At 44.2% G+C, this 143717-nt stretch overlaps 5 protein-coding genes and 4 pseudogenes across 5 annotated transcripts in view; 3 read left to right on the top strand and 6 right to left on the bottom strand.

Moving 5' to 3' along the window:
- LOC110215324 (uncharacterized) overlaps nucleotides 1-3588 on the bottom strand; it is a 10505-nt gene extending 6917 nt beyond the window's left edge. Inside the window, 2 exon segments of the mRNA XM_078154476.1 lie at nucleotides 540-631; nucleotides 3423-3588. Of these exon segments, the coding sequence (XP_078010602.1) occupies nucleotides 540-631; nucleotides 3423-3573 (243 nt within the window). The 5' untranslated portion in view covers nucleotides 3574-3588.
- Nucleotides 3589-9840: 6252 nt separating this feature from the next.
- On the bottom strand, nucleotides 9841-9982 carry LOC144457366 (U2 spliceosomal RNA; annotated as a pseudogene).
- Nucleotides 9983-23047: 13065 nt separating this feature from the next.
- On the top strand, nucleotides 23048-46232 carry LOC110215329 (uncharacterized). Its single transcript, XM_078151851.1, has 6 exons — nucleotides 23048-23192; nucleotides 26240-26330; nucleotides 37340-37470; nucleotides 38185-38280; nucleotides 44843-45468; nucleotides 45852-46232. Exons 3-6 carry the CDS (start codon nucleotides 37437-37439, stop codon nucleotides 46230-46232), a joined length of 1137 nt encoding a protein of 378 aa, XP_078007977.1. The 5' UTR covers nucleotides 23048-23192; nucleotides 26240-26330; nucleotides 37340-37436.
- A 4210-nt stretch (nucleotides 46233-50442) lies between these two features.
- Nucleotides 50443-54105, top strand: LOC144457154 (small ribosomal subunit protein uS8 pseudogene; annotated as a pseudogene).
- Nucleotides 54106-69606: 15501 nt separating this feature from the next.
- On the bottom strand, nucleotides 69607-75469 carry LOC110215321 (uncharacterized). The gene is made up of 2 exons (XM_020996682.2): nucleotides 75375-75469; nucleotides 69607-70417 (listed from the first exon to the last, which is right to left on the bottom strand). The coding sequence occupies exons 1-2, from the start codon at nucleotides 75427-75429 to the stop codon at nucleotides 69960-69962; spliced, it is 513 nt and encodes a 170-aa protein (XP_020852341.1). The 5' UTR covers nucleotides 75430-75469; the 3' UTR covers nucleotides 69607-69959.
- On the top strand, nucleotides 75468-76303 carry LOC110215145 (14-3-3 protein epsilon pseudogene; annotated as a pseudogene).
- Nucleotides 76304-81794: 5491 nt separating this feature from the next.
- On the bottom strand, nucleotides 81795-131558 carry LOC110215148 (uncharacterized). The gene is given in 6 exon segments (XM_020996372.2): nucleotides 81795-83114; nucleotides 117531-118980; nucleotides 124378-124473; nucleotides 124965-125091; nucleotides 128393-128487; nucleotides 131387-131558. Coding segments are annotated over 5 exon segments (2589 nt in total). The 5' UTR covers nucleotides 128429-128487; nucleotides 131387-131558; the 3' UTR covers nucleotides 81795-82234.
- On the bottom strand, nucleotides 83173-104586 carry LOC110215147 (KRAB domain-containing protein 4-like). Its single transcript, XM_078154475.1, has 4 exons — nucleotides 104498-104586; nucleotides 93834-93924; nucleotides 89588-89714; nucleotides 83173-88706 (listed from the first exon to the last, which is right to left on the bottom strand). Exons 2-4 carry the CDS (start codon nucleotides 93867-93869, stop codon nucleotides 88603-88605), a joined length of 267 nt encoding a protein of 88 aa, XP_078010601.1. The 5' UTR covers nucleotides 93870-93924; nucleotides 104498-104586; the 3' UTR covers nucleotides 83173-88602.
- Nucleotides 115082-117546, bottom strand: LOC110215146 (receptor expression-enhancing protein 6 pseudogene; annotated as a pseudogene).
- Nucleotides 131559-143717: the final 12159 nt, after the last annotated feature.

Here is a 143717-nt window from a genome sequence, read left to right as displayed (position 1 = left end):
GAAGGAAAGGGAAATTAGAAGCCTGTCGTCTGTCCTGGCTCCAACCTTTACTCTCTCTGTGGTCCAAGGCACTTCTTCTCTCTGAAGCCTAGTTTCTGAATCTCCAAGCTGGCATCACGTGACTTGTACTCGCCCATTTTTGTGATTTGGACTGCGAATCTTAGGTGCAATAGAAATGCTTGCTGTTAATATCACGCTTCTTGTGCAACCATCACGATGTCTACTGAGTTAGTGCTGAACAAACCCCAGACCTGGACCCCTGACAAATGAAGGAGCAAACACTGGCCAAGAACACGGGAACACTGTGTAAGTGGGAAAACCCCCCATGGGGCCCCCAGTCACAGGAAGGCAGAGCTGCAGAGTCAGGCTCAGAGACCCTGACTTCAGACACTGGCTCTGCGGCTCCCACCCGAGGACAGGACACTGTCCCTTCTTGGAGCCAGTGTCCCATGCTGCAAAACAAGGGGCTTAGATGAGGGGGTCCCTGGGGCCCCCATTTCTTAGGTTATAAACTTCAGAATGAGGAGCCTCCCACTCACCTGGGGGGCCCTGGCTGTCAGGAATACAGGGGCCATTGTCTTTTCCTCAGTGTTCCCACGTCTCAGGGAAGGCCGGGCATCCACGAGGAGAGCTGGGGAAGAAACAGAAACCATGAGAGGGACAGGCCTTGCCTCCCAGCTCCCAGACTCACCCCCATGGCTCAGATGGACCTTCCACGGAGCCCCGGACTCTTCCCCAGCACTTAATTCACCCACTATCAAACATCTACACTGGACTTGGTTTAACGCCAGACACTGGGGACATACAGACACCAATAAGTGAGTCCTGGACCTCAGAAGATTTCTACTAAAGGTAACCAGCCCAGGTGTCCCTAGGAGATCATAAAAATGGGAAAAGGACCCACATGGACAAAAATATTTATAGCAGCTCTTTTTGAGGTAGCAAAGAATTGGAAATTGAGAGGATGCCCATCAATGGGGGAATGGCTGAGCAAGTTGTGTTATGAATGTAATGGAATACTATTGTGCTATAAGAAATGATGGGCGGGCAGACTTCAGAAAAACCTGGAAAGACTTGTACGGTCTCATGCTGAATGAAGTGAGCAGAACCAGGAGAACGTTGTAAACAGTAACAGCCACACTGTACAATGACTAATATTGATAGACTTAATTCTTCTCAGCAATACAAGGATCTAAGATATCGCCAAAGGCCTCATGATGGAAAATGCTATTTACATCCAAAGAAAGAACTATGGAGTCTGAATGCAGGTTGAGGCATATTATTTTCTCTTTCTTTTGTTTTTTTCTTCTTTCTCATGGTTCATTCTATTGGTTTTAATTCTTCTTTACAACATGACTAATCTGAAAATGTGCTTAATATGAATGTATATGTAGAGCCTATATCAGATTGTAAGCTGTCTTGGGGAGGGGGGGGAAGGGAAGGAGGGGGAGAAAATTTTTTAAACTCAAAAGCTTCTGGAAGTGAATGTTGAAAACTAAAAACAAATAAGTAAGTAAAAAAAAAAAAGGTAAAAGGCCCAGATGCACATTCCTCAATACAAAGCCACTCACAGGGTAAAAGCAGGACAGCCTAGGGCCAGGTAGGGGGCAGCTAGGTGGCACCACAGTATACAGAGTGCTGGGTCTGGAGTCAGGAAGACCTGAGCTCAAATCTGGCCTCAGACACTTACTAGCTGGGTGGCCCCAAGTCACTTAACCCTAAATGCCTCAGTTTCCTCATCTGTACAGTGAGCTGAAGAAGGAAATGGCAAGCCACTTCAGGATCTATCCCAAGAAAACCTCAAATCTGGTCATGAAAAGTCAGACACAACTGAAAACAACTGAACAGGTTGGGAAAGGCATCTGTCTCAATGGAGGTGAATTCTGGGACAAGGATTCTGAAAGGCAGAGGTGGGCAGATGCAACCGCGAGAGCTAGGAGATGGAGGGTCGACTGATGGCCACAGCCTGGCCAAGGAGTCCCAAGAAGTCAGTCCTGGAAGGAGGATGGCAGCAGACTGCGGGGTCTCAAAGGCCATGCCAAGGAATGCGTCCCCTGGCGCCAATGCAGGTGCTGCAGGAAAGGGACGGCCGCAGAGCAGTGCCCGGCCTCAATCATCCTGGCTGCTCTGCTGATGCTGCAGAGCGCCGTGATGGAGGCTCTTCTGGAGTCCAGCAAGAGGGAAGGAGGGGGAGGAAGAAGGGGCAGAGAAGCTGTGGTGGCCTCAATAAGGACAGGCATTCACAGGGCGGCAGGGCAAGGATGCCCAGGGACGCCTCAGCACCATATTTCTAAATGCAAGCAATAAGATACCGAGGATCACGAAGAAAATAAAGTATGGCAAAACGGAGAAAACCCAGTTCAGAGGCCCTGCCCAAGTCAGGGAAAGAACTATAGGGGAGTGGTCGTGAGTACTTCCAGCAGAATGCCTCATTTCATCCTTGTGCAACCCTGGGAGGTAGGTGCACTTGTTCCCATTTTACAGATGAAGAAACTGAGGCAGGAAGCGATGAAGTGATCACGAAGCCACTATCAAACCAGCAGCCAGGTGGCGCAGTGGGGAGAGCACCAGGCGCAGAGCTGGGAAGACCTGATCAAACACAGGCACTTACTAGTGGCGTGACGCTGGGCCAGTCACTTCACCTCTGCCTCAGTCTGCTTAACCATAAAATGGGGATGACGATAGCACCTACTTCCCAACGTTGTTGTGAGGATCAAATAAGTTAATATTCATAAAACGCTTAGCACAGTGCCTGGCACACAGCAGGTGCTTAATACGTGTTATCTATAACGTCATTATAACTACATAGGATATAGTTATTACATACAATTATTACACATCATATAATTGTGACGATGGTGAAGATGACTGTAAAGCTCCTGACACTGCCTGGCACACAGTGGGCGCTTCATGCATGTTATCTATAATAATAACTGTCATTACAATAGCTACCTGCAATATATAGTTATTATATACAATAATTATCACGTATCATACAGTTGTGATGACGACCATCGCCAAGCTCTTAGCACAGTGCCTGGCACACAGTAGGTGTTTAATACATGTTTGCTGTTACAAAACTAAAAAGAGTAACAACTGTAATCATTATCATAAAGCTCTTAGCACGGTGCCTGGCACACAGTAGGTGCTGAACACACTTATATTAATAATAATATAACATATGTTATACAATAGTAATATAATAAGGATAACTATTGTTACTAGGGCTTCCTGAGCCCAGATCCAACCCACAGAGTCCACATCACGTGACTGAGGCCTCCCCACGTGACCCTCGGCAGCAGCTACGCCCTCATTCCACAGAGGAGTAAACTGAGGCATCCCCTCTTGAGGCAGAACTCGAACTCGGAGCGCGGAGGGGAGGCCCGGGCCGAGCACGAGGGGCCCCTGGCCCCCGGACCTACCTCGCTCGCTCCCGCCCCAGGGTCCCCCGCAGTCCGCCCCGAGAGCGCGCCAGGTCACAGCGGCCACAGAACCGGGAAAAGGGCCAACTTCCGGGTGGCGAGAGCTTCCGGTACAGGAAGTTACGGGACAACAAAAGGTCTTTGTCTTCATCTGCCGCGAGGACTTCTGGGCGTGGTAGTTCAGAGGCCAGGGTTACCTTGTGCGCATGCTCCGCAGAGCTGTCCTCCAAGGACGTAGACACTGCAGTGGCGTGTCCCTTTTCCCTGTGAGATCCGGAAGACCCCCAGGACGCCTGCGCCTCCTGCCTGTCCCCTCGGGCGTTGGTTCTCCCAGACCTGGTCTCCCTGCCTGAAATGCATTCCCTACTGCCTTCCTCCTCGAGATCGAGATCGTGCTTTCCTTGCCAGGATAGGCTCAAAGGGCCACCTCCTCCAGGAAGTCTCTGGGTGCTCTTCCCTAAGCTGTGTCTTCCTTATCAGTGAAGGAGCTCGATACTGTAAAAAGTGATGGCTGTGGAGCCCCAGACACTTCGAGTGGAATCCCACCTTTGGAGATATACTCTTCTGTCAGTGAAGATTTTCTGATCAGCTCCCAAAATTCAGTAACCATCTCAGTGGAGATGACCCCACCATGGTTCTATCTCTTCTCTTTCGAGTTCCAGCTCCCTGCTGGACGGACATCTCCACTGAGTGACCCACAGGCCTCTTAGCCTCGAGAGAAATCATCCTATTACATTTCCTAACCTTCCTGCTTCTGTGAGGGAGAGGAGAGGATGATTTACTCAATCAAGTCACCCCACCCCACTTAAAGATAATATGATCTCTTAAAAACATGCCTCCATCAATCGCAAGCGTTAGCCTAAGTGTGGAAAGTTCTTGGAATTAGAGTGGAATTATGTAAGGAGAGTATTAGGTAGACGGAGGAAACCTGGTCAGCCCCTGGGAGTCTTCTACAAATTTTCAAGTTATTTTATAACCGGGGTCATTCCAGAGATTGAAACATTTGCTCCAGTGAAAGGCCATCAGGAAGTTCCTGGTGGGTGTGGGGAGGGGAGAGTATTTTGGCTTCAGCCTTCATTTCTTGTAGACATTGCTTCCTTCATCCTTCTTACTGCTCAGAAAATTTCCTTTTTTATGTTTATCTTCATTCTTGTGTTTCAGCTTCTGCTCAGCTCCGGTCTTTCCCTCAGGATTCCTTAAAAGTCTTCTATTTCACAAAAGTCTGTTCTTACCCCTGTAGAAGTCTACTCTTTTTTTAATATGTAAACAATTTTTGGTTGTAAACCTATATCTTTTTCCTCTTAGATTATTGCTTTCCAAACTCTGCTTCTTTATAGTAGTAGCTGCCAAATCTTGTGTGATCCCAACTGTGACTCCTCATTACCTGAGGTCTTTTATACTAGCTGCTTGCAGGTGTTTTTTTTTTTTCTTAATTTAACCAGGAAACTTGATTTTGGCTATGATGTTCCTGGGAATTTTAACTTAGGGGTTCCTTTCAAGAGGTGACTGGTAGATTGTTTCTATTTTCACTTTGCCTGCTATTTTTGATAGATCCGGGCAAGTTTCCTTCATAATTTCTTTAAATATGACATCTGGACTTAGGAATGCTGATGATTTATATGAATTTATTTTATATCCTGAAACTTTTATAAATTTACTATTTGTTTTTAAAAACATTTTTATTGATATTTTCTGTTTTTTACAGCACCATGGTTATCCCAAGTATCCTTCCCTCTTCCCTTCCCGGAGAGACCTCTCATATGACAAATAGTACTTTTTAGGTGGGGGGGGGAATGACAACATAACTGAAAGATACAATGAAAGAGTCTGAAAACGTGCCATGTGGGACAGCCGTGGACTTGGCACCTCCACAAAGGGTAGGTTGGGGGAGTCTTCTCATCTCTTTTCATGCAAGCCTTGCTTGGTCTTTATAATTCTGTTACATTTTCTTTTGACTTTGTAGTGTCATCGTCCTTTCTATTTATATTGTAGTCATGGATTTTGTTTTCTTGGCTCTTCATATTTCACTCCATCGATTTATAGAAATCTTGCTTCTCTGTATTCTTCATACATGGAATTTTGTACAGCGTAATAACAGTCTGTTATGTTCATGTACCACAATTTGTTTAGCTATTCCCCGATTGATGAGCATTTGCTTTATTTCCAATTCTTAGCTATCACAAAAAGTGCTGCTATAAGTATTTTGGAGTACATGGGGACTTTTCCTTTATCGATGGCTTCCTTGGGGTATAAGCCCAGTAATGGAGTCTCAAATTTAAAGGGTAGGGCCATTTTAGTCACTCTGTTTGCATAATTTCAAATTGCTTTCCAAAATAGTTCTGCCATTTCACAGCTCTGCCCACAATGGATTAGTGTACCTATTCTTCTCCAACCTCTCCAACATGGACTGTTGCCTTTTTTAAAAAAATCATTTTGCCAATTTGCAGGGTGTGAGGTGAAACCTGAGGGTTGTTCCATATTGCCAACTGCATATTGGACATGTTTAATCATGACTATTGATAGCTTTGATTTCTTCCTGTGAAAACTGTCTATTCACATCCTTCCACTACTTATCAATCAGGGAATGACTCTTATTCTTGTAAATTTGATGTTCTCTACACATTTTAGAAATGAGACCTTTATTGGAGAAACTTGCTACAAAGATTTTTTCCCCCAGTTTCTCTTCTTTGCTTTTCTCTTAATTTTACCTATGTTGGTTTTGTTTGCACAAAAGCTTTAAAAAATTTTATATAATCAGGGGGCAGCTAGGTGGCGCAGTGGATAGAGCACTGGCCCTGAAGTCGGTAGGACCTGAGTTCAAATATGACCTCGCACCAAACACTTGATGCTTACTAGATGTGTGACCCTGGGCAAGTCACTTAACCCTAATTGCCTAAAAAAAAATTGTATAATCAAAATTATCTTTACTTTCTGTGAACCTCTCTATCTTGTTTGATTATGAATTCCTATATCCATAGATGCAACAGGTAATTTATTTCATGTTCCATGAATTTGCTTATGATATCACTCTTTATGTCTGAACATGTACCCATTTAAAATGTATCGTGGTTTGTGGCATGAGATGTTGATCTATGCCTAGTTTCTGCCTGATTACTTTCCAGATTTCCCAACAGTTTTTGTCAAATAATGAGTTCTTGCTGGGATCTTTGAGTTTATAAATTTGGGGTTCATCTACAGTATTCATTTGCTTCTGTATATTCCACTGATCAATCTGTCTCTTACCAAGTTGTTTTAATTACTGTAGCTTTGTGGTATAGTTTAAGATCAGGTACTGCTAGGTCCCTTCCATCCCCCCTCACCTTTTAAACTATTGGTTCTGTTGATAATCTTGATCTATTACTCTTCCTGATTAATTTTATTATTTTTTCAAGCTCTATAAAGTATATTTTGGCAGTCTGATTGCTATGGCACTGAATAAGCAAATTAATTTAGGGATTATTGTCATTTTATCATACTGGATAAACCTACCCATGAGGAACTAATATTTCTCCAATTATTTATCACTGTCTTTATTTGTGTGGAAAATGTTTTGTAATTGTGTTCATTTAGTTCCCTTATCTGAGCAGGTAGACTCCCAAGTGTTCTGTAGTGTTTGTAGTTATTTTAAATGGAATTTTACCCTCTGTCTCTTCCTGTAGGTTTTTGTGGGTGATATACAGAAATGCTGATGATTTGTGTGGGATTATTTTATATCCTGAAACTTCGCTGAAGTTCCTGATTGTTTCATTTAATACTTTAGTTGACTCTAGTGTTCTTTAACTAAACCATAATATCATTTGCAAAAAGTGATAACTTTGTGTCCTCATTGCCTATGCTTATTCCTTGAATTTCTTTTTCTTGTCTTATTGCTATAGCTAGCATTTCTAGCATGACATTGAATATTAGTGTTGATAATGGGCAATCTTGTTTCACCCCTGATCTTATTGGAAAAGCTTCTAGCTTATCCTTAATACAGAAAACATTTGCTTCTGATTTTGGTAGATGGTACTTATTTTGAGGAAGCTCCATTTGTTGCTATGTTTGCTAGTTTTAATAGGAATGGGTGTTGTATTTTGTGAAAAGTTTCTTTGCATCTGTTGCTATCATCGCATGATTTTTGTTGTTTTTGTTACTGATATAGTCAATTCTCCTTGTAGTTTTCCCAATGTTGAGCCAGCCCTGCATTCCTGGTATAAATTCCACCTGGTCATAGCATATGATCTTTGTGATATATTGCTGTAATCTCTTTGCTAGAATATTATTTAAAAATTTTGCATCAATATTCATTAGGGAAATTGGTCTGTAGTTTTCTTTTTCTGTTTTATTTTCCCTGGTTTAGTTATCAAGTCCATATTTATGTCATAAAAGGAGTTTGGAAGGACTCTTTACTTACTTTTTCAAACAGTGTATATAGTACAATAACTATTTGTTCTTTAAATGTTTGGCATAATTCTCCTGTAAATCCTTGTGTACCTGCCCTGCTGCAGGCCCTCATCACCTCACACGTGGACTATTACAGTAGCTGCTGGGGGAAGGGGGGCTCTGCACAGGTCCGATCACGTCACCCCCCTGCTCAGTAACTCTAGGAGCAACTCCCTACTGCTTCCTGCAGCAAACACAAAATCCTCTGATGGTGTTTAAAGCCCTTCATAACCCGCCCCCTCCTCCCTTTTCAGTCTTCTCACACCTTACTCCCCAACACATACTCTTTGATCCAGTAACACTAGTGTCCTGGCTGTTCCATGAACAAGCCCCTCCATCTCTCAGCTCTGGGCATTCTCTCTGGCCATCCCCATGCCTGGAGTGCTCTCCCTCTTCTGCCCCAACTACTGACCTCCCTGGCTTCCCAACCAAAATACCATCTTCTGCAGGAGGCCTTTCCCAATCCCTCTTAATTTTTGTGTCTTCCCACTTTTAATTATTTCTTACTTATGCAGTGTATATAGCTTACATGTGTGTGTCTCTCTCTATCCACACACACACACACACACACACACACACACACACACAAGTATATGTATGTGTATGTGTGTGTGTATACACATATGTTGCATGTAATCTCCCCCATTAGACTTTAAACACCTTGAGGGTAGAAACTGCCTTCTGCCTCTTTTTATATGCCCAGGGCTTTAGCACTGTGCCTGGCACATAATAGGTACTTTGATAAGCATTTATAGACCGACTGATCTCAAACACAGCATACCCCAGAGCTTTCCTCCAAATCCCGTCCTCTCCCAGCCTTTCCTCTCTAGGTTGACATAGACATTACTCTCCCAGATATGGGATCTCCCCTATGGGGGGTCACCCTTGACTCTTATCTCTGCCTCCCTGGGCTCTCCATTCCCATAGCTCCTGGGCTAGCATCACTTCTTCCTTGGGGCCAGGCGATAAAAGGCTTCAAAAGCTGCTGCAATAACCGCCTGACTTGTCTCCCAGCCTCTCCTCTCCATTCTCCCCACAGCTGCAGACTGAGATGTCTAAAGCCATTCTGACCATGTCACTCCCCTCCTCCATGAGGAGCTCCAGTAGTTCCCTTTCGCTTGTGGGATAAAACAGAAGCAGCCTTTCTAGGCTCATTAATAGGTTACTTTGCTAAGCCACTATATACATGGGTCCTCTTTGGCCCAGAAATGTCCCCAACACCAGTGATGCAGTGGCTCCTCCAGAACATTTGTTGGAGCCGAGGGACTTTTCCCCTTTGGGGCACAGTCTCTGCATAGAGGAGCAGGTGCACAGAGGCCTTAGCATGAGCCTAACCTGATCTAGGTTGTATGTATCCCCCGGTATTTCTCTATTCCAGGGGTCAATTACCAGAAATGTTCTCCAGTTCCATTCATAAATGCAGGCTAAAGAAAACCATCCTGGCTCTTTTTCTGTGCATATCTAACACAACAATGACACAGCCTTCCTCCTGGAAGACCTGCCACTAGGAATAAGGATGGAATGAAGGTAGACCCTCATCTCACTCAGTCCAGACCATATGGCTCCTTGGGAACATGCATAAATCTAGAAGTTCCTACTCCATTCACCAACAGCAAACCAATCCTTCAGTACTGAGGCTTGTTGTGGAACATTCCTGTACATGCATAAGCCAGATGCAAGAGTGGTGGGCTATGGTACTAGCTTTGTTCATTCAAACAGCTTCTATGTATTCCATGCTCATTACAATACAACCAAAAAAAGTAGAACTAGTGATATCCTATCACAGGAAAACAGCATGCTTGTAGGAAGCTGACAAAGAGACAATGGAGAGAGGGAAGAATGAAGGAGCCAATGAAAAGAGAGGGATCAGTCCTGCAGGAAATGGGATCAAAGGCACAGGCAAAGAACTTCACCTGAGGAAGGAATTGGGGGGAGTTTGAGTATGACCCAGGTAATACCCTGACACACAGCTCTACCAAAAGGCAGAAGAACAGCTAAAGAGTCTTCTGATATGAATCCATCAATCAACAAGCTTTTATTAAGTATCTTCTATTGTTCCCAGATAGAGGATGTATCAGCTATTACACTGATACGAAGAGACACGACACTCGATCTTAGCCAAAAGGCCAAGAAGAGATGAACTGCATGTTGAAGGAGGACCAGCAGCTGTGGTGCGAGGGCTTCCTGAGGACTTTCCCATCCGCTCTTGGTGTCCACCTGTCCCCCAGCTCTCATCTGTGGCTCCTCCAAGAAGCTGCAGCATGCGCACTGGCCATGCCCACTGTCCCGGCACACGGGCTGAACCAGATTGGAGCTAATCAAGAGGCCTCAGCCCGCCAATGAGCCGTGGTAAGTGTACTCCAAGCACGCAGACCCCCCCCCGGCAGAACAGGCAGAGGAGAACAATGTGTTCCAAAGGCCCCGAGAGGGCTGAAGCAGGCACGCGGAGTGCTTAGAGCTTGGTTGGACATTGAAGACGCCGAGGTCACCACTGCATCCCAGTCATCTTGACTTCCGTCTCGCCACTGGCCTGCGCTGATTCTGCGAGAGTGAGGCTGACAACTCGGGGCAGCTCTGCCTCACTTAAATCCAATTCACGTTGTGAGTCAAGACATCGCCCTGTCGTGTCATCGGTCTTCGAAAATGCCGGACAAACAACAGTTAAACATCTAGTATGTGCCAGGCACTGTTCCAAACACTGCGAATAGGAAGATGAGACCATTCCTGCTCCTACAGAGCTCACATGATACTGGGTGAGACAATAAGTACGTCTATGACTACATGAAGACTATAAAGAAATAACAATACATGTAAAATAAATCCAAGATAGTTAAACAAGGTCGGTTGGGGTAGGAGGGCACTGGCAGGTAGGGGAATCAGGAAAGGTTTCATGGACGTGGAGCTTGAGCTGCATCTGGAGGGATTCTCTAAGGCAGAGGTGAGGAGGGGGTACATTCCAGGCCTGGGGGATGCCCAGGCAAAGGCACAGAGATGACGGATGGAGTATTATGTGTGAGGAGCAGTTTGGCTGGATGGCAGAGTACAGGAGGGAGAGTAATATGTGCTGAATCTAGAAAGGTAGTTTGGAGCCTGAGTGTGAAGGCTTCAAAAACCAAAAGGAAGATTTTGTATTTTATCCTAGAGGCAACAGGCAGCTAAATGGAGTCCTGGGAGTTCTACGGTCAGATCTGTCCTTAAGGGAAGTCATTTTGGTAACCACGTGGTGTGGAGACTGGAGTGGGAAAACAACAAAGAGACCACTACCCTAAAAGGAGAGGTAGTGGGGGTCAGAGCTGAGGTCATAGATGTCTGAGAAGAAAGAAAAGGTGACGTGTGAGAGTTACTGCAGAGCAGAAATGGCAAGATTTGGCAGCCAGCTAGATGAAAGAAAGTGAAGAACGGAAGATAACACTGAGGTTACAAACCTGGAAATCTGGAAGAATGGTAGAACACAAGAAAGACCTAATTAATAAAGATAGAATTCTGAACTTGTTCAAAAGATTTGGAGCTTGGAAGCTTCGAGATCATCTAGTCAATCCCCTCATGCTAGAGATGAGGAAATTGAAGGTCAAAGAGGCTGTGGGTAGGCCAGGGTCCTTTCTAGTTTTAAATCTACCATCCTAGGTTATAAGTAGTAGAGCTAGAATTTGACCTCAGGTTCTCCAAATTCAGTATCCTTTATAATGAGAAGTAGCATGGCTTATTGGCTAGCTTATTGGGTTTGGAGTCAGGAAAAGCTAGGTTTCCCCCCGCCCCTTCATTATTTATTATGTAATTAACAAAAAGTCTGGAGGACCAGAATTTAGAGTTGAAAATTTTTCTCCCTTTTTCTCTCCCCCCTCACCCTCCCCAAGATGGTGCACAATCTGACATAGGCTTTACATTTACATACCCATTAAACATATTTTCACATTAGTGAAGTTGTAAGTAAAAATTAAAACCAATAGGAGGAACCATCAGAAAGATGAAACAAAATTCAACTTAAGGTAAAATTAAGTGAGAGCGATTCGACTTCCATAGTTCTTTCTTTGGATGTGGACAGCATTTTCCATCCCGAGGCCTCTGGACACGTCTTAGATCCTTGTAATGCTGAGAAGGGTTCAGTTTAACATTCTTGGTCATTGCATAACGTGGCTGCTATTGTATACAAAGTCCTCTGGGTTCTGCTCACTTCACTCAGCATCAGACCATATAGGTCTTCCCAGGTTTTTCTGAAGTCAGCCTGTTCATCATTTCTTATAGAACAATAGTATTCCATTACATTCATATACCACAACTTGCTCAGCCATTCCCCAATTGATGAGCATCCTCTCAATTTCCAATTCTTTGCCACCACAAAAAGAGCTGCTATGAATATTTTTGTGCATGTGGGTCCTTTTCCCATTTGTTTGATCTCTTTGGGATATAGCCCTAGAAGTGCTATTGCTGGATCAAAGGGTAGGCACATTTTTGTAGCCCTTTGGGCATAGTTCCAAATTGTTCTCCAAAATGGTTGGATCATTTCACAACTCCACCAACAATGTATTAGCGTTCCAATTTTCCCACATCCTCTCCAACATTTATCATTTCAGGAAAAGCTAGGTTTGAGTCTTGCCTCTGACAAAGCATGATGTGTGACCGGAACAGTGGTACCTTTGACAGAAATAGGAAAGAGGCTTGAAAAGGGCTGAATCTGAGGACAAATGGTTGAAGTTCTCTGTTCAATAGGTTGAGTTTATGATGTCTCTTGAAATGTCCAATCGGTGATTCAGACTTAGAGCTCTGGGGCAGGGTATATAGGTCTGTGAGTTATCTGCATAGAGATGAGAATTACATTCATGGGTGCCAATCATGTCACCAAGAGGATGTAGAGAGAGAAAAGATGTAAGACTTAGAGAGAGGTGGAGTGAACACTGTTAGAGGGTGTATTGGGGATGATGAACCAGCAAAGGATACTGAAAGGTAGTCCGACAGGACAGCTAACAGAGTCATGTTATGAAAGCCCAGAGAGGAGAGTATATACAGGAGAACTGCATGGTTGACAGAGCCAAATTTAGCAGACAAGCCGAGAAGTATGAAATCTAAGACAGGACCATCAGACCTAGCAATTAAGATGTCACTGGTAACCATGAAGACGGTAGAGGGAGGTGGTCAGAAGTCATACTGCAAAGGGCCCAGGCCTGAATGAGGGGAAAGGAGTAAATGTAGATAGGTTTTTCTAGAGTTTAGATAAGGAAGATTTTAAAGACTTAGGCATCTTTGAAGACAATAAGTAGAGAATCTGCAGATAAAGAGACTGAAGATGGAGTGGGGGAATGCTTGAGGTTTCAGTCTGCTGAACAAGGCAAGAGGGGATTGAATCAAGTGCACATATCAAGGAGTTCTAGCCACTGCAAGAAGAGACTGAGGAAAAGGAGGGAGGGAGTGTCAAGATTTTTGAGATAAAGAGAAGAGAATGCATTGAGTAACTTCAACTTTCTCAGCAAAGTAAGAAGTGAGATTCTCAGCTGAGAGTCAAGGCTGAGATGTGTGGAAGGCTTGAGAGAAAATGAAGCTTGGAACAGCTCCTGGGGAGGGAGAAATAAAGGGGTCCCTTGCTTCAGTGAGGGCCAGTTAAGGCTGGAAAACGTGAACTGACAGTGTACTCAGCATAGCTCCTACTTCTCTTTCCATTCAGCAGCATGTGAGTAGGAACAGAAAAAAAGGAAAATGGGAGCAATCCAAGGCTGAAGTTTGAAGATAAGGATAAAACCCAGGCCCCTGTGACTGCAATAGCAAAGCAAAAAGGTTCTGCTATCAAGTCCTGTGACTCTTTTCACCCTGAGACTGCTGAGGTCTGGGAGTGCTGGGAACCCCGAAATTCAAGGGAGAAGATGTAGGTCTTCCCTCATAAGAATTCAACTCTAGCCTTCTTTCAGTCAGAGAAAAGGTTTATTAAAACACCAGGTGAGGTGGGCAAGATTTTAACAATCCACACTATTGGCCAGATTTTAAGAATCTGTGGCCAATGGCTTGGGGGTGACTGGGAGGTAATGGAAGGAGTCTAGATGGAATTAAGGAGTGATGGTGGTCCTGAGGTAACAGACAATGAAGGGCTGGGCTAGGTTAGGGGTAACAGAATTGGAGATTGGGGTAGAGTCAAAGCTACTATGCAATGACAGTAGAAGGGATTATACTGAAATGAGCCTCAGGCCAACACCAGGGCTGTGTGGGAGAGTTCAGGGGAAGGAGGGAGGGTTTCCAGGGCCTATACCCCATCAATTACATTCAAAAGGCTTTTTTCTATGATGAATTGTCTGACATGGAATAAGTCCAGTCTGCCAACAAAAGGCCTCCCCAAATTCATTACATTTTTATGGTTTTTTTCATTGTTCTGCTTCCTCTTTAGCTTGGTATCACATTTCCAGGCTTTCCCCATTTTTGAGACACAGGGACCACCATTTATAAATCTTTCTTGGGTTGATTCTTCCATAGGAATGCCCAGTCTGGGACATGATTGCTTGGTATGAAGCACAGCTTCCCAATCTCAAATGAATTTTTTAAAAATGTAAGTATCTCCTGTTTCCCTGCATTGTAAATTAATGCTATTTTCTGTCTCCCCTTCAAAAAAAATTTGTCAAACTTTAAATATAGGGTAAATAACAAGATCACCTTGTGTTTATGTATTCATTTGTAGATTATTCAAGAATTTCACGCTGATATAGCAAACTTATTTGGTAAGCAAATGAGTTAATACTTGTTCTGAACACTGTCTTTAAAGTGATGCTTGGTGTCCATTTAGGAAAAGACACAGAGAATATATAGCTCCACCAAGACTAGGTCATTTGGGGCAATGAGGTGGTGCAGTGGATAGAGCACCAGCCCTGGAGTCAGGAGGACCTGAGTTCAAATCCCACCTCAGACACATGATCCTCACTAGCTGTGTGACCCTGGGCAAGTCACTTAACCCCAATTGCCTCACCAAAAATAAATAAATAAATAAAAGTCGGTCATTCAAGACTAAACTCATTTCCATTTATACAAGACTGCTAGAATTAGAGAACAGGAGAATTCTATACATATAGTTTACCTTTGTTTTGGTAAAGATGGCAAAATTACCCAAATTTTTTAGGTTTAAATTGTGATTGGCTAAAACAAAGGAAAAAATAATTATTTTATCTGTTTCTGATATAACAAAATTTATGTGACTAAAAAAGGAGACCAAAGTATCAAGTGGAACCACAGAAAAAAAAGGAAAACAGACTTGCACTTATCAGATCTTATTTATACTACAAAACAGTATTTATTAAAAAAAAAAGGGTATTGGATAAAAAATATACATATATCAATGGAAGAGAATAGATAATCCAGATAGAAAATGAAACGCATAAAATATATTATCCTTTAACAAGTATGATTTCATATATCTCAGACCAAGGAAATCATTATTCAATAAAATTTTGAGGGAAACTACATTGAAATGTTAGGATTAATGGCATTAGATTCAAATTTCACACATTAAAGCAAGTTCCTGAGGAATCAATGATCAAAATTTTAAAAAAACAAGTTATAAACACACTAAAAAAATAGAATAAAACAAAATGGCATGTATATTGCAATTGTGGAGAACAACAAATAGAAGAAATTGTAAAAGACAACAGATGTATTTGATTATATAACAGTAAAAAGTTGTTACACAATAAAAAAAAAGATGCATTCATTGATGAATGGAAGAAAAACTGGTATATGAATTGAAACAAGAGTTTAGCTTCAAACCTAAGTAACTTCACTTTGCTTTGAATAGAATGGCTGTCATTTCTAGGAAAGCAAAAACCATAACAATACTTACTAGTGAAAAACTCCCTATATCCTGTATCCTGTCTGGACAGATGTTTCTGTCTATAGTTAATTGCTTGTCCTACATATCTCTGATACCCTGTTCTAACTGCCTGTATCATACATCACCCATATCCTGTTTTAACTGTCCCCACTATTTATACCTAATTGATAAATTAGGCTTTAATTGTCTGTACCATAGACCACTTTATATCCTATTAAAGTCGGTATTTCTTAATTGTGGGGTTTTTTCACACCCACTCATTCCTGTACCCCATCAGCGTAGGCAACCAGAATAAAATAAATACTCCTTTTGATTTTGTTGCTTTTCTGTATAAAAGAAACCTATAAGAAAAACCAAGTTGTGTTTGCTCTTGGAGATCTCTCTTTCTAGCAGCTCCCTCGCACTGCAAGTAATAAAAATGTGTGACCTAGTGACTGTGTCTTGGGAGTTTTTCTTTCTGGTGACACAACAGAATATAATGGAATATTGGCAAGGGAGCAAAAATATGAAAAATTCAGGAAAACCTGGGAAGATCCGTATGAACAAATACCGAAGGAATACACAACACAGAAGTGTGAGAATGCTACATCCACTGATGACAACAGTGTGGAGAGCTAATCTGAAGATAAACGATGAGGGTCCCAGAAAACAAATGGGGAAACATGCCTGCTCTTCCACAGCCAAGGGACCAGGGGTGTCTAGAACAGACAGGATTTGTATACATTGTCAGATGTGATTCATCATATTAGAGATTTTGCTTCACTCTTTTTGTTTTTGTCAAAAGAAGTGTTCAGCGGGTTGGGGAAGGAGAAGTTGTGGTGATGACTGTGACGTAAAAACAGAGGGCATCACAAACAATCGTAATCAAACAAACCCTACCGTGGCCCATGCCCATAGATTGGGAAATGGCTGAACTAATTAAGGTCTGTGATTGTGATGCAATACTATTGTGCCATAAGAAATGATGAGCAGGACGTTCTCAGAAAAACCTGGAAAGACTTACATGAACTGATGTAGAGTGAAGTGAGCAGAACCAGGAGAACATCCTACACAGTAATGGCTATAATGTAATGATGAGCCACTGTGAAAGACTCAGTTGTTCTGCTCCACGCAGTGATCCAAGACAGTTCCAAAGGACTCATGATGACAAATGCTATTCACCTCCAGAAACAGAAGTGATGAATTCTGGGTTTTTTGTTTGTTTTTTGGTGAGGCAATCGGGGTCAAGTGACTTGCCCAGGGTTAACACAGCTAGTAAGTATCAAATGTCTGAGGCCGGATTTGAACTCAGGTCCTCCTGACTCCAAGGCCGGAGCTCTGTCCACTGTGCTAACTTGCTGCCCCGAACTGATGAACTCTTCAGACTGAAGCAGATTTTTTTTCACTTCATTTTTCTTCCTTTTCTTTGTGACATGGCTAATATGGAAATATGTTTTGCATGACTTTGCATGCATAATGAGTGTCAGATTGCCTTCTCAGTGGGTGGAGGAGGGGGTTGGGGGTGGGGAGGGAGAGAATTTGGACCTGAAAATAAAAAATTTTTAAATAATAATAATTTTTAAAAATGGAAAAAAGTGATGCATCCCAGATAAAAAGGAAAGGAATAGATTCAGGAAACAAAATCTTTCTGGTAAATGTTTCTTATTAAAAATCTGAAATTAAACATCTAAAAGAAACTGGCATAACTTTGGGATTTATATCTGCCCAAAAGATAAATGGTCCAAGAATGTAAATAGCCACTTCTCAGAAAAAGAAACACAAATTGCAGAAAAACTACTCTAACAACTATTCAAACTTCCTAATAATCAGAGAAATGGAGATGGAAACAACTGATACCACTTGCCACCCTTTATATTAGCAAAGATAATTTTCTGGTCATTAAAGGAAAGGATAAACTTTGATGTTGGGGTAACTTTGCAGAAACACAGCTGGTGGAGCTGGGACTGGACGCCATCTTGCTGGCAAATATGAAGGCCTTACATAGGGAGAATAAGAGTAATAACGCTCTGGACGCTTTGCCCTGATGATTCCTCACATGACCTCAGACCTGGGGCCGGTCTGTCCCTCTGAGGTGGCCTGATGATACCTAGGGCTCACCATGCTGGCCCCTGACTTAATGCAGACACTTAACCCTACAGCTCAGATACTGCAGGCATGCACACCATGCTGGTCGTACTTTTATTTTTAATAAAAGGCAGAATAAAGCCTGTATCCAGTGACTGCCTTGTGGCTGTACAGGTTCTGACATATATTCAGTTTACTGGGCCTTTCCAATTGTTGTTTAAGAACAAAAAGAAATGAGGGAAGATTGTGTGAAGTAATACAGAGTGAAGAAATCGGAAGTAGGAGATACACTATGGACTACAACTATAAAATGAACCTGATTCCACAAGTTGTGTGCTAAAAAATACACTATAGAAAAGGATCAGCTGAGACCCGAGGAAGCCAATGGGTCGTTTGTGTTATGTTAATTTGTTAAATTTGCTACAGGGATGTTCAACAGTGGAGAGATGACTTTTCTCTATTTAAAACAATAGGAAGTATTGGGGACAAAGTAGACTTGATTTCATTACAGTAAATTATGTAAAACAAGGTATATGCTATAAACACATATTCACCTAGGCATGCACACACATATGCATCACTGAAAGAAAAAGAAAAACAACAGAGCGGAGGAAAATACAAATGGTACACACCCCAGATAAAATCCTGACCTTTCAATACATCACATCAATACGTCCAGGACCTGAAATTTCACTGGTGTGGGGAGTCCCTCCCTAAGTGAAGGGCCCAACCTGGGGCTACCTGGCTTAGAGTGGGGGAATGTCTTGCCCCTACTATGGCCAGTGATCGCAAAAGGCGGGATGTATATGGAATGGTTAAATATTTGGGGAAAATTGTTAAATGTTCCAAGTTCACAATAAACAAGAAAAGACATAATTTTCTTTCTTTTAAAAGTTTTGCTGAGGGGATAATTCATTTCTGAATCTATCTCTCTTCATCTCCTCCCTAAGGAAATTTCCTTTCTAACAAAGATTTTAGGAAACACTGATTGTTAACAATAATTTGAAAAATAGCTCAGCCTCTGCCATCATCACTTAAAACACCTCTGAGGGGTCTGCCCGCTCCCTTTAAACTGACAAAAATGATTCAAAGCAATCAAACTGTGAGGGCCATGAGGAGCTGGGTCCACTCATCTCCTGTGGGAAGAATGCTGGTTTCAGCCTCTTTCTGGAGAGCACTCTGGTGGTGCCCAGTAAAAATGACCCGACCTTCTGACCCAATGATTGCACAGTTGGGAATGTGAGTGTGTGTCAAAGACAAATCAACAAAAAAAGAGCCATGTATACAAAGAATTCCACAGCAGTGCTATCTGTAACTGAGAAAAACCAGAAGTAACCCAAATGTACACCAAAGAAACCGTGGCTCTGTCGTGGTATGGGACTCAGTGGCATGTTTTAGATGTTATGTTAAGAGAATACAAAGAAATCTGCCATCTCTCTTCGTGGAAGAAGGCAAAGTGAAAGAATCCAGGAAGAAGAGACCACCCACCCAGACCATGTAACAGGAAGCAGAGTGGGAATAACCAGGACTGGCCTGGACATGAGCCCAAACAGGCTGGATCAGCCCCTACCCAGTGGGCCACCCCCTCCAGGGTTGTCTCTCCCACTGGGAACGTGAGCTCCCTGAGGGCAGCTCTCCCTCTTCTCCCTACATTTGCGGCCTCCAAGGCTTCTTCCTGCCTTCCTTCACCTTGTCCTGTTATCCCCACGCCCTCTGAGACCCCAGCCCTGCAGGATTCCCACCACCTGCCTCCTCCAGCCCTCATATGTGGTGGAGGAAGCCAATGGGCTACCCTTCAGGCCCACCTCCAACACCAGCCACAGCCACTGGAGCAGGCAGACCTCAGTCTTCTCTGCCTATGGCTGTTGGCCCAATCCTTCTCTTCTCCTCAGACTGCCCCCACTGCAAACTTCCTACCTCAGACTGAGAAAAGCAAGGCCATCCCCCCTAGCCTCTCCGGGCTTTGTCTCTTCTACTTCAGCGTCTAACGAGGAGGTGGCCCTTCTCTTCATCAAGGCCACCCCGCCCAGCATCTCCACCCTTCATCTTCTTCACTTAAGCTTCTAATGAGCAGGTGGCCCTTCTCCTCATCAAGGCCATCCCTCCAGCATCTCCACCCTTTGTCTCCTCCACTTCAGCTTCTAATGAGGAGGTGGCCCTTGTCCTCATCAAGGCCATCCCCCCTAGCATCTCCACCCTTTGTCTCCTCCACTTCAGCTTCTAATGAGGAGGTGGCCTTCTCTTCATCAAGGCCATCTCTCTCTACATGGACCCTTAATCCCCCCCCTCCGCTACCGTCTCCTGGGGCAGACTCCTCCCACAACTAGCCCACTCTCTCTCTAAACTTTAATCACTTCCTATCCACAGGCTCATTCCCCGTAGTCTACAAATACACCCAGGTCTCCTCCATGCTTAAAAAATCCTCCCTTATTTTACCATTTCCTCATGGGAACATATCTTTTATACAGCCAAACTCCCTGAAAAAAACTATCTGTGACCCACTTCCATTTCCCCTCCTCTCTTAGGCAGCTTGCTAGCACAGAGGGTAAAGTGCTGAGGCAGGAACCAGAAAGGCCAGAGTTCTGATGTGAACTAATTTACTGGCTGTGTGACCCTGGGCAAGTTACTAAACTTCTGCTTGCTTCACTATCCTGAATTGTAAAATGGAGACCATAATAGCACCTCCGTGCCAGGGTTATTGTGAAGATCTTGTGAGATGATACTGTGGCCCAGGGCACATGATGTTTGTTTCTTTCCTCCCTCCTCCCTTCCTCTCATTCACTTTTTTTTTTTGGTGAGGCAATTGTGGTTAAGTGACTTGCCCAGGGTCACACAGTTCTCTCACTCACTTTTATAACCTGTTGCAGTCAGACTTAGGACCAATCTCTTTCCATCTGCTGACTGATTCTCCACTGCCTACATACAAAACCATGTCTCCCTTATCTTAAAAACCCACCATTCATTCTGTCCATCCTGTATCTCACCTCCCTTTTCTGGCTAACTTCCCTGGGAAAACCATCTCTCACTGGTGCCTCCACTTCTTCTCTTCTCTCTTCTCCAGTCTGGCTTCCAACCTCTCTCCAAAGTCCATGATCTCGATGGAGACACAGTTAGGGGTGAGAGGAAACCCAGGAGAGGGCCATGAAAACCCAGAGGAAGAGAATGTGCAGGAGGAGAGGGCAACGGACAGCATCAAAGGCAGCAGAGATGCTGAGGAGGGTGAGCATTGAGAAAAGGGCACCGGACTTGGCAACGAGGGATCTCTGGAACCTTTGGTCTCAGCTGAATGATGAGGGCAGAGGCAGCTGCAAAGGTAGAAGGAGAAAGTGAGGAAAGTAGAAGCAGGAGAAGCTGGAGGAAGGAAAGCACCTTTTCCCTCGGGGTTTGGCTGAGCAAGGCAGGAATAAAGGGGGATAATGAGGAGAATGTAGGAGATAAGGAAGGATGGGGGAGGTCTGGCCATGTGCAAAGACAGTGGGAAGGAAGCAGGAGGTAGGGAGAAGATGAAGATTCAAGCGAGTGGGGGAATGAGGCTTTGATCTGCTGGAGATGACAGAGGGAGGGGATCAGGGGCACCCATGGAGGGGCTGGCTCTGGCAAGGACTGTGGGAAAGGAAGACAGAGTAGATAATGATGCTGAAGGGTTTTGAGGCGAAGCGAAGGGAAGGAGAGCTGGTGAGGAATGACCTTGGTTTTCTCAGGAAAGTAAGAAGGGAGCCCTCAGCTGAGAGCCAGGAACAAGCTGGAGGGGACAAGAGAAGGCCTGGAATAGCTTCTCTGGGGGCCTGGGGAGGAGGAATCAGAGGATAGACTCCCACTCCAATGAGGGCTGATAATACCACCAGAAAACAGGCTCTCATCACTTCTTGCCTGGCCTCTTGTAATCAGCCTCCTCTCCACATCTGTGTTGGGTTTTATATTTAAACAATTCCTTGTTCTTTAAGTCTCACCCCACCCCGAGCCATCTGCCATCAGGCTGACCAAGCTCGATACTCATTGGCTCTACAGACTCCAGTGACCCCCTATTACCCTGAGGATCAGTGACCAGGGCCTGCTTTTCTGGGAAAGCCTCCCTACCCAGCGCCAACCCACCTTTCTCTCCACCATGCCCCTTGGGTCCAGCCCTAATGGCCCCCCAAAGCTCCTCTCCCACAACTTCTCATCTCCCATCTCTGTGCTGCCCACAGCCTGGAATCCCTTCCTCCCCACTTCCCCTTCTCAGAATCCCGAGCCTCCCTCAAAGCCCACTTCAAACACCATTGCCTACAGGAAGCCTTTACTTACCCCCAAGCTCTTCAGGCCCTCCCCAAAACTGCCTTTTGTGATTATTGTTAATAATGGTAACTAGTATTAAGACTTCAAATACTGCAATGCCCTTCATAGTTATGAAGACAACACAGAACCTGGAAAGTCTTATAGAAACTGAAGCAGACTGAACCAAGAACATAACTGCACTACCCTTTGACCCAGCAATAGCACTTCTAGGGCAATATCCCAAAGAGATCAAACGGGAAAAGGACCCCCCATGTACAAAAATATTCATAGCAGCTCTTTCTGTGGTGGCAAAGAATTGGAAGTTGAGAGGATGCCCATCCATTGCGGAATGGCTGAGCAAGTTGTGGCATATAAATGTAATGGAATACTATTGTTCTATAAGAAATGATGAACAGGCTGACTTCAGAAAAACCTGGCAAGACTTGTATGGACTGATGCTGAGTGAAGCAAGCAGAACCAGAAGAACGGTGTACATAGTAACAGCCACGTTGTGCCATGACCGACTTTGATAGATTTAACCCTTCTCGGCCATGCAAGGATCTATGACATCTTCAAGTCTCATGATGGAAAATGCTGTCCACATCCAGAGAAAGAACTATGGAGTTGGAATGCAGATCAAGGCAGACTATTTGCTCTTTTTTTTTCTTCTGTTATATTTTCTTTCCTCTTTCTGGTGGTTCCTCCTATTGGTTCTAATTCTTCCTTACAACATGACTAATGTGAAAATGTTTAATAGGAATGTATATGTATAGCCTATATCAGATTACACGCAGTCTTGGGGAGAGAGGGGGAGAAAAATTTAAAACTCATCGGATGGACTTAGAGAACACTAAAAGGGAGAATGGGACCGGGGGAATGCGCTGGCACCGAGCGTCGGTGGCTCCACACTGGTGCGTGTCCCTCTTTCCTCCTGGCGGACTAAAGGGATGGATCGCTAGGGCGGGGGGGGGGGGGGGGTTGCTCTCGAGAGCATGCGCACAAGCCTCTCCTGGCCTCCGCACTACTTTTCCCAGCAACCCGTCGTAGCTGACAATCAGGCTGCGTCTCGTGACGTCACTTCCGCCACAACAACCTGCCTGCCACCGGAAACCAGTCGCTTCCAGGTTTCGGCCGTCTTCTGCTGCCTGCGGCCGCTCGGTTCCCCTGGCGCCTTGTTTGAATGCGGGCCCTGGGTCAGCCCGGGCCAAGGGGAGACTCCGCCTGGGACCGAGGTAGGCCCTGGCGGGTGCCGCGGTGCAAAAGGAGGCACGGCCTCGGAATCTGCGCCTCTTGGCTTTCCTCCCGCTGTGCCTGGACTCGGGTTGGGGCGGGGAGAGGCCGAGCCAGCTGCACCTGCGCACTTCCTCCCCTGCCTGTCTGCCCGTCCTCTCCGCCAGCTGGCGCGTTCGTTGGACCGCGCGAGGGCGGGGCTGGAACTGGGGCCCAATCAGGCGCCGCCGCTGGCTCTTGCTTTGATACTTTTCTCTTATGACGTCTCTGCTCCTCCCTCCTTTCAACCTGCCCAAAATTTACCCCCTGGACCCTGGTGCTGCCCCTCCCTCCGGCCATGTGACCCTGTCTCACTTGCGCGGGCTGGACGCCCTTCCTCAAAGGGCCTGAACTCGAGGCCCGCAGTCAGTCAGCAAACACCCAGAGAAGCGTCTTGTGCTTGTGCCCAGGCAGTGGCCCCTTCCTTACTCCTAGAGGGGCAGATGCTGGAGGGGCTGCCGGCAAAGGGGTGCACACTCATGCATTGTTGGTGGAGTTGCCGTCGCCGTCCTGGTCATTCTAGAAAGTAGTCAAGTCAGCAGGCATTTAGTAAAGGCTCCTCGGAGCCAGACGCAGTGCTAAAGCCATTTGGAACCAATTAGGTCCCCAAACTATCCCGGAGGGAGCAGAGACAAAACAGGAAAGATTGGTGTCACTTGGTGGAGATGAGGTGCGGAGCAGCATGTAATAATATGAGAATAGATAAGGTCACATTGCACTTTACACGTTTTCTACATGATGCTAACAATGCTTGAGGGGAGGTGCTGTTATTATTCTCCCTACTTTGCATATGAGGCAACTCAGGCAGAGAGAAGTCACACAGTGAGTCAGGATTTGAACTCAGAGCTCCCTCCTTCCAAAGGCTGGTATTCAGTGCCTCCTGCTGATGAGGTTTGTGAGGTTCAGAATCAGGTTGTCGGGAACGAATTCAGGAGGCAGACATTCTCCTAGTCAAGAGGGCTTTATTGATGTAGAAGCGGCCGGCCAGTCCTTAGGGATGCTAGCAGTTTGAGAAAAGAGGGGCCTGTCTTTATACACTAGTCTTGGGTACTCAGCCAGGAGTGGGGTGTGCACCTCCGTGGGCAGTTAACCACAGCAAAGGAGAAGCAGGTGTGCTGGGTACACTTCAAAAAGTCAAGGCTGTGGTCACAAAACAGGGAGCTTAGCTTGCAATATTCAAGGACATGGAGAGTGTTGGCTAAAATAACAAGGTTTTCTTGGTATCGGTAGAGCCGGCTGTTGCTGGGCAGCTTTAGATTCAGGCACGGCTCTCATTGTTGCTGGGCAGGGGTCAGCCTGTCCTCAGTGCCACCCAGCTGCTTCCAGGTGTTCGCAGATACGTACAGGGTGTAGACCATATAACCACATGGTAATTGGGATGGGGCTCTGACCATTGTGGGCCTCAGGCCCTAAGAGGCCAAGACGGGGAAGGGCATTGCAGGCCTGAGGAGCAGCCTGTGCAAAGGCCTGGCCTGGGGAAGGAAATGGTGGGAGGTCCTCTCCTGAGGAGCAGCACAGATGTGCGGGGCCCCTGGGGCAGCTCTTGAATGGAGGCACAGCAGGGCCAGACCCAAGCGTCAGGAGAACCAGTTCAGTCATTTTTCTGGAGAGTCAGTCGATGAGGGCAGAGACCGGCCCAGGGAGAGTGGTTCACAGGCCTTTGGGACAGATGATGTTGGAGGAGACGAGGGCCTGGGCTTGAGTGGTTGGCCTGGAGAGAAGGGGCTGAATGAGTGGCCTGTCACTTCTGTGGATGCCCTCCAGCTCATGCTTGTCCTCTCGGCTGGAGGTGCCAGAGCCCACCCCAGTCCATTCCCTGCACCTAGCCCAAAGCTTGGCACATAGCAAGTGCTTATAAACGCCTTTTCATGCTGTTCCTCCTCCCTCTCTTCCCATCTTCCCCATGCTTTTTCCCTTCTTAACATCTTTTTCTTCCCCTTCTTCAAGTCCCTTCCTCCTCTTCCCCATCATTGTCCCCCTTCATCCCGTCTTTCTCCTTTCTTTTCTTTTTCTTCTGTTCTTCCCGATATTTGTCTTTCCTTCTCTCTATCTCCTTCCTTCTACCTCTCAGTCTTCCTCCTCATTCCTTGTTCTTAACCAAAGCCCTTTGAACTTCTGTGTTTTGGGGGAAATTATTTAATAAGGGATTTCAATATAACTGGTTTTCTTTGTAATTCTATGTGTTTGATTAATTTTAAAATATTATTCTGAGAGCTGGTCCCCAGGCTTCTTTAGATTGCCAAAGGGATCCATAAAACAAAAAAGATTGGGAACTCCTGTTCTTCCCTCTCAAATCCATCCTCCACGCAGCTGCCACACTGACCCAGGTCCAAAGTCCAGGTGGGAGCACTCTGTTGTCTGCTCAGAAGCTTGCAGGGTTCCCTCTAGCCTATAGGACAAAACATAGACTCCTCCTCTTGACATCAGGGGCCCCCACAGTCAGACTCCAACCTTCTTTCCAGATCCTTTCCCATGACTCTCCTTACCTGCTACATCTCCCAGGCAAACTGGAGCAGGAAGATGTTTTCTGCCCTTGACATTCCGTGTCCTCCTTCCATGCTCTTCTCTCGTGTCCCTACAGCCCCCACACCTGGAAGGCTTTCATTGCCCTCCTCTGCCCCTGGTGGTCCTTGCCATCCTTCAGACCTCATCTCTGCAGCCAGATCTGCTGTGAAATCTGTGCTCCCCCCTCCACTTCTTAGCACTTTTTCCATTTTCTAAGTATCTCCTTTTTTCCTGTCTGTACATGTTCTATTCCCCCAGTAGAATGTAAGCTCTGGGAGGACAGGGAATGTTCTGTTTCTGTTCCTGTATTCCTCAGTGGACAGTAGGATGGTGCCTGGCACTTAGTAGGTGCTTCATTTGTGTTGGTTGGATGGAATGGAGTGGTTGGACTAGTCCATGAGCTCCCTCTAATCTCTCTCCAACCAGGAAGAATGTTAGGATTTCCAGGCCATGGGTCTGAACACAGCAGGGCCAATTCCTCTGATGTCTGCTTTTTGCTCCCCAGGGCTGATGGCTGAGGAGTCTCAGTTTCCCCAGAGGTAAAAGCATTGAGCAAAGCTATGGCCCTTGTTCTTCTCCCTCCCGTGGCTCACTAGGTAAGCAGGAGTAGTTTTTGTTTTTTCTGAAATAAATACCTGAGATCTCCAATTGGAAATATGTTCCCTTCCCATATCCTCCGACTCAAGAAGCTGAGCCCATCGGGAACCAGGCCGAGGTGGTGCCTTGGAGATCTTGCATCCAGTCCCCTCTTTTTTATTTATTTATTTTTTTTGTTTTTTTGTTTTTCTTTTTTTTAGGCAATTGGGGTTAAGTGACTTGCCCAGGGTCACACAGCTAGTACGTGTCAAATGTTTGGACTGAGGCCAGATTTGAACTCAGGTACTCCTGACTTAAGGACCAGTGCTCTATCCTCTGCACCACCTAGCTGTCCCAGTCCCCTCTTTTTTACAGAGGAGAAGACTGAGGCCTAGGATGGGGCAGGGACTCATCCAGGGTCACACGAGTTATGAGCAGCCTAGCCAGCACCTCCAGCCCTTTCCTGGGGGTGTTTCCCCCTTGCCTGCTGTCCTTGCCTTCCCCTCTGCATCCTTTGTCAAGGGATTCAGTCCCACCCTATGCCCTGGACTGAGCTGGCTGCTGAGAGAGATGTCACAAATGCTTAATGATGATAGAAAATACTTATACCCCACTTGAAGATTTAAAATCTGGAATCACAGAAGCCTGTTGGTGTTGAAAAAATAACATTCCCATTTTATAGATGAAGAAACCGAGTATCAGAGGGGAGGTGTTCCTTGTCTAGGAGTGTCCTGATAGTAAATGCTGGAGCCAGGCCTCCAGAGGGGAGAAGAAGCTGCTGGCTCCTCTCTGCCCCCATTCTCTTCCCCTCCCACTGTAAGACCAGAGGAATTCAGGAGTAGCCATGGCACATGTGTAGATCGTGTGCTGTTCTGTGGTGTTTGATTGTTACAGATCCAAAGGGAGTCCAAGTCGGTCAGTCCACAGACATTAAATAGGTGCTGTATACACCAGGCATTCTGTGTTTAAGGTCTGTGTCTCGGCTTGTCTCTCTCTGGCATCATCCCTGCCCTTGTGGCTCACCGTTGCCAGCCACCCCTTCTCCTGCTCCTTGTGCCCCGCTGAAGGCTTTGTGCTTTGGGGTTTGTTTCAGGAGAGGGCTGATTCTTCTGCCTTCCCTGTGGCCTCTGGTTCTGTTAGGTCAGGCTTGTTCACAGATCTGAACAGTCCTTGAAGTGTAGTGTTCTTCCAGGCTTTCCCCCATGGTGCTGTTCAGAAAGCCCACCGAGTCTCAGATTCTCTGTCCTTGACCCGTTTTCTGGGCCGGTTGTTTTTCGTATCTGGTAACTTGCATTTTCTTCCAGTTGTTCAGCCTTGCACTTTTGTCCCATGATTTCTCTCTAACTTCGGTCTGCCCTCATTTTCTAGGAGTCTCTCACTTTGGCTGTGGAGTTTACCACTTCCTGCTTTAGTCTGTCTTCCTTCTGTTTCTCTCCTCCTTTCCTTTTTTGTCTTATGCTTCATGTAATCTCTTCAGGGGCAGCTAGTAGATAGAGCCCTGGGCCTGGAGTTAGGAAGACTTGCCTTCCTGTGTTGGAGGCCAGCACCTGGTAGTGGGCCCCTAACCCCGTGAGAACACCACACCCCAAGCAGCTTGTTCCGGGACAAACCGTACCATAACGTGTTCCTGTCAGGGCTAACCGCAAGATGTCGCCACACCGCCCCTGGAAAGTCCCGGAGGCCCATTTTCCCCTTTTGCCCCTCCCCGCTTTTGCCCTATATAAGCTTGTAACGCTCAAAAATAAAATTAGACCTTGCCTACCATCCTTTTGGTCTCACTCCTCCTTTTCACCCATTCCCTTCAGCCAGGGTCCTCCTCGACCCCCCACGTATACTGGCCCTGCAGGTCGGGGCAAGTGGCGCCCAACGTGGGGCTCGAGGTCCGGACTTCTGCCAGGCGGACCAGCATTGAGAGACGATTCGTCGCGACCCCCTCCTTCTCATTGCTCATGAAGAGCCCCTGCGTTTTGGTAAGTTGAGTTTTCGTCCGCCTCATTCTAATCATGGGTTCCAACCTTTCTAAGGAGCAGGTCTTTATCCAAGACCTTAAGCATGCCCTTAAGGAGAGAGGAGTTAAAGTTAAGAAAAAGGACCTTTTGAAATTCTTTCTTTTTGTAGATGAGGTCTGCCCTTGGTTTATGGTTACCGGCCCAGATATTCATCCGGGAAAGTGGCAGAAGGTCGGGAGAGACCTCAATAGAAAGTTGCAAACTGAAGGGCCAGAGGCGGTCCCTCCCTCGGCTTTTTCTTACTGGGGTATCATCAGAGACATAGTGGAATCTGCCCCTGGGGACCCAGGCAAGCGCCAACTCCTTTCGGTGGCAGAGTTTTGTTTACGCCCCTTGTCGCGGGCAGCTTCTGTTAAATCGCTACAGCGCCCTTTATCACGAACCGCCTCTACAAAGTCATTAGAATCAGTGGGAAAAAGTCCCCCTAGACCCCCCTCCGTGGTCATTACCATTCCGCCGGAACCTCCAAAGCCTCTTTATCCTCCCCTCCCTGTGGAAACGGTCCCGGCTACTGAACCTTTAACACTGCCTATAATTGCAAAACACAAAACTCCTCCTTTAGGAGATCCTGACCCTGATACTCTAGATCCCGGGGACGAGGCGGAACTGGAGGAAGAAGCCGCCCGATATAATAACCCGGACTGGCCCATAACTCCCCAGTACCTACCCCCTCCCTACATATCCCAGACTTGCGCTCCTGCGCTTTTGCCCCCCATTCCCACTTCCTCAGCCCTCACATCCGCCAGAAGTCAACTCTCCACTCAAGTTAAGGAGCTCCGAGAAGTCTTAGATCTACAAAAGCAATATGCACAACTCTCTTCGGAACTGAGTTCCCTGCAACACTCCCTCCAGAATTCTGTCATTTTTTCCCCCAATAGGTCGCAGTTACATCAGAAACCCCTGAAAAAGATCAGAGCCAGTGCTAGAGATAAAAATCTAACAAGGCACAGCCCATGATATTCCCTGTTATGACCCGGTCTCGTCAGCCTGACTCCTCACACAACGACCCCAAGGAAGTTTCTGCCAGTGAAGGGGAGATGAGAGAGTGAGAGAAGAAGGGAAGAGGACGAGGGAGAGGGGGAGGGACAGGATGGAAAAATAGAAGAAGAGGAATGGGCAATTGGAAAAAAGGAAGGACAGCGGTTAGAATATAGGAGATTGCAGTTCAAAGGGATTAAGGATCTTAACGCCGCCGTCAAGTCCTATGGTCCTAACGCCCCGTTCACCCTCTCAGCTCTTGAATCTATGTCCCGCGGAGGATATCTCTTGCCGGCAGAATGGCTTCGTGTAGTACAGGCAGTCCTTTCAAGGGGGCAGTTCTTGACATGGAAAGCAGATTTCTTCGACCGCTGCCAATCCATGGCTACAGCCAACCAAAAATCCCCTGGCTCCCCCGCTTTAAAGTGGACTTATGAGAAGTTGAGTGGTCAAGGGAAATACGCAGAGGAGGCCAAACAACGCTGCCTCCCAATAGGCCTCTTGGCGCAAACCGCCAATGCTGCATTCGCGGCTTGGCGTGCCTTGCCCACTTCTGGATCCCCCCTTGCTCCGCTTAATAAGATCGTACAAGGAACTCAGGAAGATTTCTCTGAGTATGTTAGTAGGCTCTTGGAAGCAACTGAACGAACCTTAGGGCAAGAAGCGTCTAATGATCAGCTTGTGAGACGCTTAGCATATGAAAATGCTAACAATGCCTGTCGGTCTGCCTTACGCGGGAAGTGGAGAGATAAAACATTAGAGGAAATGATACGTATGTGCAGAGATGTAGATCCCTTCACTACCAAAATGTCCCAGGCCGTACATCTGGCCATAGGGGCAGCTCTCCAAACCGGGGACTCCCAAAAGGCATGCTTCCGGTGTGGTCAACCTGGCCATTTTGCCCGACAGTGCCCTAGTGCCCCTGACACTCCCTCCGCTCCAATCAGCAATAAGGCTTCCCAACCCTCCACCCTCTGCCCTCGGTGTAGGAAAGGGAAACACTGGGCAAATACCTGCCGCTCAACTACAGACGTTCATGGCCACCCTTTACAGGGAAACGGTCGGAGGGGCCAGCCCCGGCCCCCCAGTCGACCCCTTTGTTCGGGCCTCGGGGATCAGCCAGTCCACACTCCACATCCCACTCTTCAGAGCCACTGCAGGAAGCGCAGGGGTGGACTTGTGTGCCGCCTCCACCTCAGTATTGACCCCGAGGGTGGCGTCCATATTATTCCTACAGGCATCTTTGGCCCCCGCCCCCTGACTTCTATTTTTTCATCCTTGGTCGCGCCTCCGCTACTATTAATGGCCTCATGATTCACCCCTCCATTGTGGATAGTGATTACACGGGGGAAATTCAGATACTTGCCTCAACCCTGAAAGGGCCCCTCACTGTCCGTCAGGGACAACGCCTTGCGCAGGCTCTCCCGCTCCCCCTACAGACTCCATACCCTGCTCTCGCCACTGTTAGAGGCCACTCCAAGCCTGGTTCCTCAGACATCTATTGGGTCCAGGCCATTTCCCAAGACCGCCCCATGCTTACGCTTTTTATTCAAGGCAGGCTTTTTGAAGGAATATTAGATTCAGGAGCTGACTCGACTGTTATCTCAAAAGACAGTTGGCCATCTTCGTGGCCCCTTCAACCATCCATGACACACTTGCAGGGCATAGGTCAATCCCACAATACCCTACAGAGCTCTCAATGGCTGCCTTGGCAAGACAAAGAAGGAAATAAAGGGACTGTTCGGCCTTTTGTGATCCCCGGCTTACCTGTCAACTTATGGGGAAGGGACATTCTTTCACAGATGGGGGTAATTATGTGCAGCCCAAATACCGTTGTGACCCGTCAAATGCTCTCCCAGGGATTTCTCCCAGGGCAAGGATTAGGCAAGAAAGGTCAAGGGCAACTGTCCCCATTGTTGCTGAAGGGAGAAAAGGACGAGCAGGCCTTGGTTGTGAGAGCCCAGATAATCAGAACCATTTTTCGTGAGGGCCACGGGTCCTCCTGCACTCCAGGCAGATAGGATCTCGTGGAGAAATGACCTACCCGTCTGGGTAGACCAGTGGCCCTTACCCAAGAAAAAACTGGAGGCAGCGCTTGCTTTAGTGCAGGAGCAACTAGCTGCAGGTCACATAGAACCATCTACATCCCCGTGGAACACGCCCATTTTTGTTATCCAAAAAAGATCAGGTAAATGGCGACTCTTACATGATTTACGGGCCGTCAATAAAACTATGATTCCTATGGGGGCCCTTCAACCTGGGCTCCCCTCCCCTGTAGCCATACCGCAAGATTTTTCTAAGATTACAATTGATCTTAAGGATTGCTTCTTTTCCATTCCCCTCCACCCTTCCGATTGTCAGCGCTTCGCTTTTAGTGTTCCTATTACCAATTGTGTGGGCCCTTCTCCGCGCTTTCAGTGGAAAGTTTTGCCACAAGGCATGGCTAATAGCCCTACGCTGTGCCAAAAATATGTTGCCCAAACAATTGATCCTTTCCGCTTGCAGTATCCCAAGCTTTATATTATCCATTATATGGACGATATCCTCCTTGCAGGACCAAATAATGAGGAATTGACTCAGGTATCACAGGAGCTCATTAAGGCGTTGGAATATCGGGGCCTTAATATTTCCCCTGATAAAGTGCAAACCTGCCCCCCCCAGCTGTTCTTGGGATTTGAACTCTTGACGAATCGCATTCTCTCCCAGAAGGTTCGCCTACGAGTGAGTCACCTTTGCTCCCTTAATGATTTCCAAAAATTACTGGGAGAATTGAATTGGCTTCGGCCATATCTTAAGATCACTACAGGGGAACTGCGACCCTTGTTTGATATTCTTAAAGGAGACTCCGATCCAAATTCACCCCGCTCTCTCACGCCGGAGGCCCGTAAGGCCCTTGCCTTAATTGAGCAAGCCATTCATGAACAACATATTGGCTATTACGCTCCTCAAAAACCTCTTTGGTTCTTAATTTTTTCCACCACTTTTTCTCCCACTGGATTGTTATGGCAGGGACATCCGTTATTCTGGATTCATATGCCAGCCACACCTACAAAGATCCTTTCTTCCTACCCGCATTTAACGGCAGGGCTCCTGCGCCTCGGCCGAGAGGCAGCCCTTCGACTTTTTGGTCGAGAACCAGATCATATTGTTTGCCCCTACACTGCTTCGCAGATTCAATGGCTGCTTCAGAATGATGATGATTGGGCAGTTAATTGCATTTCCTATATGGGAGCTATAGACAATCATTATCCCTCAGATAAGCTCATTCAGTTCTTTCAGAAAACACCCGTGGTCTTCCCAAGGATCACCAAAGCGGAGCCCATAGAGAGCGCCCATTTGGCGTTCACTGATGGCTCCGCCACAGGGAAGGCAGCCTTTAGTGTTGATGGACAGGTCACCTCTTTTGACACCCCTTTCACCTCCGCGCAGCTGGTAGAGCTCGCAGCGGTCATTAAGGTTTTTGAATCTGTCTCGGGCCCCCTCAATGTTTATACTGATAGTTCCTATATTGCACAGTCAGTCCCTCTATTGGAAACCGTCCCGTATATCCGTCCCTCCACTAATGCGTCTCCTCTTTTTGCCACTCTTCAGCTTCTAATTCTCTCCCGCGATCACCCCTTTTTCATTGGTCATATTCGTGCCCATTCCGACCTCCCCGGTCCTCTTTCTGAAGGGAATGATCAGGTTGATCAAGTAACTCGTCGCATTCTGCTTGCTCTGTCTGCCTCCCCTGTTGAGGCTGCCACACAAGCCCACAAGCTGCATCACCTGAATGCCCATACGCTTCGTCTCAAGTTCCCTATAACCCGGGAACAAGCCAGACAGATTGTGAAACAGTGCCCTGGTTGCCTGACCCTCCTTCCTGAACCTCATAATGGCATCAATCCCCGAGGTCTTATCCCCGGGGAACTTTGGCAAATGGATGTCACTCACTATCCCCCTTTTGGTCGGCTTAAATATGTTCATGTGTCCATTGATACCTTCAGTGGCTTCATTTTTGCCACCCTGCAACCTGGAGAGGCCACCAAACATGTCATTAATCACCTCCTTAGTGCCTTGGCGGTCCTCCCGCAGCCCAAAATTCTTAAGACAGATAATGGCCCTGGTTATACCAGTTCTTCTTTCAGATCTTTTTGTACACAGTTGCATATTAAGCATGTTACTGGTATACCCTATAATCCTCAAGGGCAAGGAATTGTGGAAAGGGCCCATCAGACACTGAAAAACATGATCCTGAAATTACAATCAGGGAGGGAAGTTCTTTATCCCAGAGCTGGCAATGCCAAAACATTGCTCAATCACGCTCTTTTTGTTTTAAATTTTCTCACTCTGGACACTGCGGCAAAGAGTGCCGCAGACCGCCTTTGGCATTCCACTACGGCCCAAACCTACGCTCAGGCAAAATGGAAAGATCCCCTGCTTGGCAAATGGCAGGGCCCTGATCCTGTGTTAATCTGGGGCAAAGGCCATGCTTGTATTTATGACTCAAAGTGCCAAAATGCTAGATGGTTGCCTGAAAGGCTGATTAGGTTGATGGACAAGCCAGAAACTCATAATGCCGTCCAGGGAACCACACCCCCCTGAGACACCTCTGTTTTCTTTCTCTGTTTTACAGAAAATGACGATCCTCGTAATTTTCCTCCTGTTCCGTGGGAGCCACGGTGGTTTTCAATCTCCTGACCCAGTAGCGCTCAGCCGTGCCCTCTTTGGAAGCCCTTGTGACTGGGCGGGGGCACGTTCACTGTCCGTCCCGCCACCTACACGCAAGAAGTGGACTGCGGGGAAAAGACAGCCTACCTCGCCTACCGTCATTCTATCACGGGCGTCTCCAAACCCAAGTGGGAATGCGTAAGGAAGCCCCGAGTTATCCCTCCGAATGGTGGCCAGCCCGGGCCTTGCCCCAGTGATTGCAACTACCTTGAGGCCTTGCACTCCACATGCTATAGTTCTACCCAGCAGTGCAGTGGCAGCTCAGGAACAGTCTATCTTACTACAATACAGGAAAGAGAATATGGTGGCACAGGAGGGGACTGGGCGCATATAACTAGCCAAGGCCTACGTGGAAGTACCAATAAGTATGCTCAGGCTTCCTGTCGTAAAGAAAATATTGGAAAAAATGTCTGTTGGCCCCTTCATGCACCTGTCCATATCTCTGATGGGGGTGGCCCTACAGACCAAATTAGGGAACATGAGGTTAGGGAACGAATAAATGAAATAATTAAGAGTATGTATCCCCCCATCCATTACCATCCACTTGCACTGCCCAAACCCCGGGGAACGGACCTAGATGTCCAAACTTCAGAAATCCTTGAAGCAACACTTAAGGCCCTTAATTACTCTAACCCTGATTTGGCTGCCGATTGCTGGCTGTGTATGGCCCTTGGCACACCTATGCCCATAGCTTTGATGTCCAAAAATGGCTCCACATCCACAAATTGCACACTTAGTCCACCTTTTAAGGTACAACCTGTTGGTCTCCGCCCCTCTCCTTGTATCCAAGCCCCATTTCAGAATTCCACTGCTGATATTGATGTTGGTTTTGCTACCTTTGCTAATTGCTCTGAAGTCAAAAACTATACCTCACAGGAACCTCTCTGTCCCCTGCCGGGACAACTTTTCGCCTGTGGGGGAAATATGGCCTACTCTGCCTCCCCCAGAATTGGACAGGACTCTGCACACAAATTTCAATCCTCCCTGATATCGACATCATTCCGGGAGATGAGCCTGTCCCACTGCCCAGTTTTGATTATATTACTGGAAGACCCAAGAGGGCTGTTGCATTTATCCCCCTCCTTGTTGGCCTTGGGATTACAGGGGCACTCGCTACCGGCTCTGCCGGCATAGGAGTTGCTGTTGATTCATATACAAAACTATCCCATCAATTTCTTAATGATGTGCAAACCCTCTCGGGGACGATAAATGACCTTCAAGACCAAATTGACTCCCTGGCGGGAGTCGTTCTTCAGAATAGGAGGGGCCTAGATTTACTCACGGCAGAACAAGGGGGAATTTGCTTAGCCCTACAAGAAAAATGTTGCTTCTATGCAAATAAATCTGGGATAGTGCGGGATAAAATCAAAAAACTGCAAGAGGATCTGATTGAAAGACGCAAAAACTTTTTGAAAATCCCCTCTGGAGTGGCTTGAATGGAGTCCTCCCATACCTCCTCCCTCTTCTTGGACCTTTAATTGGTCTCCTCCTACTTTTTCTTTTGGACCTTGGGCCTTTACCAGACTAACCTCTTTCATTAAGACGCAGATTGAGGCTTCTCTTAAAAACACCGTCAATATCCATTACCACCAACTTGCTTCGTCAGAAGATCCTACTGATACCATGGAAGAGGGTCTCCAGTTCTCGAAGCTCGTGCATCCGGAATCTCGCTGCTCGCGGTGGTGGAGAAATATTAAGGATAAAAAGTGATCTGGCAGCTGTGAGAGAGCCCATGACGGGAATATTGAGGTCCCATGTTTCAAAAAAAAGCGCGGCTGCAGTTGTTTCCCCATGACGGGAATAGAGTGAGGCCATGATGGGTTACGTCGTGGGGTCCCCTCGCTTAGCCTAAGACAGGGACCACTGCCACTAATGCGCTTTGAACATGGAGGCCGACTTCATAGCCTAAGACAGGCCTCTCACCTGCTATTTTAAATAAAAAAGGGGGACATGCTGGAGGCCAGCACCTGGTAGTGGGCCCCTAACCCCGTGAGATTACCACACCCCAAGCAGCTTGTTCCGGGACAAACCGTACCATAACGTGTTCCTGTCAGGGCTAACCGCAAGATTGCCACACCGCCCCTGGAAAGTCCCGGAGGCCCATTTTCCCCTTTTGCCCCTCCCCGCTTTTGCCCTATATAAGCTTGTAATGCTCAAAAATAAAATTAGACCTTGCCTACCATCCTTTTGGTCTCACTCCTCCTTTTCACCCATTCCCTTCAGCCAGGGTCCTCCTCGACCCCCCACGTATACTGGCCCTGCAGGTCGGGGCATTCCTGAGTTCAAATCCAGCCTCACATTTACTAGCTGGGTGACTCTGGGCAGGTCACTTCACCCTGCCTACCTCAGTTTCCTCATCTGTAAAATGAGCTGGAGGAGGAAGTGGCAAACCTCTCCAGCATCTCTGCTGAGCTGGGGCCAGGGAGGGTGGGACACGACTCAGCAGCAGCAGCGGGAATCCTTTCAGAAAATCCACACTGTTTTCCTTTGAGTCGTCAGCTGTGGTTGCTATGTATTTGTAACTGCTTCTTTCGGGGGCTGTCCAGGTACACAGTACTTCTTGATACCGGTCAGGGTACTTTGTGTTTATTCGTCTCTCCAGTTTTCGGCCTGAGCCAGGACCCAAGGCCCCCTGCAGCACTTCTGGGTGTTGCCGTTTTCCAGGGTCTCACTGAGGCCCTCCCAGATTCCTGCCGTGGCCTCCACTTCCTGGAATAGAGAGACACCCCCCACTCCTCACCCCTTCCTAAGATGGTGGCCAAACACTGAGCGTGGCTGAAAGAAAGGCGCGTCTACGTAACGAGGCTGGGGAGGGAGGCTGGCTGTTTGCGAGCTTTGGAAGGCCAGCATGGGGGAAGGGGTGGGATCTGGTCCCGTTGGCAGAACAGGGCCTGAGGCGGCAGAGGCGGGTTTAGTCGTGCTCTGGAGGCAGCTGGAGCGGGCTGCCAGAGCCGCCGGAGTCAGCTCCCTCTGGTTTCATGAAGGTCTTTGTCCTGCCAGGAAGAGAAGTACCCAGGGGACGTGGTGCATACCTTCACTTTGGCCCCACTGGCCCTCCTGCCCCTCCCTCTGTGACACTGTGACTGAATATTAGAATGCTGCGCTGTGGTCACGGACGACGCGGGTTGTCAGTGCAGCCGCTCTTCCTCTTGGCTGCCGTGCTTCTAAATCTAGTGCAGACTGAGGCACACAGTAGGCTCTCTCTGAATACCTGGCCTGGAAGACACTGAACCTCGTGAGCTGCGTCCCATCGTTCCTCTGATCTTCTTTCCTCCCAGGCCATGGGCCACATAGTTCTCAGATGGTACCTACAAGTGTATCTGCTGTTTCAGGCATCCGTGACGTTCAAGGACGTGGCTGTGGACTTCACCCTGGAGGAGTGGGGACGCCTGCACCCTGCCCAGAAGGCGCTGTACATACAGGGACGTGATGCTGGAGAACTACAGGAACCTGGTCTGGCTGGGTAAGGACGGCTCCCCAGGGATGCAGAAGCTGCCTTTTGGAGGGTTTCACTTCCTTTACTACGTGATGGGGTCCTTGTGACTGCTTTTGTTTTTGAGATTGGGTTTCTCTGTCTCGCCTGGGCTGGCAGGGCAGCTGCCTCTCACAGGCCCGATCCAAATCCTGCTCTGGCCCCTCCCTGGGCATCCCAGTGGCCCTCCCCCATCCTGGGTTCTCGCCACCTTGGTACCTAACTTTGTGCAGACACCCAGTCCCCTTTCGCCCAAAGTTGAGAATCCCCCAGCCTCAAACACGACCCCCTTCCCTAGAAGTAGGGACTGGAGCCATCAGCCGCCATGTCCCGCTTGCGAGTGCACCTGTAGAAGCTCCGTGGAGCCCAGGGAAAGGCTTGCTGCGGCAGCAGTGGGCGGTTGCATCGTCCCAGAGGCTGGACCTCCTCCGGTCTCTGTTTGCTCAGCTCACAGATTCTCCCCCAAAGTCCCAGGACAGCTGCCCGCAGACGTGAAACCTTGCCACCCCTTGGGTCTCGTGAATGACTTTTCTGTCTTGGCTCAGATGGACCCTTACTTCCTAGGGATGCAGGCTCATGTCCTTCATGGTCCATTGTCCTGCCCTCTGGGCTCTAGTGTATCCGTTTGTCCCCAAAGAGAGGAGGGATAGGGATTCTAGTGGGGTGTCTCTCTGAAGCCGGCACTTTCCCATTTCCATTGAGCAGGACTCACAGCCTCCAGACCAGGTGTGATTGACCAGCTGGAGCGAGTGGAAGTCCCTTGGGTGCCTGAGGGAGAGGCCCCCGAAGTCAGCTGCCCAGGTGAGTGAGGGAAAGCCAGGTAGGTTGGACCTTGCAGACAACATCCCAGCTGGTCATTCTGGGGGCGGTGCTTTTAAACCATTGGGCAGGGAGTTCTGCTGCAAGCTCCCCCAGACCCACAGAGCAGGGCTGAGGGCGGGGCTGGGCTAGAGCTTCACTACCCCTCAGCCACCCGTGGGCCGCCATCTCCACACGGAGGACCTCCGGGACAGGGCTGGCCACATTTCACTGCCTGCTCAAGAACTTTGTGTGGCTCTCTAGTGCTGGGCATCGGGAACCCTGCCCTGCAGGGCTCCAGGCTTCCTTTCCAGGCCAGTTACCATTATGCACCCTGTGTTTTAGACAGCCTGCCCTCTTTCCCTTCGCATGATATTCCATGGGCCACTCCAAGCCTTTTCATTAGCTGCCCCTCTTGCCTGGGATGCCCTTCGTCCTCACCTCTGCTCTGGCAAACCCGGGCTCCCTTCAAGGCTCAGCCCGAGGGTCACCTCCCCCAGGCAGCCTTCCCCGCTACACTTCCCCCGTCCCTTTTCTGCTGTGTTTGTTTTCTGGTTCCTTCCAGGGAGCCTGTTCTCTGTGCCCCTGTCGCCTGGGAGCTCCCAGGGCAGCAATGTCTCCTTCTCTGTGTGTGCATCCTAGCGCTTAGCACGGTTCCTGGCACAAGGTAAGCGCTTAAGAAATGCCTGTGATTTGATTGAATTCACCATCCCTCCAGTCTCACAGGGAGTAGGGATTGCTTTGGACCTCTTTGGAGGTCACCTTATCCTCTGTGGCCGTCAGCCTTCTTTACCTCCCTTGGCCGTTCCTTCATTATCTCATTTTTAAAATGACTTTGTTAGTGATCAGATGATCTCTGAGCCCTTATTAAGCATCTGTTCTGTGCCAGGCCCTGCCACAAGCATGGGGATGCAGATACAAAACAGACTCTAGTTCCTGCCCTCGGGAAAGGTACAGTCCATTGGGAGACAGAGCTACACAGATAGCCGTGATGAACACAGGGCACGGAGGGGAGCAGGGAGGACTTAGTGTGGGCGCTACAGGAGCTGACCCTTGGAGGGAGAGAGCGTGCCAGACATGGGATCCCGGGATGTCCTGGGGGGCGCGGTGAAGGGAGAGCCCGAGGGGTCCCAGGGTCCTTCTCGATATGACGTGATGTGCGTGCATGCGTGGAGGGGCAGGGGCCATGCTGGAAGGGCTGTCTGTGGCTGGGGTTTGTTTGGATGCGAGCTGACGGTGACTGACCAAGAGCTAAAGCGCTAAACCTTGGCCCTGCTTCTGAAGCTTGCCGCTAGCTTATTTATGTTTGTGCATTAACTTCAGTGCTGGAGTCCACCAGGATTCTTTCTTTGTCCGTTCCTGCCCGGCCCCTTTCTGCTTTATGGTCAGTCCGGGTGTGTTCTGTTCATCTGGTTCTGCCGCTTTTGCTCTGCATGATTCTTTAAAGGTCTTTGCAGATACCTTTATTCCCTGTGCCTTAATGGCACTGTGGCATTCCATTTCACTTTTCTCATATACTCCAGACTTGTCTTGTCATCTATATAGGGAACTCACTTCATGGGAACTCACTCCACTGGTGCAGATTGGCCACTTTTTCTGACTTGTCGATGGCCACGCCCCTACCAGGTGTCAGAGGCCAAATTTGAATCCAGCTCTTCCCTACTCGAAGGCTTACCCTCTATGTCTGATGCGGTACCCTGGCGCTCCTTCCTGCGGCCTGAATGCACTGCAAAGCGAATGCATTATATTTAGTCACCATTTCCTTATTCTTTTTATTTTTTAATTTAATTTTTTTATTTTTTAGGCAATTGGAGTTAAGTGACTTGCCCAGGGTCACACAGCTAGTAAGTATCAAATGTTTGGTCTGAGGCCAGATTTGAACTCAGGTCCTCCTGGCTTTAGGACTGGTGCTCTATCCACTGCACCACCTCGCTGCCCCTACCATTTCCTTATTCTTAGACGGTGATGTTGGGGTACAGTTTTTGCAGCTTTGCGGTCACAGTTTTTGCTAACACTTTCAAACAAGGTTAGTGGTTCCGAGCATGTGATTATGTTTGTGATGTTCTGCGTACGTGAGGCGGGGCTACCCAGAAGCCTGGCTGTGTACGATCGCGCTGCCTGTCCCCCATCACCCCGGCAGTCGAGCTGCGGTCCTTTTCATCTTTTTGGGGACAGGGGTGCAGTCGGAATGATTTGAGATGGTGCCCTAGCATTGTTTGATTTTGCACCTCCTTGAGTAATAGTGAGGCAGAATATTTTTGTAAAGAGACCCTTAAAATTTGTGTTTCTTCTTTGGACAATTGCTCTTCTTCTTTCATCATTTGTCCTCTGTGGCTGGGGAGCTACCTTTGTACATTTTTAGTGATTCCTCCTAGCCTGTCTCAGCCTGATATCCTGCTAGCTGGGGGGAGCACGGGCATGCGCCTTAGCCCCGGTGCTCCTCAGGCAGCTCTCTAACACAGAATTGTAGACAGGTTGTAATCTGCATGGGTTCTTCCCCTGGGGTCACGGAACTTGTGCTTTTAATAATTTGATAACTGTAGTTTATTTCCTTGCAGTTGGTTTGCTTTGTAATCCTCTGCGTTTTACTTTATGCATTCAAAACCGTTATCATCCTGAGGAGGAGTCTGGGTCTATAGGCTTCTTCAGACTGCCATAGGGGTTCCTGACCCAAAAAAGATTCAAAACCTCTGGCATTAGGGGCAGCTAGGTGGTGCGGCAGATAGATCTCTGGCCTTGGAGTCGAGAGGACCTGAGTTCAAATGTGGCCTCAGACACGTGACACTTACTAGCTGTGTGACCCTGGGCAAGTCACTTAACTTCGATTGCCTCACCAAAAAACAAAACAAAACCAAACCCTGACATAGAGTGAAATCCCGCACTGAAAAAATCACATGCCCACTTCATAGATTTCAGGTGTGAGGTTGGCATGTGCATACATACATGCTATCAGCATTTACTTTTAATTATGTTGGAGTGTTCTGTTTTGCCGAAATGTTTCATTTTAATGTAATAAATTGCCTGTCTTGTCTCCAGTGTATAGAAGTCGTCTCCTTTCCACAGCTTACCATCCCCTTTCTTTTTAATATGCACACTAACAAAACAAAAACTTAAGTTGTCTTTTTTCTTCCACATTCTCAGGTGAGCTCTTTCTTCCGTGTATTTCTTAGGATCATCCTGGGGGAAGCAGGTTTTTATCTAGTTATAGACAGGGTACACCTTCGGAGTCTGCTTTCTTCCTGTTACAACAGGTCTTCCTTATTTCATTTTGTTCTTAAATGACAGAAGTGACCAATAAATCTTGCATGTGCTGTTTGTTATATGTTCAACCGTAATCAAACCCCAGGATGCGTGGGTTGTTTTCAGCCTTTTCCTATTTCAATTAAAGCTGCTATGAATATTTTTGTAGTAAAAGTTGTTTTCTTTCTGTAATATCCTTTTGACATAATCTTGTTAGAAGGATCACTGCATGAAAGGGTCTGGTTATGCACATTTCTGTAGTGCTGCCTGAATGTTGCTATGATACTTTGCAAAAAGGTGGCACTCATTCATTCAATCAATCAGTAAACATTTATTAAGTGCCTACCCCACCTTAAGTGCTGGGGATACAAAAAGAAGCATTAGGCAGTCCCTGCCCTCAAGTAGCTTACAGTCTAATGGAGGGGAGCCACAACATGCAAACAAATGTACGTAAAGCAAGCTGTGTACCGGATAAATAGGATATTGTTGAGAGAGGGAAAGCACTGGAATTAAGAGGAGTGGGAAAGGCTTCCGGTAGAAAGCGAGGTTTTAGTTGGGACTTAAAGGAAGCCGGGGAGAGCAGTGCTCAGAGCAGGGGAGAGAGAGCGTCCAGGCAAGAGGGATGGCCAGAGAGTGCCCAGAGCTGAGAGATGGAGGGTCTTGTTTGTGGGACAGCCAGGAGGCCGGGGGCACTGGATTGAAGAGGATGTGTTGGGGAGTGAAGTGTAACAAGACCAGAAGTTGGGAAGAGGCCGGGTTATGAAGGACTTTGATGCCAAACAGATTTTGTATTTGCTCCTGGAGGCAAGAGGGAGTCCCTGGAGTTTACTGAGTAGTGGGAGTGATGTGATCAGACTTGTGCTTTAGGAAAATCTCTGGTAGTTGATTGGGTGGTGGACTAAAGTGGGGAGAGACTGGAGGTAGAGGCAGGCAGGCACCCCCGGTGGAGATTGTAATTGTCTAAGAGTGAGGTCTTTAAAGGCTGTGCCAGGGTGGGGGCAGTGTCAGAGAGGAGACGTCTTACTGGGGAGATGGTGCAAAGGTGGAATCTACAAAAGGCATTGCCAAGGTGAAATTGCAGGCTTTGGCAACAGCTTGGTGCAGGATGAGAGATGGGGAGGAGTGCAGGATGACTCCTAGATTGTGAGCCTGAGGGACTGGGAAGAGGGCATCATCCTCTACAGAACAGGGAGGGCAGGAGGGAGGAGGGCTTAGCACACCTGTTTCTCCAAATTTCCACCAAGAGTCAGTTTTACCCCTTTAAAAAAAAGTAAAACTCCCTTTGCCAAATAAGTGGATAGGAAGTAGTGTCTCAGTTAACTGAAAATATGTTTCTTTGATTATTAAAGAATTTAGACAGGTTTTAAGGTGCTACTAGTTGGCTTTTTTGACCATTCAACTTTTTTGCAGGTGGAATTTAAAACTGTCAGTTTCTTGTAGGTTTTGAATGCCAGATTTTTAGCAGAAATAATTATTATGATTTTTTCTTTCCCTGAATATGTCCCTTTTCTTCTGGGGGGTTCTTGGTTTTTTTTTCCTAATGGGGAAAAAAACACCTTTAATTCTATAAAGATCAATAACTGTATAAGAATTCCCTTCTTACTAGTTACACTACATGTATAATTTTTGTTTTAAAATTTTACCATGTACCTTCTATTCTCTTATAATTTGTGTAATGACCCTTTGACAACTTCCTGTAACATACAATGTGAGATGTGGATATATCTAATTGATTATAATATGACTATATAATTTTATAACAAATCTTATTGACTAATAATTTTCTTGCCCATTTTGGCATGGTCTTGGATTTGTCTAACCCTATATCCTATATTCTCATTCAGATTATGTTTTCTGTTGATTGATATCTTTTCTTAGCTCTTAGCAAATACCAGATAATTCTGGTAAAATTTGCTTTGTAGGTTATTTGATTTATAGACATCTAAGTCCTTTTCCTCATTTCCCATCTGCCTGCTTCCCCTTAATGTTCTTGACCATTTGTTCTTCCTCATGTTTTTAGTATTTCTATTAAGAAACTTTCTGTCATGTCACTTTTGTTAAGAAACTTTGATTTGGTTGGTGATATCTGATGTCTAAAAGTGGATTCTGCAGTGGTTCTGTCTTCCTCAACTGGCTTGAGAGACTTTATCCAGACCTGGATTAACTAGATCTAAGGCCTTCACCTGACTTCTGAGCCTAGTAACCATAGCAGAAAGGAAAGGAAGGTTGGGGGGAGTGTTCTTTCATCAGGTGATGGAGTCCTGTCATAGGTGCTCAGTCTTCATAGTACTAGGATTGCTGGAAATTAGCTCTGCCCCCTTTTCCTTAGCCCTCCCTTTAACAGCAGATTCCATAAACTTTGTAGGAAACAGTCAAGCTCCTGGCTTATAGAATGCAGATTTCTTCCTTTCTTCCTTTCTTCTTTTTTTCTTCCTTCCTTCCTTCCTTCTTTCCTTCCTTCCTTCCTTCCTTCCTTCCTTCCTTCCTTCCTTCCTTCCTTCCTTCCTTCCTTCCTTCCTTCCTTCCTTCCTTCCTTTCTTCCTTTTCTTCCTTTCTTCTTTTCTTCCTTTCCTTTTTGGTAAAAAATGAACACATTTGTCCTTGTCCAGGCCTGTGCTACTCTGTTCTCCGTAATCTTTCAGAAATTACTGCCTGGGCTCTGCAATCTGTCTCATCAGCCAGATGTTAACCAGAATGGTTAAGTAACTTGCCCAGGGTCACACAATAACAAATAGCAGGGCCAGGATTCCTCCAGCACCCAGTCCTAGAAGTCACAGAACCTCTTTGGGGCTGTTTCCTCACCTACAGCATGAGAAGGTTGGACTAGATAATTGCTGTTCTCTTTGCCATTATGTGGCTCCTTATCTGATTCAAGACAGCCCTAGGGGTTCAGATATTTGTGCTTTGTGTTGAGCTGATGGTGGACTTCCTGTAGATTTCTCTATCTGGTCCCAGGACTGTTCTTGACAGTGAAACAGCATGATACAAGTTTACTTGTATCTTGGGCACCATCATGGAGAAGTGGAAAGCTGGACTTGGAATCCAAAGGTCTTGGTTCAGGTCCTGGCTTTGACACCTGGACACCTATCCAAATGTGTACTTAAGGGAAACATTAAATTACTCTAAGCCTCAGTTTTCTCATTTGGAAAACTGAATGACTGACCTGTCTACTGTCACCAGGTTGTTTTGAGGAGCAAGGTGAAAACTGCAGTATCATCTGTTCCACGTTTTAAAGTTTGACAGTGGTTTTTCTGGATGGAGAAAAGAGAAGATAAGGTGAATTATGTGGGAATCAGGGAATATTTATATTTTTAATTTCTTTCAGATTTTGAAACTAGGCCTGAAACCACACAGTTGTTTCCAGAATTGGGCCTTTCTATGGAAGTATCATCCCATGAGAAATTTCTCACAGGTGATCCTTATGTCTCCCCATTGGGAGAAGACTTGCAATGTGGTGCCTGGCTAGAAAGGAAGTGGAGCAGTGAAGGAAAGGAACCTTGTGAATATAATGACTATGGAAAGGTCTTCTATGGACATATAAGACTTAGTGAACATCAGAAGATTCCTTCCAGAGAGGCTTATGAATGTAAGCAGTGTGGGAAAGCCTTTCATCGGAGATCAGGACTCAGGGACCATCAGAGAATTCATACTGGAGAAAAGCCTTATGTGTGTACTCAATGTGGGAAATCCTTCAGCTGCAAGTCCACCCTGACTTCCCATTACCGACTTCATATTGGTGACAGACCTTATGAATGTAGTATTTGTGGGAAGGCCTTCCATCAAAGGTCAGGACTTATTGAACATCAGAGAATCCATACAGGAGAAAAGCCTTATGAGTGTAAGGAATGTGGAAAGGCCTTTCATCAGAGGTCAGGGCTTGCTGAACATCTGAAAATTCACCCTCGAGAGAAGCCTTATGCCTGTACTAAATGTGGGAGAAATCCTTCAGCAGCAAGTCCACCCTGACTTCCCATTATAAACTTCATATTGGTAACAGACCTTATGAATGTAAGGAATGTGGAAAGGCCTTTCATCAGAGGTCAGGGCTTGCTGAACATCTGAAAATTCACCCTCGAGAGAAGCCTTATGAATGTAAAAACTGTGGGAAGGCCTTCCGACAGCATGCACACCTAACTTCCCATCAGAAAATTCACATTAGGGAGAATGCTTTTCTATGTCCTATATGTGGAAAGTCCTTCACCTGCAAGTCAACCCTGACTTCCCATTACAAAATTCACTCTGGTGACAGACCTTATCAATGTAATGAATGTGAGAAGGCTTTCCACCACAGAGCAGACCTTATTAGACATCAGAGAATTCATACTGGAGAGAAGCCTTATGAATGTAAGGAATGCAGGAAAGCCTTCCATCAGATTACACAACTTACCCGACATGAAAGGATTCATACTGGAGAAAAACCTTTTGGGTGTACTAAATGCGGCAAATTTTTCAACTGCAACTCATACCTCCTTTCCCATTATAGAATTCATATTGATGACCGACCTTATGAATGCAAAGAATGTGGAAAGGCCTTTCGCCGGAGCACACAACTTAGTCAACATCAGAGAATTCATACTGGAGAGAAGCCCTTTGAATGTAATGCACGTGGGAAGGCCTTCTATTGGAGGTCAGGACTTACTGGACATCAGAAAATTCACACGAGGGAAACTTTATGGAATGTAAACAATGTGTTAATGCCTTCTGCCAGAAGGTAGGACTTACTTGGCTTCTAAGAAGTCATACTAGACATTATGGACACACCTTGCACGTGTAAAGTTGGTGGAAGGCCTTTCTCAAGAGCAAATAGTTTGCCCAGCAACGAAGGATTCACACTGGAAAGAAGCCTTCTGAATGCAGAGTCTTAGGATGTAGTATATAGCAGGAGTACTCTTCACTGAAAAAAAATTTGAATTCAAACTAAAAGGGAACTCAGAAGAGAAAGAAAACTCCCAAATATAAAATTATAGACCTCTGTTCCCCAGTGTTTGTGACAAAGTAAACAATACATTGTTGTATTGCAGACATTCTGAAAGCCACAAAGTTACTGTTTTCGCCTGACTCCTGTGAAGCCGAGTCACCCAAAAGCTTTCTCTTTGAAAGTCAGGGCCAAAGTGTACTTTTAAGCTTTAGGTGGACATTAAAACACATTTTCAAACAAGTTCTGGTGGCATTTACCCATATTTCTGACAGCATTGAAAATTTTCAAAGGATAACATCCACAAGAGATCTTGGACTCTTAGGGATTTTGCAAACAAGTACAGTTAGTCAGCAGCTAGGAAACTTGTTTGTAGCAAGTTTCTCTGGTAAAGGTCTGTTATCCAAGCTATATGAAGGATTGATACAAATTTTTAAGTATAAGGAGCTATTCTCCAATAGATAAATAGTCAAAGGATATGAGTAGACAGTTCTCAAATGAAGAAAGGCAAGCTATCTATAACAAAATGAAAAAATTCTCTGAAATCTGAATAAGAACAACTCTGAGGCGCAACTTTATCCCCACCAGATTGCAGAGATGACCCAGAAAAAGGAAAGCAGTGTTCGTTGATAGAGTTTTCAGAGGACAGACCCATTAATGACTGTTGGTGGTGCTGTTAATTGGTCCAACTATTCTGGAAGGCATTTCAGTCACCCAAGTCAGTAAACTTGCATACCCTTTGACCTAGCAAGAAATGGCATATAAATCCCCAAAGAGTGAGTCAGTAAACATTAAGCACTGTGCTAAGCACTAAGAAATCAAAGAAAGGGCGAATGGACACATATATATGCAAAAATAAATGTAGCAGCTTTTTTGGTTTTGTTTGTGTAGCGAAAGAACTGGAAACAAGGGGAATGCTCATTATTTGTGGAGTAGCTGAACAAATGTTGGTGTATGAGTGTAATGGAACATTACTGCATTGTAAGGAATGACAAGAGGGATGGGGTCAGAGAAAGCTAGGAAGATTTGTACGAACTGCTGTAGTGGAGTGAGCAGAATCAGGAGAACAATTTATACAATCACTACAACATTGTAGGGGGAAAGAACTATGATTAACGTAATAACCAGTTATGACTCTAGAAGACTGATAATAAGTCATGGTTCCCATCTCTTGGCAGAGAGATAGTGCTCTAGATGTGCAGACTGAAATGTATGTTTTCAAGTAGCCAACATATGGATCCGTTTTTCTTACAATGTTTATTTATTAAAGGGGAGGACTTATATTGGAGGGGAATAGGAGGGCAGGAAAGTGATGCCAGAAAACAAGGAAGTCAAGATCACAAATGAAGCCTTAAGAATGCACTAAAAATAGAAGGAAATACAGAGGAGGGCACAGAAAAGCCAGGAAGTGTTGTGACTGCCTTGTTTTTATCATGCATTTTAAAAAAGTAATCTATGTGTAATAGAGATTTATGGCAGCGTACATAATCCTCTTTTTCTGTTCTTTGTATAAGGAAATATTCATCTTAGTTTAACGTTTGTCAAGTTTGTAATAATAAAAAAAAATCAGAAACAAACCCCACCAAGGATACACTGTCATGGCCGCAAGCAAAAGGGAGCTGCTTTTCACCCTTCTTTCCCCCAAATCTGTCTTCCTGGATTGTAATTGGTGCAGCTTTGGGGAAAGCTCCTGGGGTGGGAGTTGGTCTCTTTTGGAGAAATTTTTAACGTTTCACATCGCAAGTCATTTTGAGGCCACCTTTTGGGTTCACAGGGAAGGTGCTCATCACCATCTTAATGGAGCCAAGATAGATTTTGAAAATCTGTGCATTTGTTGCTACCATTACTCCAGTAGGGTTTCAACATGCCTAAAAATTAATTTGTTCCCCCAAAAGCAGTTAGTCTGCTAGCTTTAGGACTGAGGGTTTTCTGAGGCTTAGGAGAACTGAATAATAATAGGAAGCAGATTCCTGGGGGAATCTCTAGATGGGTTTACATTTGGTTCAAGGGAGTTTTTGTTGTTGTTTCAAGTGAGTATCAGAACTTCACATAGACACAAAATTCAGGTAACTGTAAGACACGTGAATTAAACATGTTAGGATTTAAAATAATGGAAGGAAACAAGCCCTTCTTAAGCACCTCACTATGCAAAGTGCTTTCCAAGTACTTCATCTTCACAGCAACCGTGGAAGGCAGGCGATAGTATTATTCCCATTTTATGCTTAAAGAAACTGAGGCAGACAGGTTAAGTGACTTGTCCAGGGTTGCACAGCTAGCAAGTGTCCGAAGCTGGATTTGGCCTTCAGGCCCAGTGCTGTTATCTGTTGCATCACCTAGTTGCCCCTATGATTTGGAAAGCATTAATCAGTATTTACAGAAGCCTATCTCTGATATAGAAATTAATAATTCCACAGGAACAGACGCTTTCTTCTATGACAAATGAAGTAAGTGCAGAGAGATTATATTTGCTTGTTCAGAGTAAACACCAGGGCTCTGAATGCAAAAGAAGTTAAACCCAGTGCCTGGCACATAAATGCTTAATAAATATTTATTGGCTACTTTAAAAATCTCTCAAACTCAGAATATAGATGGTTTTTCATACCTACTCAGAGAATGAAGTCAAGTCAGATCTTATTATGTATGTGTATAAATAGACATACACACACACACACACACACACACACACACACACACAGTTGTTTAGTCATTTACTTGTATTTGACTTCGTGACCCTATCTATGGACCATCCATGGGGTTTTCTTGGGAAAGATACTGGCGTCATTTGCTATTTCCTTCTCCACTGGGTTGAGGTAAACAGAGGTTAAGCCCAGGGTCACACAGCTAGTGTGTCTGAGGCCAGATTTGAGCTCAGGCCTTCCTGACTCCAGGCCCAGCACCACCTAGCTGCCTGTTCATGGGCAGGCTGAGCCAATATAGTAAAAAATAGCAATACTGCCTAAACTAATTTACTTCTTACAGTGGTAGACCAATATCTACCAGGGTTTGCCTCTCTCATGTAACATGTAATAGGTTAGATTTTCCTTGAAAAGTCACAAAGCCAATACTAGACTGGCCTGAGGGCGGGATAAGGCTCAAGTTGTGTCTTCCTTGATGTAGCTTCCTAGAGGCCTTTGACTATAGCTTCCTGGTCACTTAGAGGTGTAAAAAATCCAACCCACAGGGGTTGATGCCCTTCAGGTTTGGTGGATGCCCAAAGAACACAGGAGTCATCACATCTTGCCCTGCTGACCAAAGGACTTTCCATATGGTGACAAGGGGAACAGGGTCTACCCATACTATAGGCTCCTGTATATCCTTGATATCTTAAAGCTAAGTAAACCTCCTTTTATTAAGTATTCAGTGGCCTATGACTGTCTCATTTTTGTTCTACCATGAACTTGAACTAACAGAATGCAAGCATGAGACCTACTTCTAACTATTGAAAGATTACATTATACAACTAGAAAAAAATAATTCATCTGGAGGAACAAGAGATAGAGAGAATGAAAAAATGGGAAGAAGGCCTAGCAGTACCAGATTTCAGACTGTACTATGAAGTAGTAATCATCAAAACTGTTTGTTTGGTACTGGTTAAAAAATAGAAAGGTCAATGAGTAGAGCAGATTAGATATATGACATATCAAAGGTGATGTAGTATCCTAGTGTTTGACAAATCCAAAGATCCCAGCTACTGGGGTAAGGACTCACTGTTCAACAAGAATTGCTGGGAAAACTGGACAATAATCTGGCAGGAATTAGGGTTAGGATAGCACTTCACACCATATGCCAAGATAAATTCCAAGTGGATTCATGGCCTAGATATAAAAAATCAGATCATAAAAGCAAATTAGAGGAATAAGGAAAAAATTATCTTTCAGATCTAATTTGCTTTTTGTGGTCTGACTTGGAAGTCCTCCATTTCATTAAATATCCATTTCTCCCCTGTAGGATTATATTCTGTTTTGTTGGGTAGGAGGTTTTTTGGTCATAATGCTATCATCTTTGCCTTCTGCAATATCATATTCCAAGCCTCCATTTCTTTATAATGTTGGCTGCTAAATCTTATGTGATATTGACTGTGACTTGGCCCCAAAGCCATTAACAGTAGATGAGACAATTCTGAATCATGAGGGGAAATTTCCATTGCCCAGAAAAACCTGGGGCCTGTGGTTCTGTGGCATCACATTCCTTTACACATCCTTTTGACCTGGTTCCAGGTAGACTCTTTCCAGGTGACTTCCACAGTTACATCCTGGAATGTCACAGATAGCTGAAATACCAAGCACATTCTTACTCATCCAGAGATCTGCCAGTGTGACTGAGTAAGAGCACCTGGGGTTATGTATCCAATACTTTTCCTGAGGATTATTGAATTTGATGTGAACCTGCATCTCCCAATCCAGGTCTCCTGTACTGATGCTGCATCAGCATCTGTTTGAATTCAGTATGTTGACAGTTCACCTAGCTTTACTAGGCTAGAAACTCTGGCACTATTAAATCTTTGCATCACCAGCATCTAACCCAGTGCCCTACACATAATAAAATGCTTCCTGAATTTAAGCTTACTTCCGTGTTTCCCAGGGGTGAGGCATAATCCATGAGGGAATCAGGCACTGCAATTCAGGTTTAGAAAACCTGATGAAGCTGATGAAGCACCTACAAAGGGAAGGCAATGTTGGAGGTCGAGGACTCAAAGATTCCAAAAGGAATACAGTCCCTTCCCTCAAGGAGCTTAAATTCACAAACTCTGAAGCTCCCAAATCATCCAGTTGACACACCTCTGAAGAATGGATAACACATCATCTCTCACACTGAGAATTAACCTCTTTGTGACATTTGTTCTTTATTACATTAATCAACAAGCATTTATTAAGCTACTACCCTTTTCTCAGACCTTGTGCTTGGCACCAGGGGTACAAACAAAAATGAAGTGGTCCCTGCTCTCATGTAACATATTCTGTTGGAGCCAATATATATATTAAACACTTAGCTGTGTGCCAAGCGCTGTGCTAGGAGCCCAAGGGTACAAAGAATTAGCAAAAATAGTCCCTGGCCTCAAGGAGCTTCCATTCTAATGGAGGAGAGAGGGAGCATGATTATAAATGGGTATGTAATAGATACCTGTGGAGTAGATGGAATGTAGCCTTGGAAGGGAAGGGGTCAATAAGTAAAGAGTAATTTTTGAGTAGAAGGCTCTATAGATGGGGTGAATTGGAAAGGGCTCCTATAGAAGGTGAAACTTTAGCCAAACTATGAACAGAACAAAGAAGGAGAGATGAGGAGGCAGGGATAGCCGAAGGGTACTTTTATCAAATAGATGGATTATCTTGCAATCTCACCATTATGAAATGTTATGCTAATGAAAATGGGTATCCTCCTGCCCTTCCACATCTTCCTTTACCCAAATAATACATCTTTTCCCCACCAATTCTAAGAACTCAAGCAGCATTTCTGTATCACTGTTTTCCCAGTCCCATATACACCCACCCACCTTATCCCCCCAAAAAAGCAAGACAGTCTATAACATCGGGTGTCAACTCACCTGGTTCATGCAATAAATAGTTAAGGGGTTCTGGGAAGAAGCAGCACCTGAAGTATTAAGGAAAGGCTCCCCAGGGGATGTTTAACTTGGGGTGAACTTAGAAGGATGGGTAACATTTTGACTAGGAGAGAAGAGGAAAGAGTGGGAAGTACTGGCAGTGTGCCTCACTAAACAAAGCTCAACCAGAATGGATCATAAATAAACAAGGCTGGTAGAGACTGTTCATACAGGGAGAGTGGCCTCTAGTTCCCTCCCACAGAACACAGGTTGGCGAACTCCTTTTGGCCTACAGAATGGGATTCCACCTTCTCCTCTTTTATATGTCTATTTTCTAAAAGAAGAGAGGAGTGAGGCAATTCCCGGGGATCACATTAACCCTGTGAGCACCTTTTTTTTTTTTGGCATTCCATTCAGTTCTGATGGAAATGTTTCTAAATTTATAACAGGATTTTAAGGAAGATAGCAAAGTACATGGATTCAAGGAAGCCAACTCCACCAAGTTCCCCTGATAAAAGCAGCAGAAACTCCAAAAAGAAACACCTTTTTGGGGGGAGGGAGCTCAAGAAAAAAACCTCATCTCTAAAGCTCTGTAGAAATGAAAACAGCTTTTTCTGCCATCTTGCAGCACTGCCACCATGGTGCACATGAATGTCCTGGCAGATGCTCTTAAAAGAATCAACGATGCAGAAAAGCGAGGAAAACGCCAGGTTCTCACTAGGCCGGGCTCTAAAGTAATTGTCCGGTTCTTAACTGTGATGATGAAGCATGGTTACATTGGCGAATTTGAGGTCATTGATGATCAAAGAGCAGGAAAAATTGCTGTGAATCTCATGGGCAGATTAAACAAGTGTGCTGTAATCAGCTCCAGATTTGATGTTCACTTGAAAGATCTGGAAAAGTGGCAGAATAATCTGCTACCATCCCATCAGTTTGGGTTCATTGTGCTTACAACCTCAGCTGGCATCATGGACCATGAGGAAGCAAGACGAAAACACACAGGAGGAAAAATCCCGGAATTCTTTTTCTAAGTGTGTAAAACATACGTACAAATAAAAATGCTCCAATGGAAAATTTAAAAAAGAAATGAAAACAACAAAAGAAACCCTCTGAAAGAATTTTTTAAAATCCACCATTTGCTCTATAAGAGAAACAAAGGGGAACTCAGTAAAAAAAAAAAATGATCCATCCAGCAGAATATGAACTGCTGTGATGCAAGAACCAAATCCTTTTCCCTTCTTTTATCCCCAGAACTGAGGTCAGGGACTTGAATCTAGTGACCAAGTGAACAAATGAGGTAACACACGGGAAGCATTTTGCAAATCTTAAAGAACTCTGTGGTTGCTAGATATTATTACTAAAAAGAAACATTTAATCAGTGTTTGCTGACTTGAACTTCATGCTGAAGCAAAAGCAGAAATTCAAGAAAAGGATTTCTCTCCTTTTGACACTCAGTCGCCCATTTCTCCTTCCTCTGTGGATTTCTGGGGTGCCTCTCTCCTGCTTCCCCCTACATGTCTGGGAAGCTTTTCCAGTCTCCTTTGCAAAAGGATGATGATGATGATGATGATGACAATGATGATCATAACTGACTTTACATCATGCTTTAAAATTTGCAAAGCACTTTACATACCGTATTATCTCATTTGAGCCTTCTGACAGCCCCATAAGGTCAGTGCTACTTATGTTTCCCATTTCCCTGATGAGGATCTGAAAGGGGAAGTAAATGTCGAGGTGGGATTTGCATCCCAGACTCCAAGTCCAGCACTCCATCCACCATACTTTGCCACCTCCCACCCTGAATGTGGGCAACCCCAAGGGATCTCTCCATGGTCCCACCCTTTCCCATTTCTAGCCAGGTTCTGCATCTGAGATCCATGTACTTGTTTTTTTCAATATAAAAGGGATATATAAGGGGGCAGCTAGGTGGCGCAGTGGATACAGCACTGGCCCTGAAGTCAGGAGGACCTGAGTTCAAATTTGGCCTCAGACCAAACACTTGACACTTACTAGGTGTGTAACTCTGGGCAAGTCACTTAACCCCATTGCCAAAAAATAAAAAATAAATTTAAAAAAAGGAATATATACAGTTAAAAAGAAACCACTTTGTTTCACTGAGCTCCTTGTTCATTCTGGAATTAAAATTAAACTATTTTTCCCATAGAAGCCTTTCTGTCTCTCTTCTTCCTATCAGTTTCATCAAGGTCTGGGGATGTGGTAAGCTGATTGGCGGCCTTGTCCTCAATGCTGTCACAATTGGAATTTAACAAAAGGGTAAACTGAAGCAAATCTCTGAGCAGGATAATGTTTATTGACAGAGGCATGCTTCCTGCCAATAAATGGGTCAATGGCTTGCCTCCATCGATACCAAAGATCCAGAGCACGTGGATAGTTCCCCTTATGTAGGTTTTAGGGAGTAAAGAACAAAGGACAGAAGAGGGCAGGTGACCATCATGGGCCTGAGAGCACAAAACTGAAGCAGAGGGAACAGCATGACTGCTGGGAAGTTTGGTGATGGGGCTGGCAGCGATCCCTGCCCCCTTCTTCTCTCACGAGACTAAGAGGCGCTCATTGTTTGAGTCCAGCTGTGAGATGGCAGCCCAGACTCTTGGACAGCAAACCAGGCATCCTTGAAGGATAGCTTGGTGGTGTAAAGAGAGCAGGCCCCACTCCTGGTGTTCACAGGCATTCTCCAAGGTCAGTTACGTCCCTTGAGGGAGGAGAGCAGGATTTCTAAGCTTAACCCACTACAGGCCAGCTGAACTCGGAACTAAGTTCAGAGACAAAGAACACTGACATAAGCAGGGACAGAATCAATTATTTATAAATAGTGTCAATAAATGTACAGGATCAGTCTTAATTTTCTAATGCTAATATTTGACAAGTCAAGGCAATGCTTTGGGGTTGGCCCTGTCAACAAGGATCAGCAAGCTTGTTGAAATATTTGATAAACAGTTCAAGGTAATTGTTTTCCCCTGTAATCCTATATATTTTACTCTATTCATACAAAAACACAATTCTGAGAAGGGGTCCATAGACTTCACCACACTGCCAAAGGGGTCAATAGCATGGAAGGAAGGAGGGAGGCATTAATTAAAGGCGTGTGCTTTACAAACTTTATCTCATCTGATCTTTGCAAAACTCTTAGGAAGGAGGTGTTATTATTATCTCCATTTTACTTTTGAGGAAACTGAGGCAGAGGTCAACTGACTTGCTCAAGGTCACACAGCCCATAAATGTCAGAAGCCAGATATGAACTCAAGTCTTCCTGACTCCAGGCCCAACTCTCTATCCATGGCACCACCAGCTTTCTCAAAAAGAGAGAGAGAGAGAAGAGAGAGAGAGAGAGAGAGAGAGAGAGAGAGAGAGAGATGAAGCCTCGCTCTAGAATCTTTCTGTTGCTCTCCCCAGTTCACATGGGCCCAATTATCACTTTGTAGATGATGTCCAGCCTCCATATCCAATCTGAAGCCCTCTAGAGTGCCGGTCTTGGGATATCAACCATCTGCCAGCTAGAGTCCCCACCTAGACTGCCGATAGGCAGCAGCAACTCAGACTCAGTGTATCCAAAACTGTTTCCCCCTCTTCCCACAGCTCCTCCTAAAAATGTCTGTTTCTGCAGAGTGCAATGCCATCCCTACCCGTCACCCACATTCGAAACTTTGAATCAAGTCCTATCCTCATAACAAATGTAATATGCAGTGACACCCCTAAATAAACCTCATTCTGTCTACAAACCCCCCAAATAAACAAGTTTCTTAAGGTGGTGAATAAGGGTAAAGAACGGGGCTTAGTTTTTCTGTAAGCCAGTTAGAGATCACAGTTGGAGAATATAAACTGCTAAATATTATAATATTCTTCCCAGTATTTTTTTTGTGAGGGTTAAGTGACTTGCCCAGGGTCACACAGCTAGTAAGTGTTATGTGTCTGAGGCCAGATTTGAACTCAGGTCCTCGTGGCTCCAGGGCCAGTACTCTACCCACCCAGTATTTCTTAATCTATCCCCACTTTAAATCTATAAAAATATAAAAGTGTCTAATAGAATTGGAGCAGTGTTTGAGAACAACCTGGCTCTATTTCTCCTTGTTTAACAGGTCGAATCTCTTGGCTTGTGTGACTGTGGTCTGGGATGCTTTTGGCAGTTTTTCAGGTCCCACCAATTTATGCCCTGAGTAAAGGCTGCTGAAGCAGCAGGAGCCAGACGTGTCAGAAATGTGCCTCCTCTGAGGTCTGGCTCACACTCTATAGCCCTGGACCTCCAGCAGGTGGACTGGAGAGCTTTTGTTCTCACTAAGCCCAGCTAAGGCAGCTGCCAGTAGGGGGCTCCGGGTCAGTGTGTCTCTGTCTAGTGTCTGTCATCTCGTCGAAGCGCTTCGTTTACTGGCATCTTTTGGTCCTTTGGGGCCCAGCTTATGGTGGAGTGGAGTAGTGGTAGTTATATATCAATGCGAGAGGTAGTTCTGAGCTCGCAGCTCCAATACCTAATTGTAAATTTTCCTTTATACACTAAAGCAATAAAAATTCCTTACCCTCTAAGGATGAGAGATAAGGAGAAAGGTACAGAGAGAGGGAGAAAAAGAGAGACAGAGAGAAGGGAGAAGGAGGGAGAAGGAGGGAGGGAGGGAGAGAGACAGACAGACAGAGACAGAGAGAGAGAGACAGAGAAGGGAGAGAGAGACAGAGAGAGAGAGAGAGAGAGAGAGAGAGAGAGAGAGAGAGAGAGAGAGAGAGAGAGAGACTATTCCTGACTAATGAAGTTGGCGGTATCTAATGTTACATGGCCAGAATTAGGAATTTTGAGATCTGACTATATGCTTTGAATCTTCAACATTTTTTCTTAAGGCAGTTGAGGTTAAATGACTTGCCCAGGGTCACACAGCTAGTAAGTGTCAAGTGTTGGGTCTGAGGTCACATTTGAATTCAGATCCTCCTGACTTCAGGGCTGGTGCTCTATCCACTGCACCACCAGGCTGCCTTCTATATTCTTTGAATGTTAATTTAAAAACTCCCTCTACATCTTTTCCTTTGGCTGATTGGCCCCTGGACAAAGAAATCCTGTCCAGATGACCCGGCCACAGAACAGTAGCAGCTGCAAGTACCCGCCCTCTCTCTGCACAGACAAGCTGAGTTTAGGGAAGTGTTTTACTAGGGCCTGAGGTTCCCCTTCCAGAGGGCCACCATGAGCTGTTATTCGTCCTTCGTTCTCCGAGAGGACCATGACATCGGGGAGGGGATGCCAAGACATGCAGATGAATTGGATTACAGTGAGGCAGGGCTGTGCAGAGTCACCAGCCTCACTCTCTCCTCCAGAGCCACCTGGGGCCAGTGGCCAGATGTGGATCAGGACGACCGGAGATGGCCCAGGATGCACTGGGGAACCTTGGCCTTTTTCGCTAAGGTCTTTCCCAGGCCTCAGTTTGACTGAACCCTTTCAGTGATGAAGGCTAGGTGAGAAATGAGGCAGAGCCATGTGCAGGGTGTGTGGGAATAACTGAGCCTTGTGAAAGCTAACACGGAACTACAGTAGTTAGGAACCTGGCATACCGAAGACCTAACCCTGTGCCAGGCCACTCCATTTGGTTTTCTGCTCGTTCTAGCAGCTTCTTGGATTGTCCTTCACAGTCTGTTTGCCTCCAGTCCCTTCCATGCCCAGCTGTTGGCGCCTGCCCCTTTCGGGTGACCTACCGTCCCCTCTGCGTGTATCTGGTCTGTGTGAGTCACAGCACCATTAGAGTGGATGCTCCCTGAGAGCAGGGGGTGTTTTTTTTCTTCCATTCTTTGTGTCCCCAGCCCTTAGCACAATGCCTGGCCCATTGTAAGCAGTTAACAGAATTCTCCCAGGAATCGGTCTTCCTCGTTCTGATCTTTTTCACTGTCTCTGTTTGTACAAGTCTTCCAGGGCTTCTCTGTGTTTTCTCAGTTATCATTTCTTACAGAGCAGTCATATTTTTTTTTTGCATCACAACTTGTTATCCAGATCATCTTGGGGCAAAGGAGACCTGCCCATTGCTGGGTAAGTGAGCTATTTCCCCAGAGTATATGAGACCCCCAGAGAGGTCAGAGGTTCCAAGGCCTGAGCAGCCATGCACCAGAGATGGCTGGAATAAGGGAGGGTCAGACAGGGTGTTGAAGGCTGTCCATCTTCATTGGCAAGTCTTCCTGGAGGCTAGGGCTGAGAAACTGTTGGACTGGAGAGCTCTCCCCTGTCCTGGGGCGGCATTGATGCATTGTAGACGTGGCTCTGAGAGATGAGAAACCTGTGTCTTTCACTCGGGGCCACAATGAGAAAGCTGTTATTTAGCAGAGGCGACCCCATTGCCCTGAGGTAGAGGAAATAGGCAAATTTGCCAGTTGAAGGTAGGTAGAAGACCGTGTGGGATAGGCAGGGTGATTGACAGGAAGAGTCCCCATGAGTAGAAATAGCCTTGTTATCCTTAGTTAGGGGATAACAGTTCCACCCCAGAACAACATGGTGTCATGGCCCACATATCCAAAATGCCAATGTGCCCGTCTCAAACCTCTACCACTCTTGTACCAGTTTCAACCTGGTTGTTTAGCTGGAGACAGATAAATAAAGCATTTACTTTCTTATTTGCCAAGCACAATGCTAAATGCTGGGGATACAAAAAACAAGCAAAAAAGGCAATCCTTACCCTCAAGGAACTTACATTCTAATGAAGCAAAACAACACATAGGAGAGCTGGAAAGCAGTGGGGTGGGGAAGACAGAAAAGGATGCCCACACTGGGGCACAGTAGCAGGCAGAGAAGTCCAGAGAGGGAATCGAGGCAGGGGTAAGGGGCATCGTGGCTGGATTTCTTTCTGTAACGATGGTTCTAGGGAGTCTCTAACCAGAAAAATGGAGCCTTAAGATAGAGGTTCCTACAAGGTGGAAAGGCATGCGGATGGGAGTCAAGTCAACAATCATTAATTAATCACTGTTCCAAGCACTGTTATAAGAGCTGAGGATGCAGAGAAATGCAAAAACAAAGACAAAAAACAACCATCCTTTGCTCTTAAGGGGCTCACAATCTAATGAGGGAGACAGAATGCTAACAACCATGAACAAATGAGAAATAGAATAAGCTGGAGATAATTGACAGAGGGAAGGCCCTACCATTAAGGGGGGCTGGGAAAGGCCTCCTGTAGTAGGTGGGACTTATCTGACACTTGAAGGAAGCCCTGGAAGCCAGGCGGTAGAGGTGAGAAGAGAGAACTCTGGGCATGGGGGGACAGCCATTGAAAACGCCCATGGTTAGCAGATGGAGCATCGTGAAGGAGGTCAGCGTCGCTGGGCGGCAGAATCTGTGGAGGGCGGTCAGGCGTTAGGAAGGGACCAGGTTATGAAGGTCTCTGACCTTGGGGATAATAGGGAGCCGCTGGTGTTTACTGAGTATATTATATGATCACACCTATGCTTCTAGAAGGTCACTGTGGCATCTGAGGGGAAAATGGATTGGAGTGGGGAGAGATAAGCCAGGGGCACCGGCCAGCAGGCCGCTGCTCCAGATGTGAGGTGGGGAGGGCTACTATCAGTGTCAGAGAGAAGGGGGCTGTTTGAGAGATACTGGGAAAGCAGAAATGATGAGGTTTAACAACTGATTAATTATAGGGGGTGAAACGGAGTGAAGAGTTGAAGATGACTTCTAGGTTACAAGCCTGGTTGACTGGGGAAAAGGTGCCACCCTTTACAGCAACAGCAAAGTTAGAAAGAGGGAAGGGTTTGGGAGGTGGAGGGTGAGAAAAGATTATTTCCATTTTGCTCATGTTGAGTTTAAGATGTCTATGGCATGTCCAGGTCAAGATGTCCAACAGTATTTGGAGATGTGAGACTAGAGGTCAAGAGGTTAAGGCTGGATAAATACATCTGAGAATCATTTGTGTAGAGATGATAGCAGAATCCATGGAAGCTGATGAGATCACCTAGTGAAATAGTCTAGAGAGAGAAAAGAGGGCCTAGGATAGAGCCTTGGGGGTCACCCATGGCTAGTGGGCGTGACTGGGTGAAGATCCAGCAAAGGAGATTGAGAAGGGGCGGTCAGACAGGTAGGAGGAGAACCAGGAGGGTGATCGATGGTGCCACAGGCTTCAGAGAGGGGAAGAAGGTCAAAAGTGGTCCAGTGGAAGACAGATGATATCCTCTATGGGTGCTGACACACCCACAAACAGCTGTAGGTAGTGAGAAGCACAGTCAAAATTCCTTCAATGGTCCTGACCCCAAAGGGTCCCATTCCTACTCTCTTGGGGCCCAGACCACTCAGCCAGACTCATGACCAGTGCCCAGAAGTCACAGATGAAGCTTTTACACAACCCGCACCTCACAGCCCCCTCACACCCCAGCCTTGAAGCTTCCTACCTTCTGAGGCTTCTCATACCTCACTCTGTCCCCACCCCACCCACCATCGTATACTCTCTCCAGTGACAGTGGCCTCCCCGCAGTTCCTCACACAAGACTCTCCTTGTCTCAACTCTGAACGTGTTCCCTGGTGGCTTCCCAGGCCTGGAATGCACTCCCTTCTCATCTCTGCCTCTCGACCTCCCTGGCTTCCTTCGGATACCAGCTAAAATCCCACCTTTTTCAGCCTCCTTAATTTGAGGACCTTCCCTCTCAGACTATCCCCATTTACTCTGTTTTTAACTTGTTTGTCCAGAGCTGCTTGGGAGCTGTCTCCCCTACTCGACTGTGAGATGCTTGCGACAGGGACTATCTTTGACCTCCTTTGCATCCCAAGCACTTAGCACATGCTGGGAACATATTTGTTGTCAGTCACTTGTTTCAATCATGGCTGACTCTTTCATGGCAAAGATACTGGGGTGGTTTGTCATTTTAAAGAGGAGTAAACTGAGGCAGACGGGGTTAAGTGATTTGCCCAGGGTCACACAGCTAGCAAGTGTCTGAGGCTGGATTTGAACTCAGGAAAATGAGTCTCCCTGTATTCAGCCCTTGCACTCCATCCACTGTGCTACCTAGCTGCCCTATAGGAACATAGTAGGGGCTTCATAAATGCTGGCTGGCTGACTGCAGCTCATCCCTCTCTGAGAACTTGCCAGGGCCTCCATCTTTCACAGTATCCCCTAGTATCTGATCAGTGACGGCCAACATCCAGTGTCATGTCCTGCTCTTGTAACTGGTGGGGCCATTGGTGAACCAGGCAGAGTGGTATCTCTGGGAGCCAGATCATCCCAAGGAGGGGCCCAGTGGGCTAGTGGCAGAGACTGGATACTAAGGTGGGGATAAGAGGCCCTAGGTCTCTGAAAGAGTCACAGCCTGATGGTGAAGGGCTCTGATACCCAAAAGACTTGGAAGGGTGACTTGAGTGCACCACTATTTCATTTTAATTATGGAGGCCTACCGTGATATTCCCTTCTTCTTGGGGGGACCATTTGCGTCACCCAACTCAAAACAGACAACTGTTCATGAAAGGTGGTGGCAGGACCCGGCAGCATCCATTCACTAGTCCTTAGGTCTAACAACAGGTAAGTTTTTGCTCTCCCCACCTTCCCTTTTTTTTAACTAATGCTATATTTAATGGTTGCATGTGATAAAATAGTGAATTGAGTTAAATGGATGTTTAAAAATAGAATTAACCAGCCTCAAACTTGAGAGAATTTTCAGCTGCCAGTACTATAGAAATAGCCAGCATTTATAGGTTTGCTAAGCGCTTCACAAATATAATCTTGTTTGATCCTCACCACGATGCTGGCAGGTAGGTGCTACTATTATCCACATTTTACAGTTGAGGAAACTGGGGCAGGGGTTAAGTGACTTGCCCAGGATCACATAGCTGGTAAATGTCCCATCTGAACTCAGGTCTTCCTGACTCCAGGCATGGTGCTCTGAGCACTGGACCACCGTCTGCCTCTAGAGCAGTCTGTAAATGAGGGTGGTTTTATTTTCCTTACTAGGTGGGGAGAGTTAAACAGCCAACCTCGGACAATGAGGGTATTCATTTGGGAAACAGAAAAAGGAGTTGTGTACCTCCACACACTCTAGTTAAGAGGAAAGGGGGAACTGGGTGCTTTTCCAAGCACTTTGCATTTTCTCCTTAGCATATATATTTCAGTAGGACCCCCATCCAATGAAACCAGCCAAGCCCACAGAGGGTCTGCCTGGGTATTTCAGAACTCATCAGAGGTTAGCTGTTTGCCCTGAATCTCTGACTGAAAAGCCCAAGTTAATGATGTGTCCCTTTCCCCCATTTCTTCCCATTAGGAGCCTTCTCTCTAAACATTTTTAGACTTGGCATGTTTTTAAAAGGCTGGTGGTGGTGAAAAGAACGAGGAAAGGAAAACTCTTTCCCCAGGAATCCCTTCTGAGTGATGCCTTCAATTAGCAGAAATTTAGACAAAATTGAATTACTCCCTTTCCACTGATGTTTGGCACTGGGCCATAACTTCCCCTTAACGTTAAATGGACCCTTCAAGTGTCTGGAGCCCGTCCTAGTCACACTAAGGGAGCAAATAGGACAGAGGAAGTTCACCAAAGCCTGCCTTCCCCTAAAATGGTTTGATTTACTAGTTACGTAAACACAAAGGTAAAAGTCCTTTTTTTCCCTTTTTTTGAAACTGGTCCAAAGAATCAGTTCATTCCAGTCATGTTTTTTCCAACTTCATGCCCAAGGGAAGGCCCATCATTTGCACCCCTTTGGGGGTTTAATCCTGTCTTCGTGTGCCGTGTGGGTTTCCAAATAGAAGACCGAAGGGCGTGATGCAGGCAAAAGCATCCTGGAAGTGTCTAAGGCTCTTTCCTGTAAATCTAATGGCCAACTGCACCCCTTGGGCTCCACAGAGCAGAAGACCCAGCGTCCTGGATCCTCGTTCAGAGGAAACCCAGGAAGACACAAATCACAGCATCATGTTTCAGGCCTAATTGGTGCTCTGGAATGGCTAGATTCAGTCCAACAAGTTTTCAAGACGTACCCCTTTTTCCTAAGAAAATATTGCCTTGGTTTCCTACAAGTCTCCAGCTAATTTGGGTTCTAAATATCATCAGTTTTTGTGGCTTTATTGAGGGAATACAGCCCCTAGCGATGCTTGGGAAGGACTTCAGCCATAGTTGACTGAACCTAAGCTGTGGGCCCAGCTCCGCAGATGCCTAGGACACAGCAGGTGAGATTTTTAAAGCTTCTGACTGTTTGTATCTGAGGAAAAGTTGCTGCAAATACAGTGCAGTTTCCTGTCTTTCAGAATTGGGCGGTGTTCGCCAAACAGCCTGAATCTAGCCTCTCAAGGTTCAATGATGTCACAGAAATAATCTGGGTTCAAGGAGGTGTCTTAGAGAATTCTCCCTGGAACGCAAACCCATCACAGAGGGAAGAGGAGACTGATTTTGAGGAGGGATGGAGGAATGTGGTGCATGTCTTACACAGTCTAAGGCTGATCTGCTTCCCATCCCTACCCCCCAACCTAACAGGGGGACTTAGCCCCAAAGATGCTAGTTCTCTGTGAACACCCATTGGTAAGCCTCTGCATACTGAGAAGTAGGATGGTTCGCTTCAGGGCAAGACTGAATTAGCTTTGGGATACTTTAGCAGGAAAATGAATGCTTTTCATGCAAAGTAGTCTTCACAGGTTCACTGAATTAAAAAAAAAACTTTAAAATTCAAAAACCTCAGTTTTTGAAAGGATTCCCTACATAAAGCAGGTAGGTTCCAATGAATTTCCATATTTGAACTGGGCATAACATGGACTCATAATGTGGATTCAAGAAGCCCTGACTTCAGATCTGGCCTCAGACACTTACCAGTGTGTGACCCTGGGCAAGTCACTTCACTGTTGTTTGCCTCAGTTTCCCCATGTGTAAAATGGGGATAATAACCCCTTTCTCCAGGGTTGTTGTGAGGCTCAAATGAGATCGTTGTAAGGTGCTTAGCACAGAGCGTGGCACATAGTGGGCACCTCATAAATGCTTGTTCCCTTCCCCCACCCCCATTTAACGTGCAGATGTGGTTTCTTCCTACGATGTGGATTTGAGAGCAGCCCTGAAAAGAATCCTCTAAAACTGGCTTGCAGACCCTATGAAATTGTTGTAGGAAAACAAACCCATGCATGCATCTGTTAACTGTTGATTTCAAGCGGGGACCGAAAAGCCAGTGGGCATATTTCATGCAATTTTCAAAAACAACCTTTTAAAGTTAAAAACTCAAATCTGCCCAATGCTGCACCTCTTGCGAGGGCAAGGCCTTGCTAGTCTGTCATAAAGGAGAGCCGTTGAAGCGCTGAGGCCAGAAAAGTGTGCCTCCTTCAGAAGCTGGTTGACGATAACAACAGCCCACTTTTGTGTAGCGCTTAAAGGTTTGCCCAGAGCTTTACGTATTTATTTCATTTGATCCTCACAACAAGGCTGGTGATATGGTGCTATTGCCATCCCTGTTTTCTAGGATGGGGAAACTGAGGCAGGCAGAAGTTAAGTGACTTGCACAGGGTCATGCGCAGCTGGTAAGTATCTGAGGCTGGATTCTAACTCAGGTCTTCCTGACTCCCAGTCCAACAATCCAGCCCTAGCCAGTTGATGTGGTCATGGAGCAGGCTATTCACATAGGGACTGAGGGATATTGGGTGCGGCTTTTAGCAGCAATCTGCTCTGAGCTCTTCCTGGACCATTTTTCCTCCTGCTGGAGTCCTGCTCCCCGGCTTGGCCTGGGAAGGTGCCTGTCATCTTCCTTCCGATCACTTCTCCTTCTCCTGGGGTGGAGACATTCACTCAGGGCAGCTGATGGTGGGTTAGGTGGGGAAGCGGCAGGGGGAGTGAAGGGCAGTCTTGTATCCGTGTGGTGGTGGTGGCCCTTCTTGGCCATTTGACCTTGGTGCCTTCAACATTGGGTATCCCTTGGCTGGGCTATAGCACCCCTCCTTCCCAAGTATCTGCTTTTCAAAAGCTAGCGGCTACCTTGCAGCTTCAGAAGCCTAAGCCATTTTGTCTGGTCATCCCTGGGTGCCTGGCAAAGGCTCTGCTTAGTCTGGCCCATAGAGACAGAGACCTCCAAAAACACAGACCTCAAGGAGTCATGAGGGCTTGGAGAGAGACTTCTGGATGACCTGCTTTAGGTCTCCAGGGTTGAAGCTTATTCTGGGCCCCCAAACAAGCCAGTCGGTCAACAAGGGTCTGTTATGCTTCTAGGTGGATGGATCCTTTGGGGGTCCCTGGTGTGACAGGAGCCTGGGGGATGCTGTTAAGTACAGAAGTTCTTTAAATCCAGGTGTGGTGGGGGTGTTAAGGGATGCCTAAGGTTTGGATGAAGCTGAAGGGCCCTGACGTTCTGGATGTCATGGTATGGTTTTACCTGTTCCTTCTTATCAACCTGGACAATCTCAGGTTTCAGGAGCCACACACAAAGCTCCTTACAGGGGTGATGTCATCACCCTCCCTCCACTGAACAGGCCTGGATCCTCATCTTCATCCTGCCCGCTGACTGTGGGTGTTCCCCAGGGCTCTGTCCTGGGCCCCCTTCTCTTCTCCCTCTGTACGGTCTCACTGGATGATGTCCTCAGCTCCCATGAAGTCAACCACCATCTCAATGCTGATGATTCTCCAATGTATAGCTCCAGTTCTGACCTCTCAGCTCCCATCTACAACTGCCCACTGGACACCTTGAACTGGATGTTCTCTAGGTATTCCAAAATGGAATTGTCTCCCCCCCCCCAACTTGTCCTCTTTCAAACTTCTCGATTCTCTGATGTCCCCCTAGTCATCCAGGCTTACAATCCAGTGCATCCTTGACTCTTCACTCTTACCCGCCATATTCAGTCGTCACGTCCTGTTGTTTCTACCTTCCTGGTCTTGTACATGCTCCCTTCTCTCCTGACACTGCCCGTCTCTTACCTAGGCCCTCATCATCTCGCTCCTAGACTACTGCATGGCCTGCTGGTTGGTACGGCTCCTGATCTCTGTCTCCTGGCTTCCTTCAGGCCCTCTCCAAAATCCCGCCTTTCCCAGTCCCCACAATGCTACTGCCTTCCATCTTAATATTACCTCTATATGATTAGAGTGTGTGTGTCTATATATACGTGTCTGTATATATATGTATTTATGTACATATACATCTACATACATACATTTACTTATTTTTCTCTTGGTCCCTTGTTACAACTCCTTGAAAGCAGGAACTAGTTTTTGTTTTGGTTTTTGCCTTTCTTTGTAACCTCAGCTCTTAGCACATTGCCTGGCTAGAAGGTACTGAATAAGGGTCTTGCTCCGGGTAGATTCAGTTGGCCCAGTCCCCATACACAAATGCGTCTGGTTAGCAGAGAGGTGCTGTGACTTGCTTGGTCAGGGGATCATCACCAAGCCTGGAGGGCACTGACTCTGATGGACCAGCCTCTGTCACCCTTACTTGACCAGGAGGTCATCAATAAGCATTTGTTGGGGGCTTTCTATGAACCAGGCACTGTGCTAGGCACCAGACATAAGAAAGGGGGAGGAAATCTCGGCTCTTAACGAGGACATGCTTCAATGGGGAAGACACAATGTGTATATAAGATTACAGCGACTAAAGGAATATAATGCACAGGGAAGGCGCTAGCTGCTGTGGGGTAGCTGGGAAAGGCAGGCTCTTCTGCAGAAAGCAGACTTTGAATGGAGTCTTGAAAAAAGGGAGAGAGGCTCAGTTAGAGGTGAGGAGAACCTTCTGGGGGGCGAGGAATGGGACGAAGCTGGACCATCTTGTGGGGGAACAGCCAGGAGGCCCGGGAGCCAGACTTCAGTGTGTAGAGGGGAGTGAGGGGCAAGAGGAAAGACTGGAGGAGGGGGTCAGGGCATGAACAGCTTTCAGTGGTAAGTAGGATTTAATTCTTGATGCTGAAGGTAATAGGGAGCCGTTGGAGGGTTTTGAGCAGATGGTCAGATCTCTGCTTTAGGGAGATCACTTTGGTGCTGAATGGAGGATGGACGGCAGTGGGGTGAGGCCCTGAGGCAGCAGAGCCCCCTGCAGGCTATGGCAATGGTCTGGGCATGAAGTGATGAGGGTCTGCTCCAGGGTGGGAGCAGTGTCAGAGGAGAGAAGGGGGTATATTCAAGAGATGCTGCAAAGGGTAGAAACAACAGCATCTGACCACAGACTGTGTGTGTGAAGTGTGTGTCAGGAGTCAGGGATGATACAGGTATGAAGCTGGGTACCTGGGAGGTTGGTGGTGCCCTCACCAGTAACAGGGAAGTTAGGAAGATGAGAGGGTTTGGGGGTGGAGATAAAGAGTTCTTTTTGGAGCATGTTGGGTTAGTGTGAGACGCTTCCAGAACACTTAATTCGAGATGCCCAAAAGGCAAATGGCGATGCAGGATTGGAAGTCAAGAGAAAGCTCAGGGCTGGATGCACAGACTTGGGGATCATCTGCATGGAGATGATAATTGAATCATGGGAACTGATGAGATCACTCTGGGAGACAGCATAAGGGGGAGTTCAGGGGGACACCTACAGTTAGAGACGACCCGGATGAAGAGGGGAACCAGAAAAGAACAGAGTCACAAAAAGTCTAGAGAAGACAGAGTACCCAGGAGAAGGTGGTGATGGACAAAGGCTGTGGACGGCTAAAGAAGGAGGAGACTGAGAAAAGGCCATTAGATTAGGCAACTAACTGGTAACTTTGGAAGGCAGAGTTTCAGTTGGATGATGACATCAGAATGCAGAGGCCAGACAATGCAAAGAATCAAGTGAAAAGAGAGGACATGAAGGCACTGAATGTAGGTGGCTTTTCAGGGAGTTTAACCATGAAAGGGAGGAGAGACATAGGACAGTAACTGTCAGGGATGGACAGATCATGAGGGGGTTTTGGGAGTGGAGAAGACATGGGCCTGTATATGCCAGAGATGGAGTCAGTAGATAGGGATAGATTGAAGAAGACAGAATACAGTGGGACCAAAACAGGGGTGAGCTGGTTAATGGTTAACATATTAACTGGCTCTCTGGGGGAAAAAGATCTGTGTACAACATTTTTAGGTTTAATCTGTATTTTTAGCATTTTCTCTATTACTTTCTAAGTTTAGACGATCAATAAAACAAATCAAGCTCTGATCTGTTTGCAAGTAAGGTATAAGTGTTCACACTGGCCCAGTATATCCCCCGGAAAGGGCTTTGGCCAGGAGAAATGTAGCAGTGATTCAAATCTTTGTCCCTTGGGCCTATCAAGTCTCGGGGTGTTTCCTGGGCTACATGGCAGGGCCTCTGGTAGATGCTGTTCCTACCAGGGATACACTGGAATTCACTTTCTCCATGTCAGAGAAAAGCTTTTATTAATATTAATTCATTCCAATCATTGCTTCAGAACCTCAACTATTTTGAATTCATGTATGCCTATGGTTATTTGTCTCTAAGAAAAATTTGTGTCCGTATAGAATTTTGACACGTGGAACCAACTTTTAGCCTCAGAAAATTTGCCATCCTGAAGTTTCCAAACACTAATTCTTTGGAACCTTGCTAAAGTAGTCTTTGTGATGAATGCATAATTCTTCAGAACCTATCCTGACACCATTAATTAAGGTGGTCATGGGCATTTTTCCTGTGGATCTAAAAGGTAGCTCCAAATTGCTGCAAGATATTTAAAAAAGCTCAAAATTTCTCCAAAAAGGATTAAAAAAAATGTTTTCTCCCCAAAGTTAAATTGATTATAACCCAGAAAGAATTTTTAGGGGTGACAGATTTTGCCTGTTGTTGTCACAGAGTAGCCTTGTTGGATTGAAAACAAAAAAACCAACCCTAATCTTACTGATGTTGCTGATGTTTCTTTGGAAATGTTTAATCCACCAGGCATGGGGACACACGCCTGCGATCCACACTACTGGAGAAGCTGAAGCTGGTGGATCCCTTAAGTGCCGTGGTCCCAGGTTGTAATTGGCTACGCCAATCAGATGTCTGCAATGAGGTCTGGCACCAATATTGTGGAGCTCCACAGAGCAGGGGGCCAGGAGGCTGCCTAAGGATGGGCAAGCCAACATAGGTCAGAAACAGAACAAAGCAATACTCCTGTGCCAATCAGTAGTGAGATCAAACCCATGAGTGGTTGCTATACTTCCAGCTATAGGATAGAGCCAATCTAAGAAAGAAAGAAAGACAAGGCAGCTAGGTGGTGCAGTGGATAGAGCACCAGCCCTGGATTCAGGAGGACCTGGGTTCAAATCCAGCCTCAGACACATAACTTCTTACTAGCTGTGTGACCCTGGGCAAGTCACTTAACTCCATTGCCTAGCAAAGAAAGAAGAAAGAAAGATTTAAACATGGTAAATGATGCCAGGACTTGTTTCAAAATGTGTTTTAATATTTACCTCAAGCTTATGAAAACCATTTCAGATGTGATTTTTCAAAGAGAAAAAATTACATTTCCTGTTTTGGAAAGTGAGGATAGCACATCTTTACTAACTAAAAGGTCTGTTTCCTATCACGCAGTAATGTCCCTATCTGATGGACCTTTAATATTTTTTGGATAAAGACAGGCATTTGGAGTTGTTCAGTTTTCCTAACTATGGGCACAGATGATGGGTAAGCAAACTCACCAATGCTTCCATAGCCTTCTATGTTACTGACAAGCATGTTTTTACTTCTTTATCGCAACCTATCACTTGAACATACAGAACCAGCCTTTTTAGCATGTGGGTCCTGAGCTCCAGAGAAGTCAGGCAAAAACAAAGCAAGGTAGGCACCGGGATGTAATACAACTCTATATTATTTATTATACGTGCTGATGAGCAGTTGTCAATAAATAGTTTCATGTTCTTATTTAAAAGAACAAAGAAAAGCCAATATGAGAAATTTGAGATTTCTCTATTTGCTTTTTTTTGGCCTGAATTCTATATGTTTTAGCAAAATTAATGTTTTGGTTGAAATCATTCTGATGTGCAAAGAATTCACAATGGAAAGAAACCTTATGGATATGAGACTTTATATCCATAAGGTTTCTTTCCATTGTGAATTCTTTGATGATTAAATCATTTGTTCTTGAGGAAAGAAAACTTTACAACAAATATTACATGCATTTGTTTATAACAGTACAAATTATCATGTCAAATAAATCTTATTTTCTGACAGAAGGTATTCTCATAGTCATGTGATTTCTCTCCACCATGAATTGTCTGATAATGTTGAGTAAGTCCTGTGCTCCAGTAAAAGGCCTTTCCACATTCATTACATTCATATGGCTTCTCACCAGTATGAATTCTCTGATGAGCAGAAAGTCCTGTGCTCTGATGAAAGCCCTTCCCACACTTATTACATTCATAAGGTTTCTCTTTAGTATGAATTTTCTGGTGTTCAGTAAGTCCTGTCCTCTGATGGAAGGTCTTTCCACATTCATCACATTCATAAGCTTTCCCTTCATTGCTTTGCTGCCTCTCTAGCCAGATGTCACATTCCAAAGCTTCACCTGATTTGGAGATACAAGAATCATCCCTTGTGAATGTTTCATGGGATAATACTTCCATAGAAAGGTCCAACTTTGAAGGTGACTGCTTGCTTTCAAAATCTGAAAGAAATTTAAAAGTGTAAATATCTGCTGTCAACCTGTAATATATTTAATATTATATTCTGTTTCTGCCATCAAGAAAAATCTGCCAGATTTTAAAATATAGACTAGATAAGACTATATGTGTAGAGTCATTTATAATTTATAAGAACACACTCCAACATACTCCAAAGAACCTAGTAAAGTAGGCAAGTCAGTTATTAGATTTTCCCAAAATAGAAATTGGAGCTGAAGGCAATGCCATAGTTCACCGAAGGTCAGATTGCTACCATGTGTGCATGTATCACAGCTGGAACTTGAACCCAGGTCTTTTGATTCTAAGTCCAAGGCTCTTTTTCACTATATGAGAATATCTCCCAGAACTACATGTCAAGGCCAGTATTAGGACCAAAATGTGAAAGGTGCTGGAGGTCACTTTCTGAATGAATAATTAAGCGTTGTTCCAAATCAGATGAACAGTCCCATAGAATCAGAATATTGCCTCCAGAAGAGAAAAATACTGATTATCTAGAGCAACTCCTTTAGTTTGTAGGCAAGGAAGCTGAGTCCAAAAGAAGTCATGTGACCATGCAATTTCAAATAACAAATTTGTACCAAACCTCCGACTAGAGCCCAGGAGAGGCCTCTACCCAGCAGTCACCATGCCCCATCCTGGTGTTTCTCCTCATGTTGCCAGATACATTCATTGTGTCTGAAATGTCTGTGCTGAGGCTAAGGGGCCATCCTGGCCAAAAAGAACAAAAGAAGAAAGATTAGCGGTAAGTTGATACCCATCACAGATGGGGAGAAAGTAAGAAAGCCTGAGCCCTGCACCAAACTGACCTGGACAAGTTCAAGCCACAAGGCCCAAGATCTGGTGTCAGAGGGCCTGGATATGCAACTTATCACCTATGTGACCTTCAGCAGGTCAGGTGACTTTTGTGAGCCTCAGTTTCCTTATCTATAAAAGGAAGGGGTTGGACTAAATGATTTCTGAGGCTCCTTCCATCTCTAAATCTACAATTTTATGATCGATGATCCCATGAAGTGAATGACAGGGTAGTAAAAGACAAGGGCTGTGTAGCTACAATGTTGCTGAGAATAATTTTTGAAAAATGGTGGAAAGTGTGAGCATCACATGACTAGAGAAGGGCAAATCTGTCCATTTTTCCCCAAAAGGGAAGAGAATTTAATCTGCTAGTTAGAAGCCAGTGAGCTTGACTGATGCCTGGAGAAAAGTCTAGACCCCTAGATCCGTAAAAGGGATAGTTACTGAAACAGAAGCAGTGATAACAACTTCATCAAGACGAGACGGTGCAAGATCAACCCAGTTTCCTTTGTAATACAGTCATTAGACTGGGAGATCAGGGGAAATTCTTTTGGTTTAGTTTACCTAGATTCTGACACATTCTCTCATGCACTTATAGGAAAGATACCATGGAATCAATTTACAGGTGTCATATAATGCTAATCAAAATATGAATGGATAACGGCTATCTCCCTCACCTGGAACGTTCTCCTTCCTCATGTCTATTTCCTGGCCTCCCTGACTTCCTTCAAGTCCTAGCTAAAATCCTACAGGAAGACCTCCCTAACCCAGTGTAATCCTAGTGCCTTCCCTCTGAAGAAATTAAATTGGTTTTGTATCATTTTATAATCAATTCTATCCTGCAATTGATCTGATTGTTACTGCCCCATTTAGTACAGTTGTCCAAGCCACATTTCTTTGTCTATAAGCTAAGTTTAGAAGTTCAGTTCTCATCTTGGGGTGGAGGGAGGGACGAGATGGGGAGAAAATTTGGATCTCAAAATCTTGTGGAAGTGAATGTTGAAAACTAAAAAGAAACAAATTAATTTTTTTAAAAAAGAAGTAGTTCAGTTCTCCTGCTAATCATTGCTCTATTCTTGCCTCGAGGAAATATGTTATCCTTGAGGGATGCAGGTAGACATCAGGGAGTCTGGCGCACTTTCTCTGACCTTGCAGGTGGACTCAAACAAGAAACATTTCTTAGTCACAGGAGTTCAGCTGCCCCTCTGAGTAAGTGAATAGAAAACTTGTTATACTTCACAACTTCAGCTCCTGAAAAACTCCATGACATCTGTTTGCTATCTTTGAAGACCTACAAGATGACCTGCATCATTCCATTTATATTTATTGATGGGTTGTCTACAACACTGTTGCTAATGAGCAGATGGGTCTGTTTCCAGATTGGCAACTGATAGATTAGATGGAAAGACATCTTATACATATTGATCTCGTGCTTGCTTCTTTATCTGAAACTCTTTCCTCCTTCCATGTTCACAGAGATGTTGCACATTTAGGAGGTAATGTTTTAAAATATAACAGAAAGCTGTCTTATGAGTATTAAGTATTTATTCATATAGACCCCAGGAATGGGCACCTGGTAGCTGATGTCTCAATCAGTGCCTCTGGAACAAGAGAGGATTATTGTATCTTTGTAGATGTTGAGTTGTTTAAAGCAAGGGTTCTTTATTGCGTCATGGATACATTTAGCAGTCTGCAGAAGCCATGGACTTCTCAGAATATCGTTTTTAAATACGTAAAATAACACATAGAGGATTACAAAGGGAACCAATTTTGTTGAAATTAAAATGTAGTGTTTTTCCATCCAATTTCATAGACCCCCTTGAAAGTCTATGTACCCTACACTGAGAACCTTTGGTTTACAATACGGTGTACCTTAAATAATTAAGTTATTTAATAGCTTTAAATGATATTTCTTTAAATATATTCTTGTTTCCTTTTTTTCATGTAAGCAACAAATTATGGGGTCTTATTTTCTTATCTAATCTGTCATTCTCTTTTATACTACTGGATTGTATAATCTACTAACATTTAAAGTTAAGAGGGTTAGGTTTATATTTATCTCTAATTTTTGTTCTCCCTCTTTTTAAACAAGTTTCTTTCAAGAGCTATTTTTCCTTAAGGTGACCCCAGACCCACAGGAGTAAAGCAAGAATGCCCCTCCCCCAATTATTTGATATAATTTTAGAAATGTTCACAACAAAACAAAAGAAAAATTAGAGGTGTAAAGATAGCCAACAGGAAGTAAGATTATCCTTATTTGCAGTTTACCTGATGGTTTACTTAGAAAATCCTAGGGAGCCAGCAAAAAATATTCATTGACACAAATAGGCTGCCAAAAAACCGCACAAAAATCAACAGCATTTCTATTTAATAATAACAAAGCCCAAAAGAATCATAGAAAGCATGATCTCATTCAAAATAACTATAAAATACATAAAATATTTAGGATCAATCTACCAAAGCACACAAAGTATTTGTATGTTGCATTACAAAGTGCTCCTTAAAGAAATTTAAAAACAAAAACAAAAACAACTAAAATGTCTGGAGGAATATTCAGTGCTCATAGACCATGCCAGTATAATAAAAATGAAAATATCTCCAAAATTAAATTACAATTTTAATGCCATGCCAATCAAACTTTCAAAGGGATTTTTTAAAAAAACTCAACAAAAACAAAGTTCATATGTGGAAACGAAAGATGTAGAATATCAAGGGAAATAATTTTTAAAGATGTAGAAATCAAGTGGAAATTACTGTCCCAGATCTCAGTCTATATTAAAAAATGGCAGTCAGTAAAACCATTTGATATTGGCTAAAAAACACAGAAGTAGATCAATGAAACAGACTAGATAAGGGGGATTCAGAAGTATTGGAACCCCTAACCCTGTGTGTTGTAAACCACAAAAACCAAACTGCTTATCTCTATGTGATAAGAAATGTGGAAAGCAATATAGAAGAAATTAGGCTTAAATCGATTCCTTCTAATGGCAAAATATTGGAAACTTGGAGGGACCCCATCACTTGTCTAACAAATTATGGCATATGAATGTAATGGAATACTATTTTGCCATAAGAAACTGTGGAAGGGATAGTTTCAGAGAAACCTGAGAAGATTTACATGAATTGATGCAAAGTGAAGTGAGCAGCACCAATAATTTATATAATAACAACAGTATTGTAACGACAAACAACTTTGAAAGTCTTATGCACAAATACAAAGACTAATCATGATTCTAAATGATCAATTATGAAACATGCTACCTACTTTCTGACAAAGGGGCAATCAAATCAGAGTGTGGATTGAGACACATCATTTTTAAAACTTGGCCAAGGTAGGAATTGGTGTTATTGACCAAATTTATGTGTAACAAAGGATTTTTTTCTTTTTCTTTTCCAATGGGAAGGGGATGAGTAGGAAGGATAAAGAGTAGATTTTTGATCATTTGAAAAAATTCCATTTTAAAAATAAGTAAAATATACACATAGGAAAAAGAAAAGTATATCCTGGTGATTAAAAAAAAACAACTACAAAGTGCTGTTAACATAAATAAAAACATCCTAAATTTTTTAAAAAATGTTAAATGCTTATGAGTAGGCCAGGCCACTATAATAGTAATGTTAATTCTACCTGAATTAATGTACTTATTTAGCACCATACCAATCAAACAACCAAACAATTACTATATAGTTAAGCAACTTGGAGGTTCCAACTCACAGCCATCAGTTAGCAAAGCTGATAAAAAAGGAAAATGACAAATGTTGGAAGGGCTTTGCAAAAACATGCACATTAATACACTGAATTGTTTCAGCCATTCTTTAATGCAATTTAGAATACAAATTCACTAATCTGTAACAGACGCTTTTAACTGAGTGATGCAACTACAAGACCTATACCCGAACGGACTACAAGAAAGAGGAAAAGGACATTTATGTATGTATGTATATGTGTATATATGTATGTATACACACATACATTCCTATATATATATATCAGCTCTAGTGTCAAAGAACTGGAAACTAAAGAGGCTTATCCAACACCTTGAAAATAAAGAAATTTTGGTATAAAACTGTGATGGAACACATTGGGCTATAACAAAATAGAAAAGGAGAGCAATAACGAATTAAATGTATATTTTTTTAAAAAATTACATCTTTGCTGCCCGGACGCCGAACGAGAAGCTGACAAGAGAGTCGGAGCTGCCATCTGCTGCCATCCGTCGCGCAGACCCTGCTGGAGCCGCCGCCGCTATGGACCATCGGGAGGTGTACCAGGTGAAACTGGCCGAGCAGGCCGAGTGATATGACGAAATGATGGAATCCGTGAAGAAAGTAGCAGGAATGGTCGTGGAGCTGACAGTCGAAGAAAGAAACCTACTGTCAGTAGCATGTAAAAATGTGATCGGAGCCAGAAGAGCGTCCTGGCGGATAATCAGCAGCATTGAACAGAAAAAAGAAAACAAGGGAGGAGAAGACAAACTAAAAACGATTCGGGAATATCGGCAAATGGTTGAGACTGAACTAAAATTAATCTGTTGTGACGTACTGGACAAACACCTCATTCCAGCAGCAAACACTGGCGAGTCCAAGGTTTTCTATTATAAAATAAAATGGGACCAACACAGGTACCTATCTGGCTGAATTTGCCATAGGAAATGACAGGAAGGAGGCTGCAGAGAATAGCTTGGTGGCTTATAAAACTGCTAGTGATATCGCAATGACAGAACTTCCGCCAACGCACCCCATCTGCTTAGGTCTTGCTCTCAACTTTTCCGTATTCTTCTATGAAATTCTCAATTCCCCTGACCGTGCCTGTAGGTTGGCAAAAGCAGCTTTTGATGATGCAATTGCAGAACTGGATACACTGAGTAAAGAAAGCTATGAGGACTCGACACTTATCGTGCAGTTGTTACCATGACAGTAACAACCTGACACTACGGACTTCAGATATGCAGGATGATGGTGAAGAACAGAATAGAGAAGCGCTGCAAGACGTGGAAGGTGAGAGAGACATCAAAGCCAACAAGAGAATCCATCTCTGACCACCCCACTCCTCCCCATCTCTCCCCCCGAAAATTCCCCATTGTCACGGAGAACCACCAAATCTGAATTTTACATTTGGTCTCAGAATTTAAGTTCCTGCCCTGTTGGGTTTTTTTTCTTTAAACAGTTTTCAAAGTTCTTAAAGGCAAGAGAATTTCTGTGGATCTTACTGGTCCCAGCTTTTAGGTTCTTTAAGACACTAACAGGACTGCAGAGAGGCTTTTTCAGCATTACTGTATTGTCTCCGTGCCAGATGTGGCAAGATAACCATTAGAAATAGATATTACATTGGAATGCCATTAGACTTCTAGATGAAGCGAGAGTCTAGGAGAGAGATTTATGACACCGTAGGGCACATGTAGTGACATTTTTCCTTTTTATAATAGTTTAAACCGAATTTTATACCAATGTTTAAAATTAATTGGGTGTTTAGCTTGAAGTTACAGGTTGCGTTGGAACATTTATTGTAGTGGTTTTGCTGTAGAAAGTGTTTTCCAAACTGTGTTGAAATGGTGCTAGTAACAGCCCAACAATCTGTGGCTGCTCATTCTTGCCGACTTTGACCTTCCCTCACAGCAGGTTAGCATAGAAGGTGGTATTGAAAAGCCTGCATGCATGTTCAATTCTTTGGGTTTTTCTCCTTCCTTTTCCCCTTCTCCCCCTTTACTCCTTGCCCTCCTTCAGTCATTTATCCTCTTTCGTTCAGTATGTGTAACTTGAAGCTAATTTGTACTACTGGATATCTGACTGGAGCCACAGATACAGAATCTGTATTGTTCTTACTGAAACACAGCATGGAATTAACATTAAACTTAAATAAAACAAACCTAAATTAAAAATGCAAAAAAAAAAAGAAAAGAAAATTAGAAACCCAACAAATGAACAAACTCAAAAATCACAAAAGAGGAGATAATGAAAATTGGAGGAGAAATAAATAAACTGGAGACCAAGCAGATTATAGAAAAGATAGATAAAACTAAAAGCTGTTCCTTGAAAAGACCAACAAAGTGGATAAACCTTAGACCAGCCTGATCAAAAAGGCAGCAAATAATTAAACCAACAAAATAGCAACTAAACAATCACAACAAAAACCAGAAGAGATACAAAGAATTATCAGAACTTACTATGCACAGTTAGTTATATGCTAGCCAAACTGAGAATGCTAAAGAAATAGAGGAGTACCTTTAAAACTATAAAATACTCCAAGCAGCAGAAGACCAAATAGAGATCTTAAGTTGAAAGGAAACAGTAGTAACTATGAAGGAAGTCCCAAAGAAACAAATGTTCTGGTCCTGATGAAATTACAGAAGTCTATCGAACTTTTAAAGAACAATTACTACCAAAATGAAAATTATTTTCAACTATTAAGCAAGAAGGTACTTTATCTGGCTCCTTTTATGAGACATAATTTTAATACCTAAGCCTGAGAAGGATAAAGAGAAGGAGAATTTTAGGCCAATAACTAATGAATATTGATGAAAAATATTTTGATTTTTTGGGAAGTAGATCACATGCTTCATCAAAGGTTCTTTGGAGACATAGTTGGTCATTTCATTGATCAGAGTTTTTAATTCATAAGTCTTTCAAAGTTGCTTTTCTTCAAAATGTTAGCCTTCTACAAACTGTCTTCTTGGTTCTGCTCACTTCACTCTGCATCTGTTCACATTACCTAGGATTCTCCCAATTGTCTCTGGTCATTTCTAACACTACAATAATGACATTCCATCACATTCATATATCACAATTTGTTCAGGCAGTGCCTGTCTTGAGTCAAATCTAAGCCCCCGTCCTCTTCCCCCAGATTCTAGTTTTTTTTTTCCTTTCTTTCCTTCTAGATTAGAAAGTTAGTTTTGCCTGTGCTTATTCCCTCCCAGGTATCGGGAGAGAGGAGGTTTTCTTAACACCAAACCCCTGCCACCATGTTTGGGGTGGGCAGAGGTGTGTTGGGAAGGGGTGTATTCAACCCTCCTTTGTCTGTTTCATATGGATGAAGTTATCTGATGCCTGCTTCCTCATCCTTTCTGCCATGCTTGGATATTTTTCTTTTCAGGTGTTACAATTTTGAGAAATGAGTTTCACTCACTTCTTCCTCCTGTCTCCCCAATGTATCCCTTTTCTTTACCTTCTTCAGACTCTCAAACAGAACTAATAACTCCCAGGACAGTTTTCTTTTTTTTTTTTTAAAACTCCCTCAGTACCCTTTGAAGATATTAATGTTCTAAAGAGACATATTTCTTCTCTTGCTATTAGGATATTAACACAATGTCACTATATAGCTCTTTCTAATTACTCAAATAAATTTACCTTTCTAGATTTCTCTGGAATCTCATGTTTTTATCTGAAAGATATTATTCAGCTCTCATCTTTTCATCATAAATGCTTAAAAGTACTCTATCTAAAAGATGCGTTTTCCCCTTCATAGGATTATACTTAGCTTTGCCTTTGCAGGATAAATTATTCTTGGTGGAAGTCTGTTATCTTTTTGCTTTCTGAAATACTGTATTCTAAGATTTCTTTTTCCAGGTAAACATTATCAAGTCTTGTGTGCTCCTGACTACAGTTTATTAGTATTTTAACTGCTTCTCTCTGGATTCTTGCAGTATTTTTTCTTTGTCATGGAAATCCTGGATTTTTGGCTATGATATTCCTGGGACTATACCTTTTGGTGTTCCTTTTAGGAGGTGAATGGTGCATTATTTCTCTTTTGGTTTTGCCCTCTGGTTCTTATAGTTCTTGGTGGTTTTGTTTATTTTTATTTTATGATTTTATTAGAAATTTCTAGGCTTTTTAAAAAATCTTGGTTTTCAGGGGGTCCAATGGTTCTTAAAAGATCCCTCTCCTTGCAGGTCAAGTTTTTTATTTTTTTAATCTCAGATACTTTTTCTATTCTGTTCTAATATTTCTTGCTGTCTCATGGAGCCACTAATTTATTTGCTCTATTCTAGTATTCAGGGAGTCTGTTACTTCAATGAGGTTTACTACTTTCTCTTCTTTTTATTCTACTCTGCTTCTAATTCCTCCAGGGCTTTTATTACATGTTTATCTCTTGCTTCATTTCTTCTAGGCATCCATGTAGCCGTTGCATAAAATCCTCATCTTCATTTGACTCTCTGCTACAAGCATGTGCATTAGAAGAGTGAAGTGCTCTGAGATTTGAGAGAGGAAAATGTTGGGAAAGTCACCGTGCCCCTTCTTCCATCAAGATGCTACCTCTTCCATCACCACCATAGGCAATGGGGAGCAGTATGCCAGCAGCAGCTACCATGCCTCACCCAACCTCAATTTTCCTTTCACCAGCAATACTAAAATGTATGCAGGATAGGCGGGCACCCTCAGATCAGTCATATGTGTGTATGTATGTATGTATATATATACACACACATATGTATATGTGTGTATATATATATGTATATGTATGTATGTATGTATGTATGTATGTATTACCTTACACAAAGCAACAAAAAGGAAGTGGAACACAGAAAGGCAAGAGTAAATAAATACTTGGAGGAAGCAGAGCCAGAGGAATTTGGGGAGAAAATGATGGACCAATGAGTGGTGAATAAGAAAGTTAAATAGTTCTTAAAATGGAAAGGCTTAACAGATGCTGACAATATGTGGGAACATGAAGAAAAGATCCAATTGAAGTATTTCTTAATTCTCAAAAAGTAAGTTAAAAAAAAAAGATGACTTCCAAAAATAGCCAATGTCCCTAAGTAAAAAATAAAATAAAATAAAATAAAAATAAACGAATCTGATGACAAAGTAACAGCTTTCCTTGAGGTTGTGACCCAGAGAGAACTAATGTTTCTCATAAGGCGGGAAGCTTCTGAGGAAGCAGACTTGGTCCTGGCAAAAGAAACAAACAGGAAGTGTCTTCAATCACTGCTCTGTGTACAGTTGTACAGGTTGTACGGCTGACCAGGTATTCCCGTCCAGATGAAGCACAGTAAACACTTTCATCGCTCACTCATCTTATCTATCCTTTTATTTGTCTATAATCTCTCTAGCTAGCTATCCTCATACCTACACATAAATATAAAGACTGATTTTGATTAAGTTTTTTTTTAGCAGGTTTTCATTTTGTTTTGTATTATCAGAACTGGTGTTTACACTGAACAAGTTAATACAAACTCTTTGTGTTTACTCATTTGTCACAGAATGACAAATCTGGTGCTATGGAATTAACTTTGTCCCCTTAGAGCTAAGTTTTTCATAACTATTAATACCTCTCATGGTCATTACTGTGGCACCCAAGTTTGTGCTTAGAGCTGCCTGCCAGTGAACTCTGGGTCTATGCAGAACTGTGGCATTCATTTGAAACCAATTTCTAAAACTCCATTTTGCGAAGAGAAGAAAAGCCATCTACAAGTTGCTGCAGGTAGTTATTTTTCAGTTCTAAGGAACACAGGAACAAGTTTCCCCCAAGCCTCAGAGAACACGCTATTCTGAAATTTCTAAAAACTAACTGCTTTGGGGCAAAACAAGATAATTTTTAAGCATTTTGACACCATCCTGGAGTATCCATGAATGCATAAATGTTCAGAGTCTATACTGTCTCTGTTGAGGTGTTAATGGACATCTTTCCTATGGGCCCAAAGGGTGGCCTCAAATTGACACAGAATTTGTGAAACCAGCTCAGAATTTCTCAAAAAAGATGTTTTTCTTCCCAAAGACACTGATTGTAATGCTGATGGAGATGTGTGTGTGTGTGTGTGTGTGTGTGTATGTGTGTGCGTGTGAAGTTGGGGAGAAGGGCAGAAGCTTTGTATCTATAGTTTTGACAAAGCAGACATGCTTACTCACAAAATCCCCAAGTTCTAGTTCTCAGCTTATTGATATTGTCCTTCTATGAAAGTTTTCAATCTTGGGTTAAAAATATATGTAAATAATGCCAGAATTTGAAAATATTTTCATATTTACCTAAAATTCACCATTTTAGTCTTGATTTTCAAATAGGAAAACTCTGACTTCATGTTTTGGAAAGTGGGGATGTTACATCTTTTAGTGACAGCTAGGCGGCAAAGTGTAGAGAGTACAGGGTCTGGAGTCAGGAACACTAATAACAAATCTGGCCTCAGACACTTAGTAGCTGTGTGACCCTGGGCTAGTCACTTAACCCTGTTTGTCTCAATTTCCCCATCTGTAGAATGAAAGAAATGGCAAACCCCTGCAGTATCATTGCCAAGAAATTCCCAAATAGGATCGTGAAAAGTCAAATACAACTGAAAAAACTGAACAACACATCTTTTACTAACCAAGTCTATTCTTAATCATGTAGTAACATCCCTATCTGCTGAAACTGTAACATTCTGCTGGTAAAGGTGAAAATTTGATGGAAAAAAGGTATATTTTAATAACTAGTGGCACAATGGCTAAGTAAACACACCAGTCTATCTAGTCTTCTATACTACTGGTGTGGACTTTTTTCTTCCTTTACCCCAACTCATCCCTTAAATGTGGATACTCAAACAGTTTAGCATTTGGGTCACTTTGTGCATGAAGAATAAAGACAATAATTTTCAGTCACTCTAATGTTATACAACTGCATATTATTTAGTTTATTGCAAATACTGATGAACAGTGGTCAATAAATAGTTTCATAGTCTTCCTTTAAAAGAAAATAAGAAAAACCCATTGTGGGAAACTTGGAGTTTTCTTTTTCTATTATGTCCTTTTTTAGTTTGATTCTAAATCTTTCATCAAAGTGAAAGTTCACACATGCATTACTTCAGAAGACTTGGCATTCATAAAGTTTCTTTCCAGTGTGATTCCTTTGGTGCTGAGTAAGTTCTTTACTCTTGAGGAAGGCCTTCCCTCAAACATCACATTCTTTAGGTCCAATGAGAATTCTCAGATGTCAAATAAGTCCTATCATCTGGCAGAAGGCATTCCCACATTCATTATGTTTATAATGTTTCTCTCCAGTATCTGATGCAAGTAAGTGCTGAGTTCTGGGGGCTTTCCTACATTCATTTGATTCCAAAAGGTTTTTCTCGAGTATGAATTTTCTGATGTCCAGTAAGTCCTGACCGTCGATAGAAGGCTTTTCCACATTCGTTACATTCATAGGGCTTCTCACCAGTATGAATTCTCCGATGTCGAGTAAGCTGTGTGCTCCGGCGGAAGGCCTTCCCACATTCCTTACATTCATATGGTCTGTCATCAATGTGAATTCTGTAATGGGAAATAAGGTATGAGTTGCAGTTGAAGGATTTCCCACATTTGGTACATTCATAAGGTCTCTCTCCAGTGTGAATCCTCTGGTGTTGAGTAAGTGCTGTGCTCTGGTGGAAGGCCTTCCCACACACCTTACACACATGAGGTTTCTCTCCAGTATGAATCCTCCGATGTCGAGTAAGAGTTGGGCTCTGGTGGAAAGCCTTTCCACATTCACTACACACATAAGTTTTCTCTCCAGTATGAATTTTCTGATGTTGATTAAGTCCTGTCCTTTGATGGAAGGCCTTCCCACATTCCATACATTCATAAGGTTTCTCTCCAGTATGAACTCTCTGATGCAGAGTGAGTGCTGTGCTCTGGTGAAAGGCTTTCCCACATTCCTTACACAGGTAAGGTTTCTCTCTGGTATGAGTTTTCTTATGCTGATTAAGTCCTGCCCTCTGATGGAAAGCCTTCCCACATTCCATACATTTATAAGGTTTCTCTCCGGTATGAATCTTCCAATGCTGAGTAAGAGCTGGGCGACAGCGGAAGGCTTTCCCACATTCCTTACACACATAAGGTTTTTCTCCAGTATGAATTTTCTGAGGCTCAGGAAGTTGGGTGCTGTGGTAGAAGGACTTTACACATTCATTACATTCATAAGATTTCTCCTCAGTGTTCTGCTGCCTTCCCAGCCAGGCATCACATTCCAAAGCTTCTCCCAATTTGAAGACACAAGCACTATCCCTTGAGAATTTTTCCTGGGATGATACTTCCACAGAAATGTCCAGCTCTGGAGGGGTCAGCTTGGTGTCAAGTCTAGTCTCAAAATCTGAAAGAAATTTTTAAAAGTGTAAATATTTCTGGTTCTGCTGTTATATCTATGATACTATCTTCTGTCTCCATCAAGAAAAATTACTGCCAAATACTAAAATACAGAATAGTTAATATGACCCTATGTTTGCAGTGATTACAAAAAGCTTTCATGCTGGTCCTCAAAAAAAAACCTTGTTAGGTAAATATGTCAGCTCCTCATTTTCCAAATGAAGAAAGTGTCACTCATCAAGGCAAACAGACAAGCATTTCTTAAGTATCTATAACGTGTCAGGCACTGTGCTAAGAGCTGGGGATATAAGGTAATCACTGAGAGAAGGCATCAGCACTAAAATGGAAATTAAGGAAAGGCTCCCTGTAGAAGGTAAGATTTCAGCTGGGACCTGAACGGAGCCAGGAGCCAGGAGACAAAAGACGAGAAGGGTGAGAATTCCAGACGTGAAAGAAAACCAGTGAAAAGGCCCAGAGTCAGAAGAAGGGGTACTGTATGGGAAAAGAGCCAGGAGGCCAGTGTCACTGGACCACAGAGAACTTAGAGGGGAGTAAGGTGTAAGAAGACTAGAAGGGTAGGCAGGGGCAAGATCTTTAAAAGACAAATGGAGGAGTTTATATTTGATCCCAGAGTCAAAAGGAGACACTAGACTTTGATGAAAAGGGGATGACATGATCAACCACGCTTTAGGAAGATCAGCTTGACATCTGAGTGGGGGATGGCCTGGACTGCGGAGACATCTGAGGCAGGGAGACCCCTAGAAGGCTCTGGAGACAGAAATTCACTTCTCCGCAGAAACCCAGATCATCACTCAGTGCCTGAAAAGTTGTTGCTATTCTCTAATAATCAGAGAAATGCTCAAATCACTTAATTTCCATTTCCTTGGTTTCCTCCACTGTTAAATGGGAATGATAATAATAGTACCCACCTTGCAGGGGTGTTGTGAGGACAAATAACGTCTGTAAAGCGCTTGGCACATGGCTGTTAGTGCTTGGCATACAGTAGGCACTATATAAATGTTTATTCCCTTCTTTCCCTTTAAAAAACAACTCTGAGTCCCCCATCACCCATCAAATTGCCAAATGGATTTTTTCCCCAAAGACAGAAAAGCAACTGTTGGTGGAGCTTTGGACAAATACGTATGCTATTCTATGGCTGGGGGAGCAGTAAATGAGCTCCCGTCTTTGTAAAGTAACAGCAACATTTAGTCAGCCATGGAAGAGAAGGTGTGCCCTTTCTCACGGTGACCACGCAAACAAGCCTAAATCATAAGTGGAGCTCATGTCTAGAAGATACTCTTCTAGATGTATCTCTGATCACACGACTCTGGTACATTTAAGGTTTAAACTACTCCCAGTTCTAGACAGAACTGAGTGCTGAAAACTCTCCAGCAAGTATACTGATGCAGCTTAGTTAGAACTGACCTTCTTCATCCTAATTCGTTTTCCGCTACCTGTCCAAGCTCTCTCACCCCCCTGGCCCACCAGTGATGTGACAGCTGCCACAGTCCACCCTCTGTCTGAAAACCCCCACCTGATCTGTGCCTTCGACTGCAAAGCATGTCCCACTGTGACTCACCAAGGGCTGTTCCACAGAGCTGGGACAGTGGGGGCAAGGGAGTTCACAGGCCTCCTGATCCCCAGCTGCCTCTGCCCATGCTCTCCAGTGCCACTGTTTGCCTCTGAGTATTCATGAATCACTATAAGCCCTCCTAGCATCCCTGAGTGCTAAACCCAAACTCTGCCCCATGGCAATGATGCCATAGATCCTATAGAAAAGAAAAAAAAGTTCTATAATGATAGTCATGGTAGCTCTTTTTATAAAAGCAATGAGCTGGAAAAAAGCCATGTGTCCAATGGGGTGGTTACAGTTCAACACATAAAGACACAGGACACATTTGCTGGGTGCTTCCAATTTTCATTTAAGAATAAAGAGAAATAAGGAAGGCTTAGAATCATTTGATCCAAGAATCAAGGGAAGGGACCTGTGAAGGATAGAGAAAACACAGCCGAATCAGAAAATTCCCTTGCACTACAGTGCCATAAAACCCAATTCCATCAGTAACATAACCTTTAAAAATACACAGAAAAAAAGATCAGATAGGAATATGGAAGCCAACAGGCAGTTTGGGCTGTCATTTTGGTAAAGTCAATATACACATTAAAAAGACAGTGCTCAACTGTGGAGGGGAGATGACTTTATCTTCCCTATTCAACACATAGCAGGAAGTATTGAGGACAAGACAGACTTGACTGCCTGGACACATTAAGACAGTTCTGCAAAACAAACAAACAAACAAAAAGAAAAATACTGATGACCCCTATCTATGTCAAATAAAAACATTGTGTCACTTATCTCAGGGGTCTATGATTTAGTCAGTGAAGATTATAACCTGCTGATAATTTTCAGTCTTAGCAAGTTGCCTGAGGCACAGAAAAGTTAAGCAGCCAACCCATGGCCTCAAGGGCTGCAGATGTCCAAGTGAGATATAAGGAATCAATAAAAATGTAAATGGCAATTCCCAGTACACAATGGACAAACGGTTAAAGAATATGAACAGTTTTCTTACTCTTAAGACCAAAAGTTACAAAAGGGTGGCTGATTCCCAATGGTGGTGAGATTGTCTACCCTGAGTTCCCTACATGGATGATACAACAGGCGTAGACAAGAAAGGAAGACTATAATCCTATGATGCTATTAAGTTTGCAAAATGTGAGGACTAAAGAAATCTGGAAAGAGTTTTATAAAAGAAGGCCCAGGGACCCCCATGGAAACAGAGGAGCCAAAAACACACTAACTGTGACAAATGATGGGAAATGGGAACGGGAATTAAAGCCAAGGACAAAATCCTGCTGGAGACTTGCACTGATCTCAATGTATGAATATGTTGTAAAGGAAGTTTAAGAAACTAACCTGATGTTTAATATTTAAGTTCCCAATAACTATTAAATTCAAATAGAGATAAAATCAACCAGTACAAACTCCCTTCCCATCCTCTCAGCAAGTGACTCTCAGTGGAGTCGGCCAGACAAGCCTTCTCTCTATGCCCTGAAGCACAAGATACTCACATGCCCCCAGGCCTGAGATGTCTTCTATCCTCACAGGAGTCCTCTCTTCCTCTGACTCAGAGTTATAATTACCTTTTACAGGAAGTCTTTCTTGATCCCCCTTGTACTGTCCCTCCCTACTTAGAGAATCCTAGAAAATCAACTAAAAATTGACTGAAAAAAGTAGCAACTTTAGCAAAGTTGCAGGATATAAAATAAACTCACACAAATCATTAGCATTTCTATATATTACCACCAAAATGCACCAGGAAGAGATAGAGAAATTCCATTTAAAATGACTGCACACAGTATAAAACACTTGGGAGTCTACCTGCCGAGATAAACCCAGGACTGTATGAACACAATCACAAAACATATTTCACACAAATAAAGACAGATCTAAACAATCAGAGAAATATTAATTGTTCATGGGTAGGAGGAGCCAATATAATAAAAATGACAATACGACCTAAATTAATTTACTTATTCAGTGCCACAGTAATCAAACTACCAAAGAATTACCATATAGAGACAGAAAAAGTAATAACAAAATTCACCTGGAAGAACAAAAGATCAAGAATATCATGGGAATCAATTTCAAAAAGTGAAAGAAGGTGGCCTAGCCATACCAGATCTCAACTTGTACCACAAAGCAGTAATCATTAAAACAATCTGCTTCTGGCTAAGAATGGAGTAGTGGATCAGTGGAACACACTAGATTCACAATACACAGTACTAAATGACCACAATAATCTGGGGTTTGATAACCGCAAAGATCCAAGCTTTGGGGGCAAGAACTCACTATTCAACAAAAACTGCTGGGAAAACTGGAAAGCAGCCTGGAAGAAACTAAATAGAGACCAACACCTCACACTGCACACCAAGATAAGATCAAACTGGGTATATGAGTTAGACATAAAGGGTCATAACATTACTAGGGGAGCATGGAGAAAATTATCTGTCAGATCTATGGATAAGGGAAGGTTTTATGACCAAACATGAGATAAAGAGGATCACAGGAGATAAAATGGCTAATTGTGACTACATGAAATTTAAAAGTTTATGCACAAAAGGGGCAGGTAGGTGGTACAGGCCTGAAAGCATGAAGACTCCTCTCCCCAAGTTCAAATCTGGCCTCAGACACTGATTAGCTGTGTGACCTGGGCCAAGTCACTTCACCCTGTTTGCCTCAGTTTCTTCATCTGTAAAATGAGCTGGAGAAGGAAATGGTAAACTGCTCCAGTGTCTTTGTCAATGAGACCCTAAATGGGGTCACGAAGAATCAGACATGATTGAACAGTAACTGAAGCACAAACAAAAACAATTTAGCCAAAATTAGAAGGAAAAAATTTACATTAAATCTCTTCGATGAAGGCTTCATTTCTCAAAAACATAGTAGGCCAACTTTATAGGAACTATTCACCAGCTGACAAATGGTTAAAGGATATGAGAAAGCTATTTTCAGAGGAGGAAATCAAGACTCTCAATAACCATATAAAAACGCTCCAAATCACTAAGTCTTAGAGAAGTACAAATTAAAGTAACTTTGAAGTGCCACCTCTCACCTACTGTATTGGCTAACATGACAGAAGAGGAAAACAACAAATGCTGGAGGGAGTGTGGGAAAATAGGGACACTAACGCACTGCTGGTGGAATTGTGAACTGGTCCGACCATTCGGAACTAGGCCCAAGGGCTCTAAAACTGTGCATACCCTCTGACCCAGCAATACCACCTGTATCTCAAAGAGATCAAGGCAAAAGGAAAAGGATCCGTATGTGCCAAAATATTTACAGCATCTTTATTTGTGGTGGTAAAGAACTAAAAACTGAGGAGATGCTCATCAGCTGGGGAACAGCTGGACAAACTGTGGCACATGATTATGACGGGTGGTTTCAGAAACACCTGAGAAGCCTCATATGAACCGATGCGGAGCGAAGTGAGCAGAACCAGAAGAACGCTGTACACAGAAACAGCAATACCGTATGACGATCAAGTGTGAATGACTTGGCTCTCCCCAGCAATTCATTGATCCAAGACAATTCCAAAGGACTCATCCAGAGAGGGAAATAAAGGACTCTGAGAGCAGACGGAAGCATAATTTTGTTTCTGCAACATGGCACATGTAAAATGATTACTACATTTCTTGACTTCTACATGGGTAGGGGAGTGAGTGGACAGAAGGAGAGAATCTGGAACTCAAAATTAAAAAAAAGAATGTTAAAAAAACAAAAATAAAAGTGTTGCCCCTAGAATGACCAGCTGGGATGTTGTCTGCAAGGTCCAACCCACCTGGCTTTCCCTCACTCACCTGGACAGCTGACTGCGGGGGCCTCTCCCTCAGGCACCCAAGGGCCTTCCACCTGCTCCAACTGGTAAATCACATCTGGTTTGGAAACTGCAAGTCCTGCTCATTGGAAACGTGAGAGACACCTTGAATATAACCACTCTCCCGTCTCTCTTTGGGAACAAGTAGCTAGGAGACGCAGCTAGATAGCCCAGTGGATAAAGCGCTAGGCCTGGAGTCAGGTAGATCTGAGTTCAAATCTGGCCTCAGACATTTACTAGCTGTGTGACCTCAAGCAAGTCACTTAACCTGTTTAGCTAGGAGGCAGCTTGGTGGTTCAGTTGATATAGCACTAGGTCTAGAGCGAGGAAGACCCGAGTTCAGATCTGGCCTCAGACGCCAGCTGTGTGACCCTGGGCAAGTCACTTACCTTGTGTGCCCTAATCCACTGGAGAAGGAAATGACAAACCACCCTAGTATCTTTGCCAAGAACATCCCATGGACAGTATGGTCCACGGGGTCATGAAGAATCAGACACATCTGAACGACTGAACAACAAAAAGACATATCAGGAAGAGCCGAAGGGCAGGACGATGGGCCCTGAAGGACACAGAACTGTGTTCCTAGAAACTGTGGGGACATGGGTTACAGGGTCGGACTGGGGTGGTACAGAAAATCCATTTACCCTAAGAGGACAGAACGTTTCGTGTCTGCAGGCAGCTGCCCTGGGACTTTGGGAGAGAATCTCTGACCTGAGTAACCAGAACAGAGGAAGCACACTCTCAGGGACACCAGAAACGGCCCATTTCCAGCCACAAAAATGACAGACTTTTACTGGGGGACATGCTGGAGTGCCCTGCCTCTTGGCCATGCAAGGATTAGGGGGCTCTGGTCTCTGTGTGACAGATGACTGCTGGACACTCAGGACAGCCCCCCATGACTAAAGAAGGAAGCCCAGACCGCCAAGGGGCAGATCCTGAGGCCTGGGGAGCCGTCCTTACCCAGCCAGACCAGGTTCCTGTAGTTCTCCAGCATCACGTCCCTGTACAGCTCCTTCTGGGAAGGGCACAGACGTCCCCACTCCTCCTGGGTGAAGTCCACAGCCACATCCTTGAAGGTCACCAATGCCTGAAACAGCAGGTACAAGTGTGGGTACAGCTTAAGAACTACTTGACATCAGACTATAAGCTCCTCAAGGGTAGGGGCTGTTTGTGACTCTGTATCCCCAGTGCTTAGCACATTGCCTGGCACACGGTAGGCATTTAATACATTGACTGATTGATTGAAATAGCATGGGGAGGAAAGATGAAGGGAGTAGAGCTCACCAGATTCAGGCCTCAGAGCGCTCCGTTCCAAATACTTAGTGAACACCTACTGTGAGCCTAAGTTGAAACTAAATTCTGAAGTATGTCACCCAAGAGGAAGAGCGGTTCACATGGGTACTGCAGTCTTTGCCCTCAAAGAGCTCACATTATAACCAGGGAGCCGACATGCAAAGAAATAGGGACAGCCAAGGTGCAACCTGGGAAGGGAAGGCAAGGTGTCTGGGGGCTCTGGAAAGATGCAGCAGAAGATGGATTTTGAGCTGGCTCTTGAAGGAAGCCAGGGACTCTATGGAACAGAAGGGAGGAAAAAGAGCATTCCAAATGGGGACAGCCTGTGCAAAGGCTCGGAGACAGGAAGTGGAGGAGAGAGTGAGAAGAACCATAAGCAATATGGTGGAAGGGGGGGAGGTGAGGAAGGAGCAAGAAGAAGCCACGTGGGACGAGCTTTCAGTGCCCAATGAAGGATTTCAGATTTGATTCTAAGGTAATAGGGAGCCACTGCAGTTTACTAAGTAGAATGGTAATGTGGTCATCTTGGTGGCAGGGTGGAGGACAGACTGCAGTGGGGAGAGACTGGAGAAGGGGAAACCAATCAGGAAACCAGTGCAATGGCCCAGGAGACAGCTGATGAACTAGTGTGCTGGCTACGGGAACAGAGAAAAGGAGTGATAAATGACAGATGATATGGAGACATAAAAGACAAGTCCGGCAATGGAACGGATGTGTGGAATGAGCATGAGAGAGAAGTTGAGGATGTCGCCCAGGTTCTGAGTCCAGGTGACAGATAAGATGGTGGTCCCCTCAACAGTAACGGGGAAGTTCGGAAGAGGGGAAGGTTTTGGGGAAAAGATAATGAGTTCTGTTTCGGACATGCTTAGTTTGAGATATCTACAGGACAACACAGGCTGGAATCAGCCGTGTGATGGCAATGTGGGGGCTCAGGAAACCGAGGCTAGACAAATAAATCGGAGACTCACCAACACAGGAATAACTGAATCCATGGAGCTGATGGCATCACCAAGTGAAATGTTATAGAAAAATAAGAAAAAGGGGCTCAAGACACAGCCCTGTGGGACCACCCAAGGTTGTAGGGGCAACACAGATGAAAACCCAGCAGAGAAGACTGAGAAGGAATAGTCAGAAAAGAGGAGAACCTGGACAGAGTAGGGTCACAAAATAACCAGGGTGGAGAGAATATTCAGGAGGAAAAAGTGATTCACAGCATCAAAGCTCCAGAGAGGTGCAGGAGGAGGAGAACGCAGAAAAGGCCACTCAGTCTATCAACTAAAAGGTCACCGGGAAGTTTGGAGTAACATTTTCAGCTGAATGATGAGGTCAGAAGCTAGACTGCAGAGGGTTCAGAAGAGGGTAAGAGGAGAGAGCATGCAGGCACCGAGCACAGACGGCTTTTTAAAGGAGCTTAGCTGAGAAAGGGCAGAAAGCTAGAGGGTAATAGCTGGCGGGGATGGCATCAAAGGAATCAACTGACTCAGGTTCTCCAGGGCTACGTCCACTCACTGGTCACCAGACGAAAATATCAAATTTGTGGAAGAACAAGGGAAGACATGTGAACTGGTGCAGTGAGAGAAGCAGAACCAGGAAATCAATACATAACCACAGCCATACAAATAACTAAATAATGACTGCAATAATACAAACTGAAAGAACAATAAAGCACTAAAACTGAATGCTCTGAAATCACAACAATCACATTTAGCCCCAAAGAACGGATGGACAGAAGACAAAGCGTTTATGACACATTCACCATGCGCCAAGGGCTAGGTATACAAAGAGAGAAGGCACAGTCAGCCCCGCTCTCAAGTAGCACGTACCCCAAAGAAGGAGATAACCCAGAAGAGAGGTCGGCCACAGGCCAGATGGCCAGGCCCTGGAGGCCGAAGGGCTCCAGACAGCAAGGCCCAGGAGCCTGAGGGCAAGGGCTTATGGTCCGGTCCTCCATCCAACCAGGACAGTATATGCAGAGTCTCCGTTCATCCCAATGGGAGGAGCCGCAGCTCATCCTACCTGGACACCCTCGGGTGTCTGGTCAGCTTGGGGCAGTCAGAGGGCAAAGGCAAGAGACGAAGGCAGAAGGAGGATTCTGGGGGGCCCCAGAGTCAGAGCCAGGATGAAAACCCCATCTCCAGATCATCCTTTCACCATCACAGAGTTGCCTCTGATTTTAGCCAAGGTTCACACTTAGACTGTCCCTTTTCCAGTGAGCGTGAGTCATATACTTCACTCTCACACCTCCAAATCATTCATTTGTATTGTTAATAATTAGAAACATGATGCGTAACACTCCGCACATTCTAAATATTAATTACTAGCTACAGCCTATTGTAAAAAAAAAAAGAAACTGGGATGCCTCTCTGGGCAAAGAAACCCACCTTTATTAAGAGAATGAAGGCGGGGCCTACAGTCTGCCCGGCGCAGCTGAGATCCCCAGAGACAGAGCTCACAGTGTTTACAGGCTCTTCATTCATGAATGGTGCAACAAAGGCCTCTGGAAGCGGATTAGTGTGAGACCGCATTGTGCAGGTCACCATGTCCTGACTTCCCGACGTCCTCACTCTGTGCTCTCCGTGGTGTCCCTAGCAGCCCTTTACAGGCCTTTCTCACTTTATTCTTTAATATAAAGATGACTATCTAGGTGTGATTACTATGGTCACACACTTGAGATATAATGATTTCGTTGCACTTCTAAGGGTAACTAACACAGAAATTGCCCTGGGACAACATCGTAGTTTGGTCACACACAGGTTTTTCACCCGGGACTATGTTCTTAACTACAAGTCACAGTTATTTCTTCTAATGATTAGCACTGATAAAAGACTGCAAGGCAATGGAGAGCAAAGCCTCCCAAGCTCTGGTTACTGACCTTCTCCCTTTCACTACAGAGCAGTCACTCCCTATTAATGATTAAATACTGTTTCTTTAACATGACAGACACCATCATTTGTACAAGGTCAGACTAAGTCCAATGAGCTCTCGATAGCCATTCCTACATGGCAGTTTCACCTTAACCACAACCCATGAATTCCACAGACACCAGGAGGACATCAGTAGTACGTATACTGGTACCTGCACAAAAATCAGAAATTATCACTAGCACACGGGTGTATGTGTACATATTCATGTTTACCTGTATGTTTTATACGTATGTATATGTGTACATATGTACACAAATAAAATCTTCCTCTAAATGCTTGGAGCATGAATGCCATACATACTCCCTTCAGAAGTAACAATCAAACACCACAGAACAGCACACGATCTACACATGTGCCATGGCTATTCCTGAATTCCTCTGGTCTTACAGTGGGAGGGGAAGGGAATGGGGGCACAGAGGAGCCAGCAGCTTCTTCTCCCCTCTGGAGGCCTGGCTCCAGCATTTACTATCAGGACACTCCTAGACAAGGATCATCTCCCCTCTGACACTCAGTTTCTTCATCTGCAAAATGGGGATATTATTTTTTCAACACCAACAGGCTTCTGTGAATCAGATTTTAAATCTTCAAGTGGGGTATAAGTATTTTCTATCATCATTAAGCATTTGTGACATCTCTCTCAGCAGCCAGCTCAGTCCAGGGCATAGGGTGGGACTGAATCCCTTGACAAAGGATGCAGAGGGGAAGGCAGGGACAGCAGGCAAGGAGGAAACACCCCCAGGAAAGGGCTGGAGGTGCTGGCTAGGCTGCTTATAACTCGTGTGACCCTGGATGAGTCCCTGTCCCATCCTGGGCCTTAGTCTTGTTCTCTGTAAAAAGAGGGGACTGGATGCAAGATCTCCAAGGCACCACCTCGGCCTGGTTCCCGATGGGCTCAGCTTCTTGAGTCGGAGGATATGGGAAGGGAACATATTTCCAACTGGAGATCTCAGGTATTTATTTCAGAAAAAACAAAAACTACTCCCGCTTACCTGGTGAGCCACGGGAGGGAGAAGGACAAGGGCCATGGCTTTGCTCAATGCTTTCACCTCTGGGGAAATTGAGACTCCTCAGCCGTCAGCCCTGGGGAGCAAAAAGCAGACATCAGAGGAATTGGCCCTGCTGTGTTCAGACCCATGGCCTGGAAATCCTAACATTCTTCCTGGTTGGAGAGAGATTAGAGGGAGCTCATGGACTAGTCCAACCACTCCATTCCATCCAACCAACACAAATGAAGCACCTACTAAGTGCCAGGCACCGTCCTACTGTCCACTGAGGAATACAGGAACAGAAACAGAACATTCCCTGTCCTCCCAGAGCTTACATTCTACTGGGGGAATAGAACATGTACAGACAGGAAAAAAGGAGATACTCAGAAAATGGAGAAAGTGCTAAGAAGTGGAGGGGGTAGCACAGATTTCACAGCAGATCTGGCTGCAGAGATGAGGTCTGAAGGATGGCAAGGACCACCAGGGGCAGAGGAGGGCAATGAAAGCCTTCCAGGTGTGGGGGCTGTGGGGACACGAGAGAAGAGCATGGAAGGAGGACACGGAATGTCAAGGGCAGAAAACTCCTTCCTGCTCCAGTATGGCCGGGAGATGGAGCAGGTAAGGAGAGTCATGGGAAAGGATCTGGAAAGAAGGTTGGAGTCTGACTGTGGGGGCCCCTGATGTCAAGAGGAGGAGTCTATGTTTTGTCCTATAGGCTAGAGGGAACCCCTGCAAGCTTCTGAGCGGACGATGGAGTGCTCCCACCTTTGGACCTGGGTCAGTGTGCCAGCTGCGTGGAGAACGAATTTGAGAGGGAAGAACTTGGAAACATGAAGATTATCTTACTACTCCCAGGAGCCATGTTGGGCACTTGAGCTAACGTAGCGGCCATGTGAAGAGATAAAACAAGTAATCCAAGAGATGCAAAGGAAACAATTCCAATGAAGAGGAAACATGGGACCCACTATACTTCTGATTTAAATGGAAGAGGGAATTCCCAGATGAGGAGACTCCCTTTGCCAACACAGGGCAGCACCTTCTCTGCAATTCGAGGTTTTAGAAAGTTGACTAGAGCACTGAGGGGAGTGACTTGCTCTGGATCAAAGGTGGGACTTGAACCCAGGTCTTCTCGCTTTAGAGTCTGCCTCCTCAGTAGCCATTTTAATTCTTTTGGGTAAAATGGAAGATGGACCCAAGAAGGGGCAGGACTCTGTTTGGGGCAGATAAGATAAAACAACCCCAGGGTGAAGGCCAAGCTGCTCAGTTCTTACTGCTTCCTGCGAGCATGACCTTTTTATAACAAAAATGGCTCCAACGGAGACAGCACAAAACCCAGCCCCCCCAACCCCGCTTCTCCTTCTCCCCAAGGCCTGGCCCAGATCCTCGGGTCCTGAAGAAACTCCCAGAAGAGACAGTGGAATTAATGCCAGAGACATCTAAGACCATGGTACCACCAGGCCAGAGAAGAAAATGTCTCAATTTTCCAAAAAAGTAAGATCACAGAGTCTGTAAAGTACAGGCCAGGAGACCTGACATGGATTCCCTGGAAAATGCTAGAAAAGATCACTGGAGAAGGCTCTTTACCTGGGGTCCATAAACTTGTTCTTTTCACATCTGGACCACTGTATTTCAATGTAATTGGTAGCCCTCGTCATCCTCTGTATTTTATTTCATGCATTTAAAAACAAGGTTCTGTGAAGGTTCTGAGAGGCTTTGCCAGACTGACTAACTGGGGGGGTGCAGGCCACAAACAACAGGAAGAACCCCTGGTCTGGCAAGGACAGCAGTGATTACAAAGAGCCCATCATGGTGGAGGGACCTTACCACCTTTGTTAAGAGGATTTCTAAATGAGTAGATGAGGTGAATGCTGCAGACAGAGTTTACCTAGATCTTTAGCCAAGCTTCTGAAGATCTTATACTGCTCTCGTGAAGAACATGGAGCCATAAGAAGCAGGTAACAATATAACTAGAAGGTTTCAGAACTGGCTGGACAGCCAGACTCAGAGAGTTCATGGTTCAATGTCAACACGGCAGGAGGTCTCCAGTGGAGGGCCCCAGGGATCTGTGCTCAGTCCTGTGCCTCTGAACACTGTTTTATCAATGGCTTGGATAAAGAGCATAGCTGATGCTCACTGGATTTTCACAGCACCTTGCTGGAAGGATGGAGTCAGGATCCAAAAGGACCTTTACAGGCTAGAGCACTCAGTCAGATAAAATCAAATTTAGTGGAGGTAGTGGAACCCAGCCTTTAAATACAAGACAGAGTTGACATGCTTAGAGAGCATTCATTCTGAAGAAGATCTGGAGGTTTCAGTGAACCGCAAGCTCAATATGGGTCAGCAAACTGATGTGGCAGCTACAAAGCAAATGCTCTCATGGGCTCCTAGTCAGAGTCCACTCCGAGATCGTGTGTGATCTGGGCTTAGGAAGGACACTGATGAGACGGTGGAAGTCCAGAGGTGACCGACCAGGAGAGTGAATGGGGTGCAAGTCCCCAGGGGAAGGCACCAGAAAAGAAGACCCGGGGAGATGACAGCTGACTCCAAGGATGGCAGGTCTCGCTCACGAAGCCGTTGTGGGCCTCAAAGGGATTCCCCAATTCCCCCTTAACGCTAGCGCTTTCTCTCTGGTGATTAGTTTCAATTTATCCCACATGTAGCTGTTTGTACGTAGCTTCTGCCTATTGTTTCTTCCACTAGATTGTAAGCTCCTCAAGGGCAGGGCCTGTCTTTTTACCCTCCTTTGCATTCCCAGTGCTTAGCACAGTCTATGACACACAGTTAGTGCTTAATAAATGCTTATTCACTGACCAGCACTGGTTTATTCACCTCCCCTGCAACGACCCTCTCCCTAGCCCCCCCGGAGGCTGGCCACTCATCAGCTTTGTTACAGTCGAGGTTCACGTTATGTGTCAGGAGGATTAGTGGGCCATGAAGGTCCTTTTTGACTCTTCCATTCTGTGATTCTGTGATGCTATGTTGGGAGACGGAATGGGAAGGGCTTGGCCAGTGATGGGATATGGGCTGAGGAATAGGGAAGCATCAGCAAGAGCTTTGAGGTCCCAGCTGAAAGGATGGGAACATATCGAACAGAAAAAGGAAATGTGCAAAAGGAGGGGCTTGGAATGAGAGAGGTAGGCTAATGAATTCAGTTTTGGATACGTAGGTGGAAAAAAGCATAAATGGCCTATAGGAGAGGCAGATGAGGACATCTGAGGAAAGGCAGAATTGAAATCCAACAGGACCTATGAGTTTGAAGTGGTCACAGCAGTAATACAGAGAAACTTGGAAGAGGAAGGAGCATAAGGGGAGGGGGAAACAGAAAGGGGAAAAGAAGAGGCAAGAACAGGAAAAAGGCTAGGAAAGGAAGAGAGTGGGAAAAGGACAGAGGAAGATGGGAAATACGGTGTAGAAAAGAGAAGGAAAACAGAAAAGGAGAGAAAAAGAACTCTGTACTACTTTAATGCAGACCCACTACGGGCCAGGCCCACTGCTAATGCCTCCTCTGGAGCCTCCATCATGCCTTCTGTCTCCAGGAAGTGCATCACTGGGACTCTGCCTGGTCCTCCCTTCTCCACAGCCCCCTCTGCTCCTCTGACTGGATCCTCTGGCTGAGGGCAGAGCCCGGGGCTCCAGGGGCTCCAGTGCCTCTACTTAAGGAGAGGCTTCCACTGCTGTGGGCTTTTTCCCCGTGCTAGGTTCATTCTTCTTCCTCCCCCTCCCTCTCTCCCAACCCCTACCCCCTTCTTCTTTTTTCTGTCATCCACTTTCTTCTTCACCCATTAAATTGTAAATGGAAAGGGAGGAAAGGAAAATCCATTTAATTAGCTGAGAGGAAAAAGTGGGGAGGAAGAATTATATAACCAAATAAAAACAGGAGAGGGAAAAAGGAACTAATAAACAAAATCCCAAAGGAAAAAGGGTAACAAATTAGAAGAGGAGATCAGGGATGAGAGGACAAGAGCCAGTGGGAACAGGACCAACTTTTAATAAAGATTAAAGCAAAGTAACCAGAGCAACATAATGCTGCTTTTACAGCAGAAGTGGGGGAGGGGGAATCATCATTAGAAAAGCCTTCAATATTAGAGACAGGAGGAAAATAGAAACCTAACTCTTATCATTTTAAATATGAATGGATTAAATAATCCAATAAAACAAAAAAGAGTACAGATTCCATGAAAAAACAAAATTCTACTATCTGTTGCTTAAAAGAAATACATTTAAAAGACAAAGATGTATGGAAAATAAAAATGAGGGGATGGAAAAAAATTCACTATGCATCATATGAATCCAAAAAAGCAGTAACTGCAATCATGCTATCTAAAAAATCAAATGCAAACATTCGAAAAATAAAAAAAGTATCAACACAGAAACGATATTTTAAGGAAAGGAACCATAGACAACAAACCAATATCAATAATAAACTGGCATGCTCGAAATCACTCAGCATCCAGATTCATAGAGGAAACATTATATAAGCTCCAAGGACACCTAGACAGTAACAATAGTAACATGAGACTTCAAAATCCCTAGTTTTGGATAAGTCCAGCAGATGGATAAAGGGGAAAATATGATAGTGAACAAATTGATGGAGTTAAAAGATTTATGGTGTCTTCTAACTGATACAACAAAGGATATATCGGCACCACATGGAAATTTTGCAAAAAATGACAATATATTAGGGCACAGAGATATTGCAAAAAATATGGTAAAAAGGTAGAAAAAGTTAACGCATTCTTTACAGGCCATTAACAGAATAAAAACAGAAATTGGTTGACAGATCATAAACAAAAGATATAGACCCAAAGGAAGACTTAACAATACAATTTTAAATGAGTAGGTCAAAGAACAAATCATAGAAACAATAATTATGCAAAAGAAAATGATAATGATGAAACAACATACCAAAATTTCTGAAATGTAGCTAAAGCAGTCCTCAAGGGGAAAATCATATCCTTACAAACATACATTAACAAAATAGAAAAAAAAAGGATTAATTAATTGAATATCCATTTTTAAAAATTAGAAAACCAATAAGTAAACAAATTGAAAATAAGTACAAAAGAGGAAATAATAAAAATTAGAGGGGAAATAGGTACATTGGAAACAAAATTCCCATAAAAATTATAAATAAAACCAAAATTTGAAAAGAATAATAAAATGACAAGCTCTTAGCTCATCCGATTTTTAAAAAAGGAATCAGAAAATCAAATCAAGAAAATAGCAAATGAACAAGGTGAAATCACAGCAAAATCAGAAGAAATAAACAGAGTGATCTCATGTACATCTTACGCACAGTTATATGCTAACAAAACTGGGGACCCAAAGAGGAATACTTTCAAAAGTATAAATATCCAAACTATCAAAAGTCCAGACAGGTATCTTAAATAACCCATCTCAGAACAGGAAATAGATGTAAAGGAACCAAGAAAGAAAAAGCTGCTGGCCCTGATGGATTCACCGGAGAATGCTACCAAAGTCTTAAAGAATAGCTAGTGCCTACACTTCACAGATTATTCCAAAACATTCAGGCAGAAAGCATCCTACCAGAACCCTTTTTATGAGACAAATATAGTCCTAATATTTAAACCAAGGAAAAATAAAACATAGAAAGATAACTATAGGTCAATATCATTAATAAATACTGACTCAAAAATTTTAAATAAAATCCCATCAAATAGACTACATAGAGACTTATCCAAGAAATCATTATCATGATCAAGTGAAATCTATGGTAGGGATGCAAGGATGGTTCAGAATTAGGAAAACAATCAACATGATTAATCATACTAAAAACTAAAGTATCCAAAACCACATGATCATCTCAATAGGTGGAGAAAAAGCCTGGGACAAAGTACAACACTCTTTGATGCTAAAATAATCCTACAAAATATCAGGCATAGAGGGACCTTTAAAAAAAAATATACACACACACACACACACACACACACACACACACATATATATATATCATAAAAGGTATCTATTTAAAACCAAAAGTAAGTCTCTTCAGTTCACACCATCCCACCTGCCTGCTGCCCAGCCGAATGACCTTGTACAGACACGTCCAGAGTCCCAAGCATGTGTCCTTCTTGCCTGTCATGGTCTCCTTGGCCTCCATGGTCTTCAGTGCTCCTGGTGTGGCTTATGGCGCAGCAAAACGTGGCCATGCTCACTCAGCCTGAGATGATCACAAAGTCGATCATTACCATCCTCACGGCTGGTGTCATGGCCATCTGTGGTCTGGTGGTGGCTGTTCTCATTGCCAGCTCTCCACTGGTGGGAATCACGATATCCACGAGCCTTCTTCGGCTGGGGCAGGCCTCAGCGTGGCCTGAGGGGGCGGCAGCCGGCTTTGCTATTGGCACCGTAGGTGAGGCTGGTGTTCTGGGGACAGCAGGGAGCAGGGGGGTGATCCTAATCCTGATCGTTGATGAGGTGTTGGACCTGTAAGGTGTGGGCACAGCCCTCCTCTCCCTTCTTCTCAGATCCCCCTACCAACTCTTATCCCTGCAACTACAGACTTAGATGTAAAGACCCATCTTAAACTACTCCATCTCCCCCCATTTATTCCAGAACTGTGAGCCTGACACTTGCTGCAGCTGTCCAGTTGACAGTAAATGTGCAGTGTCTTAGGAACTCTTCAATCTGCACCAGACTGGATGGCCCTGCACTAGGCCTGGTTGGGACTGAGGTTTCCTAGGGCCAGGCAGCCATGCAAGCTCCTGAAATTCAAGATTGTGGTCATGTCAGTATTAATAGGAATTGTAGGAGGCAGCTAGGTGGCACAGTGGATACAGCACCAGCCCTGGAGTCAGGAAGACCTGAGTTCAAATCCAGCCTCAGACCAAACACTTGACACTTACTAGCTGTGTGACCCTGGGCAAGTCACTTAACCTCAACTGCCTCACCAAAAAAAAAAAAAGAATCATATGACTTGGGAAGATGTAGAACACATGTTTCCAGTGGTGCTGTGGCACTGGACCACAAATCACAGTGATGTTTCCAAAGAAAATTCTGATTCTGATTAGAAAAAAACAAATAACAGCATCATATGCACTAGGGATACACTAGAACCTTCCCCAACAAACACAAGAGTGAAGCGAGGATTCCCACTCCCCCATTATTATTTGATATGGTTCTAGAAATCCTAGCAATAGCAAAAGACAAGAGAAAGAAATTAAAGAAATAAAGCCAAGTAAAGAGGTAATAAAACTTCTCTGCTGATGATATGATGAAAAATCCCAGGGAAACTGCAAAGACACTAACCGAGACAACAGTTTCAGCAAAGTGGCAGGCTACAAAACAAAGCCACAAAAACTCACAGCATTTATAATTAATAACAACAAAACAAGAGAAACAATAATGGAAAGGGAAATTCTAGTCTAAATAATTATAAAAAGCATAAAATGCCTGGGGATCAATCTCTTAAATCACCCAAAAGATTTAGCTAATACATGTAGCTAATACATTTAGCTACAAAATATTCCTTAAAGAAACAAAGGATAGGGGCAGCTAGATAGCACAGTGGATAGAGCACTGGCCCTGGATTCAGGAAAACCTGAGTTCAAATCTGGCCTCAGACACTTGACACTTACTAGCTGTGTGACCCTGGGCAAGTCACTTCAGCCTACTACCTCACAAAAAAAAGAAGAAGAAACAAAGGATAAAATAGCTGGAGGAATATTCTGTGCTCATGACTAGGATGTGTCAATATAATAAAAATGACACTACCAAAATTAATGTATACTTTTAAGGTTATACCAATCAAAGTATTAAGGGGACACTATATAGAACATGATAAAATAATAACGAAATTCATTTGGAAAAATAAAAGATCTAGAATACCAAGGGAAATGATGAAAAGAAGAAGGAATGGATAGGAATATCACTTTCAGATCTCAAACTATATTATAAAGCAGCCGTAATCAAACCATCTAGTATTGGCTAAAGAGCAGAGAGATTGATCATTGGAACAGATTTGACAAGAGGCACTCAAAAACAACAGAACTCAATAACCCAGTGTTTGATAAAGTGGAAAACATAAATTACCTAGGGAAAAACTCCCTATCTGATAAAAACTGTTGGGAAAACTGGAAGGCAATCTGGCAGAAAATGGGCTCAGATCAAAACCTTGTATCACATTCCACAATACATTCTAGATGGACACGTGACCTTAACATTAAAAAAAATAAGAAGAGCAGATCATAGATCTCTCACAGCTATGGGTAGGAGATGTATTCTTAAGGAAACAACAGAAAGAGGCAATTTAGAAAAGATAAAATAAATAACTTTGATTATATGAAACTGAAAAGCTTTTTCACAGACAAGATTAATGCACCTAGGATAAAAAAAATGGTTGAATGAGAAAAAATCTTTAAATTTTTCAAATAAGGGTTTGGTGTCTAAGACACATAAACAATTTAAATAAATAAATAAATATATATATATATATATATAATATATATATATATATATATATATACATATATACACACACACACACACACATACATCTATATGTATAGACATAACCAATAGCCATTCCCCAAAGGACATGAACAAAGAGTTCTCAAAAGAAGAACTACAAAGCATTCACAACCACATGAAAAATGCTCCCAGTCACTAATGATAACACAAATGACAATCAAAACAACCCTGAGATTACACTTACACTCTGCAAACTGGCAAAAAATGATGTAAAAAAGAGCAACAGTTAATGTTGGAAGGGTTGTGGAATGAGAAGCACACTAATACACTGTGGTCTTAAGGCCACAGGATTCCCCACCCCTGGTATAACCATTTTGGAATGCAATTTGGAATTATGCAAATAAGGGGACTAAAATGCCCAGGCCCTTTAAACCACAGACTCATTGCTGGGTTTATACATCAAAAAAGCCAAGAAAAAAGTCCCCATATTCTCCAATATATTTACGGCAACACTTTTTGAAAGCTAAAAACTGGAAACAAAATAGATCCTCCACAATTGTGAAATGGCTAAACAAACTGTGGTAGACAAATGTAACAGAAGACTACACTACAAGAAATAATGTGTGTGATGAACACAGAGAAGCCTGGAAAGATCTCTATGAACTGATGCAGAGGGAAGTCAGCAGAACCAAGGAAACAACGTATATAGTAACAGACAACAACGTAAATGGAAAGAACATGCCAAAAACACCCAGAAGTCAGTGTAACAAAATTACAAAGCTCAAGCAGGACTAAGAATGAAGAGGGATTGAGAAGACAGCCCTAGTCCACTCCTCAGAGAAGGTGGGAGGTCCACAGAGGTCACACACCACACACTTTTTTTTACTGTATCAATCAGTTATGATGTGATTTTTTTCTCTCAAAAAAAAATCTTATTTTGGGCCGGCTCTCTGGAAGGGTGAGGAGTTCATGAGATACTATGGTGACACAAGAAACAGAAAATATCGATTAAAAACTGCAAAATAAAAGTAAGCTTCTTGAGATCGGGGCTTCTATGTGGAGTGCCAGACAACTGGTCCAATTAAAGACCAATTTAAGGAGGCCCAGCCCAAAGATGCCTTCATCCCTCTCTAGGCTGTACTGAACTCATCTCCCTAGGACTTTGCCTTCTCCCCCTTTTCAACTCTACTTTATATTTTGACTTCTTCATTAGACTATAAGCTCTTTGAGGGCAGAACTTCTGTGTAGAGTACCAGCTTCAGCCCAGCACCTGGCATATAGATTTATGGCTTTACAAATGCTTGTGCCTGACTGAAACTGCCACTGCTCCATTCCATGAGCTTCATTGGCTCCCCATGGCCCTAGGGTGAGATGAAGCTCCTCCAGTCTAGATTTAATGCCTTTCACAAGAGGGCCCCAGCTTATCTTGACACCTAAACTGACCTACTTGCTGTGCCAGTACAGGGCATTCTCTCTCTCATGACAAGGCTTTTGCCCATGCACTCCTCCCACACCAGGCACATCGTCCCTCCTCACCTCTGCCTCTTGGAATCCTCAACTCCCTCTAAAGCTCGGCCCCAGTACACCTTTCTACCCGAGGCCCTTCCTGATTCCCCCTCTCCCATCAGGGAGTCTACATACCTTCAAACTTCCCTAGGTAGAGTGTAAGCTCCTCCAGGGCAGGGGCTGGCTAGCCTTTGGTCTTCTCTACCCCCGACTCCCCACCCCAGCCTCCAGCCTAGTGGAATTAGGGTTTGTCGACTGACTGCTGCAGGGCCTCAGTTCTCTGTGGATGGCCTAAAGGAACTGCACGTGGCCCCACCACCAGGGCAACAGGGCAAAGAATGGACAGGGCAGCCCTGGAGGGAGGAGCCAGAAAGGATGGGAGGAGGAAACGTACAAGAAGGATAAGCGAGGGAGCGGTGACGCCTTTGATTGGCTCTCAGTTCTAGCCCCACCCCCTCAGGGACCAATAAGCACATCAACTCAGGGAGAGGGCGTGGCGATCGGCCGGCCTCTTGGCACCTGAGATCCGCATGCGCAGAAGAGACCTGGTTTGGTTCCCAAGATGGGTATGAACAGACACAGTCCGCCCCCAGGCTCCCAGAGATGTAGTGCGCGTGCGCACAAGCAGCCTGGCTAGGGCCCAGCGAGAGGGCAGCTGGCCGAGGAGCATGGCGCCTGAGGCCCCGCTCCCTCCCCGCAGCCCCACCGACCGCCCGCTCCCCAGGCGCTACCTTTCTCAGCAGCGGGGTGTCCGCTGCCGGGCCTCTGTGGCGGCGCTGAACAGGGGCCTGAGCGGATCCCAGACGGACGCTAAGGGCGCCAGGACTAAAGAACCAAGCGAAAGGAAGTCCCGCGTGGGCCGCGCTCCCTCCCGCCGCCCGGGCCGCAAGGGCTTCTGGGAAACCCGGTGCGGAGGCCCGAGGCGGCTTGTGCGCATGCTCCTGGGAGCCTCGGGCCGGCAGCCCCCGAGGTGTCTGCGGGACCATCCGTCCGCATCCAGCCGAGGCCGGGACTATGCGCCGCCCCATGCGCATCTCCAGCTGATCCCTGGGAGTTTTTCCAAGCCACTTGTCTCCTGTGTGTGGAATGCCCCCTCTCCCTGCGCGCCCTTTCACTCTCAGAGTCACAGCTATCCTTCAAGGCTGGGCTCAGGGGCCACCTCCTCCAGGAAGCTTCCCGTGAACCGTCCCCCTTGTTAGTGCGCTCCACCATTAAATGAAGTTCTCTTGTCTCGCCTGTGTTCACCCCAGTAAGATGCCACCAAACCTTAGGCACTACAAATGGTCCCATAAGTATATGAATGTGAAAGAATCACTGAAGGAATGTGGAAAATTCCCTTTACCATGGTAGCCTGCAACCTATGATTGCTGTTCAGTCGTGTCTGTTTGGGATTTTCTTGGCAAAGATACCAGCTCATTTTACAGATGAGAATACTGAGGCAAACAAGGTTAAGTGACTTGCCCAGGGTCACACAGCTAGGAAGTGTCTGAGGCCAGATTTGAACTCAGGAAGATGAATCTTCCTGACTCTAGGCCTGGCATTCTATCCACTGCACCACCCAGCTGCCCTAGATGTAGAAGGGTAGAATTGTGGACAATTCTTCCTGATGCCACTCAGCTCCAACTGAGGAACTCCTAAAAGACTCTTTGAGGGAGAGAAAGGAGAAGCAGGCAGCTAGGGGTCTGAGGACCAGGCTCCAGTTTGTCTAGGAGGCAAACGTGCACCATGTGCAAGCAGCCTCTACAATAGAGGAAGGGGGGGGGGGTCCCGTCTCCAGGGAAGTTGCAGAGAGCCTCATGTTCAGGAGAGAGAAGAGTGAGAAGGAAAGTTTTCTCTCTTGTTAACGTCTCCCGGATGGGCATCTCATGTCCCCGGGAAGGGAACAGAAGATGCTTAAATACACAATGCTGTATGGGATTAACAAGAGGGTCTTCGGGAAGGGTCTGCCTCAAAGGGACCTAGTGATGCCAAGTGTCAGAGAGGAAGAGCACCCAGGAATGGGGGGCAGCTTGTGTAATGAATGGCACAAGGTGAGAGAGAGAAGGTCTAGCAGAATGTCCTGCATGACAAGCCAGCCAGTTTGGCTGGAGGGGGAGAACTCTATCATCAGCCTGGGAAAAGAGGATGGAAGGAGATTGTGGAGGGCTTTCAATTCCAAATATTAACTTAAAGGCAGGGGACCTGATCCCTGCGCTTATGGGACCTCATTTGGGACCCTGGGTGCCTTTCTTCACTTCCCTGGGGGGGGAAGGGGGAAAGGCAGGCTCAGGATCAGAAGACCGTCCCATTCATGGGATTCTTTTCAAAAGTTTTAATTATGAACTCTTATCACATCTTTTGTTCTTTACATACTTTCAATTTATAGATGTAGTAGAGACTGAATTGGCCTTTAGGGATCATTCCAGGGAGTGCATACCATTGCTCCCCCAGAAAATTCTAGGGAATCCAAGAATATGGTGGTTCATCGTTGGGCCTTTGGGGTGCAACACATTTCCTGGCTACTTCTTGACATGTGACAAGTAGTACACTCTGTCTAGGGACCCTCCTGAAGGGACGTGCAGGGTTGCTCTTGCTTTTTCCTAACCCTGTCACCACTCTCTACTGAGGTGAGTGGATTCAACTTGTCCAGATTATAGTTGTGCTCAAGCTTTTTTTTCCACTCGGTCCTTCCTTTCCCAGGTCATTCTCATGGTGGATTTATCCAGGCGTGGAGCCGATCTTGTGAGTTTGAAAGGCCGTTTGGTCCTGGGTCCATTGAAAAGAATGGTAATTTGTGACAGGTCCAGGAGACGATGACTATGGAATCACTGTAGTGCAAAGTTCAGAGAAGGCTTAGGTTTGGAATGGAAGGATAATAGATCAGACAGACCTGAAAAATGTAAAATGCCTACAGCAATTCCCCAAGCTGCTTTATATTCTGTTGAGATTTAAGTATCAACCTCCCATCAGGCTCTAACAGTGATTATAAATTAAACTAGATGAATCCTGTTTTGTGTTTGTTTTTGCCAAATGCATGCTTGTGAGTGCCCTGGAATTAGCATTCCTTTTACAAGTAGGAGTGAAATAACTGTCCAAGGTAGGATTCATGTTATACACCGAGTACCTTTTTTACTTCCCTCTTTTTGGGGAAACTCTAGAGTTGTCCCCAGAGAGGCTGAGATGGGGGACTTAGGGAGCCAAAGAGCTTGAGAAAGAAGGGTCCCTTCTCAGAGGCAGGGTCTTCCAGGATTAAAGTTGGTCCAAACCCTATGCCTAGGTACAGGACAGGAAAAGTTGAGGCTCCCCACTCACGCGTAGATCCAGCAGTAGCTTCCCAACCTTTGCCCAGTATACTCCTTTTCTCTCCCCTCCTCTCAGAGAGTTTTCACTTGTAACAAAGAATAAAAAATGAAGTACGTGTGAGCATCAATAAATATTTATTAAGAACTTTGTGCAGTGTACTAGACATTCAAGACAAAAGATGAAATGGTCAGTGTTTTCATGCTAACATCCTACTGTGTGGGAGAGGGTAGATGTAGACACATATGGAAACACGTATTATATAAAAATAGAGTGAGAATACTTAAGTTGGGGGGAGGAAGAAGGAGAGGGGGAGAGGGGGAGAGGGAGAGAGTGTCATATGACTAGGAATAGCAGGCAAGACAGCATTTAGGAGGTAGACAGGGCAAGAGCATTTATATAATGACACAGATAACACACATAAAAATATATGAGGAGAGAGAGAGAGAGAGAGAGAGAGAGAGAGAGAGAGAGAGAGAGAGAGAGAGAGAGAGAAAGAGAGAGAGAGAGAGAGAGAGAGGGAGAGAGAGGGAGTACCTACTATGTGCCAGGCACTATGCTAAGTACTTTATAAATATCTCATTGATCCTCACCTTTATAGTTGAGGAAATTGAGGCAAAGACTTGCCTGGGATCATTCAGAGTCTGAGGATGGATTTGAACTCAGTTCTTTCTGACTCCAGGACCAATGCTCTATCCACTGTACCCCTTGGCCATGCTTTGAAGGAAGCCTTTAGAGGGCAGCTAGATGGTGCAGTGTATAGAGCACCAGGCCTGGAGTCCAAATCTGACTGAATTCAAATCCAGCCTTAGACAATTACTAGCTGTGTGACCCTGGGCAAGTCACTTCACCCTGTTTGCCTCAGTTTCCTCATCTGTAAAATGAGCTGGAGAAGGAAATGGCAAACCACTCCAGTATCTTTGCCAAGAAAACCCCAAATGGAAATCATGAAGAATCACATATGCCTGAAACAACTGAACAACAAAAACATATATATTAAATACTGATATTGTTTCATTATTTATGGAGTCATTGAACACAATACAGTTTATCTCTTTTTACCTTGTTTTTACTGTTACCTTGTATGAAAATATGTGTTGTTTTACTTCATCTGAAGCAGAATAAAGATATCCCAAAATTCAACATGTTTCTAAGCTTAATAATTTCAAAAGCACAAATTCTACAAATGTGCAAAAATAGCATTTGAAGATTTAATTATAGAAATTTCTTTTACACTTATTTAATTTTGTTAATTTTGAATTTAAATTCTGAATTTTAAAAATGTGGGGCACCCTGTCATCATGTGTTGAATGTAGTTTCTGGAGGACCAGTGGATTTCAGACCAGTGGATCAGTAGAGGAGGTCCTCTTGCTTGTGTGGCCATAACGATCTCTTGATCTATATTCACTAGACATTTTTGTGGGGTTACATAAAAACTGTCATTTAAGCATCAAAACTTTGTTCTTTGAGTGACCTTAAGGCTAATATTATAAATAAAATACTTTCAGTCACTGAGCAGCAGTGGTTGAAAAGTTTTTACAAAGTTTGAAAATTGACCAGAGAGATGTATAGCAGTGGTATCAAACTCAAATAGAAACAGATCTCTGCAAGTCACAAATTGGCTCTGTCAGAGAGCCCTTGAAGCTGCCGGTGGTGCTGAGCCCTGGGAGCTGTCCCCAGTCCTGAAATAAGACTGCTGCGGATTTCGAGCAGGCTAGTGTATGCAGGAGAGCCTGGGTCTTCTCTAGACTATTCCCGTAGGACAAGTAGGACAGTAGTAATATCCTTCTTATGCTGGAGGGGAGGAATCAAAGCCACTGGTGATTTTAGAGCAGGAGTAAATGGGCATACTTAAGCATTTGTTCTATAAGGGTCCAGTCCCTTTGCTGACCATGGGTGGTCCCTGTACTTTCATAGGGTTTTTGAGCCTGGAAGGGACCTTGGAGACCATCTAGCTCAACCTCTTCATTTTGCAAATGAAGCTCAGAGAGATCACAGGATTTAGAGCTAGGAAGGAACTTAGAGATAAGATTTGCCCAGGATCTCACAGAAAGTGAGTAACAGTCAGGATTTGAACTCAGGTCTACTGAATCAAATTGCAGGGCCATTCCTACACCATCAGATCCTCTGGTGCAGAGGGCAACATAACTGTGTCCCTGATGGTGTGATCCTTGGTAAATCATTTGTCCTGTCAGTGATTCAGCCAATTCTTGAAGACCCTAAATGGAAGAACAGTTGCTAATCTGCACTGATAAAGGGCATTTCCTCACTGGGAGCTCACTACACTGATGAAATCACAGATCTAGAAATAAACCTCAAACTCCTAAGACATTTTAAAAGTGCTTTTTGGTTGCAAGACACCTTATTCGTATGAGTGCTAGAGTTGGAGTCAGGAGAGACCTGAGTTCGATTCCTACCTCTCACCTTTATTAGATGTACGACTATGTTCCCATTGTTACTTCACTCTCTGAGGCTCAGCTTCCTCATCGGTAAAATGGGAATAGCACCTACTTCAGAGTTGTTGTTAGGAAGGAGTGAAATAATATGCCAATTACTTTCAAACCTTTAATCTCTCTGCAAATGTTAGCTATTATCATTAACTTTTATTTTCTTGTCATAAGGGCAAGCATTGTTACCCATATTTTACATATGAGGAAACTGAGGCTCAATAAAAAATGAAGTGACTTAGCCCAGGTAGCACAGGCAGTCAGCTAGCAGAAGAGTCAGCACTGGAGCCTGGGGCTCCTGACATGAAGCCTCAGGCTCTTTTCCCTCCTCTGGGATGGCCTCCTCACTGCTATTGAGTGGGTGCATCGCGTTGGCCACACCCTGAAAACACTTTACATCAGGGCGATTTCTATAAACAAGGGCAGAGGAAGTCACCCTCAGAAGAGGAGGAAACAGGAGGGAAATTATCCTTTCAATAGGAGGCCAGCTGTCTTTCTGCCACTTTCAAGCTTTTCTACCCTCTGCCTCCCATAATCCTCTTTTGGGATCTTTCTTTCACACAGAAGCCCCCGAGGTGGATCAGAGCTGCTGATGGAAGGCCTACAACATGTTCAACGAAGTGGGTGAGTAAAGGAGGCCCACAATGACCAAGGAGGCCTTCCTCAAGATGAAGTTGATGGACACATCACAGGAAACCTTGAGGAGAAACAGCATCAATAGCTCCCTCTTCCCAGCCAAGGACATCTGCTGAGCTTCTTTTGTGCAGATCCAGATAGCCCCCTGCTGCAGACTAGGCTGTCATAGGCCAGCCTCCCATCCTTTCATGGAGCCCACTGGGTTCCGTATTGGGACAATTAGGTGAGGGGAAGAATATGGTAGTAAATTATAGCTAGGGAAATGAATGTGCATATGGGTAAATAGAGGCCAAATAAATGAAAATAACTCGCCCATTATTAAATGTTTGAAGCAAACTGAAGAGCAGCATCTTTGCAATGGGAAAAAGTCACTCAAGTTTTCTTGGACATCCACTCCTATTCAATCCAATAGACATGTATTATATTAAGCATCTATTATGTGCCAGGCCCTGAGGATATAAAAACAAAATTAAAGTCCCTGAGAATTCTAATTTGGATAAGGGGAGCTACATTTTGGCCTCCTCTTGGAAGCTCCAGTTTTTGAGGGAGCTAGGTGGTGCAGTGAATAGAACACTGGACTTGGAGTCAGGAGGACCTGAGTTCTAATCCAGCCGTAGATACTTACTAGCTGTGTGACCCTGGGCAATTCAATTAATAACTGTCTGTTTCAGTTTCCTCAACTGTAAAGTGGGGATAATAATAGTGCCTCCCTCCCAGGATAGTTGTGAGGATCAAATGAAAAATATGTATAAAGTGCTTTGTAAACCTTAGAGTGCTACATAAATGCCAACTTTCATCATAGTTATATCCTATTTGAAGTTTCCTCCCTTCCCTTTTGGCCTTGATTCTTGAATATTAACATAGGGCATCCCTTAGGAAAGCCTGGAAGGCATGGCCTTCAGGGAGCCACAGTCTTCCTTTTTCAGTACAGGGCGACTTGCCTTCTTGGGCTTATCTTGGAAGATGATCTAGGCAGTGTGTTAATTCAGTCAGGTATAAAATCTTAATGGTATCCCTTACCATTAGAGGTTTATATTTCAACAGAGAAGCCTAAAGAAGGCAGTCACTGAAACACAAATGGTGGAATTTCAGGCACTAGGCCAGTGAAAGTGATATTTCTGAGCAAAGAGGCTTCCTGGTGCTTCTCAAACCATGCTTTATGGCCTACTCAGTTTGCACACAGCTCTGGTTAGCAGTAACTGTTTTCTCTTCAAGACACCAACCCCTTTGACCTCTATTCTTTGGCATATTCTCTGCAATGGGCACTCATACTTCATGGTAGGGTACCCTGTGGAGGGCTTGACTGCAAGTGATTTAATGACCCATATGATTGTAGCAGAAATGCCTCCCTCCAGGAGAGGGAATAACATTACGCTGCCTTCCAAGGGCTGGGTGAATCTCCATGGGTTTTTGGCACGGGGGAAGGGGTGGTCAGCAACTGATGATTCCATAAAATGTTCATCTCAGAACGAAAACCTCATAGTGAAAAAATATTCTGAACCATTGGAAAAAATCTCAATTTTCCAATGGTTTCATTGAAACAGGATCCCTTTTAGATAATAAAGATTATATTGGTGTCAGCTTGGATCCATCTGGCCTCTAGGCAGCTTGGTTGTAACTGGAGAGTTTGGGGTTATTTATTTCAGTAATGAGATTTGATTTGAGTAAGGGTTAATCATATGCGACTGCAAAAACCTAGATGATCCTGTGGGCTAATTTCCTTTTCTGTCAAATAAGGGGCTTGGATAAGATGACCTCTAAGTTCCCTCTCCTCCATCTTTAATACTCTGTATCCAGCGTTCTAGGGTCCTTCCCAGACCCAAGATTCTCTGTGCTGAGGGCTGTCTCAGCTGCATTTAATTTCTAAAATCTCTCAGCTCTGACATTTAATGATCTAAGGAACCTTCCAGATTTGATATCCCATGATGTAATGCTTCCTTCTGTCCTGTGCTACCTTAAGCAACAGTGTGGAAACAACTAGAAAAATGACATACTGCTAGAATCAATTAGAATAACTTTTCTTTCCTTACCTAGACATCATCTGGCAATGTGCTCCAGGTTCTATTCTATAAATTGATAAAGGAAAAGAAGGGCTAACAGAGAGACAATGGAACCATTCAGAGGAGATGTCCAAATGAAATCTTAGGCTTTGCTGATGAATCATCTTCTCTTCATTTCCCACCCAGCTACACTCCTTTGGATTCCATCATGCCCCCAGTAACCTCATCATCCTGAAAGGTCACAACAGCCTGGTCCTCACACCTCATTAGTACCCTCTGCCCTGGGACCCCTCTGGCTGGAGGGTGGAGTGGAGAGTTCCTTCCAAAGCCTCCATTTAAGGAGTGTGCCAGGCCAGCCATCTCCTCATTTCCCATCTACCTTCACTCCTTTGCATTTCTCCATCACGTCTCTGTACCTTCCTTCCACCCCCTCCCCTTCTCCTTCCTTGCTTTTTGCCTTTATTTTGTGTTGTCTTGCCGTTAAGACTGTAAGCCCATTGAGAGCAGAGACTGTCTTTTGTCATAGTTGCATCTCAGTACTTAGCACGGTGGAGGGCATCAAGTAGTTGCTTAATGTTTGACTGACCAACTTCAATGAACACATTATTCCCATTTAGCTCCTAAGTCTTCATTCTCATTCACTCCAAAGCTTTGATTCTCCATTCTATTTGCTATCAGACAATAGAGTCCCAAACCAGCAGGGTACAGTGGAAAGATCATTGAATCTGGCATCAAAAGACTTGGGTTCAAATTCTTGCTCTGCCACTCATTGACTAGGTGATTTTGGGCAACTCACCAGTTTCCTCAATCTGTAAAATAGAGGGAGCGGGTTGACTAGGTGACATCTGAGGTCCCTTCCAGTTCAAGAAATACTACCATCTCTGTATTACATTATCAATTGTCACAAGGCTATAACAAATTCTTTTGGGTGAACACGCTAATATTCCCAAGAAGTCAGAGAGCTGAGAATTCATTTAATCAAACAGATTAAAATAACCCACACTAAATGCACTGAGAAAAATGGTAGTTTTTAAGTGGGTGAGTACTAGGTGTGGCAGAGGCAGAAAAGGAGAAAGGAGAGACATGGGGCACTTTTCAGAGGGTCACAGCACAGTAGGCATTGCACAGATAGTTTGGGGTAGCCAGCCACCCATTTACAGGGTTTCACTTCACTACGAATCCAATGGTATGCTCCCAATGAAATCTTTTTCATAGTGAATTCGGTTCAACATTTATTATACATCAAATGCATGAAGCATTAATCCAGGACCTATGGGACATATCAAGTTCATATAAAACAGTCCCTATCATCATGAGTCCAGCAGGTGGTTATAACATAGATAACATTAATACAACATAATTCATATGGGAAAGCAAAGTGCTTCATAAGGTCTCAGGGAGACAAATGGTCATTACTAACTGGTGGTATCTGGGAAGAAAGTGAGGATAGAGTTTGGGCTTTAAAAGATCTTAGGAACTCAATAGATGGAGATGTGAGGAGATAGTATTCCAGGCTAGAAATTACCATAACATAAGACAAGTAGGTTAGAAAATGAAGAGTCTCTCCCCTTTCCAAAACTTCCTCTACACAGCTGTCAAATTAATATTTGAATATTAATTCAATAGAATGTTAATTCAATTAATTCAATATTAATTCAATGAATAATAGAATAATCAAATTCTAACCTTGGGAAAAAAGCTGACACTAGCAAAGTTTTTCTTAAAATTGTAGAGGGGCTGTTGCCCAACTTTGCTCCTTCCATCTCTTTTTCTTGGCTCATGGCTTCTGAAACTACTCTTTTAAAGTCACTCTATAATTCCAATGTTGATATAACAAGACTAAATGAAATTCCCAATGGGGAGATTATAGAAACCAGAGGCAGAAGGGGCAGTTAGGTGGCGTAGTAGAGCTCCGGCCTTGGAATCAAGAGGACCTGAGTTCAAATCCAGCCTCAGACTAGACACTTGCCACTTACTAGCTGTGTGACCCTGAGCAAGTCACTTACCCCAATTACCTAAAAAAAAAAAAGAAACCAGAGGCAGGGAGGGGAAAGCCTTGGGGAACATCCCCATTAAGGTTCTGGGGAAGGATTAGAAGCTAGCAAAGCACACAGAGAAGAAGCAGTTGAGGATGTAGCCAGAAATCGATGTGAGGAGTCTGTGAAGATGAGGGAGGAGACAATATCCACCCACACACAAAAAGGAGTATTCAGGTCTCAAATACTTTATAGGGAGGAAGCAAAGGAGGACAAGGAATGAAAAATGGACTTCTGTATTTGGTGATTAGGAAGTAATAATAGCTAGCATCTTCATAGCGCCTTAAGGTTTGCAAAGTGCTTTACAGAAGCTATCTTATTTGATCTTCACAATGACCCTGGCAGGTAGGTACTTTTATTATCTTCATTTGACAGCCGAGGAAGCTGAGACTGAGAAAGTTAACCACAATCACACAATCAATAAGTGTCTGAGGGAGGATTTGAACTCAGGCCTTCCTAACTCCAAGTCTATCGCTCCATCTGTTATGCCATCTACTCACTGGTGACTTTTGAGAAGGGAGCTTCAGTAGAGTGCTTGGAATAAAAAGCCAGATTGCAAGGCACTGAGGTGGAAGTGAGAAACTGGAGATGTTGGTTCAAAAAGTTGGGCAGTGAAGAGCAGGAGAGAGATGGACGGAGTTGATAGCAGAGGGCAGGCCTTTTTAAGGAGCTAACTCAAGCATGTTTGTTACCAATTGTGAAGAAACTTTATTACTAAGCCTCTATTACCAATTATTCTTTTACTAATATTACTAAGCTTCTAGAAGAGAAGGGTGGTCTGTAGAAACAATCCTCATATCCTCAACCACCCTATCCCCTTTCCTTGCACTCAAATCTGATGGAAGCCAGCATTCCCAAACTCCAGATGGTGAACATCAGAGCATCTGGAAGTTCAGACCCACAAAATAAAGCCACAATTTTGTTCAAGAGAGACATTTAATAGGAACTTCCAAGCACTTGTACTATCAGAAAACATTCTATGTCATTACAAACATACGAATCTATAAAAAATTCCTCCCATATAATGAATATTAACCATAATCCTAAAAATACAAGACACTCAATTATTTCTTGAAATAAGATTACAATTGATCAATAACTGTTCTAGACCCCTTGAGGTCTTCCTGGACATGATGCCTTCCCAAGTCCTAGGAGAGAGGAAAAAAGAGAAGAGAAATCACTCCTCTGCTTCTCTGATCTCCTTTTAGCTACACAGAAGTTGAAAGGACTTTTGGGTTCCCTCAATACAACATCCTTCAGAAGAGCCAGGACATTGAAAAAGGTCAGGCTAACTAGAACAGAAACAAGGTCAAAAGTCAACCCTCTAGCTTCAATTGCAACTATTGCTTCTGGTCAAGTCAGGTCACATGCTCCCAGACATGCACAGTTGATAGGATCCACAGCTGTTCTGCAGCTCCGCCCCAAGAGTAAAGCCATAGTCTTCAGTACTCCTAGAAATACAGCTTTGTTTTCCTTCACAGCAGAAAGCTAATTTCTTAATTCAGTCCACACGTCTCTTTGGGGACCAGAGTCTCAAAGTGAAAGAGCCCTAGGTTGTCCCTAAGTCCCATGAAATGCTGGGGATCACTTGTACTATACTGGCCAAACTATAATAGTTCAATAATTCAAGGCAGCTAGAAGGCATTCCTTGTTAATGATGATATTGCCAAGTATGGTGAAGATAAAGTTTCCTTGCCACATAAGTAGAGGAATAGAATGAAGATGCATGAGACAAGAGATAATTCTTTTTTTTTTCTTTTTTTTTGCCTGTGTAGGGCTTTTTTTTTTAAATACATGGGCAGCTAGAATAGCCAGGACACATCAACAATCCTGTGGGAGGCTAGTGGAGGCAGATGGTTAATGGTATACTTAGAATAGTCTGAGCGCCAGCAGGGCCCTTAGCAGGTACTGGCAGAACGTAAATGAGCAGAGGTCCTCCCCCATCCCCCTCCCAGCCTGGGGAGACTTCTCTAATACCCTAGAGCCCAAGAGGGTGGAGTTGGTTGGAGACATACAACTGGGAGGGGTCAGCTGCTTACACATGGGCCAGGATCCCTCAATGCTGAGGGAGCTGGGAGGAGGGTGTCTAGTCATTCAAAGTCTCTGGCTCAGGAGTGATCTCTTCACTTATTCCTCTGGGGGTGAATCATGCCTGCCTTGGTGGGAAGACTCTGGAGGGAGCTGAAGAGCCACCTGGTAGGTCAGCCCTGTTCAGCTATGAGCCAAGGCCTGGAGGACTTCCCGGATCAAACTGGGCTTGTCCACCAGGCTGTCCATGGAAGCCCAGTGCCTCAGGAAGATAGGGTGGATCAGGCGATGATCCAGGATCTGGGAGCCATTACAGGCCACTGGAAGCATGCACCATAGCAAGAAGACACACTTCCCTGCATAGCAGAAGGGGAACCAGAAAAGGAAGATGTCAGAAGAACTCAGCCAGGCCAAATATGTTATATGCCACCCAGTAGGTTAGCCAGATGGTATCATCTTCTTGGTTGGGGCTTTCAATGGCCTTGATGGAGGCATACACTGGATAGATGAATCCGATGAGATTACAGAGCAGGGAGGCACCATGCCAAATATGAGATAGCAGGCCAGGCAGACAATGGAACCTGTAGCCAGGTAGTACTTTTTGATTCCGGTGATCTCCTCCAGCTTCCCCAGGACATTGATGATAAAGTTTTTCTGCTCCAGGAACCTCTGGAAGTGCTGCCTCAAGCTACCCATGGCTTCCAGGACCAAGGAGGGAGGAAAGGGGGTGGAGGATGACTGGACCCGGGTCTGAGGGATGACCTCCAGAGCTCCTCTGATGCTCTGTAGAAATCCTGGTGGTGTCTCCCTCTCCAGACTCCCAGGACCTCCCCTCCTCCGGTCCCTCCCCTTCCCCCCCTCCTGCCTTGAGGTCCTGCAACTGCTGGGCAAGGGATAATTCTTGAAGTAAGGTTCTAAAGTAGACAAAAAGGAGCAGAACCACAGGAACAAGCAGAAGATTTACACTTTGTAAGGTGTAGGGATAACTACACCTCATATTCCTCCATGATATTAAGGAGGAGAGAAAAAGAGGATAATTCTAAGAATTCTGGATGAATGTAATAAAGGGAATGAGCTCCCTGTAAGATGACCACAATTTCCTCAGTCAACAGTCCAAGATCTGTGCTGTGTTTGGGGAGAGGAGGAAGGGATGAGGAGGGAAGAGAGGTACTTACAGACTAGAGGAGAGAGAAAGAGATTAGAAAGAACTGCCAAAGATCAGACAGGAATCGCCTTATCTACAGGTTCTCCCTTCATTTTGCATTCTCCAATTTTCAGCTAAGTGTGGGTACTGATGGAAATATTTCTGCTATTCATAAGGCTTCATTCCAGCATGACTCTTCTGCAGTGAGCTAAGGCATAGTTGGGTGGAAGGCCACCCCACATTTATTACATTCATAAGGTTTCTTCCCAGCATGAATTCTCTGATGCTGAACAAGATGTATCCTCTGGCGGAAGGCCTTTCCACATACGTTACATTTGTAAGATTTCTCTCCAGTATGAATTTTCTGATGTTCAGTAAGACCTGTCCTCCGTCGGAAGACCTTCCCACATTCATTACACTCAAAAGGTTTCTCAGCAGTATGAAATTTCTGATGCTGATTTAGTTCTGCACTCTGGCAGAAGGCCTTCCCACATTCTTTACATTCATAAGGCTTCTCTCCAGTGTGAATTCTCTGGTGTTGAGCAAGTTGCGTGCTCCAGCGGAAGGCTTTTCCACATTCATTACACTCATGAGGTTTCTCTCCAGTGTGAATTCTCTGGTGTCGAGAAAGACCTGAACTCTGGCGAAAGGCCTTCCCACACTCATTACATTCATAAGGTTTTTCTGCCATCTGAATCTTCTGATATTGGGTGAGTTCAGTATTCTGGAAGAAAGCTTTCTCACATTCATTACATTCAAAAAGGTTCTCTGATGCATGACTTTTCTGATGGAAAATAAGTCCTGTCTTCCAGCGAAAGGTTTTTCCACATTTACTACATTCATAAGGTTTCTCTCCAGTATGAATTCTCTGGTGTTGAGTGAGATGTGTGCTCCGTCGGAAGGTCTTCCCACAATCATTACATAGGTAAGGTTTCTCTCCGGTATGAACTCTCTGATGTTGAGTAAGAGATATGCTCTGGCAGAAGGCCTTACCACACTCATTACATTCATAAGGCTTCTCTCCAGTATGAATTCTCAGATGCCGAGCAAGGTGTGGTTTCTGTCTGAAGGACTTTCCACATTCATTACATATATAAGGTTTCTCTCCAGTATGAATTCTCAGATGTTGAATAAATTCTTTGCTCTTGAGGAATGTCTTCTCACATTCAACACATTGATAATATTTTTCACCAGTCTGAAGACCAAGATTTTTGGCAAGGTCTGAGTTATAACTGGAGTATTTTCCACATTTATTATACTTAGAAAATGTCTTCTTAGAGCCAATTCTATTACACTGACTTAGGTCTGAGTAAAGTTTAAGGTTCTTCCTTTGGGTATAATATTTATAGAGACTCTTTCCTAGAGATGCTCCCTCTTGGGGAAAAAGGACTAGTTCTGCACTGAAGCTTTGTAGAAATTGATTAAATTCATGTTCTTTTCCTTCATTGGGAACTTTCCTTTGGGTGGTTTTTACTTTTCTAGAATGTTCTTTCCCATTAATCTGCTCCCTCACTAACTTTGAGCCACATTCTCCCAACTTAAAGACATGAGGACCATCCTCAGTCAATATTTCCTGGGATGATTTTTCCATAGATATGCTCAAATTTGGAATCAATTCCTTATTTTCAGGCTTTGTCTTCCAATCTGAAAGAAATGAAAAATGTAAATTTTCCTGCCTGCATTAAACCTATTCTCATCTTCTACCTTCCCTATCAAGAAGAAATAATCACCAAATTTTAAGAGGTAGAAACAAATGACAATAATAACAAACAACAGCAACATCCCTTTATATACAGAGGCAATGACATAACGAATAGAGTGCTGGGCTTGGAGGCATCAAGGCCTAGATTCAAATCTCGTCTCTGATACCAACTATGTGACTCCAAAGGATTTATCTGGTAGGACTCAAGTATCATAGGTTACGTGGGGCTACTAGGTGGTGCCATAGTGCACAGAGGGCCAGGCCTGGAGTCAGGAAGACTCATGTTCCTGAGTTCAAATCTGGCCTCAGACACCTACTGGGCAAGTGACTTAACCCTGTTTGCCTCAGTTTCCTTATCTGTGAAATGAACTGGAGAAGGAAATGGCAAACCACTCCAATATCTTTGCCAAGAAAACCCCAAATGGGGTCACAGGGAGTCAAAAACAACTGAAAAATGACTGAACAACAATCACAGGTTGCAGTCTATAAAGGTAAAGGGGAATATTCCACATTGACAAGGTGATCCTTCAATGATTCTTTCACATTCACATGTTTATGGCACCATGTGTATATGTATGTATGTAGGAATTTTTAAAGTTTTCAGTTATAGATCAGCAAGATAGAATAACAGTTGTGTTTTTTTAACATAAAGTCCTTACCCCAACAATCCCAAAAGAAGAAGAAAACATGAAATCTATAGTAAACAAAACTGAAGCAACAAGAGAAGGCAAAAACCTTTCCACTAAAGGAAATGCTTTCTGAAATAATGGCAGAGCTGAACTACATAAAGCTCTCACCCCTACTCCACCCAGTCAGAATCCATCCAGAAGAAGCCAGCCCAAACAACCTGATATGATTGTGTTTCAAGCTCTGGCTTTGGTGAACTCTGCCTGCTCTGCTCATGGAAGGATCTCAGCCTTTTAAACTTCAATCCCAAGATGTGGAACTACTAACCTTGCTCAGTCACAAAACAGGAAGAAGATGCAAACCTTAAAGGAAGGGCCAAGTAGGAAGCTCAGCAAAGCCGAGCTAGCTAGAGGAGAAGGGACTTGCTAGATTGAGGAAAGGGGATTACAATAAGCCTAGCTGTGGTCAGTTCTTGCTTAGTGGAATTTACAAAGGATGAAAGTTAGTTGGGCCCTACACCCATCCCCCTCAAAAAAAAAAGCTGGAGCTGCCTAGGCTCAGGGTGTTATGTAGAAGAAAACATACCTGCCAGAGTGGTAGAAGGGCAAGGGAAGCCCAACATAAACTATGCAAGACAAAAAAACTGTATATGATAAACTCAGATCCTAAGCAGATAAAAACAAACAGTCTAAAAGGCAAAATTTTTTAAAAAGGATTTTTTAAAAAGTCACAACACAGCAAATATTACTATATAAAGAAGAATAAATCTAAAACAAAAAGGGAAGTATTAAAATAAATTCTGCAGATTCTCCAGAGATCTGGGACATATAGTAAGACATTCCAGGATAGCTCAAAAGTGAAGTAAAACTTTAAAAGAAAGTATTAAGATTGGAGTTTTAGGTTGGTTTTTTTTTTTAGGTGGGAAATTAGGTGGGAAATCAAGAGCTCTCAAGGAGAAAAAAAAATAAGACGGAGTAAATAATTTAGAACATGACTGGGAATCTCTCTAAACTACTAGAGGCTATGAAAAAAAAAAGACTGACAGATCTGGAAATGAAAAACACAGAAACAAAAGAACATCTGTCAGAAGAAAAGCAAAAGACAAGCCAAGATGGTGGGGTAAGAAGTAAGTCACTTTCACCCTCCCTTCTTGACCTCTGAAAGCTCAGAAAACATCAACCCAGGAAAAACTCTGGAATAGCTAAGCCAGCAGAAAGACAGGGCACAGCAGTCTTATGCCCCAGGAAGCTTGGGAGATTAACGGGAAAGGCCCCTCTTGCTCTGGGGGAGGGGGAACAGTACAGCAAGGGTGTTGTCCCAGCAAACCAGCAGCAAGCCCCACCTCAGCATACCAGCAGGAGATCTGGAGACCTGGGGTGGTGGAGCAGGCAAGTGCAGGGACCATGCCCCGCCCCTGCCCTGCCCCAGTGCCTCAGTACAGGCAAGGGAACTGGTAGACACCAGCTCAGAAAACCACCATGTGTGACAGCGTTCTCCAGCAGCCATATCACCTGGAGCCTCAGCGCAACTCTGGAAAGCACAACTCTAGGAGGCAAAGCTCCAGGCTGACAGACATCCCCCAGCATGAAACACCTGTATGCAAGGCCTGGGTGAGCAGGAGCCAAACGTAGTGCAAGGCCCAGGTGAGCAGGGGTCCCCCAGGGGCCAGACCCCCACACACACCCCAAGAGCTCCAGTGCTGTTGACCCCAGACCAGCACCAGGTAAGCTGCTAAAACCCCACAGCCTCCAACTGCCAGCACCTGAGAACTCGGCACACAAAGCCAGTGACCAGGTCCTGGGCTTCCAGGACAAGAAGCTTGGGTAAGTGCCCCTTGCGCTCCAGCAGGAGAGCTCAACTTAAAAAAGAAAAAGTCAAGAAACAGATAAACACTATGAGCGAAAAGCAGAAACAGACAATGACCTTAGATTCTTATTATGGGAACAGGGAGGATCAAGGCACAAATTCAGAAGAGGACAACATTGTCAACATACCCACATCTGAAACCTCAGCGGGGAATATGAACTGGTCCCAAGCCCAAAAAGCCTTCTTGGAAGACCTCAAGAAGGATTTAAAACAAGTCCTTAAAAAATACAATTGGCCAAATGGAAATAAAAAGTATATTGAAGAAAATAACTCCTTAAAAAGTAAAACAGGCCAAATGGAAAAGGAGACACAAAAACTCAGTGAAGAGAAGAATGCCTTAAAAAGTAAAACAGGCCAAATGGAAAAGGAGACACAAAAACTCAGTGAAGAGAAGAACGCCTTAAAAAGTAAAACAGGCCAAATGGCAAAGGAGGTACAAAATCTAATAGAAGAAAATAATTCCTTAAAAATTAGAATTGGGCAAATGGAAGCTAATGACTCTATGAGAGATCAAGAATCAGTCAAACAGAAACAAAAAAATGAAAAAATAGAAGAAAACATAAAATACCTCATTGGTAAAGCAACTGACCTGGAAAATAGAGCCAGGTGAGACAATTTAAAAATTACTGGTCTACCAGAAAAGCAAAAGACAACTCTGAAATAACATGAATTGCATATGAGGTACAAATGACCCTAAAGACAAGATGTGCAGGGATCATTTAAGTATCATGGATCACCTAGAAAAATATAAAGAAATTTAAAGCCTTGGATACCAAACTACAGGGAATAATACAAGAAAATTTCCCAGAAGTTTTAGAAATAGACTTTAAGGTAATGACTGATAAAATCTACATATCTATGACAGAGAAAATCCTAAGCTTGAAACTTCAGTGCAAACAGTGGTTAAATTTCTGAATGGCTATGCCAAGGACAAAGTTTTGCAAGCTTCTGTTATCAAAGAAAGTCATTTCAAATACTATAGGATTATGCTGTGTCTATGAGAAACTAAGGGAGAGACTGAAAAAGGATGATTCAAAAGGCAAGGTAATCGGGCTACAATTACAAAATTCCACGTCCTGAAAAGTGGAACCCAATCATCAGTGAAACCAATGGACCTTCTCAACAGAAGAGGAGCATGTGGGTCACTCCCGAGCGGATTGTGTGAGCTGGGAATATCTTAAACAGAAAGGTTTATAGGTACAATTATGAAGAAAAGTATGAACAATGAAAATAGGTTTTTTCATGTTTAAGGGGCAAAGCAAAGTCATCCTTTCCTTATAAAAATAAATTATATTGAGAGTCAAGTCAGTCAGTCAACTGGGTATTACTGAGTGCCTACATGCCAGGCACTGTGATAAATGCTAAGAACAAAACAAAACAGTCACCACTAGCCTGGAGCTCACAGTCTAATGGGGAAGACAACACACAAACCACCAGGTACAAATAAGATATTCAGGATAAGGGGGGGGGCGGATATCAGAGGGAAGTCACTATGATTAAGGAGGAAAGGCTTCTTGAAGAAGTAACATAAAGATGGATTATCAAATAACCAAAGGATCTAGGTGATTAAAGATCTCAGAGGAACTAAAATACTCAGGAAAAAGCAATGAATTAACATTCCTTGGACTAAAACTCACACTCCTATACAAATGAATCACAGGATATCAAGAAAGTGGGGAGAGGGGAGCCAAGAGGAAGTAGAGAGCAAAAGATGACCTCTCGCCTGGCCTGGACAGGAGTAGAGAAGAGAAAGCAACTTCTTCACTCTCTTGACAAGAATGGGGGACTGTGAGAGAGCAGGGAGGGAGTGGAGGAACTGGGATGGAAGAGGGGGGCATTACTGGGAGGTCAATCTGTTCCTAGAAAGGAAAACAAAGGCATGCTATTGAAGCAGATTCTCCTTGGGAGGGAGTGTCAGGGGTCTCAGAATGGACACCTTGAGGAGGCCACCTCCTCTGACCAAGGGCTGAGACTTGCACGACTGCATCTCACTCCAGAAGAGGGGAGCATGAACTCCTGTGGGTGTCTAGCATCAAAAGAGGCAGGGTGACAGAGAACCAGAGAAAGGATATATACAGGAAGGTGGGAGAGAAGCAGGAAGAATTCTAGGCCCAATTCTAGGTCACAGATCCAGGGCAGATTGTGGTAGGGGACCTGCCCCCGTCCAGGGAGTTTGTAATTTCTAAAAAGAAATGCATGTAAAGACAGAAAATATAAAAGAATGGATCTACAGACTTAACGAGAAGTGGTCATGGTAAGGGGTGAGAGGATGGAAGGGACCCCATCTTTCATTAAACAGAGGTACTCTCACCACACCACACCACCTCCTTCATGAAATGATCTTTTGAGGAGTGAAGCAAAGGAGGAGAAAGGCCCATATCATAGGCCCTATATAAACATTAGCTATAATTAATAGTAGTAGTAGTAGCAGTGGTAATAGTAGTGGTAGACAGTTAAGTGACATAGATCACTGAATTTGGAATCAGAAAGACCTGAGTTTAAATCCTGCCTGAGAAACATGTTCATTGTTGTTCAGTTCTTTCACTCATGTTGACTCTTTGTGAAGCTTTTTTGGGGTTTTCCTGACAAAGGGAAGTAGAAAAAAGATATTCCTCACTGAGTGCACCTCTCCTCTAAGTCTGGAGAGACAATGAAGGGGAGAGCCGTCCGGAAAGTCATTTGCTCTGGTGATGATGAAGACATCTGTTCCTGTAGGCCTCACCTCATTCTTTGCCTCAGGCCTGCAGAGTCTTTGGAGAGCTCTCGGCAGGCCCAGTATTCTCAGTGTGCTTCCCCTCTGTGGCCAGGTGACCTTTCGTGCATCTGGTTTTCACTCCCTCACTCACCTGGACAGGTGCTCCTGAGGACGTCTCCCTCTGGTGTCCAGCGTGCTTCCCCACCCTCCAACAGGTAGACTGCCTCTGGTCTGGAACCTTCTAGTCCTGCTCATTGGAATGGGTTGGGGTGAGAGAACTACATCGGAATTCAATTTCTGTCCCTTCTCTCTCTGGGGAAAGTAGAAATGCTACCTGTCCTAGAGGGTGGTAGAAAACGCTGCTCAGGAGGTGCCCTGGGTTATGCGCTCTTTGGAAGCAGGAGGCAAAGGGTCAGGGTCAGGATCTGAGCTCAGAAGAACATCAGCTCACGGGACCCACGCCCTGGGAAAAGAACAGGAACCTTGACTGCCTTCAGGCATCTACCTGGGACTTTGGGAGAATCTTTGGGCAGAGAGAGGCATGACGTCAGGGAAGGAAACCCAAGGTGTCTGACCTGGCAGCATGGCGCACAAGTGCTCTGTCTACTGACCGCACAGGACGAGAACTCCCTGGTCTCTGCTGGCCAAACAGTGATAGCTCAACACGTGACACCCCCCAGCCCATACTAAGGAAGGAAGCAAAAACTCTCTAAAGTCCCAAGAGGAAGCCATCCTTACCCAGGTAGACCAGGTTCCTGTAGTTCTCCAGCATCACGTCCCAGTACAGCCTCTTCTGAGAAGGGTCCAGGTGCCGCCACTCCTCCGGGGTGAAGTCCACAGCCACGTCCTTGAAGGTCACCAATGCCTGAAACAGCAAATATGCTCCTGCCCACCCAGGGACCACCCCTCATGTGGACACGGCCAGAGGCCTGGAGTTGGCATAAATCCTAGGGGGTGGAACTCACAGGGTCTTGGCCTCAGTGTGTGCCAAGTCATAGAGTTATAGAGTGCCTACTGTGTGCCCCTCAGTTTGAACTTGACCTGAGGCTCATCACAACGCCTGCAGCTGCTCAGACTAATATGGCATTCCTTGCCTTATGGTGGATTTCCCTGCAATAACCCTGTCTGGAGGTCCAGATCTACAAGTTTCACAGAGGAGAAAATGGAACTTCCCCTGTGGGGTTGCCTTCTGCCACCTCCACCCAAGCTAAGGGTGTCTTCTGTCCTTTTTATGTTCTCTTCTGTTGGAAGAATGGGAGCCTCGCACTCAGTACAATGCCTGGCACATAGGAGGAGCCTCATACATGCCTGCTCTCTAACTGATGGGTCTAAGTTAACAGGACTTCCAGAGTCACACTGGGTCAGGACCAGGGGCTGTACAGCTTTAGTGTGAAGCCCCCTCAGGACAGGGCCTCCAAAGGCAGTGCAGTCTAGTTCTGGCCACCTAGAATTAATTGTTGGAACATTCCTCCTCACCCCACTCTTAATCTGCCTGTCCTCACATCCCCACCCCCACCCCACTGCTCCTCATTCTACCCCTTGGGGACAAAGTAGATGGTCCCTGAGCTCCAGGAGCCCCCTCTTTTTTTGGGGCAACCAGCCACGCTCTAGTCATTCAGCCAGTTTCCAACACCACCCAATTGTGCTCTCGCCGACCTGCAGCCCTCTAACCAACCCACAAGAATTGCCTAAGAGATTCTGTCAAAAGTTGGCAAAAGTCTAAAGAGACCGTGTCTAGGGTACGCTCCCGAAAGCCTGACTAGGTTGCCTGTTGACGGAATGGATGGGTATTGTAGGATTACTGGACTTGAAATCAGAAGGACCTGCGTTCAGATTCTGCCTCCGATACCTACTAAATGGGGAACCCCAGGCAAATCGCTTAACTTCTCTCAGGCTCAGGTTTCCAATCTGTAAAATGGAGATGGTAACAGGACCCATTCCCTTGGTAGGATCAAGTGAGCTAAGGTGTACAAAAGGCTTTGCAAACCTTGAAGGGTAACAGAAATATAAGCCACTCTCACTGACCCCTCCCCTCCCTTTCTAACTGCTCACAAAGCTTCCTTTTCAGAAGGTGGCCTAGAATTTTGCTGACCAGAAGTCACCCTGACCCACCATCTCCTCCAGGAAGCATAACCAAGGCAGACACATCCTTCAAGCCACCAAATCTCTATGCTGGAAGGAACCCAGCAGTGTCCAATTCATTCTGTAACCTTTCTCCCACACATCTCCAGAGGCCAGTCAGCTTCTGCTCGCTCGCCTGTAAATGGGAATGTGCTCCCTCCTGGGATGGGCCCATTCTGGAAGGAATCATCACTGGCCCAAGTCAGTCCTTTCTGCCCTTGGGGGACCTGCTTCTCATAGCCCCTCATTCTGCCCTCTGGGGACAAGCAGAACAAGCCCAGCCCCTCTTCCAGGCAAAAGTCCTTCTAATACTGGAACACAGCAACCAAGTCTTCCCCAAGCCTTCTCTTCTCCAGGACAAATGCCCTTGAACCAATCTTTAAGTGGCATGAAGGCCATCTAGTTTCATGCCTCTAGATACTCTCCAGCTTATTAATGTTCTTCCTAAAATGTGACACCTCGAATTAAACACATAATACTGGGGCCCAGCAACATTATCGCCTAACCTAGTCCTGGACACTATGCATCTGAACTTAAGACAATATGAGCTTGTTGGCATGCCTCCTAACAATGCAGACTGACGCTGGGTTTACAGACCTCCAAATCTTGGGCTCCCTTTCAGACTCCCTGAAACACAGGGATAACCCTTCCACATTGCAGAGGTTAAGAGGCGCAATGCCCCTGTGATCTGAAAAATCCATGTAAATTTTTTTAGCCCTTCCTTTGTACCAGAGAAGAAATGTGAATTCTTTCTTTTTCTTTCACGGGGTGTTTACAGTATTAAAATATGTGTGTATATATATATATATATATATGTATATATTGATATTATACAATACTATACGTATATTTTGTGCATTTGTGCGTTTCTAAACTTTTTATGTGTTGTCTACCAGCCTTCATGTATCGTCTACAGTTTCTGCAAAACTCCCAAAAAAATCCCACTTAATTTCTTATGCCAACCTGCAATATATCAAAACCAGGATGGGGAAAGTCACGATGCAAAGGCCTCATTATCTCCCTCTCCATCTTATGCTCATTAGATTGGGCTTCTGAATCCCCAAGAAAAGTTATCCTATGGCCAATATTCAAACAAGCTATTAGGATCCTATCCTTCCCAGTTTTGTGACACCTGAAACTTTGATCAATGTGTTATCCGGGCCTTGATCCATGCCACTGATAAACATTTTCAGTAGATGCCTGAGGCCCTCCAGAAAAGATCACCTCCCAAGCTGACCCTGGCTGCTCTTCGGGTCTGGCCAGCCAAGCAAATCCACCTAAGCAGACTACAGTTTTGCCCAGGTTTTTCTCATCAGGTCCAACTTTCTTTCCATCACAGTAGGTTGTCCTATGCTACGCACAGGACAGCAGCCTTCCCTCCATCCCCTTCTCCCTCATTTCCCTGGCTTAACCTTGAGACCCTTCGTGTGCATCCAGGTCTCATCCTGATTCCTCATTCAGGTGCCTTAGTCCCTGATGTGCCGCCTGGCTCACTGCAGGCACTTAATGAATGCTTGTTGAATGAATGGCCTTTGCATTAAAAGGCACATCCTCCTTTCCCCACTATTTTTAGTACAGGGTGGAAAACCTTTGGCCTCTAGGCCACATCCAAACTTCACAGAACAAATCCCCTTAATAAAAGGAATTGTTCTGTAAAACTGGGACTCGGCCAAAAGGCCACACCTGAGGACCCAGGAGGGCACATGTGGCCTAGAGGCCACCCCTGCCTTAGCAGCCTCAAAAGGAGAAAAGATTGGAGCAGCTTGATTTGGAATCTGAGGAACTGAGTTCAAATCCTGCCTCGTGTGTGTGTGTGTGTGTGTGTGTGTGTGTGTGTGTGTGTGTGTGAAGGTGTTTCTCTCCTGTGGGCCTCAGTTTCCTCTTCTATAAAATGAAGAAGTTATACCAGATCATCTCTACACTATCCTCCAGGTCTCCATCTATGAGCTTATGATGTCCTGAAGTTCTTGAATTACAGGATGTGGAAAAGAGGTATGCCCAAAGCCCAGTCAAAATACTGTACCAAAAAAGGAAACCCCACTCACCTGAGGAACCCTGGCTGTCAGGAGTACACGGACCATTCTGTCCCCTTCAATGCTCTCACCTTATTGGGAAGGGATGGAGTCCTCAGAAGGCAGAGCTGGGAAAGGAAGGGAAACCATGAGAGAAATGGTCCTGCCTGTCAGCTCCCAATATTCACAGCCCAGAAATTCCCACCCCACCCTCTGTATCCCTGAACCCCCTAAACATACATACCTTTGGAGATAAAGATGAGAGAGAGAACGTATGAGCTTTTTCCCAATATCCAACTTAACTCAAGTCTTTATTTGGAACCTACTATGTGCAAGGTTTTTTCAAAAAGTTTAGTTGAAAACGGAAGGACAGATAGAGGATGATATCCTGATATCAGGAATGGTAGTAGGCTCTAATGAGGGTTTTTTTTTTAAAGTAGAAGGGAGACTTGACTATCTGTAGGCCAAGGATGGATCCAGTAGATAGGGAGTGGATAGAGAGTTGGAAGAGGTGGAGGGGACAAACTTCTAGGGAAGATAAGAGTGAATGGGATCAAGGGTACATGTAAAAGAGTTGGCCTTGACGAGAAGAAGGACCACTCTTTCATCAGAAGCTAGAGTGAAGGAGGAGATAGCAGGCAATGATATCATGGGGTTGTGACAAGAGAAAGAGCTTGTATCAGATATAATATCCTCAAATAAGAAGGTGATGGGAAGGGATCATGTATGGGGCTGGAAGAAAGAAAAGTTTGTTACAGCCCCTATTACAAATTATGGAATAACAGAAGGATTACCCTGATGCAGAGAGGACACAGATGAAATTAGAGTATACGGATCCGTAGTGGAACCAATGAGTGTGATTTTGTGAGTTCCTTCAACTCCAATGAAACACATCAGTAGGAGAGGAGTAGGAGGGTGAGGATTGGTCAAGGGGCTCCAGAGCAGAGGACAGCTGAACTGTGTCACTAAGGGGTCCAAATGGGGAAGGGAGGAGAGCATGGCCAGAGCAAGGGAGGGGTGATGGCTTGCTCACCTCCCGTCCTGACAGGATGAAAGAACTGAGAGACAGAAGTACTGAATGGCACGGTGAAACAAATAACAAACAAGTTTACAAAGAGTAAAGGATATGTAGAAATGGAATGATGGAAGATTATGACCCAGTAAGGAATTTCAGAATTTGCATGGGGGAGTGGAACATTTCTGGGTGATGGCAAGATCAGAGGTCTAACTATTTCGGGGCAACTAGGTGGTGCAGTGGATAGAGCACCGGCCCTGAAGTCAGGAAGACCTGAGTTCAAATCTGGCCTTAGACCAAACACTTGACGCTTACTAGCTGTGTGACCTTGGGCAAGTCACTTAACCCCAACTGCCTTTTAAAAAATCAAACAAACAGAGGTATAACTATTCCTGTGTGGAGCTGGGTGGAAAAACCGTTAATCATAAAAACAATAGCTAGCATTTACAGAGTGGTTTAAGTAATGAGTGCAATGCACTTTACCACATCATTTTATTTAATCTTCACAACTCTGAGAGGTCGGTGCTATTAACACCCCCATTCTGTACATGATGAAACTGAGTCTGAGATAAGTTTAAGAGACTGGCTCAGTATTACAAGTTAGCAAATGGCTCAGGTAAGACTTGAACTCAGGTCTTCCTGACTGCAAGTGCAGCACCCAATCCACAGAACCACCTGAACTGAATCAGTTGAGGACCTGGGGAGAGAAGGCATTTGTGCAAGCAAAAATGGATGCTGAAGTCTTTGAAAATGAGGGAAATAACTGGGGTGGAAAGGATCAAGATGACCACTAACTGAAGTCCGAGAAAACGGGAAGAAAGCTCCTATGTCCCAGGAGTGTTGATCCAATGAGGTAACCTCTCCAGCATTTTGCAGTCTTTAAGGCACTACAAAAATGCTAGCCAATGCGGCCTTTGGGAGGGGGTCAGTAAACAACAGCCGTCTGAATCGGCTGTATATCGGGAAAGCCCAAACTTCAAAGAAGGAAAGGTAGGTGAGTGACGGTGTTAGAGAAAGAGTCTGGACGCGGTGGGGGCGAAGAAGGACTATCCCGCCTCTCCCACGGGGATCAGCTGGGGAAAGCACAGCCAGTGCTCCAAGGGCCGGACCTCTGACTTCCTCCAGGTGAGGTCAGCAGCACAGAACGGGGAATGGAGAAGTGGGATCCAGGGCATCAGTTCGGGTTCGGGTTCGACAAGGTTTGCACAGCAATTAGACAAGCGGAAAAGCAATCTAGGGGAAAGAGCAGTGTATACTTGACCTCGGTAAGCAACTATTGGGTCCCTTCCCCTCCCCTCCTGGGCCTGTGTATACACACTTATCAATACTGCTGCTGGGGGCCAAGCGCTCGAACTTCCTCTAGGAAGAGACTTCTGAGAGGCGCAGTCAATAGAAGACCATCCTTGAGAAAGCGCTGACAGGGAGGAGGGGGAGGAGGAGGAGTGCTTTGTCACCTAGCTGGGGGAGGTGAGGACGGAATCCACCGAAGCCCGCCTGTGCGTACAAGGCCAGTGTCCCGGATGACAGTGTGCGGGGTGGGGGAGGAAGGGGCAGGAGAACACGGTCTTCTAAATGTCAAAAAGAGCATCTTGTTCACGGAGTCCCGGAGAGGGGGGGGGGGTTACATGGTCACATGGTCAGATCTGCGTTTTAGGCAAATCGCTTTAGAGGCTGACCCCGAGGCAGGCAGACCCACAGTGGCCACTACAGCTGTCCAGGCCCGAGGGGATGAAGGCCCACACTACGACTGGGGCGCCGGTCCGGGGTCAGCGGCAAAGCCGAACTCGATCTCGAGGTTCCAGCCTCAAAGATCCGCGAGGGAGGGGCGGGAGAAAGGGAAACGAGGTGAGACCGCAGTTTTGCCTAATTTGGGCTCGCGTCTAGTCCCGCCCACTGTCAGACCAATGAACGTGTAAACTCGTAGAGCAGGGATGATGATTGGTCTGAGGCTGAAAACATGGCGCTCGAGGCTCCGCCCCCTCCCCCCCTTCCCCTGGGGTCTTGGGTTTTACCTTGCTCGCTTTCTGGAAGGTGCCGTGGCCTCTCCCACCCCTCCCCCACCCGCCTCGGCCCAGAATCGGGGCGGTCCTGAGGCCAGAGCGGGCTGGGAGCCGCGAGAAGACGCTGCAGATCCCGAAGAGGCGACTTCCGGCGCAAGAGGCGCAGAGAAAAGGAGATCACGTGGGAAGCGGCGCCTCCTGGAGCCGCGAGGGCCTCTGGGAAACGTAGTTTAAAGGCTTGTGGCAATTAGTACGCATGCGTTGGTGCGCCGACTCCGCAGCTGGTCTAGGTTCCAGGAGTTCTCTCACTTCGCCCCCTCCATCCCATCCCGACAGTCCACTGCCCACCGCCTCAAAGCGAGAGGAGATGGGGTTATTGAGGCTACCTGGGGCGTCCCCCCGCCCCCAGGGTCGTGGTCATCCTTCCGGGCTGCCCCGGGCCGGCCCCTTGGGGGTTGGGCTGGCCCTGGGCTCCCGCTTTCCCAGTCGGGGTGGGGGTGGGGCGTCCAGAAGGGCTGCGGTCGGAGTGATTTTGTCACTGGAGTTATTTTAATCGCACGCCATTTCTTTTTATTGTCTTTGTACTGCTTCTGACCTTTGTTCTGACAAGCGGGTGGTCTATATAGACAGCTGATCCAGAACAGCTCGTTTCCTGTCTTTGAAAATGAATATTTTTTGTGACATTATTTCTCACCATGCTTAGAGCCGGCTCTTTTCTTGAAGTATTGACAAAATACAGACACAAAATTTCTTTCTTGCATTCAAATCTTTGACCTTCTTTGCTCCTCATTCACGATGCCTATTTTCCAACATATTTCCTGGCAGAGTCCCAGCCCAGCCCTCCCTCACGAATGGTTCTTGAGAGTCATGTCAGCGGAATAGGAAGCTCTGGCAGGGTCTGTCCCGCTGGAAGGGATCTGACTTTGGGGTTGGCAGCCGGCTGAGTCTGCTTTCCAGAGACCAGCCCGAGAACACTGAAGTTTACTGCTAGCGAGCTGGCCATTTGGTGATGAATCTATTATTGCCCATTTGGGCAGTGTCAGTTTTATCAAATTGGTTTGGCTTACCCAGGAGCAATGAATATTTTCCCAATTATTTATATTTGGATTTGTATAAAGAATGTTTGGAATTATATTTATATAGTTCTTGTGCATGACTTGGTAGGTAGACTCCCACATATTTCATACTGTTTAGAGTTATTTAAAATAGGTTATTTAAAGCTTCCCTACTGGATTTTGTTGATAATGTACAGAAATGATGATGATGATATGTGGGTTTATTTTATATTCTGCAACTTGCCTGAAGTTGCTTCAACTAGCTTTTTAGTTAGCTTCCTGAGGTTCTTGGAGTAAACCATCATGCCATCTTGTTTCTTCTTTGCCCATGCTTATTTCTTCAATTTCTTTTTCTTATTGCTATAGCTAACATTTCTAAAACAATATTGAATAGGACTGGATGATGGACATCCTTATGCTGCCCCTTATTTTAATAGAAAGGCCTCTAGCTTATGCTTTCATTATAGATAATGCTAGCTCTTGGATTTAGATCATCATTTTAAGGAAAGTTCCCATTTATTCTTATGCTTTCTAGTGGGTTTTTTTAAGCAAGAATGGGTGTTGCATCTTACTTTCTGCATCAATATCATTATAGCATTAATATTTTTTTTATTAATATGGTCAATTATATTTCTAGTTTTGCTAGTATTAAACCAGTCTTGCATTTCTGGTATAAATCCAGCCTGCTCACAGTATATAATATTTGTGATGTTGCTGTAGTCTTCTTGATACTTCTTCAACTTTTTACCTTGTTATTCATGAGGGATATTGGTCCATGGTTTTGTTCTGGCTCTCCCTGATTTAGGTATCAAGACCATATTTGTGTCACAGAAGGATGGCCCCTCCTAGAACCTCCATTTATAGAGGGTGTCCTGGTCAGCTGTGTCTCATTCTTCTCCCAGTTGTGTTCTGGCCTTCCTGTACCATGCCTCTCCCCCTAGGCTTCATTCCCAATGGCAAATAATCCCATTATTTAGATGGTTACTTCCTCTTACTTTTCTGGTGTGTTCTTTTTTTAGTTATGGCTGAGTCATGTCCAACTCTAAAATTCTTTGACTTTGTACAGACTCAAAGATGTGTCTTTCTGCATTTCTTGTTGGGCTAACTAAAAACTATACTACTTGCAATGAGGGTCCTTTACTTTCTCTGTAGAAAACGAGCCAAATTGTGATGTTCCCAGGGAAAATCCTGGATTAAGGCATCAGTACATGAGAGGTATTTATTAAAATATTTCCCTCCTTGCTCCCATCCTCACCACCTTCACAGGCATCTCTCTTTCCTTACCCCTTCGCAAAAGTCAACTCAATCATCCAGGGTGGCCCATCTCTGTTGCTTACTATCATTAGAATTTCAGGGGCCTTTATTGGGAAATGCCCAGTACAACCATCAGGAAGGACATTCCTCTGTTGTCTAGTCACAGTCTTACTCTGTTTGCATTTAGATGCCTAGGTTGACCCTTCCTGGTTCCCTCAATGGCCCCATTTTAGTTTTGCATTCTTATGTATCCTTGGGATAAGGACCCTTCTGTGAGTTTGGTTTGAACATTCATGGCAGTAACTCCCATCCTGCCTCCTGTCCTCCTTGAGATCAAATGCCTTTAACATGTAATAAAGCTAATTATATGTGATCAACATTTTTCTAGCTTATCTCTTGTAATTCCCACTATCCTTTGTCCCCCTAATCACAGCAGTGAAAGGTACCCTTTCCTCTACATTTTAATGAAATGCCTGGGAGATTACAGGTACATTCACACTGTTAGTGCAGCTGTTAATTAGTACAGCCATTCTGGAAATCCACTGGGAATTATTCAGGAAATATGAATCAACTATCTGATACCTTTGACCCAGTGTATAATGGGCACATACCCACTACACGGAGGCAAAATCAACAATCGATTTATCAACACTCATTTATTAAGCACTTGCTGAATGTGCCAAGCACTGTGTTAAGTACTTGGAATGCAAGGAAAAAATAAAAATAATTCCTGCCCTCAAGGAAGTTACATTCTAAGGGGGTGGGAGGCAGTGGGACAGCATATAAATGAGGATAGATATATAGTATATGAAATGAGTACCTTGGGGAAAGAATGCCCAGAGTCTTAAAGGAAATCAGAGATGCCTAAGAGTCAGAGGAGGTGGGAGTAGTTAGTGTAAAGATGTGTGTGAAGAACAACCAGTAAGCTAGGATCTGTGGCTAGATCCTAGAGAGAATGGTTGCAAATAAACTTTAAGGAAATGGCCCCCTAGGAAGGGGCCAGTCTGTAATAAGTTTTAAATGTCAAACAGAGGAGTTTATATTTGATCGTAGAGGTAATGGAGAGCCTTGGAGAGTAATGAGTAGGGGGCTTGGGGATGTGACTTGGTCAAGACTGAGTTTCTGAGTTTTCAGAAAATCACTCTAGCAGCTATGTAGAGGATGAATTAAGAACGGGGAAAGACTTAGCTGCTGTAAAATAAGATCCCTGCCCAGTGATCAACGAGTGGCCAAATAGCACTGGAGGAACTAAACACAATTAAGCTTGACATTCTTGATGCAAGTATGATCCTAAGAAACAAGTTGCCAATCAATGGAAGGATGGCCCATGGGTTCTTCTTAGGCAAATAAAGGAGTTGGCAGAACTCCTAAAGGAAAAAAAAAAGCCGCCTCATGGAATATTTGTATTGTAGGACCTATGACAAGAACTTGCAGAACGAATACCATAGAGCTCAGATTCTCATAATCTAGCCATGGCTTAGATTTTTACAATCTAGCCAATAGCTCACAGATGTTCAGATTCCTTAAGAGTCGGGCTAATATGGCAGATCTTTAATAAACCTTGTCTTTGGCTGAAAAAAAAAATGCCATAGAAATAATTGCAGCTTATGCACCGAAATTGTTGGAGAGAATGAAGAAGTGCAGAAATTCTATGAAGAAATAAAAAATACTCCCCAAATAATACAAGATAACCTCTAATAATAATTTCGCTGCAAAGATAGGAAAAAAGCATGGATATCAACAAATATGTTGGAAAACACAGACTCATAGACTACACAGAAGCCCCATAGCCATACATCACACTTTCTTCAAGTAAAGAATCAAGAGGTGCCTGATGTGGCAACCACTTAACAACATTAAAAAAAAACCCGAAATTGTATTTTAACAAGATAGGAAATGACTTATCACTGATGTGAAAATCATTCCCAAATGAACCATCAGTATATAGTCAGAGCACTAACTGAAATCAGTAGAAAGCTAAACGAATGAGAATGAGAAAAAGATATGGCATACAATTAAACCACCACCATTCTCACCCAACCATCTATTATTGATAAGCAAATGCTTAATAAATGCTTGTTAATTGATGACGAAAAGGGAATATGGGCAGAAGAGCATAGTTATGGACTATGACGAGTTTAACTAAGAACTTGCCCAAAGAAGACCAATAGACTAAAAAGTGCCTCAGTCAGCAAACTCTTGACTTACTTGCCAAGAGACATGGCAGCCACATGGCAATACTGCTTTACGATGCATAGTTGTTTTGTGAAAACTAACAGGATCAGTGGAGAGGGTTAAAGAAAGCTTAGTGAGAGAATCGGCTAATTCAAGTCATCCCGAAGACACTGCAAGACAAAACTGGAAAAGAAATGAAAAGAGTCTACTGATAGACTTTTTGTACTATCAAGGATAGTGAAGCTTCCATACTGGGACTCTAGACAAATCACAGCTCAAGATGCACTTAGAGAGCAGGTAGACATGGCACAAAAACAGAGGTGAAAAAGTGGAAGAAACAGCTTGATTAGACCACATTAGTACACAAAAGAGAACCATGCGGGAGTAGAAATAATTAAGAGGTTGTTGAAGGATTGATTTGTAAGCTCTCTGAAGAAGACAATGAAGGCACAGAAAAATCTCACCAATAGGCTTACTTTCTCATGTGTATAATTTTTCTGAGGGTAACTGATACCTACATGAAAGATATCATTAAAGAAGCTATTAGTAGGGAGGCCAGACGGTCCGAGAAATCACAGAATCATGAGAATTTTCTAACAGGAAGGGACTGGAGCAGTCATCTAATCCAGCTCATTCCCTAAAAGAAATTCCCCACATATCCAACAAATGGTCGTCTAGCCTGTCTGGAGGACTTTTAATGGGGTGGAATTCAGTACCTCCTAAGGCAACTCATTCCACTTTTGAACAGTTCTAATTAGAAAAAATTTTCCTGATATCAATATATGCATCATTGCAATTTAAATGTATTGCTTATGCTTCTGCCCTCTGAGGCCAAATAAAGTTGATACTAGCAAGATTTTTTCCTCCTAAAACTACATTGGGGATCACACATCTGTTGTCCTGAACAAACCTCTTCCTATCCTGACTATTTTGTCACTTCGTTTCTGACACTTCTTGGAAGCTTTTTTCTATTAGGTCTTTGGTTTCCTACATAAGACTAAATGCAACTTGCAATAAGGGGAGTATAGAGAGAAGATAAATTGAAGGGTAAAATCTTGGTGAATATCCTCAAAATTTTGGGAACTGTAAAAGCAGGCAACAAAAGAGAGAGAAGCAGTTAAAAATTAAAGAGAACCCAATCAGATTCACATCCCTGAAGACCAGAGAAGAGAATATCCAGGAGAGGGCAAGCAATAGCTTCTAAGAATTCATGAAGGAAAAGGATGAACAAGGACTGGGAAAAATGGATATTGAATGTTACGATTAGAAAGTCACTAGTGACTTTTAAGACAGAAGCTACAGGAGAGCATTTGGGAAAGAAATCGGATTGCAAGACACTGAAGAAATGCAGCAATAATGAGAAACTGGCGATATTAGGTGGGTTTTATCAGACAGTTTAGCAAGGGCAAAAGAGATGTGGGTTAGTATGTAGTTGCATAAGCATTAAGAGTAGGGTTTTTTGATATTGGGGAGACTGAATGAGTTTGTAGGTAGATGGTAATGAGACAGTGGTGAGATAAGTGTAAGATAAAGCAATTGAGGATGGATATTGGGATAAGGTCCTGTACAGGAAAGTATGGAAACAGGGACACAGGTGGAGAGATTAGTTTTAGTGCATTTAGCAAAAATGTACCTGGAGGGAAAGAAGAGAGTTTGAGTGATGAGAACGTTCTGGGAATTTTGGAAGTGTAGAGAGTGCATGCCTATGAGATTGCCACAGTGTTCTCAGTTATCTGCTGTGAGCATGGGATTTTAAAAGGTTCATAAGGATTTATGCAGAGAGAGGTTTAGAATGAACATTGGTAAATAAGACAAGAATGTTCTTAATTTGTGTTTTCTCTTTAGATTCTTTCATTTTCAGTGAGTATGCACTTTGACTGAAATTCTGTTCATGTCTCTTCAATTTATAAGATTTCTGATGTGAATCCTAAGACATGCTCTCAAGGAAGGACTTCTCATGTACATTCTATTCATATATTATGAAGCCACTGGTGTTGAATAAGCAATATACTAACTAGGCAAGCGTTCCTTCTTTTCAAAATTTTCTGGCTAATACAAATTATCTGATGTTTTATAAATTGTGTTTTGGTGGAAGGCTTTCCCAATTCACTACATTTATATGACTTCTCACCAGTTAAGAATTTTTTTATGTTCAGCAAATCCTGTGCTCCAATGAAAGACCTCTCTACATTCATAAGGTTTCTCTCCTGCATGAATTATTTGATGTTGAACAAGATGTATTTCTTGGCAGAAGGCCTTCCCACATTTATTACATTTATATGCTTTCTCTCCAGTATAATTTTATGTTCAGTAAGTCCTGTCCTGTGAACCATTCCCACATTGATTATATTCATAAGGTTTCTTTACCGGATGAAACCTCTGATGCTGAGAGCAAGACGTCTTCCCATAGTGGAAGACCTTCCCATATTCTTTATAAGGTTTCTCTACAGTATGAATTCTTATGTCAAATGAGACATGGTCTTAGATGGAAGACCTTTCCACATCCATAAGGTTTCTCTCCTGCATGAATTCTCTGATGTTGAACAAAATGTACTTCTTGGCAGAAGGCCTTCCCACATTCATTACATTTTTAAGGTTTCTTTCCAATATGAACTCTCTCATGTTGAATGAGACATGGTCTCAGATGGAAGGCCTTCCTACATTCATTGCATGTATAAGGTTTCTCTCCCAATTGAATGGGATATGGTCTTAGAAAGCCTTTTCCACATTGTTTGCATGTATGTGATTTCTCTCAATTATAAACTTTTTCATGTTCAGTAAGTTCTCTCTTCTACCAAAAGGCCTTCTCAAGTTCACTGTATTCATAAGGTTTATCTCCAGTATGAATTCCGTGATTTAAATAAGACCCTTTTGTGACAGAAGTCCTTCTCACATTTTTACATTGATAAGATTTCTCTCCAGTATGGACTCTATCATGTTTGGTAAGTTCTGTGCTCCATTGGAAGGCTTTTGATAAAGTCCTGTGCTCCACCAGAAAGCCTTCCCACATTTACTACCTTTACAAAATTTCTCTCCAACATGAATTCTTTGATGTCGAGCAAGAGACCTTCCCACAATCTTTACATTCATGAGGTTTCTCTCCAGTATGAACTCTCTTCCCTTGCATAGCACTTAGGTCTGTGTTACCTTTTTTTTTAAAAAAAATTGTAAAACTTTTAATGAAACAATAATTTTAAAATAATATTTTAAAACATTCTGTTACATATAAAATAACCTTAAAATAACACAGTAATGCCAATGCTATATATTGAGTCAGTTATTGTTTATAAAACACTCTACCACTGATTCTTGAGAAAATCTTGTGAGGTAGACAGGTCATTTAATAATTTTCCAAATAAGGAACATGAACCCTGAAATCCACTCCTGAACATCCCTCTCAGGTCAGCAAGGCTCCCAATTTTGGAACCATCTTTAACTCTTCAATTGCCCTCACCCCAAACATCTAATCAATTCCCAAGTCTTATTGATTCTACCTCCACATGTCTCCCACCCACGCCCTTCTCTCCAATCATACATCCACCATTCTGGTTTAGGCATTTATCACATCTCACCCAGACCACAATAATAGTCTGATTGGCCTAGCTGCCTCCAGTCTCTCCCACCTTTGAAACACATACCATATAACTGCCAAGGTGAAATCCCTAAGCACAGGTTTGACCATTTTTCACTTCCCTCTTGAAAAAGCTCCAGTGGCAATGTGGCAAAATCTTTAGTTACTAAAGATTCAGATATTATTTAAAATCACAGAATACATACACAGAATCAGAGAGAAAGTTTATGAAGGAAATGAATGTGGGTGGAGAAAGGATGCCCCAGCAGCACTGGACAATTCCTATCATAAGAAAATATTATGAATGTAAGGAATGTGTCAAGGAATAATGGACTGGACTATATTTGAGAAACTGCATGCATAGTTCCTTTAGGAATCCCAAGTTTCTCCCCAAAACAAAATATTTTGTATTTATTTTCTTTCTATATAATTCTTTGTATACTTATCCATGTCCTTGTTATCTATGTCCCCCATTACAATGTAAGTGCCTAGCAATGAGAGATTGTTTCAGTCACTGAATTGTATCACCACAGCCTGGAAGAGTAGGCCCTTAATGAATACTTGTTAATTAATTGAATATTCTTCCAGAGTTGTGATATAGCTGTGGATCATGGAAAATCACAAGACTGATGCTGAGACTCACACAAGAGACAATGGAGAGGTGGGAGCAAGCTGAAATAAGCCAGGAATTTCTCAGGAGAAGGATGCCATCAAAGAAATGGAGAAAGGAAAAATAAAATGGACTTGTCAAACAGTACAGACAGTCTGTGTTCTCTATCAGTATCCTAAGGATGTCAGGACAACTGATGGAAGGCCACCAACGGGAAGCAGTAAATAAGGGTCATCTGAGATGGGCAGTTTGACTCTCGTCTGTAGCAAGAAATGGAACAGCCACACTCATGATATCACGCATTGGCTGTCCCCAGTGTCTGGAATTCTTTACCTCCTCACCTCTGCCTCCTGGCTTCCTTCAAGTCCCAGCTAAAACCCCAGCTAAATCTCCAGTCCTCTTTAATCTTAGTACCTTCCCTCTGAAACTACCCCCAACTTGAGTGAAGGTGGCAAAGATCTATTGTCATGCTATACAGCAGGCAATGCTTCTCAAGGAACCTGCCAAGCTCCTTAGGGAACTTGCCCACTGTATAGCATAACAATAAATCTTTGCCACCTTGACTTAAAGAATGCTTAAATCTGTGAATTCATTCCAGATGACCCCATCTTATACTCCAGTCCTTGAGGGGTCTAAAGCTCTCAGACTGCAACATTTTTGGTGACAGAGAAAGAGAGAGAAAGAGGGAGGGTGGGAGGAAAGCAGAGAGACAGAGAGAGAGACAGAGAGAGGGAAGGAGGGAGGGAGAGAGAGACACAGAGAGAGGGAGGGAGAGAGAGAGACAGACAGGGAGGGAAGGAGGGAGGGAGAGAGAAAAGGAGAGGGAGGGAGGGAGAGAGAGAGAGAGAGGGAGAGGGACAGAGGGAGATGTAGAGGGCCGGCTATGGGGAGTTGAAGGGCTTAGGCCAGCCCGGGTCTTACCTGTAGCTTGTACTAAGCCTGACAGCTGTGAAACTCAGGATGTCGGCTCACCACCCCCCTGTTCTGTCTCTTGAGAACAGGATGCAGGAAGGGAGGAAACGGATGGGGTACAGGACAGGAGGCAGGAAAGAATGTAACAGACGAGGGACAAGGAAGTAAGGAAATCACTTAATTAGATTTGTACTTTTCATGAATAATAATGTTACTGTTGCTTGAGCTATATAAGCCTGAGCCCTCAGATCAATAAACAGAGTTCGTTCTTCACTGCTCTCACCTGGCCCGTGTTTCTTTCTCTCTTCACACTCTGCCGGCATCAGACCACAGCCGGGACGCAGGCGCTCCCGGCATTTGGCGCCCAAACAGGGACCTGAAAGGAAGCCTTCCCCTGGCAGAGTGGCCCTGGACAAGGTGGGCTGTTTGGCCAACAGCCCTAGAAAAGGAGCTCCGGTCATCAAAAGAAGATGCTAACAAGGTAGGGCGATAATTTTCCTGTACAGTTTTTTATTTTCACCAGGTTAAGCAGGGATTAAAAAGAAACCAGACTGGTGCTTATTGGGGTCTCTTAAAGTGAAAGTGAACATCAGAAAGAGACTGCCACTTTTCAGGGTCTCAGATTTAAAGTGAAAGCAAACTGCACAGGTGGACACACGAGACTGCGAGACTGCGGCTTTTCAGCGTCTCCAAAAGCAAAAGTAAACTTCAGAACGAGACTACTGCTTTTCACTTCTCTGATTTAAAGGGAAAGTAAGCCGCACTGGCTAAGTAGTGTCCTATAAGATAGTTAGCTAATATGGGGCAGAGCTCCTTGGCAGAACAGAGAGACAGACAATATTATCTGAAAGTGTTCAAATACAGGGGACACAACTAGAATTTTAGCATGCAAATAAGAACATTGTCTTTCTTGAAGTTGTCAACTGCATCTTTGTCATTTCTATTGAGAATAAACCAAGTGCCATTCTGCTACTGAAATCTCTGCATAAGATACCTGTACTGTTCAACCATTACACTGCAAGTCATAGCTGAAATCAGTCAAGTGTATCACCAAGATTCAATCTGCTGACTATTTTGCTCGCCAAGACTGTACTAATAGCAACATTGATTATTACACTAGGAAATGGCAGTGCTCAGTGTTTGTGGTGTTGCAATTTTCACATATTTGCTATTTTATTGATTATTGTTTAAAATAATAGTACTGTATGAGAACTTAATGATTATATCTTGGAATTATTTTGTATAGAAAATATACTTAGAAAAGTGGTTACCATGCTGCTGTCCTGTTCTTGTTAAAAAGACCCATGTCATAAATATTCAGGACATTGGCAGCTGATCACATTTACAAAGTCAGTGTGTAAGTGAAGTTATTACTCCCTCCATAATGCCTTATGGACAAGCAGGAGCTGTGATGTGAAGCTACATTGTATTTCCCATTTTATATATGTCTCCCTATTTGATTTTATTCAAGTTATAGTACATTCTGAAAAAGTTGGCCTTAGGTGTGTGTCGTTGTGGCATGCAAAGAATTATGATGACTTTACATTAAATGTTAGAATTTGTAGTTGTTATAATATTGGAAATTTTTGTAGTTTTCAAGAGTCTCAAAGAAAATTGTATATTAACATTTTTTTGTCAGCCATCACATTTCCAAACAGTATTTAAAAAAAAAAAACAAAGGTAAATGTGATATGGCAGATGAGCAGACTAACCAAAATCAGTGGTTAAGGGGATTTCATTTTAGATCCTTTTTAATAATCAAAGAAAATGAGACATTTGCCTTACATACATATAAAAAAAGTTTTATTGAAGTTAGAGCTAAAATAGCATGCTTAATTTTATAGCTTTTGTAGATACATGTCCTTTGCAACCTTCCATTCATTTCAGATCAGTTTGTAAATCAAGAGTTCTATCTTACAGTAATTCTACAAAAATAAAGCTTGTATCATTTTATCTACAACCACCATTTAGGTAACTTAAAAATTACATTGGATTCAAAAAAGAAAATTATTAAGAAGCTAAGTTATATCAATAATTAGAAAAAAATCAACTTGTTTTCTTAATCAGGTGGGGAGAAAACTTCAAGGGTAGGAGTAAATAAACTCTCTGCTTTAGAAATTTGACAAGAGCAGTTTATATGTTAAACACAGTCTAATGCACTGTATGTATACTAAAATTTCCAGTAAGATGTAGCTTGTAAATTTTCTGAATCAGCTCCTTAGTACTAGTTATAATATAGCTAAAATCTTAATATATTTTACAGTATATAAAAGGCTATAACTTCATAAGTCCTTTTTAATATCTTTGATAGAACTTTTTGATTTAAAAATTTTCATTCTGACTTTGTTAGAATATTAATAGCAATATTTTTAGGCTTTCATTTGTCCTGGTGGTTCTTTGGGAGGATTTGCAAGCAAATTAAACAAGCAAGAGTGGGAAAGGGGACATTTATTTGTCTTTGAATATTTAGAAATAGATTTTTACCCTTGCCCAACAAAACTCTTGAATTCAGTAGATAACTAAAGAAATTCTTTTGCTTTGCTGCAGAGTTCTACTGCCTAACTCCCCAGTATTAAAATCCAGCATAAATTTGTCATAGCCTGGTCAGTAGTTAAACATTTCAGAGTTGAAAATAATTTTTATTAATTAAACCATTAGGGAATCTTTTTTTAACTACAGATAGGAAACTTAGTTATTTCTGTGTTTTCTGCCAAGAAGCATAGCCTTAAACACATTTCTATACATACCTGATTTCTTAGCTACTTA

The sequence above is a fragment of the Phascolarctos cinereus genome, unplaced genomic scaffold, assembly GCF_003287225.1.
Source record: "Phascolarctos cinereus isolate Bilbo 61053 unplaced genomic scaffold, phaCin_HiC Scaffold_4;HRSCAF=312, whole genome shotgun sequence".
Taxonomy (NCBI): Eukaryota; Metazoa; Chordata; class Mammalia; order Diprotodontia; family Phascolarctidae; genus Phascolarctos; species Phascolarctos cinereus.
Note: the sequence above shows the minus strand (reverse complement) of the source record. Positions and strands in the feature narration are given on the sequence as shown.

Bases quoted from the DNA above. Each gene is read 5' to 3' on its own strand.
- LOC110215329 (XM_078151851.1), top strand. From the start codon at position 37,437: ATGCTGGAGAACTACAGGAACCTGGTCTGGCTGG. The intron at 37,471-38,184 runs GTAAGGACGGCT...TCCATTGAGCAG, and splicing joins CAGGAACCTGGTCTGGCTGG to GACTCACAGCCTCCAGACCA. The intron at 45,469-45,851 runs GCAAGTCCACCC...ACTGGAGAGAAG, and splicing joins GTGGGAGAAATCCTTCAGCA to CCTTATGAATGTAAGGAATG.
- LOC110215321 (XM_020996682.2), bottom strand. From the start codon at position 75,429: ATGGCAGCTCCGACTCTCTTGTCAGCTTCTCGTTCGGCGTCCGGGCAG. The intron at 70,418-75,374 runs GTAATTTTTTAA...AATTTCTTTCAG, and splicing joins GGCGTCCGGGCAGCAAAGAT to ATTTTGAAAGCAAGCAGTCA.
- LOC110215147 (XM_078154475.1), bottom strand. From the start codon at position 93,869: ATGGCCCTTGTCCTTCTCCCTCCCGTGGCTCACCAG. The intron at 89,715-93,833 runs GTAAGCGGGAGT...CTGCTGTTTCAG, and splicing joins TCCCTCCCGTGGCTCACCAG to GCATTGGTGACCTTCAAGGA. The intron at 88,707-89,587 runs GTAAGGACGGCT...TCCAATGAGCAG, and splicing joins CAGGAACCTGGTCTGGCTGG to GACTTGCAGTTTCCAAACCA.